This window comes from Saimiri boliviensis, chromosome 2 (genome assembly GCF_048565385.1).
Source record: "Saimiri boliviensis isolate mSaiBol1 chromosome 2, mSaiBol1.pri, whole genome shotgun sequence".
Classification (NCBI taxonomy): Eukaryota; Metazoa; Chordata; class Mammalia; order Primates; family Cebidae; genus Saimiri; species Saimiri boliviensis.
Genome location: NC_133450.1, coordinates 47,753,334 through 47,866,945, shown reverse-complemented (window position 1 = coordinate 47,866,945; position 113,612 = coordinate 47,753,334). Strand labels below are relative to the sequence as shown.

The window sequence follows — 113,612 nt, the reverse complement described above, 5'->3', positions numbered from 1 at the left end:
CACACACACTTTCCCCATCAGTGCAGGGCAATTCTACTGAGTTCTAAGTTAAACACCTCTACTCTCCACCCCTCTCGGTTTTTCACTGGTCCTCACTATGATACAGCTGGGAGTATATTTACCACACAAGACCCTCTCCTCTGGAAACTCTCCTCACAGCTTAGGGAGGAAGTCCTAGGATGAAATTCTCTTGGATTTTGTGCTGCTAATGCTGACATAACATGACAAGCAATGAAGCAAACAAGACCGCTGGTAGAAAGGCATGTTCTACACCCCAGTGGGAGCTCAAATGAAGATCCACCTAAAGAATGAGCTAAGAGGCCAATCTTCCTAACATGGCCACCATTCTTCTCATGCAGTGAGCTCTGAAAAAAGGGTAGACACAGGAGTCCTGGTGTGTCATCCTTATCTTGGGACCATTTTACGTTTCCTTTGGGGGAAAGCATGACTTCTTTTATCAGTTCTCTGAAACAGTTGACTGACAGGATAGGAAAAAGGAGCACTTCTGTCTAGTTCAGAACCTTCCATGACCTTGATGAAGCTGATAAATAGAAAGTGATGAACCTGAAACAACCAACATCCCTATCTGGTTTTCATCGAATTCTAAGTGACTCCCAGGATTCCCCCCAATTCAAGAAGAACCCTGGAGAAAGCTGATGACTTCCACCCAGAAATGTATTAAATGCAAATAATAAGACTAGTCACGATTTCCCCCAAGACTCACCAGAACTAAGAACTCCTCAAAAACTGTACCTTAAAAGATGTTCAGACTTTACACATCCATCCCTGCTGGCTACACAGCTTAGAGGCATGTTTTAAGAGCATTTCATTTACACTGTGGAAGCCCAAAACAACAGAAAAGAAAAGGAAATATGGAGTTAATGAGTTACTTCACTACAATCACAGTAACTCACTTAACAAAGTGTTCACAGAGCCCTCCTTTACCTGAGTTTGGAGTCCTGAAAGCTAGAATTCCTGTCTATATTTTATTTATATCACCATATGTCCCAATTATCCAGAAGATTCTAAACACTTTTGGAGAACTGGGACCTGGTTTCTAGCCTCTTACCACAGCCCAGCTGCCTTCCTCTGTATTTCCCATCCTTATGTTTGAGCTTGGCAAAATACAGTTAACACACCTCAACAGCCATATTAATCTTCTAAAGACTTCAGGAAGGATTTTCTTACTAACTCGTCACCTCTCAACCTCACACAATCCAGTTCAAGTCATGAGAAGATTGTTCAAGGGTCCTATATTGCATGATCAGAGGCAGCTTCTATAGGTATAAACTCAGCAGTGCAATTCAACCACAGTCAGAGAGGACTCCCCATGTATAAAGTACCTGGCTAGATTCTAGAGGTTCAAAGACAAACAGGATAAAGTCCTTGATTGAGACACCCAAATTACCATAGAAGCAGTAGATATACAAAGGGTTATCTATAACAATACAGTAAAAGGTACAATAGATGTATGTGTAAATTGCTGTTAGAACATAAATAAGAAAGAAATTTACTCTGTCTTAGTGAAGGGAGAAGGCAGATTAATGTCAGGGCAGAGTTATAGTTGTGCTGAGTTATGCAAAATGAGGAAGAGTTTTCCAAAAAGCTCAAGAGGGGAGGGCCTTTTCAGAGAGGAGAAAGAGTACAAGCCTTGGTCCAGAAGTGACAGAAGAGCATGATATGGGAGAGAAAGAGGAAATGTACTGAAGGACCTAAAGGAAAGAGACTGAAGATGAGACTGGAGAAGGGGCCTGAATTTCTTTTGTGAACCCCTTTACAGGGAAGGCTAAGGCATCTGAACCTGATCCTTAAAACAGTATATTGGGAAGCCCTTCCTTGCGTAAAGATACAGAAGCTAATGGATTTATCCTTGTATCATTTACCCAATGGGATTTCATAATTGTTATGGACCAGTGATTACTATGTGTTTTCTATCTTTATTCTGAACCAACTTGGTTGAGTAGGGCTTCCAGAAGCTTTTAAATCATAGAAAAAAAATATAAAATACAAAAAGAGCCACATGGAAAATAGTAAGAAGTTCTAAAATAAAATGAAGTTCAAGTCTTAAAAGGGGGAGACAGAGAATATAAAACAGAAACATTATTTGAAGTTCAAAAGACCAAGAAATTTTCAAGCGAATAAAATACATCAAGCTACAGAATTTTAAAAGTATAAATTTTAAAAAGAAAAATAAAAACACACCTTGCCATATTATAGTAAAATGCTGAAAACATTTTAGTAGAGTAAAAAAGGAGCAAGAAGATTGGAACCTGGTTTCTTCTTATAAGAACAATGGAAGCCATAAGACAATACAATACTATCATTTAAGGTGCTGAAAATACACACACACACACACACACACACACACACACACATATATAGTGTTTTTTTTAAAATAGCTACCAACTTAGTATTCTATATCTAAAGAACATATTCTTTAATACTGGAGGTGAAATGTTTCCAAATAAACAGAAAACTGACAAAATTCTTTGCCAAAAGAACCACAAGAAAAATATTTATATAAAGTTATTCAAACTAATAAAGTATTTTTTCAGCAAAATTACTCAAATATAAGAATGAATCAAATGAAAATAAATGATAAATATATGAGTAAATCTAAATATTATCTATATAAAGCAATAACAATAATATCCCAGTAGGATTTTAAATATGTTACAATGATAACATAAACAATTAAAGGGGACTAAATAAGTTAAAATTGTCTAATGTCCTTGAATTCTCTGGGAAGTGGAAAGAGTACTAACTTAGACTACTTTTAACAAATCAAGACTTTATTTTTTTCATCTCCAGGGCAACTATTAAAAGAATAGAAAAATAACATACAACTAGCAAGCAGAAAGAGAAGCCAAATTAAATAATTAAGAAAATCCAGAAGAAGAATGGAAAGAAAAGGAACATATAACAGGTGAAACAAACAGAAAACAGGTAGTAGGGTTGTAGGTTTCACATCAACTATATCAATTACTACCTAAATGGGATTGTGGTAAGAATTAAATGGCAGAGCATATGAAAAGCATTTAATGAGACCAATGGAACAGAACAGAGGCCTCACAGGAAATACAACATACCCACAACCATCTGATCTTCGACAAACCTGACAAAAACAAGCAATGGGGAAAGGATTCCCTGTTTAATAAATGGTGTTGGGAAAACTGGCTAGCCATGTGCAGAAAGCAGAAACAGGACCCCTTCCTGACACCTTACACCAAAATTAACTCCAGATGGATTAAAGACTTAAACATCAGACCTAATACCATAAAAACCTTAGAAGAAAATCTAGGCAAAACCATTCAGGACATAGGTGTAGGCAAGGACTTCATGACCAAAACGCCAAAAGCAATGGCAACAAAAGCCAAAATAGACAAATGGGACCTAATCAAACTCCACAGCTTCTGCACGGCAAAAGAAACAGTCAGTAGAGTGAATCGGCAACCAACAGAATGGGAAAAAATTTTTGCAGCCTACCCATCTGACAAGGGGCTGATATCCAGAATTTACAAAGAACTAAAGCAGATCTACAAGAAAAAAACAAACAAGCCTATTCAAAAATGGGCGAAGGATATGAACAGATACTTTACAAAAGAAGACATACAGGAGGCCAACAAACATATGAAAAAATGCTCATCATCACTGGTCATCAGAGAAATGCAAATCAAAACTACATTGAGATACCATCTCACACCAGTTAGAATGGCGATCATTAAAAAATCAGGAAACAGATGCTGGAGAGGATGTGGAGAAATAGGAACACTTTTACACTGTTGGTGGGAATGTAAATTAATTCAACCATTGTGGAAGACAGTGTGGCGATTCCTCAAGGACCTAAAAATAGAAATCCCATTTGACCCAGCAATAAAGGATTATAAATCATTCTACTACAAGGACACGTGCACACGAATGTTCATTGCAGCACTGTTTACAATAGCAAAGACCTGGAACCAACCCAAATGCCCAACGATGATAGACTGGATAGGGAAAATGTGGTACATAAACACCATGGAATATTACGCAGCCATCAAAAACGATGAGTTCACGTCCTTTGTAGGGACATGGATGAACCTGGAAACCATCATTCTCAGCAAACTGACACAAGAGCAGAAAATCAAATACCGTATATTCTCACTCATAGGCGGGTGTTGAACAATGAGAACACATGGACACAGGGAGGGGAGCACTACACACTGGGGTCCGTTGGGGGGAAATGGGGGAGGGGCGGGGGGTTGGGGAGGTGGGAAGAGATAGCATGGGGAGAAATGACAGATACAGGTGAGGGGACGGAAGGCAGCAAACCACACTGCCATGTGTGTACCTATGCAACAATCTTGCATGTTCATCACATGTACCCCAAAACCTAAAATGCAATTAAAAAAAAAAAGAAAAGCATTTAATGTAGTGCCTAGCATAATGTATAGTAAGTGCTCAATAAATATTAGATATTACAACCAAAAAATGCACCCCAAAAATGATCTAATTAAAAGACAAAATTATCATATTGTACTGAAAAACAACTATACACTGCTTACAAGGAAAATGCCTTAAATATAATGATACAGAAAAGTTGAAAGTAAGAAGATGAAAACATAGATGGTTTGCAGACACTAACAAAAAAGCAAAGCTGATCTAACTTCACAAAGAAAACTTTAAAGACGGGAATATTACTAGAGATTTTGGAAGACATGTAATCATGTTAAAAGGTCAATTCGTTGAGAAGACTAATAATTCTAAACCATATGCATCTAATAATATAACTTCAGAATATATAAAGCAATAATCAACAAAAATTCTCAATCATAGTGGAACGTTTTAACATATCTCTATTTGTACAACAGGCACTTCTATTAATATAATGGCAGATTAAAATATCTATGTGCATATTAAGCACCTCTTGTACCTGTCTCGCATTCTCTTGGCCCACATTTTTACTCCAGTCATTGCCATAGCAATCAGCTTCCCACGATGCAACTGGATGGCACCTTGCCAACACTGTATTATGCATCTCTCACTTTCTGATCTGGAATATCTCTGCTGCCTCTATATGAACACTTACAAAAATGTTCTCATTCATTTTGATATATACAAAAAATCTATATGTCAAGTAAATTAATCTTAAAATTAAGAATTTTGTTCATCAAAAGATAAGAGGGTAAAAAGGCAAACCACAAAACTGAAGAAAACATTTGCAATAAATGTATTTAACAAAAGACTTATATCCAGAATATACAAAGAACCATAAGTCAGTAAGAAAAATACAGACAATGCAATTTTACATGAACAAAATTTTAAATACACACTTATCACAATGGATATTGAACTGGCCAATATATATGTAAAATATTTTTCAACCCTGTTGGTCTCTAGATAAATGCAAATTTAAAGCCACAGTAAGATACCATTACACAACCTCCAGAAGTGGCACCAAAATATACAAACAATACCAAAACTTATGTGCACTACTGATAGGAGTGGTACAATCCCTTTGAAGAAAAAATATTTTGTTCAATGAATGCTTATGTTGAGCATGGCAATTCCTTTCTAAAGATACATAACAGAAATGCATACATCTATGTACCAAAGACATGAATAAGAAAGTTTCAGAGGAGATCCAGTCCCAATAGCAAAAACTAAATTGACTAATTGACAATAAGACAAATTTCAGTATCCAGCAGGATTAATATATAAATTATAGTGTAATCATTTAATGGAACAGTAATTATCAATAAGAATTGAGGAATAACATTTCACACAAATATATGGATGAATCTTAATAATGTTAAACAAAAGGAACCAGACACAAAAGGGTACTTATTGATTGATTCTATTTAAATAAAAAGGTAAATCAAACAACTGGTAAACAAACAGGTATAATAGACTGATTTATCTAAGGTAACAGAAGTCAAAGTAGAAGTTACATTTCCGGAAAAGAAAGGCAGTATCTGAGAAGGAATTCTGAGATGCTAGCAATGGTCTATCATTTGATCTAGGTTGCAATTTTATGAGTATGTCACTTTGTAATAATATGTTGGTACTACACCTAAGATTTGTACACTTTGGTATGCTTGTATCATTCTTCAATAAAAAGTTTATTTTAAACTGCCTGAAAATACCATACATGTTTGTGTAGCTATAGTGCAAAAAGAAGTCTCATAAGCTGCTGCTAAAAGCATAAATTGGTACAATAATTTTGGAAACAATTTGGCATTTCCTATTAAAGCTGAAGAGATGCATATGCTTTGGCCCAGTGATCGTACTCCTAGATAACAGGCCATAATGTCACGTACAAATGCACTCCAGGACACATGTTCAGGAATGCTTTTCCTGGCATTAGGTGCATAATTTAAAGAAACAAGATAGAAGACAAATGTCCATCATCTGTTGATAGGTAAATTGTGGTATTCACACAATGAAAACAATGAACTACACGCAACAACATAAACAGATCCCACTTAATACATAATATTAAGTGAAAGAAGCTAGTTACAAAATAATACATACATATTATCCCATTTATATAATATTCAAAATAGACTAAAGTAAATTATATTTTATAGAGGTATACATGCAGGTGGTAAAAATATAACTACTTCACTTTTCCAAGCTCAGGAGCCAAATGGATTTTAAAAAGTAAGGAATTATCACAGAAGTCAGTCAGGCTAACAGTTATTTCTAGTGGAGGTATATTTCGTGGCATATTAGCCCTTACTAACTCAGTTCTTCTCCAGCCTCATCTTCCACCATTCCTGCCCTTTTTCACTCAACTCTATGCCGGACACTTTATGTAGTTCCACAAACATCCTTCCTCTCTCTCGCCCTCTTTGCATAGGTCACTACTTCTGCACAGTAAGCCCTGTCTCAACTTGTCCAATGATAAAATCTAACCTATCTTTGAGATCTCAGCTCAAATGAAGCTGTCACTGTCTTCCCAGGACAGATTCAAGAGCTTCTCTTATCACCCCACAGCATGTTATACATCTCTCACTGAATGAAGCACGTGGCTATTTGTGCTGTAGTTATGAGCTTGCAGACTGTGATATTCTTTGTCTCACCAGGGTCTGGTATCTAGAGAGTGAGTGGCATTGTATTAGAACCCCAGAACCTGGGAGGAATAGAGAATTTTGATAGTCAGGCTGACACAAATATTGTCACTGAAAGAACTCATAAGACAGCAGGAGAAAAAGAATAGAAGGTTGAAGCTGGGTAAGGTAGAGCTAGTCATGTATCAGGTGGTTCTCATGGAATCCAGGCCATACAAAAAAAGGTTATAATATTAGGGGGAGTTGAACTGGAGGAATACACAGAAATTGTGGCACGTGAGGTCCCACAACACAAAATGAGGATGCAACTAACTGCTCCAGTGTAACACAGAAAGCATGTTATTCTCACAAGCCTGGGAAGCCCCAGGACACAGAACCACTGCTCCTCAGATTAGGGGCTGGGAACAGAGTGGTGGCTCCCAGAATCTCTCAGATACTGTGATAGGATTGGGGCAGGTGGAAGACTGTTCCAATTACTAAGAGGTTCTCTTTTTATTTCTTTGGCCTTTTAGAGTCCTGGCACAACTTAAAGGAAAACAATTCTGGTTCACAAGCTCTTGGATAAGGTTACTGATCTCGGGGGCTAATAACATTAATACTAGCAACTAACTTTGAGTGCTTACTATGCCTGATACTTTCCAAAAAAAAATATATTTAATCCTCACTATCCTTAAGCACATTTTACAGATGTGAAAATGGGGAGCTAAGAGAGAGAAAGAAATGCACCCAAAATCACAAAGCTAGTAAGGGGTGCTACCAGGACTGCAATGCAGTCTGATTCCAGAGCTCTTAACTGGGTATTAATACTTAATTCACCTCATTCCCAAATGCATGGTGTGAATAAGACTTTTGTAGGAAAAAGATGTACCCTTTCCCAAGTCTCAACAATGCAATCTTTGCTGTTAATCAGGGACATCTGTCCTGAGAAATTCACCACTCCTTTCTCCTTACGACATTCACCTTACAGGCACTGAAAGATCAGTCTTTCACAAGAGATTTTGATACTTAGAGCACTTCCCTATGGCAGTATCAATAGACTAGCCAAATGTTCAGAACTGTGTCAGTCATGCATAACTTCTAGGGGAAGGAGTAAGGTTTTCCTGGATGTATGTGTTAAGAGATTTAAAAAAAAATACAGGAATAAAGAGCAAATGAAAGGAAGAATCATTACCTGAGACAACAGTGATTTCAGATCCTGGAGAGCTAAATGGAGACTCCTGAGTAGTCCCTCCATTAAGGGAGTACTCACCCTAACTGAAACCACATATGGGGGGGCATATAAAAGATACTTTGAGCCTTGGCCCTCTGACTCATGCCACACTGGCTCAGGAGTTGGCTGACTCCATTCTTGGCAGCAGCCACAAATCAAACAAGCTTCGTGTAGGCATGTGAAAAGGACAGTTTGTGACATTAAAGACCTATTCTAAATCCCACCAGATATGAGAAGATCACCACTGATAGATTTGATTTTAAGATGCAGAGGACTTGTCGTTACTGGCCTGGACAATGCTGAGAGCTGATAGAGGGACAGGCAGCATCACAAGGTTTAATGAGAGAAGCATCCCAGATTAAGAGACTGTACCCAAACCCATGGGAAAGGGATGGTTTAAGGACTGCTTAGAATGAACACTGAATAAATGGGGAGACTGGTGAAAGGAGGTAAGACAGAGCAGGAAACAACATAAACCCAGCTGTTCTCGGGTCTGCAATGAATCTGCAGCTGAAGAAAGAAAGCCAAATAAGAGCCAGGTGTGGTGGCTCACTCCTATAATCCCAGCACTTTGGGAGGCTGAGGTGGGCAAATCACCTGAGGTCAGGAGCTCGAGACCAGCCTGGCCAACATGGCAAAACCCAGTCTCTGCTAAAAATACAAAAAATGGGCCAGGTTTGGTGGTGCATGCCTGTAGTCCCAACTACTCGGGAGGCCTCACCTGTGAGGCCTGAGACTATAACAATCCTAGAAGAAAATCTAGAAAAAACTATTTTGGACATTGGCCTGGGTAAAGATTTATGAACAAGACCTCAAAAGCAATTGCAACAAAAACAAAAATAGAAAAATGGAACTTAATTAAACTAAAGAATTTCAGCACAGCAAATCAACCTACTGAATGAGAGAACCTACAGAATGAGACAGACCTACAGTGCAGACAACATACAGAATGAGAGAAAGTATTTGCAAATTATGCATTCAATAAAGGACTAATGTATTAGAAACCCAAACAAGTCAACAAGAAAAAAAGGACTCCATGTTTGGGTCCCCTTCCGCAAACACTCTCGTGGAAGCCATCTTTCTCTCTCCTGGATTTCCCCTCTGGGGTCCCCTTCCACACTCTCTCGTGGAAGCCTGTCTTCCCCTCCTAAACTCCATCTCTCTCTATTGCCTTCCACTCAGTGTGGAAGCTGCTTTCCTCTCCTGGATTCCATATTTCTGGATTCTCTCACTCAGCGTGAGAGTTAGCTGTTTCTTTCTCTCTCCTCCCGTTTCTCTCTCTCTTTCTCTCTAAATAAATCACTTTCTACAAACACATTTGAGTCCAGCGTTTACTGTACACTGCGCCGTGGTCTCCTCTCTCATTCTTGAGAGGGCAGGAGGCCAAGAACCTGGAGAAACATCCTCTCAGGGGAACCAAGGGCACCCTGAACCCCAATAGTACATTTTGGAGAGCCAGCCAGGAGAGGGGTTCAACCAGGAAAGAGGTACAGCCAGAGAAGATGTCAAAATTACGAGTAAAACCAACCCCATTCTGTCCTGTCTCTTAAGCTGCCGTAGCCGGGCAGGGCTGTGAGGAACCTGAGCGGCGGCCCCTCAGGGCACGGCCCAGCCCCTCTAAAGCTGCACGGCCCAGCCAGAATTAAAAGCATAAGTTTTTTACCTTCAAGCTCTCTGTCTTCCGTCTCCTTCTCTGTCCTGCGGATATTATCTCTGGGACCAAAACCTGAGGGTGCCTGTGGGGCGGAGCGGGCAAGCATGGCCGGGGCCTTTCACTCCTCACTGGCAGTTAACAAGCCAAGCCCCGGGGCACAACTGAGCGCAGCTGTGTGCTGGAGAAAACAGCCCGGAGAGGAGAGGTAGGACCGGAGCCTGTGGGGGCCGGGGAGCATGGCAGCCTGGCACATGGCTCTGGCAGGCCTCTCCAGCATTCCCCAGTCCCAGGCAGCAGGGTAAAAAGGCTCCCGAGGACATTTGCCTGCCGGCCACGGGTCCCTGTGTGGGCAGTAGCTCGGGGAGTGGCTCAGGCGTGCAGGTGGTTCTGACGGGTCAACATGGCGACTGAAAGCCCTGGGGGTTGAGAAAAGCATGGCGGCCCAGCAGCCACAAACACGGCTTTTAAACTAACACAGCAAGCGGCTTTTTTCCTCTGCCGGTGTGCAGCTTTGAGGAAAAGTCAGTTGCCGAAGCAGCTGCTGGCCATCAGCCCCACCTGGCTTTTAGGCAGACCACACCACCTCAGGGTGCAGCAGTCACATTCAAAATACGGCTTAAGAAAGCTTTCTGCCTTTCATTCATGCAAGTGACCTGTTTGTACCATTGGTTAAGGTGCCCGGTGTGCAACTGCAAGGTTGCTAGTTCAAATCCATGGTGCAGCCAGTCTTGAATTGGTGAGACCTTTTGGGGAAATTCAGAAGCTGAAGGCTATGGGACTTTGTGTTTGGTATATAATTTGTCTTGCTTAGGATTGGCTCTCTGTCTGAGAGAACTTTCCCATCTGGGAGATCACAGTTAAACTGGTTCCTGGGCCAAACAGTTAACGGCAGGTCTCACAACCTTCAGAGCATTTTCCTACAATGGAAAATGGGTAAGGGGAGAGAAGGTCCCAGTCCTGAGAGTATTATTCCAGCCTCAGCCACACCTGGCCTGCCTTCTTTGAGCTGTGTGCTCTAATGACCCCTCCCTAGAAATTTACCCTTCTGGGGCAGTTTTATAATCTGGCTTGTATAAATTGGACTTTTCCTGGGAAATATTGGTACTTATATCCTGAGCCTCACTGGCCTCACTGGGGCTCCTTGGTACGTGACCACCCACCCTGACAGCTCCTCGTTTCATGCCTCTAGGTAATCACTGGAGGTCATGCAGGCAGTGAGTGGTCCTATGATGCTGGTAGGTCATGATTGGAATCCAGTACAAGGGAGGCCCTCTGATAAGATGGATCATACATCTTGAGCACACGAAATTTCGGGGTACTAACTGAAAGACATTTCATTTCAGTACCCATTTTACCTGGGGGACGCCTCAGGTCGAAGCGGCTGTAATTTCTTTAACTGAGAGTGCGGGCATCCCTTGTGTTCAATTTCAGATGGGTGCTTCTATTCCCAAGCTCAAGTCTCCATTAAAATGTATACTGGAAAATTGGGACCAATTTAGCACACAGTCTTTAAAGAAGAAGCAGCTTATTTTTCTCTGCCAAGCAGCATGGCCAAATTACCCTCTGCCAAATGGAAAATCTAACCTCCAAAGGGAAGGGAAGAAAACCCAACAGTTTTCCTTGAGTGATTGCGGGAGGTTTAAGGAAGTACAACCCCCTGTCACCAGACTCCATAGAGGGTCAGTTAATACTAAAGGACATGGTTATTACTTATTCAGCAGCAAATATCAGGAGGAAGCTCCAGTAGCTGGCTTTGGGACCAGAGCAGAGCCTAGAATCATTACTGAACCAGGCAACCTCCGTGTTTTATACTAGAGACCAGGAGGAACAGGCTGAAAGAAATACAAGAGATCAGCCTTAGTCATGGCTTTCAGGTAAGCAGACCCCAGGGGCTCAAATGAGGGAAAGGCTTGGGCTAGCCATCAGTCTGGCAGAACTTGTTACCAGTGCAGTCTGAAGGAACACTCTGTAAGAAATTGTCCCCAGAGGAATGGACCACCATCTCATCCATGCTTGCTGTGCTGAGGGAATCACTGGAAAGCACACTGTCCCAGGTAATGAAGGTTCCCAGGGCCTGAGGTGTCTGATCAGATGACCCAATGGCAGGACTGAGGGTTCCTAGAGCAAGTACCAGTACGAGTCGTCACCCTCACAGAGCCCTGGCTAAAGCTGACCATAGACGTCCAGGAAGTCAGTCTTCTCCTGGACACTGCATGGCCTTCTCAATATTTCTCTCCTGCCCTGGAGACTTGGTGCTTATTAATTCTCTCCCTTCAGACTCCCCCTCTCTAGGCCCATCCTGGGAAGGACCATTTTCGGTCATTCTGTCCACTCCAACAGCAGTTAAGGTAGTGGGAACAGAATCATGGATTCATCACACTCTGCTGAAGCCTTGGATACCCCCTGAGGAAAGTCACAGACCCTCCACTCCGTAGCCTGAAGTTCCAGGAGACGACCCTTCATCCACCTGCGAGCTCTTAGATCAACATCTGCTTTTCCAACAAGATCCTCAGGGAAGTAACCACTCATGACTAATTTATACCCTGGCATTAATAGGACTATAACCCTCAACTTTGCCATCTCTCAAACTACGAGTATCCTTTTCATAGTGAGAAGGGAGCCTGCCTCTTTCTAGGAAAAACGCTGCTATTTTGTAAACCAAACCATAAGGTCACAAATAATCCCGCTGCTGGAACCCTGGATGTCCTTGGCTCATGAGCTCTATCATGGACCTCTAGATCAACCTGCACCCCTGAAAGTCTCCCCTCTGGAGGAAATCTCAACTGCAGAGTCCCTTCTATGACCCATTTCAGCAGGAAGTAGTTACAGAGGACTCACGCCCGTTTTCCAACAGAAGTTGGGTTTTCCTGTTTAGAGGAAGGGAATAAGGGAAGGTGTTCTTTTTCCATGGCCCACAAGGGGGTGTAGTTTTTTGTTTGTTTGTTTGTTTGTTTGTTTGAGACAGAGTTTTCGCTCTTGTTACCAAGGCTGGAGTGCAATGGCGCGATCTCAGCTCACCGCAACCTCCGCCTCCTGGGTTCAGGCAATTCTCCTGCCTCAGCCTCCTGAGTAGCTGGGATTACAGGCACGTGCCACCATGCCCAGCTAATTTTTTGTATTTTTAGTAGAGAGGGGGTTTCACCATGTTGACCAGGATGGTCTCAATCTCTCGGCCTCGTGATCCACCCGCCTTGGCCTCCCAAAGTGCTGGGATTACAGGCTTGAGCCACTGCGCCCGGCGGGGGCGTAGTTTTAAGAGGAAGAATTTCCCAGCGCCATGCCCCAGTCTCATCTCTCTCCATCCGGGAGATTTAACGGTGAATTTCGTGGGTGTGGAAGAAACTAAGAGTCAGTCACTCCAGCAGAAGTTCTAAGGAACTCCTTTCATTGGCCAGGGGTTTTGGAGAAGGTGAGCGTTCCTCCCAGTTTAAAAGTCCCCTTCTTCCACACCCCTTCAGACTCCATGTTTGGGTCCCCTTCCAGGAACACTCTCGTGGAAACCATCTTTCTCCCCTCTGGGGTCCCCTTTCACATTCTCTTATGGAAGCCTGTCTTCCCCTCCTAAACTCCATCTCTCTCTATTCCCTTCCACTCAGTGTGGAAGCTGCTTTCCTCTCCTGGATTCCATCTTCCTGGATTCTCTCACTCAGCGTGAGAGTTAGCTGTTGCTTTCTCTCTTCTCCTGTTCTCTCTCTCTCTCTCTCTCTCTCTCTCTCTCTCTCTCTTTCTCTCTCTCTCTCAATAATCACTTTCTACAAACAAACAAATAATAATCATCATCTTATTTAAAAGTAGGCAAAAACCAGGCACAGTGGCTTGCACCTGTAATCCCAGTACTTTGGGAGGCTGAGGTAGGTAGATCACTCAAGGTCAGGAGTTCCAGACCAGCCTGGCCAACAGAGTGAAACCCCATCTCTAATAAAAATACAAAAATTAGCCAGGCGTGATGGTGGGCATCTGTAATCCCAGCTACTTGGGAGGCTGAGCAGGGGAATCACTTGAACCTGGGAGGTGGAGGTTGCTGTGAGCCGAGATCATGCCACAACACTCCAGTCTGGGCAAAAGAGCAAGACTCTATATTTAAAAAAAAAAAAAAAAAAAATGAGCAAAGGACATGAACAGACATTTCTGAAAAGAAGACAAACAGCCAACAAACATTTTTTCTTTTTTTTTTTTTTTTTTTGAAGACGGGGTTTCACCATGTTGGTCAGGCTGGTCTTGAACTCCTGACCTCAGGTGATCTGCCCGCCTTGGCCTCCAAAGTGCTTGGACTACAGGCGTGAGCCACCGTGCCCAGCTGTATTTTTTAAATGTTCATCATTAATCATGAGAGAAATGCAAATCAAAACCAAAATGAGTTACCATCTTACACCAGTCAGAAAGGCTATTAATAAAAAGTCAAAAAAAAAAAAACAGATGCTGGCAAGGATGCAGAGAAAAGGAAATGCTTATACACTGTTGGTGGGAGTGTAAATTTCCTATGAAAAACAGTATGGAGACTCTGAAAGAACAAAAAATAGAACTAGCATTCAATCCAGCAATCTCAGTACTAAACACCTACCCAAAGGAAAAGAAATGTTACAGCTCAAAGATTCCTGCACTTGTATGGTTATCACACTATTCACAATAGCAAAGTCATAGAATCAACCTAAGTGTTCATCAATGGTTGACTGGATAAAGAAAATATCCAGTCACACACACACACACACACACACACACACACACACACACACCACGGAATACTATGCAGCCATAAAAAGGAATGAAATAATGTCCATTACAGCAACATAGATGGACCTGGAAGCCATTGTCCTGAGTGAAATAACTCAGAAACAGAAAATCAAATTCTGCATGTTCTTACTTATAACTGGGAGCTAAAAAATGGGTACACATGGACATGAAGATGAAAATAGTAGATACCAGGAACTCCAAAGCAGAGGAACTGAAAAATTATATATTCAGTACAATATTTCACTAGAAGCCCAAACTTCGCCATCACACAATATATCCATGTAACAAACCTGCATATGTACCCACTGAATCTAAAATGAAATAAAAATAATGTTAAAATTATAATAATAAGGATCACACCTTATAAAAATTGAGGGAAATGGTTTGTTGTTGGTCTTGTTTTCCTTCTACGGTCCAGGACAGCAGGATGATATAAGGAAAGATCATGCAATTGGATACAGGTTTATAGTCTACAAAATTTTGTCAAGTGATTCAAATTATATGAGTCTCAGTTTCTCACCTGTAAAATAAAAACAATAATACTTCTCAGGCTTGATTTGAGGGTGAATGAGATAAAGGATACATCTGAACTCTACCATATGTCATGGGTTAAAAGATGCACAATATTCATTTTAATGTCTTCACAACAGAAATGAACCTAGTAATCAATGATACATTATTGTTCAATTTGGAACACTTTTATTCTTCCTGAGTGGCACATAAAATAATGAGAGTCCAGGGTAACTTCAAATAATGACAGCTGCAGGTATCAATTTATTCTCAAACCAAGTGTGACTCTCAATGCACAAGTGGACAACCCCGACCCCTCTAGAGAACACAAGTGTTCTCCTTTATACATTCTATTTTTTTCTCCATTCATTGGGCTAACTCTTCATCCCACAACCCTTATTATTCATATTAGTGGAATGGAAAAAGCATGAGTTTCAGAACCAGACAAATTAAGTTTTGGCTCAGCTGCTATGTGACATCCTGAAATTCCATTGAGTGCTCCATAACTGTGTATTATAATAACACGAACCCCAAAAGACTGTTAATGAAGATTAAATGAGAAGATACATGTAAAGTCCTAGCAGTGTCAAACACATCGTAAATTCATCCTTTATTTTTGGTGAAAGGACCCAGATATAATAAGCCAAATATTATATAATTACATTTATGTCCAGAATAGGCAAAATACATAGAGACAGAAAGTAGATTATTTATAGATTATTTGTTGCCAGGGTGGGGAGCCTGTCCCAGAAATCCTCTACCACCCACATTGCTCCTCCTCTCTCTGGGACTAGCATTCCATGGACCCTCCCTCTGTGGAGAGGTGGAGAATGGGAGTGACTTCTCATGGATACACGTTTCTTTATGGGGTGATGAAAATGTTCTAGATTAAATAGTGGTGATGGTTGCACAACCTTGTGAGTTTGCTAAGAGGCACTGCATTGTATGTTTTCAAAGGGTGATTTTATGGTATGTGAATTATGTTTCAGAAAAAATATAGAAAGAAAAATTTTAAAATAAAAATAAATTCTCCCATTTTCCTTCCTCTTCTTACCATCACATTCCTTTCTTCTGATTGTTAGAATTGAAAGAAGGGCTGATACCTAGATCAGGGTCTAGAAAACTATGGTCTGGTCAAATTAGTCTCCCACCTCCTTTTGTAAATGAAGTTTTACTGAAAGACGTTCACATCCAGAGTTTACAAATTGTCCATGGTTGCTTTTGCGCACACAGCAGAGTTGAATAGTTGCTACAGAGACTATTTGGCTCTCAAAGTCAAAAATACTTCCTACCTGGCTGTTTACAGAAAAGTTCGCTAATCCCTGCTTAGAATGGGTGCTACGGCACCTAAAACTCCCCCCTCCATGTGTGTTACTATTCTACTTCTAGAGAGCTGTTCTGAATGACAAGTGTCCATGCCTCATCCTAGGACTCTTGGAAACTGACAGCAAGTTCTACACCACCAGAGCAGAGAGTAGAGTCCTGAGAATTTCTAATGAGGAAGACAACCATGTCAGCATGAAAGACAGAAATGTCATCAGGTGGTTTCTGTGGCATCAAACCCTCCCCTTTCTTCTACTTCTAGGACTATAAAAGCAGGGGTCAGTGAGGGAGTGACAGAAGGACTTATCATGGTTAGCATGGGCCATATCACAGGGAAAATGCAGGCCCTGCTCATTTTGCTGGTCTTCCTCTTGTCTCCTGAAGTCAGAGCTGGTGAGTCTAAGGTGCAGCTTCCTATCCTCTAGGTCCTCAGCCCCTATTCCAAAATCGTTAACCTGGGTCAGAGAAGACCCTAAAATAATACTGCAGGATATCTCAGCAAGTGTTCCAAAGGGAGATCTCTGCCTAGAAGAGTCATATTCTTTCCTGCAGTTGATGACAATGTCCCAGGGACAAGAAGACCGGGTGGAGAAAGAATCAGAGACTGACTTTGGAAGTTTCCCTTAACCTACTTTGCTCAAAATGCCCCCAATTCTTATCCATGGCCCTTTTCTCGTATTGAGGAGGGCAGGATGAGGACATGAGGAAATGTCTAAAGGAAATGACAACTCAGAATCAAGACTGGCTGTTGTGTTTTGAATGTAAGATGAGGATAGTCACGGTGGATTGGGATAAGGAAAGCCAATAAAAGGATGCCTGCGAGGCTGAGCTCCCTGAGATAAGGAGAAGGTTTGGATGGAATCCCTCAGCTTTAATCCATCTTCCTCACCCAGTGCTCTGCTGCAAGGCTCTGTAATCCTGTATCTGGGGACTTGGGGTTCTCTGTTTCGGAGGAGATTATCAGTGGCATTGAGTCTAAGCCACACTCCTGCCCCTATATGGCCCATCTGGAGATCTTCACCAACCAGGGTTATGTTTTCAACTGTGGTGGGTTCCTCATAAGTCAGGAATTTGTCATGACAGCTGCTCATTGTAAAGGAAGTTAAAACACCTTTAACTTGCTATTTTTCATGTGAGAAACTGTAGGAACCAGAGTTACACACAACTTTGAAGTGGCCTGAAGAGAGGTTCTTCTTTTTTGCTCACCACTAGATGGTCAGCAATGTATATTTGGAGAAACTTCCCATTTCATTGGTCATCTCCCTCTCCAGAGGCCAGGTCAGCCCAGCGCCAGGCAGACCAACACTGCCCTGTCATCCTGGTGCCAACAAATCTCCTTCAGTCCCACATGTCTGCCATGACCCTGCGCTTCCCAAAACAACTATAACCCTTGGGAGGAACTTCTAACCTATGTAAAATCTGAGTTCCCCAAATGCCATTGCACTGTGGTAGACGAGGGCCTGGAGTTTCTTTGCTCAGAACAGGCCCTTCTCCAAGAGACCAGCGCCTTTTCCTGACTTTCTTTTCCCTACCAACAGGACTCTTACTGTCACTCTGGGAGCTCATGACATGAAACGGCAAGAATCCACGTGGCAGAAAATAGAAGTCAAAAAACAATTTCCTCACCCAAATTACGACTTTTTTACCAAACTCCATGACATTATGTTACTGCAGGTACCACTATCTTTCTTGCACTTCTCAGTTCCCCCTTCCTTATCTCTTCTCCTGGCCTGTGCCTTTCTCATGTTCTCGTCCAACCCCGTGTCACTGTCACCCTGTTAGGGAGAAACTTGGGAGCCTTTCCCAGAAACCCTCTACCACCCACATCTCTCCCCCTCCCTCTGGAACTATCAGTCCATGGACCCTCGCTCTTTTCACAGCTACAAACCAAATCCAAGCTAACCCATGCTGTGGGGACAATTCCCCTGCCCACCCCATCTATGTTTGTTCAACCTGGAAGAATGTGCTGGGCTGCTGGCTGGGGAAAAACAGGAGTGACAGAGCCAGTGTCGAATACTCTGAGAGAGGTGAAGCTGAGACTCATGGATGCCAAGGCCTGCTCCCACTTTCTGTTTTACAGTCATAGACTGCAAATCTCTGTGGGCAATCCCAGGAAGACAAGATCAGCATTCAAGGTGACCACAGACCTACACTTCCTCCCCACACAGGGAGACAGCATCTTCCTGAGGTTGGGGCAAGGGTGGTCAAGAATGTGCCTAGTACAGTGATGAGTGTCTGTGTTCATGGGTTTTAGAATGTGTAAACTGGGAGCCTCCTTCTGGCTTCCATCTTCCTATACCCATGTCCTGCCTCTAAACTTCCCAACCAGTCTCCTATACAGGAGTCCAGCAGAGAAAGGAAAAGGGTGCAGGGAAAAGGGATCTTGAGTTTTGGGCCTATGCAAGAAAAAGGAATAAGGCATCAACCCCTAACTTGTGACTCCATGAGGAGCCAGGATTCCTGGCCTGACTCTGGAAAAGATGACATCGGCTCATGATATGCTTTTTCTAACCCACAGGGGGATTCTGGGAGCCCCTTCCTATGTGCTGGGGTGGCCCAAGGCATTGTGTCCTACAGACATGAAGATGCAAAGCTGCCTGCTATCTTCACTAGAATCTCCTCATATCTGCCCTGGATTAATAAAGTTTTACAGGCAGCTGCAGAAGCCTAGCCAGCTGGAGGGATAGTCCCAAAGCCAGAGCTTTCCCTGAATAGCCTCTGGGTTTCCCAGGATCCTGGCCCCAGCCCAAGCCCAGGAAGGCTCCCAGAGGCAAACAAGTCTCTGAGGATTATACCCCCAATAAGCCTCAATAAAGATGCAGACTTCAGCAAATGTGTTTCTTTCTCTCTGTGTGCCTACTTTCTCTTCACACAGGGAGACGGCATCCTAACCCATGGCCAGGGGAGGGAGGTCCTGGGAGGCCCCCTTCTGTATGCTGGGGTAGCCCATGGACATAATCTTGGCTACCAACTTCCCTATATATTGTATGGGATTATGGATCATCAAAGAAAATATTTTGATCCATTCAAGAGGATTTAACAAACTGTAATATTGGCACTGGGTTACCTTTCTTCCTTCACTGCTCTCTCTTCTTCCTCCTCCTGCTGTCACTGCTCCTCCCATGCCTCAGCCACTGCAATTCAGGGCACAGATGCACTATAGCCACTTCCCATCACTGTGTTCACAGATGGCCCTAGGCCTGGACTGCAGATACCTTGTGTCTTTTATACATACCTGCCCCACCATTTTCATCCCACTCAACACTGTGCAGCCGGAGAAGTATTTGCCCTCAGAAGTTCTTGGGAAGAGTCTGTGCATTGCAGCAGTCACAAGGGGAAGAAGGGATCAGGTCTTTCTAGAGCTACATACAGCAGGGCAATTTAGCCCTGGAGAGGGATCCGCAAGAACATTAGGGTGAGCCTGACCCCAAAACTGCACCAGACACACCCAAACTCAATGATCACCTTCCTCAGGAATGATATAATGTCCAGAAGACGAATGACTAAGTTAAGTCAAGTTCTTAATAATTTCCTCCCCCCAAGTGGCCTGCAAACAGTCTGAGGTCACAGCCACCAGCATCTCAGTGGAGATCAGTAGACTTACATCTACACAGACTAGTACAAGGGATGCAGGGCATCAACTCTCGGTAACTCTCTGGAGCCTGCAAATAAGGGCCACCATACAGGCTCCACTACAGTCCCTAGAAGGCCTAAGAAGATAGATATGGCCCTGTGACCACTGCATTCCAAAGACTTGTGACTACTGGCCCCAGACCAGGGACCCACCACTTCCACCATCCTCACTGCCTGCCAGCCCACAGACTTGGGCTTCCAGCTTTCTCACTGATTAATACAGAATTGAAATAAAGAAAGCATAATATACAACACTAATTACAAACTTCATGCAAAATAGAAGCATATGAACAGAAAAAAAACTGAGATCTCAAAAAGAAAAGAACTTATGGTGGGCAGTAGTTAAAAGGATGATTTTTTTCTTCTTTTTCTAACTCCTGTTTTCTAGCTGTGTAGTTAAATAGAGGTTTTAAATGTGAAGTACAAACTGCAGAGACACTACATATGTGTCTCCTTAGGAGACCAGAATACACACTGAGTTGCAGCTAAAGCCCATCCAGTATTTACTCCCAGGTCCAAGGGACAGCAGATACCCTGGGCAACTGTCCTTCCCAGGAAGCAAGGAATTGAAGATACTGAGCAAGGTGTCAGGGTACCCTGCCAGCCTGGCCCACGAGAAGTAGCAGGGCCAGTGGAGACTTGCTGGGAGCTGAGCTGAGCCCGCAGCTAAACTGGAATACAAGGGCCTCCAGCACAGCCACTACTGCAGACCAAATAAGCAATGTGTGGGGCCCTGATGTGGAAAGAGCAGTTGGTGGCCCAGGCACCCCAAAAAAGATAAAAGCATCATCATCACTACAGTGTTGATTGTATGATGTGGAGATGGGGCCCAAGGAGTGAGACTGCCTGAATGACAGCAAGGCTGATAAGAAAGTCACACCATCATAGGGTCAGCAGGAGAACCATCACAATAAGAGGACTTTGTCCAAACCCAAGGGCAGAGTGCCTCTAAACAAATGAGGGCAACACGCAGAGACACACGACACAACCAGTCCCTCCTTCATGGTTTCAGGGACCTCTCTCAAAAAGTCCAACAGGAGACTATCTACTCCTCCAATTGATCCCAATGTTAGACCCTCCCTGTGAACCTGGGGATGGTATCTCCCACACCCCAGTTTCCTTGGCAACATTTATCCTCACACAGTCATGGCTTGGTATGTGTGGGTACTGAAGACATTGTTAGATATTGTGTGTGTCCTCAGAAATAACTCCCTAACTTCCAATGCCTCCAAATGTGAGCCAGTGTGGAAATAGAGTTCTTGTCCATGAAATCAGTAAGATGAGTCATACTGGAAGAGGGTGAATACTTAAATCAATATGATTGGTGTCCTTGTAAAAGAGGAGCGAGAAGCACATACAGGGATAGGGCCAGGTGAGAATAGAGGCAGAGGTTGAATGCTACCTTTGCCAGTCAAGGAATGCCAAGGATTGCCAGATGTTACCAAAGATAGAGGGAGGAACACCTGGAACAGATCCTTCCCCACAGCCCTCAGAAGGAACCAACCCTCCTGACATCTTGATTTCAAACTAAGAACTGTGAGAGAATAAATTTCTGTTGTTCTAAACCCTGTAGTTTGTGGCTTGTTGTTACAGTAGACCTCAGAAACTAACACAGGAGGGGAGGCAGATTTTTTTTTTTTTTTTGAGACAGTCTCACTCTGTTGCCCAGACTGGCGTGCAGTGGCACAGTCTCGGCTCACTGCAACCTCCACCTCCTGGGTTTGAGCAATTGAGCAATTCTCTTCCCTCAGCCCTGCTAGTAGCTGGGACTGCATGCACATACCACCACACCTGGCTAATTTTTTTTTTATTTAAGATTTTCTAAAAAATAGCCATTTATTCTAATAACTGTTTTACATTTGGTAGGCTTTAAATTCATGAAAACTTTGCTATGCTGACATATCAAGGAAAGAATGTGTGACTCTGTGATGAGTAAAGAGATTGCAAAACCACATTGACAGACTGTAGTTTCCACCTGCTTCCAAAAACTCGTTTTTAATACAAAGTAATTAGAATAACAGGCCCAGAGCTTTACTCACAAGCCACTGTCCCCTGCTCCTGAGCCCACTCATCAGTTGCTCTATCTCTAAGGCTGTTCCCTGCAAGAATCTGCCACCAGGGCCAGGACTAGGGTGCGGCAAGAGAGGTGCTTAGGGACAAAAGGCAAGGATAAAGTCCTGTAAGGAGACACAGGCATGACTCTGAGAGCAAGTACCTCCTTAGATTAGGTGTCCAAGGTGCCTCTCCTGCCTCCCCTGAGGCCCAGCCCTGTATAGCACATTTGGAGTTTTCACTTACTACTCTACCTACATTGCCTTGTTTGATTTTCATTACACCATATGAAAAAAGAAGAAAAATGAAATCCAATCTTAGTCTTGAGCATGTAAAAATTGACTCAAAATAGATCATAAATCTAAGTATGAAACAATAAAACTTTTAGAAAAAAAATAGAAGAAAATATTTGTATCCTCAAGTAGGGAAAAAATTCTTAGACATGGTACTAAAACTACGATCCATAAAAGAAAGAATTGATGATTTGGACTCAACAAACTTAAAAAACCTTTGCACTGTGAAAAATAACTGTCGGAGAATGAAAAGGCAAGCTACAAACTGAAAAAAAAAATGTTTGCAAAACATATATCTGACAGATGACTTGTATTCAGAATATATAAAGTACTGACAACATTCAACAGTAAGAAAAAAACCCAGTTAAGAAAAAAGTAGGCAAAAGACACAGACACTTCACCAAAGAGGACTTATAGATGGCAAATAAACACATGAAAAGATGTTCAACTTCATTTGTCATTAGGAAAATTCAAATTAAAACCACAACTGCCACGCACAGTGGCTCACACCTGTAATCCCAGCTCTTTGGGAAGCTGAGGCAGGCAGATCACCTGAGGTCAGGAGTTCAAGACCAGCCTGGCCAACATGGTGAAATCCCATCTCTACTAAAAACACAAAAATTAGCCAGACATGGTGGTGGGCACCTGTAATCCCAGCTACACAGAAGGCTGAGGCAGGAGAATTGCTTGAGCGTGGGAGGTGGAGGTTGTAGTGAGCCGAGATCACGCTACTGCACTCCAGCCTGGGCAACAGAGACTCTGTCTAAAAAAAAAAAAAAAAAAAAAGTACTGAAATACCAAGCATTTGCATGATACAACCCAGCTAGAATTATCATATATTGCTGCTGGGAAAGCAAAATAGTACAGCCACTTTAAACAATAATTTAGCAGTTTCCTATAAAATTAAATGTACTATAGGACCCAAATCCCTATTCCTAAATGTTTGCCTTAACAGAAATGAAAGCTCTCGTTCACACAAAAACCTGTATACACACTTTCATGCAGCTGTATTTATAACTACCAAAAACTGGAAATAAACAAAATGCCTTTCACCACACGAATAGATTTTTTTTTAAAGTGCAATATAAACATACAATAGAACATACTGCTGCTATGGTCTGAATGCTCATGTCCCCCCAAAATTCATATGATACAATCTCTCTTCAGTGCAATACTAGTAAGAGGTAGGTCTTTAGGAGGTGATTAGGGCATGAGTGGGGAAGCCTTATGACAGAATTAGTTCCCTGATGAAGGAGGCCTGAGAGAGCTTGTGCCATGTGAGGTCACAGCTAACGGTGCCATCTATGAGGAACTGGCCCTCACCAGACACCAGATCAGCAGGTGCCTTGATCTTAGACTTCCAAGCTTCTAGAACTGTAAGAAAAAAAAAATCTGTCATTTATAAATTGTCCAGTCTAACATATTTTGCTATAGCAGCTGAAACAGACCCTGACAACTATTCAGCAACAAAAAAGAGCAAACTACTGATACATGCAACAATATGGCTGAACCTCAGAGCACTATGTTCAGTGAAAGAAACAGCCTCAAATAGTTACCCAATGTCGCCAGATGCGATGGTGTGCATCTGTAATTCCAGGTACTTCAGAAGCTGAGGTAGAAGGACTGCTTGAGTCCAGGAGTTAAAGACTAGTCTGGGAAACATAGCAAGACCTTGAGTCAAAAAAACAAAAGTTACCCACCATAGGATTCAAATTATATAGCATGCTCAAAATGACAAAACTATATTGATGGGTAGTAGATCAGTGGCTGCCTGGGGTTGAGAGTGGGCAGTCGCAACTGTAAAAGGATATCACGGGGAGCCTGGGGACGTAACATTGTTACGAATCCTGATAGTGGTGGAGGCTACGGGAAAACCTATATATGTGGTAAAATTCAAAGACTGTGTACATCAAAAATAAGTCACTATTGCTATGTGGTAATGTTAAAATAAAATTTAAAAATTGCCTCACAATAGCCTACTGTCGTTCTACAAATGAGCAAACTGAGCTCAGTGAGGCACAGTCAGATAGCACATTGGAGAGCCTGGATTCAAACACAGGCCTGTCTAATTATAAAGTTCAAATTCTTTCTACTTTTGGTCTCTTTATTCCTTGAATGATACAATGAACAGCTCAGACAACATACATACATGTCACAGAAAGAGGAAAATACCAAGAACTGCAGTGATTAAGGAAGGTCTGGGCTCAGATTCCTGGAGATGGCTGCACTGTCTGGGGCAAGACTCACACTTCTCCCTCAGGGCATGGCTCCTCTTTATAACATACCCAGCCTGACCCAGCTCCAGTGGTGGGGAACTCACCCAGGCAGCTATGCCAGCATGAGGCAGGTGATTGTTATTTTTCCTCATATACATCCAACATACCTAGCCACTCTATGCTCCAGCATCCCCAGAACAAGAATGTACCATCCCCGGCACGGCAGCTTCATTATACATGAAGGCAGGTGCAAGCTCTCCTCTGGATCTTCTCCTCTCAAACCTCCTCCTGCCCATTCCTCCCTCACCCACAGATTTAGTGGCACACACTATCCTGTGCCTCATCTGGACATGCTCCATTATTCCCCCATCCCTCCAAAGAGTGGGACTTGAGGCTTTAGGTTTTGGTTTTTGTTTTATTTTTTAAAACGCAAGATAAGGACTTACCATAGTTGGTGAGACTAAAAAGAGAAGCCAAAAAAAAAAAAAAAGCAAGTACTTTTTTTTCTTCTTGAGACAGAGTCTTACTCTGTAACCCAGACTGGAGTACAGTGACGTGATCTCAGCTCACTGCAACCTTCGCCTCCCGTGTTGAAGCGATTCTACTGCCTCAGCCTCTCGGGTAGCTGGGATTACAGGCACCTGCCACCATGCCTGGCTAATTTATGTATTTTTAGTAGAGACAGGGTTTCACCATGTTGGCCAGGCTGGTCTGGAACTCCTGACCTCAAGTGATCTGCCTCAGCCTCCCAAAGTACTGGGTTACAAGTATGAGCCACTGCACCCAGCCAAAAGCAAGTACATTATTAACATAAATTGATTTACTCTCTAAGTGAGAAGAGTAGTGCCAGTGTTCTATTTCTTGAGCTTGGTAATGATTCCATGAATGTTTAATTTATAATTATTGATTTAAAGAAAAATATTTTTTTCACTCTTGAGTATGTATGTTATCATTCTCAGTTTTAACAAAATCAACCTGGACCATAATCAGAGAGAAGCCTTTTTTTCCGTAGCCTGATCACACAGAAGATCTGTGCTCCTCACCAGCCTTTAGGGATGCCCTTAAGTGATGGGGTCCTGGCTGTCTGTGTCCAAAAAATCCCCTTAAAGTCACACATTGAAGGCCTGTTTGTATGGCTGCCATTTCTACTGCTCACTGACCCATTCCCTGGGCAGCCAGTGACACCCTCCTTACCTCAGTCATTAACTGAAAGTGAAGTATTGATTTCTTCACCTTTAGTAGTATATAGATCATTAAAGGCAATGTTTGCAATTGCGAAAAAGAATTTCAAGTTTCAGTGGGGAAGAAAAGAGCTGGGAGAGAGGAGTTTCCTAACAGGTATCCCCGTAAATACATAATCAATATGCAAGTTTATTTATACATCTCTCCATGTCCACTTCACCTGTATCTTGCCATTCTTGACCTGCATTTCCATCCTCTTTACCTTCCCCAGAGGCCAACTCATTTTCTTTGAACAACCCCGCATTCCCCAGAAAAAAAGAATGAAGTACTGGGAGCTGTCCGTTGTCCTGATTTGCTCCCTCTGCCTTTCCTTCCAACTACAGTTGGGAAGAAACGCCATCGAAAAATCCCTAAATGACCCCGGCAGGGTTGACTCTACTCTGTTGCCATGGACACATGCTGTTGATGCCACCTGTCTCATGAGTCTCACATAACTTTCCCTTTCACATTATCTTCCCCATCAGCTTTACCAAAACCATACCTGCATCCTGAGCAGCATCTGCCCTTCAAGAAATTAAGGAATCTCCTTGCAACCAAGAATGACTAGACCAATAAGATACCCTTTAAGATCCGAGAACAATATAGAAATACAATACAGTAATATCAATAAGGACATATCAAGCTGTTGCAGGATCATCTAGAATACAACCACTTTCAATCCAGGAATTATACTCTAACAGCTTGGCTCAAAGGAAGCAGAAATGAAGATTATGAGGATCAGGGCTGAACCTGTGGTCACCAGCTCCACCGCTGGCACCAGCAACAGAGTAAACAAGCATCATATGAACCCCTGGGATGGAAAGATTAACTGTTGCCTTATCAATCTCCCCCACAGCCCACCCAGAAAAGATAAATTCATCACGGCTACAATCTTACAGAAGATGATGGCCCAAGGAGTAGGCCTACCTGACTGACACTGAGATAAGGGGAGCAGTAGTATCTCAGAGACTACAGCAGAAACCATCCACATAAAAGAGCTTTGCCGAAACTTATGGTAAAAGGCAGACTCTCCCTACTTTAATACTAGCACATTGCAGAAATGGTTAATGGAAAGAGAAATCTTAGGAAGAACACCCCAAAAAAGCAAAATGTTTTTAGGCTTGTGCTGAAGAGCCTGGAAAAGAAATAAGGACACACAACACTGCGAAATCTTCCTCCTGCCCCAACACTGGGAATAATCTCCCACGATCTCTCCATATCTCATTATCCTGGATACTCTGTCCACTCAAAAATATATGTGCAGAGTGCAATAGTTCAAAGATGAACTATTGTGTTAGGAGTAAAGGCAAGAATAGAGTAAAATGAATCAATTTGAAAGTAATTCTCTTAAATTGCTCTATAGATATTTAATGTAAGCTAGCAGCTGTTAAACTTGAACCCTAAATTCAGAAAAACTTGGTCATTCAGAAACATCAACAATAGAAACGGGTAGAGCTTACTGCAAGGGCAAACAGGGTGAGCTCCAGTCTGCTTCAGGAAAAATCTGCCAATACCATAAAGGATGTACTCTGCCTGCTCCACTGCACTACTGCTCACTCTGAGCCCATGCCATCAGCTGTCTCTGACTCACAGGTGTTCTTTACAAGAGAATGCAACATTTATGAAAGTTTCTAGGTGTTTTATACCTGCCAACTTGAGGGTTAAAACATACACATGCTCAATCAAGACAGACACAGTCATTACTCAAAGAATAAGAAACAGCCTGGCAGCACATGAATGAACAGAAAAAAGATGTTATAGGCAAAGCATGCAATAACCAAAGTCTATAACTGATGTTAATCTGTAATGTGTTTAGGAGAATTTAGAGGAAGTATAAGATTTATTCTTTTATCAAATATATATTTGAGATATATATATGTCTCCAATGAGGCCATACCTATCAATTATCCATCAAGTGGTGATATGGCAGCATAAGGTAAAACACAAAGGAACAAAACCAACATTTATTAAGAACCAGTCATGTGGCATTTCACATTGAGTACCATATTTAGTTCTCAAAAAGCCTTGTACTGTATCATTCTTCATATTTTATGGATGCAGTAACTAAGGCTGAGAACTTTAAAAATTTTCCTAAGTTCAGACACACAGCTAAGAGGCAGAACCAGGATTCAAGCTCACCCCATCTAACAACAAAGCAAAGTTCACACCTTAAATGTCAAAATGAATAATAGCACAGTGAATACATGCTTTGGAAACTCAGAGAAGAAATTATCTCTCTGCATTATAGTGACTAGGGAATCATTGCCATTATTCAAATGTCAGTGCTTCTACATTAGGCCCAAGCTTTCTGTCCTACTGTAAATCAAGACTCGACTCAACCTCTACTTAAATATCTGCAGTGATGGGAAAATCACTTACCTCACCTGACCACACAGACAGTTTTGTAAAACCACACAGTTTTGTAAAAACAGACTGTTGATAAGTTCTTTCTTATACATACTCAACAGCTGCTTCCCAAGATGCTACAGGATTATGTCTAGAGGCAAACTAGCCAGAAGCATGTCCAAAATACACCATAGCCCTGTGCAGCAAAGGTCCCACTGCCCCTTGGTTGGCCCAAACATTCTATGCAGCACTGGATACCTGAATCATCATCAATTATTTCCACAAACCCTGACCCCTCTGCCACTCATCCTTACACTAGAAGAATTTGTTCCACATGATAATAGTTCCCTCACATTACTCCCTGCTAAGTCAAATTGTATACCCCTTTGTCTGATTAACAAGTCACATGACCTAAATGCAAAAGAAGCTAGGAAGGGAAGTTTGTAGATTCTACTTTAGTAAGGCAAAACTTATCACTGGGAATTCGTCTAATACAAGAAGCATGTTCCAGAGACATTAAGGAGCCACATACATGGCAAATGTCTACTCCTATCCATCACTTGGCTGCCCAACATCAACATTCATTCTTTTGCCATGCTTAAAGTTTCTAAGAACAAAAATTATCCCACTGAATATAATCCTCACTATCTTTTATATAAAGGAAAATGAGGCTTGACTCAGCAGAACTGAAATAACACAGTCTCAGCAGTTGCTGTTTTCAACTGCAAGAACCAAGTCTTTAGGTGAGATCTGCTCTACCACTAGTTTGGTCACATTTCAATTTGATATTCTCTAGTCTCCCAACTTGATAACTGTACACTAAACCACAAAGTTCACTACCAACATGCTACATATAAAATAGCCAAAAAAAAAAGGGAAAAACAAAGAGAAAAAGGAAATCTCTTAAAATACATAAGTATACACAAGACAGAGCAAAGAAGAAAATGTGAGAAGATAGTGCAGTCCTCGTTTCTGAAATTGGTCCCCTGACTGGGACTGTACCTATTCCATTTCCTCACCCTCAGCCAGGCAGGTAGAGAAAAACTTAAGTATTGGTGGATCTGAATCTTGATGCTATGGAGTTATCATACTAGCCCCAGACTACCCACCTCTCCAATTCTAATTATATCAGTGAAAACAAACACCTTTGATTTGTTAAGCCTCTGCTTTTGTGGTCTAACTGATGTAAGACCACAGAACAAGACTTCTCCAGCTCCAAATTCTCCTCTTTCCTACTAATGGTGGAAAGCCCAGAGTAGGGTTGCCAACTTCAGCAAATAAAAATACAGGACACCCAGTTAAATTCAAATTTTAGATAAACAACAATTTTTTAGTATTAGTATTTCTCATTCAATATTTGGGATATAGTTAACTAAAAAATGACTTGTTGTTCATCTGAAATACAAATTTAACTGGGCATTCTGAATATTCTCTGGCAACCCTCTAGAGAGTGAAGGAAGTGGTACAGGGACACATAAGATGCCCAGATTTGAAAAGACATTAGGAATGTGTATAAATGTTTTATTCTAGAGAGAGTAAGAGCTGTATATAGAACTTGGGAAATTAAGTTAAAAGCAACAGAAGACCTGGCCAATATATACTAGGGGTGGATCACTCTGGTCACGAGCCCAAGCTGAGACCAAGGGCATAGCTAAATGATTTGGAAAAGACACTTACCCCCTACACATCCCCATCTTTGAACTAAATGCCTTACAAATCTCCAGGGAAAGTGGCAGTCCATCATGTGGACTCCTTTCCCTAAGTCCAGGGAAAATAACAGGTATGTGCTTGAAACTCACTTCTGATAAGTTGTATGATCTTGGTCATGTTAATGTATCTGAGTCTCAATTCTATAACTGTAAAGTGATAGTAATAGTGTGTCCCCAGGTTGTTGTGGAAATCTTGATTCTTAATGTAACAGTAGGAAACCCCAACCTCTCTGGGGCAAACACCCTTCTCCTACATCTTTACTTACCCTCTACATTGGCAGGACTCTATTCCTCTATTTCTCTTTAGTGCTAGAGTAGATAGAGCTCTTGATTTGGAATCAGGAAAATCTAATTCTGAACCATAAGCCATGATAGCCAATTATATATATATATATATAAAAGATATCACGACATAATAATGATCATAACAGTAATGCCTATTGATAGGGTTTCTATGAAAGTAATAATGTCTCTAAGAGTTGTGACAATATATGATGTGCCTAGACTCTCAGAATTCCAATATCAATTGCTCTTTGCATAAAGTTCTGTCTTAGGGTCTGTTGCTTTCCCACATCTACCCTTCCTGGATCTCTCTTCTGCCAAAAACATGTGGTTCAGAGGAAGAGACAGATCCAGGTCAATGTTTTTCAAATTGCAAGAAATCATCCTTTAAGTGAGGTTGTTGCTCAAGTTTTGACATGTAGTGGAATGGAATGGAGTGGAGTGGAGTGGAGTGGAGTGAAATGGAAACTAACAGAGAATACTGCATGTGATTAACATAAAGATTGTTTCCTGAAACTTTTAATTTGTGCTTACATACTCTCACATACATCTGTGCATGCACTGGGACGCTGCAGTATGCATTTCTGACTATGGATCATAGCCATAAAAGTAGGCATGCTTCCAAATGTTCAGTGCAAAGACCCGCCCCATGTTTCTGATGGGCCTTTCACAAGCTGCCCTAACTGGAGAAGAAAGACATGGTCCCTCCATTTCCTGCCCCTAACTCCAGAAAAGGCACCATGGTTGAGGGTACATCTGAGAAACCAGCACTTGGGAGTTCAGGCCTCAAGTTCCTCTCTAAATAAACACAGGGCGATTCTGGGTGAAGTTCTGATCAGAAAGACAGCCAATTCAGAGTGAGAGAAGAAAACATGACCACGCAGTTCCTGTGGTTACCAGCCCTGCCCTTCTCTTGCCTGCTGGGAGTCATAAAACCCAAGACTAGAAAGGAAAACCAGCATTTGCTCAGGCAGCCTCTCTGGAAAGATGCCGCTTCTTCCTCTCCCCCTGCTACTCTTTCTCCTGTACTCCAGAGCTGAAACTGGTGAGTATCGGGGTTCTTTCCTCTGAGATCTGCAGTATCAGCTCCTGAAACAAAGATGTTTAGTCTTAAAATAGCTAACTCTTAAACAGGGTTCCAAGATCTCTCTTCAAGACTCCCACAAGGAAATTTCCACTTTGGAGATGCACCCCCACACACACACCCACTGCCATTCTCTGAAGCCTAGGATAGCTCCCAGGAATGAGGAATCCCACCTCGATTGCGGAAAAGCCCAGAGCAAGTGGAAGAAAGAAGGGTATCCCCAGGAAAACCAATATGTTCTCTTAATCTTCTGAGCATCAGGGCTACCCACTACCTTGTGATTTTCTCATTCTGACCACACTCATGGGCTATGGAGAAATCTAAAACAGGAATCTGAACATCGGGTTCTACATAGAGACAGAGGAGGGTGGGCCAGGGCAAGATGGGAATGGGGGAAACTGAGTTGAAAACATCTGAATGGAGCTAAGACAGGGGCAGCTGTTGCACCTGGAGGAAAGAATGACATTTCATGTGGGAGGTTGTAGGTGGGGAAAGATACGAAATACAGGAGACAGGAGAGGGAAGATGGGCTAAACACAGGGTGAGAATGAGATTCCAGGAAAGCCTTCCTCAGCTTTAATCAACTTGTTCATTCATTGGAGAGAGTACCAATGCCTGTGTTCTTCCAGGGCAGATCATCGGGGGCACAGAATGCAAGCCACATTCCCGCCCCTACATGGCCTTCCTGGAAATTGTCACTTCCAGGGGTCCCCCGCAAGCTTGTGGTGGTTTCCTGATAAGACGGAACTTTGTGCTGACGGCTGCTCACTGTGCAGGAAGGTGAGACAACAGGGTCCATTAATCTTCAAACAGGAGAGGAACAACCAGAGTAGTACCAGCGATATACCTGCACTGGGGCCTGAAGAGGGGGTCCTGGGTCCAGTCAACTTTCAGGAGAGGGAAGACTTGAGCTGAAAGACTTTACTCCATGACTGAATGGTTCCTTGAGCCTCAGTCACTGTGAGCTAAGCTCCCCTTTGGAGGAAAAGGAGGCCCTGTCTAAGGTCCCTCCTGTAGCAGTAGCTCCCCTCACCCCTAACCTACTCAAGATATACAGTTCGCTTTTCAGGGCCCTACCCATTCTCAGGGCCACTTCCTCTATGGCCTTTTCAAGAACACTGGCCTCTGGTTCTCGGGGTCCTGAACCTATCCTTTTCTGGGAGGCAGAGAACTGGGTCCACATGAGACCTTCACTTTCCCCTTTAACTGATATCTCCTGCTTCAGGGGGCTGGTCCTCATGCGGGCTCCCTGAATTAGAAAACGCAAACGCTGTCCCTTGAGTCCTCCCTGGCCTGTTCATTCCCCAGCAATTCCAGGGGTTCTGGAAATTGTGTCTCTTCCCTTAGAAAGCTCTTTCATAAAAAAAAAAAAAAAAAAAAAAAAAAAACCTGAGCCCCCAAACGCCACAAGTGGCCCATGAAAAGGAAGATGGGCAGAGTCTGGCAATTCAGTGAGAGACTCCAGTCCCTTTTCTCAGAATGAGCTCACCTCAGGAGAAACCCTAAGCCATCACTGTCACTCTTTGTCCTTCCTTCTTCCTCACAACAGGTCTATAACAGTCACCCTTGGAGCCCATAACATAACAGAGAAAGAAGACACATGGCAGAGGATTGAGGTTGTAAAGCAATTCCGTCATCCAAAATATAACGAGTCTACTTTGCACCATGATATCATGTTACTAAAGGTGACAACACCTCTCTTCTCCTTTTCCACTTCCCATTCTCCTAAGCTTCTCCTTCAGGTCCTCATTGCCCTGAATTTTTCTTAGGACTTAGCTCTAACATGAAGCAACTCACCCTGTCCCTCCCTGATCACTTCCAACTGTCCAGAGCCCATTTCAAGGACTGATAGTCCTTCATTCCCTTCACAGTTGAAGGAGAAAGCCATCCTGGCACTGGCCGTGGGGACACTCCCCCTCCCATCCCAATTCAACTTTGTCCCACCTGGGAGAATGTGCCGGGTGGCTGGCTGGGGAAGAACAGGTGTGATGGAGCCGATGTCAGACACTCTGCAAGAGGTGAAGCTGAGACTCATGGGTCCTGAGGCCTGCAGCCACTTCAGAGACTTTGACCACAATCTTCAGCTGTGTGTGGGAAATCCCAAGAAGACAAAATCTGCATTTAAGGTGATCCTCCAACTAGGTTTCTTCTCCAAAACTCACTGTTCAGGGATCAGAATGCTCCTAGAAGAAGGGGTCAGAAGGCTATGAGCCAGTGAAAGGGTTGGCATCACAGGAATTGTCTGTCCTCCCATGGCCCAAGACAGCCTCTGATCGTCCATTCCAGTCTACTGCACTGGGGGAATGGGGTAACGTGAAGAATGTGGATGACTGTCCCAAGAAAGGAAGAAGGGGCATCAGAACTAGATGTATAAATGAGGAGCCCCAGCTCCCAGGTCTGATTTTAGGTCTCACTGTGACTCTAAGCTGGCTGGCAGGCAGGAGTGGAGGACTTCCCGGGCTCACCTTCTGCTCTACCTCTCTCTCTCTCCTTCCCCTACAGGGAGACTCCGGGGGCCCTCTTCTGTGTGCTGGAGTGGCCCAGGGCATCGTATCCTATGGACGGAGGGATGCAAAGCCCCCCGCTGTCTTCACCCGAATCTCCCATTACCGGCCCTGGATCAACAAGGTCCTGCAGGCAAATTAACCCTGGATCCTGAGCCAGCCTTAAACCGAACCTGGAACTGGACCTGAGCAGCAAAGTGTGTGCCACTCATTCTAGCCTGCCCTTGGTCCCTCGGCCACAACCCGGAGCCCCCAGAAGTGTCCTATCCATCATAGAACTCTCAATAAACCTCAATAAAGATCCAGCTCCCAGTCATGAGTGTGTGTTCCCTCTCAGCTGCTCTCTTCTCCCTACACGTAGCAATCTGATTCATGGTCCAAGCACCCAAGAATTTGGAAGGGGTGTGTGTGTGTGTGTGTGTGTGTGTGTGTGTGTGTGTGTGTGTGTGAGAGAGAGAGAGAGAGAGAGAGAGAGAGGAAGAGAGAGAGACAGACAGAGACAGAGCAAGAAAGAGAGAGAGGCAGAGAGACAGATAGAGAGGAAAAATGAAAAAAAATTGATTAAAAAAAGAGATTTTTCTCTAGAAAGGCAGGATCCATACTTCCAGCTTAAGAAAAGACACCAAATCCTTCCTTGCCTTAATCATCAACCCTATACCAATTCTGATTTGTCTTTAGTAATATTCAGAATCACTAAGAACATTTTGAATTATAAACAAGATATAAGATGTTTACAGCATCCCTGGCATCTTCCTACTAGATGCCAGTAGCAACACCCCTTCTCCACCACAAAGTTGTGACAACCAAAATATCTCCAGGCATTGCTAAATGTCCCCAGGCAAGGGAGGGAGGGGGAAAGAATGATTGCTCTCAGTGGAAGACCACTGGTTTAGATACATGATATAAAGAAGGCAGTTGATGCCGCACAGAGTCCTCTTCATAGTCCACATCGATAAGAAAAGATCTTCCCTCTGTGAAGCTTTCATCTGATATGCAGAGAAGATTGCCTCTCACTGAGCCATTGTTACAAAACAGATACTGAGAGATTGGAGAAGAGATAGCATCACAAGGTCCACATGAGCAACACCCATCTACAAATGGCTTCACCCAAACCAGCAAGAAGTCCAAACCTAGAGCCTGCTCAACACAAACCCTTGTCATGGGAGACTGACTGGAGGAGAGAAAACAGGGCAGGACAGGGACAAGACAGCCAGGGCCTGAGGCTGGCAACACCCATCACTTCTTAGGGTGTGCTAAACACCTTTGGCCAAGTGAACTATTGCTAGGAATTTGTCTTTAAGAAAGAATCAAAGACATGCACAAAGATTCATCCATAAAGATTTAAATCTCAACATTTTTAATAACAAAAATCTGGAATCCCAGACATGGAACAAAGCTTATATGATAAACTTGTGTGATTGAGTATTTCGAACTCATAAAAATTTGTGTTAAAAGCATTTAATATGGAAAACTTCAATAAAATTCAATGTATTCAATATAATGTAATGCTTTTAAAAGGAATATGAAAATCTTCCTATAGAATATCAATTTTGTAGCTATATATTTTATATATGCATAGAAAAAAACTGGAAGCAATTACATCAACATAATTTTGGGAGTTATCTCTACAGGATGAGATTAATAGCTATTCTGATTTTGTCTTTATGCTGGCTCCAAGCCCCATCCATGTATTCTAACTATTAAGGATGCAGCACCACTCATGGTTCCACCAGTGGATACATGCATATACCCATCTTCAGAATCCCATTGGTCAGGGTTTCTGCATGGGAAGCAAGCATCCTTCCATTCCCAGATCACATGACTCAGTCCATTCAGGAAGCTATCAGAGAAGCTAAGCCCCTAATATTTCCCTCAGGTCAGTGAGCAGGAATAGCAGGCTTTCCTGGCAATTGGTGTCAATGGCCAACTGCAATCTCCTGAAAAGATGTAAAGAGGACGGGTAAATAAAGCTATAGTCTCCACTGCCACATCTGATCCCAGAGTCCTAACTGATATTTTGCATCTCACTTCCACCACCCACTCTAGGTTCTCTCCACTCCCACATCTAGCAGTTCAGTGAGTCTGTGCTGTAGTCTGATAGAGCGACCCAGACCTCTACCCTGAGAGGACTGAGCTCTTAGTTGCTTTGCATTTGTTAGGTTTTGGTTGTTGTAACTGCCCATTTACAATTACCAGTGAGCACAAAAGTATAGGGGCTACTACCAGCAAATCCCCTGGGTTGCAGTCATACTCCTATCTTCTCCCATTGCACTGCAGCAACCCTAGCTTCTCACAGTAGTTAAGGCCAAATACTCTAGCCATAAAGCAACCATTTCCTTTGCCTGCTGGTCAACTGCTATGAGGAGCCCCAAATGGCTGAATGATAGTCACAATGTCCAGTTCACTGGAGCCTTTCCCACCTCCACTGGAGAAAGTATTTTATTCCTGGAAACTTAGACCTCTAAAGTGGAAGAATTTGAGTTTGCAGGAACAGGAAGGCACAAATTCCACAAGTAAGTCCCTGGGAGTGATAACTAAAGGGATCAATTCTACTTCTATCCCTTGGTTCCTGGACTCATATATTCTAGCTATTTGGGAACACCGAACCATAGATTGGTTGTTGATTCAGCATACGTACCACACCCCGGAAAGCAGTGCTCCAAATTCCAGCCCTACAGGGTGTCGTCTCTAAGCTGGCACCTTAGCTGAGCTTTCAACAGGCCAGCTCATCATTCCATTAGGTTGACTGCTTCTGGGTTGCATGGTATATAATAAGACTGATGAGCCCATCATTTTACATTATTTGCCATAAAATGAGTCCTTTGCTCTGAGGTAAAATGTGTGAGAGCCAGGGTGATGGATTGGGGAATCTGTAAGCCCTTATATGGTGGTGGTGGCAGAGGAATTTTAGGCAGAGAAGGAAAACTCATATCTAGAGCAGGTATCAATAGTGATATAGATGAATGTCCATCCCCTCCAAAGTAGAGGGGTCAACCTCTCACTAGATAACTGCCTGGTCTCTCCAAGAGCAGTGCCATCTCAAAGACTCAGGGATAGTCTCTGCTGCTGGCAAGTTAGGTGATTAACAGTGGCAAGACCCAAATTGACTTTGGTGAGAGTGTCCATGTTCTTGGGCCCTCTGTTCTCAATCTCCATGTTCACTCTACTCTGCTCATAGCCCATTGTTCCAGCAGCAGGTAGTCAAGAAGAAAATGTGGCTGACATCCACAGCATTTATCACCCCTTTACCTGGCTGGGAGTCTCTGTGAACCTATGTGGTCTGGTGCTCAGGCACAGCAACTTCTCCTTAGCAGTAGCACTCTGCAAGTGGGGTTCTTGGTCTGTGGTGGCAGCAGCAGTGGCAGCAATGAGTAAGCAGGTATTTATGACCATAAGAACAGAGTTAGTTGCCACTAGAGCCACTCCAACCTAAAAGCGAAGCAAGCAGTCAACGCAAGTAGAATCCAGGGCAGCTGGGGTGGTGTATAAACTAGACCAGGTGCACTGGTCCTTACTCAGTGATATAGTTGGGACCCTCCAGGAACAAGCTCACCTTTGTTCTGCTGATAATTAGATCATCCTGAGCAAAGGTATACTGCCAAATTATGTATATAAATGTCATCTGTTAGAGTGGGTGAAGGAGGGGGTTGAGGAGGTAACACCAGTGGCGAATGAGAAAATAAAAACTGCCCACCTGAAGTCCAGAAACAAGAGAATCTGAACAATGCAAGGAATGAATTTTAGTAGACCTTGTTGATGCCCTTCCCAGGACCTCTTTAGCAGCTGATGCACCCATTCCCCAGCTGTTATGAGTGATAGTCATTAACCAATGTCCATGTCCATGAGTCCACATATATCCATTCCCTGAGCGACTTCTCTCCATACAATATAGATGCCCAAATTGATTTTTGACAAGGTTGCCAAGGACACACAATAGAAAAAAACAGTCTATTCAATAGACGGTGTTAGGAAAACTGGATATCCACACGCAGAAGAATGAAATTAGACCCTTGTCTCACACTATATACAAAAATCAACTCAAAATGAATTAAAGACTTAAATATAAAATCTGAAATTTTAAAACTGCTAGAAGAAAACATAGGGGAAAACTGCATTACCTTCCTCTGGGCAATGAATTTTTTGATATTATCCCCAAAACACAGGCAACAAAGCAAAAATAGACAAATGGGATTGCATCAAATTAAAAGTCTTCTTCACAACCAAGGAAACAATCAACAGAGTGAAGAAACAACCAACAGAATGGAAGAAAATGTTTGCAAATCACACATCTAATAAGGGGTTAATATTCAAACTAAATAAAGAACTCAAACAATTCAATAGCAAGAAAGCAAATAACCCAATTTTAAAATAGGCAAAGAACCTAATAGACATTTCTCGAAAAAAGAAATACAAATAGCCAACAGGTATATAAAAAAATGCTCAACATCACTGATCATCATAGAAATGTAAATTAAACACAATGAGATAGCACCCATTAGAATGGCAATTATCAAAAAATAAAAGATAACTGATAGGATGTAGAGAAAAAAGGATACTTATACACTGTTGATGGCAATGTAAATTAGTATAACCATTATGAAAAAACTATGGAGGTTTACCCAAAAATTTAAAGTATAATTGCCATATGATCAAGCAATCCCACTACTGGATATACATTTAAAGGAACTGAAATCAGTATGCACTCCCATGTTTATTGCAGCACTATTCATAATAACCAAGAAAGGAATAAACCTAAGTGTCCATCAGTGGATGAATGGATGAAGAATACATATACATACATACATACACACACACACACACACACACACAGAGTGGAATACTATTATCCATCCTTAAAAAGAAGAAATGTCATTTGCAACAACATGGATGAACCAGGAGGACATTATGCTAAGTGAAACAAAGCAGGCACAGGAAGAAAAATACTGCATGATCTCAGTCATATGATCTTAAAAGACAAACTCATAGAAGTAAGTAGAATGGTGGTTACCAGGGCCTGGGGTAGAGGAGAGGTACAGGAGGGGATGAACTTCCTGCTTCTGAAGTCCTTCTACTGCTTCCACAACCATCCTACTCCAAAGGCTCAAACATCAAGGGGCCTCCCAGCTTGCCTCAGCACTTGGGCATCCCAACTCCAAATCTAGTTGTAAGTGCTATATAGTCTGAATTGAAGAAAGAAGAATATTCAAAAATGTACGTATACTTCGATTGCAACAGTATGGAAAACTGTACATTCTAGGGAAAAGTGGAAAGAATCCTTCAAAAATGGAGGTAATTTTCTCAGAATTGTAACTTAAAGATGGCTTTTTTTATTATTCTCCTTAAAATTGTTTTTAAATTATTTTCACAAATTACCAAAAAAAAAAAAATGAAGAAATGCAAAGATACAGGAGGGCTTTCTCAAACACTTGCTTAGATGCTCAGCAAATGGTCTTATTTTCTGTTTTTCCCATACACAGCACATTCCCCAGGAAGGAGGGAAACCGCAAGACATGGTATCCCGTCGCCCAGGGCAGAAGATGGGGAGTGAAGAGATCATCCTCAGGATCATCCAGAGCCTGAACTGGGAGGAACCAATTAGGAAAAGCTTTAAGGATTCCCTGAGGCCAGAGGCTGGGTCTACCCTGCAGTATGAGCCCAAAGAAGACAACTCCCTCTTGAGCAAGGAGTGTGGAAAGAGCCGTTGGTGCCACGCTGGCCTTTTTAACCAGCCCACCCATAAAAGACAAGATCAACTATCATTGCAGATTTGATTCAGAGATTCAGAGAGTGACAATGCCCCTGTTAATGGAGGTTAGGGTCTGATAAGGGGAAGAAAAATGTTCCAGCATCCGCAGATTTAGCCCAGATATGAGGGTGTTTTTCTCCATGCCATGGGTAGGGACTTGCCCACCACAAACACTAGACAATGATAGTCCAAAACCGCCCAGCTTCCCTGGCTTCTGCAGAAAAAACAGAAACAGAAATAAGGAAGTCAAACAGGGACATCCCCTACTCCCGACCCTGACCCTGACCCAAAGCTGAGCCTTCACCTAAGATACTGCAAGCTGTTCCCTCCCTCCATTCCATCATTCCCTTAACTACTTTGTACTCTCACAATCCCACTTGATATAGAGCAAGGGTAGGATAGAGAAACAGAGTTCCCTTATATGTTATGAATTATTTTAAAGTGGTTATATAGTAAATGATAACCAAAAAGAAATTGAAAAGAGAAACAAAGAAGGCTTATCCTACTGTAAGAGCTTATATAGAGTACAGCTCCAGAATGTTCAAGAACATTTGATGCTTGTAAATACTGTGCTCTGATAGCCTCAGGACACTCCCCTCTCCACATACTCCCCAACACTCAAATTCTTCTCAGCCTCTGCCCCTCCCTAAGAAAAGTTGTTGCAAACATGTAAGTTCTTATAAGTGGAGGTTTGTCTCTTATGGCCATTTGATAGTCAAATAAAAAATGATTTATCTATGCCTCAACACTAGTAAAGAGAGCTCAGCAAGCCCATGGGTGAAGTGGAATAAAGTCAGACTGGAAACCACCTCTGTGTAAAGCAGGACATAGCGAGGGTCTGCAAACTGCACACTTGTAATTCCCTGGTGTCATGAGGGAGGTCCAAAATAGGTGATATCTGTACTCCTAACCTTCCCTGACAAGGGTTTCAACTCAATGGGCAAACTTGTCATTTACCTGTGAAAAAGTTTATAAGCATAACATAATTCCAGGAAGGAAGTTAACAACGCTAAAGGCCTATTTCAAAAGACCTATCATACAACATGCTGGTTATACTTAATAACAATGTGTTTTAATAACTGAAAATCATGAAGAGAATAAATTTTAAGTGTTGTCACCATAAAAAAAGATAAATATGTGAGACAATGGATATGTTCATTAGCTTGACTTAGTCATTCCACAACGTATATGTGTATCAAAACATCATGCTGTATACCATAAATATGTACAATTTTTATTTGTCAATTTAAAAATTAATATTGGCTGGGCACAGTGGCTCATGCCTGTAATCCCAGCACTTTGGGAGACCGAGGCAAGTGGATCACCTGAGGTCAGGAATTCAAGACCAGCCTGGCCAACATGGTGAAACCCTGTCTCTACTAAAAATACAAAAATTAGTTGGGCATGGGTCGGGTGCCTGTGGTCCCAGCTACTCGGGAGACTGAGGCAGGAGAATCACTTGAACATGGGAGACAGAGGCTGCAGTGAGCCAAGATTGCACCACTGCTCTCCAGCCTGGGCAATAGAGCAAGATTCTGCCTCAAAAATAAATACATAAATACATAAATATTAATATTTATAAATAAAACTGAAAAATTAAAACAAAAAAGTTTTTAATTTTTTTAAAAAGACCTATCAATAGGCCATTGGACAGTCACGATCTCCATGACCTCTCACAAGAGCTGCATGGATCATATTAATCTTCACACTGATATTTTGTATTCATTCATATTTTTAAAAATAAAGTAAAGCTAAGAGATGCTATGAAGCTTTGCCAAGGGCAAAGGCCAGGGCACCCAGGATTGGAGTCCTATACATTGAATTATTACCTACTGCATGCCTTAAATGGCAAAAAGAATGGTACAAGTTGTATGGCAGCTTAAGGAAAGGAAAAGCCCACATGCTCCACAGTAGCTAAAGAAGGGTGGAATAATAATGCCTTAGGGATGGATAGGACCATCAAGACTGGGCAGGATGCCCTCCTCCAGTGTTTCAGTTCTCTTTATGACACCCCCAACTGGTTCAAGACTCTACTGAACATCTCCAATGATAGGAAACTCACTGCTTTTCCCAGGCAGAGATATGTGCTGATGTCCTAAGGTAGCTGATTGTTAGTTCTGCTTATATAGATCTCACAGCTGCTTCCAAAATACCTTCCAACACTAGTCCTGATCCCATCCCTCCTTCTGTATCCAGTTTAAAAAAAAAAAAAAAAAAAAAAAAAGCTCTGTCCCTAACAGGGAAGTTCAAACACAATCAGAAGTCTGGTACCAAATCTCAACTGAGCTTTCTTTTCTCAGAAACATCATCCCTGGGTCTTCCATCCTTTTCCCAAGCTTCTAGTTCCTCTCACAATTTTAGTGCGCTGTAGTTTGTTGCTGCTTCTTTCAAGTACTTAGGGCTGGCCAGACACAGTGGTTCACACCTGTAATTTCAGCACTTTTGGAGGCTGAGGCAGGTGGATCACCTGAGGTCAGGAGTTTGGGACCAGCCTGGTCAACATGGTGAAACCCCGTCTCTACTAAAAATACAAAATAGCTGGCCATGGTGGTGCATACTTGTAAACCCTGCTCAGGAGGCTGAGGCAGGAAAATCACTTGAACCCGGGAGGTAGAGGTTGCAGGGAGTTGAAATCGCCCCACTGCACTCCAGCCTCGGCAACAGAGCAAGACTCCATCTCAAAAAACTAAAATAAAATAAAGTACTCAGAGCTGGCTACAATGTTTAAGACATCACAATCCAGCATCCTGCTCATTGAACCTGTCCTGCACAAGGTTTTAAGAACATGGTTGCCAAAATTTAAAAAATCAGGAAAGCACATAGGGAAATCCAGATTGCTGGCATCTCCTGAACATCAGTTCTGGCAATCATTGACCAATATTCCCATATGGCATGTATCAGTTGGAGCTGAAGACTGCTCAGTTGAGAAGGAGCATGCAACCATCTAATTTGCACACAGGAAATCCTACCTTCTCTTATTTGCTTTCCCAGCACAGAGTGTCAGTTTCCATGTATCATTGCTGTTGTGCTGTTGCTTTCCTTACAGTAAGGAGAAAAATGAAATTCTTCTTGAAAGTTTTCCCTATCAAAAGTGGAGAATTATAAATATAGATCGAGAGAGCTGGCCATGTGCTTCAAAAAAAGTGGGGAGAGCACACACAGCTTTGTAAAAATAAAGATTCTTCCTATGTGTTTAATGTTTAATGTGCAAAGTTACATATTAATTTAACATGTACATATTAAATTAAATATAATGTAATATAGTTAAATTAACAGCCCACTGCACTAGTGCAGTTACCAACATGGTTCCTGTAGGTATTGTATCTGATCAGTGTAGAGCAGCCTCAAGCTGACTTTGCATCCAAGTGAAACCCCATGTGTTCTTGACATATGCAACTGTTAAGGCATGCATCCTTACTTTTATTCTTGTGCAGTTGGTCTTTAAACCAAATGAGAGACTCTGTATCTATCCTTTAAGTATATCTATATATAGACAGAGAGAGGCTGGGTGCAGTGGCTCATGCTTGTAATCCCAGCACTTTGGGAGGCCAAAGACAGATTGCCTGAGGTCAAGAGTTCGAGACGAGACTGGCCAACATGGTAAAACCCTGTCTCTACTAAAAATATAAAAATTAGCTGGGTGTGGCTGTTTGTGGGTGCCTGTAATCCCTGTAATCCCAAAGAAACTGTCTCAAAAACAAAAACAAAAAATTATATGTATATATATGCGTATATATATATATATATAATCTTTTGAGACTTTAATAAATCATTAGCAGGGTCTTTTTAGATTGCTACTTTGCTCTCCTGGGTTTTGTGTATTCCTCCCAACTCATGGCATTTTTAGTATTGATGAACACGCTTTCCATTGCATCTTCCAAGGCTGTCAAAAGCACTAGGTAGCCCAAGAACAAAATCAGAGCCTTTTGACTGTTTGAGATTGCTTCTTAAGACACACCATAAATAAAGTAAATACGTAAGGAGAAGAGAAACTTTAAAATATATATGATGCTACAAGAACTGACCAGATAGATCCATGAAACTGACTAGAGAGCTCAGTAATGGCTCTAGCCTAAAGAAAACATTTAGTATATAATAAACACACAAACTATGGAAAAATAAATGGTGCTCAGTTAATTTCTTAGCCATTTGGGAATAAATACTTATAAGCTATTACCACACACATGACAAGGTTCTTGGCCATCCCAATCCACAGCTCCAGTATGCTGGGCTCAGATATGATTTGGTTTCTTGGCTATGTATACTTTTGGAGGCTCATCAGAGACCTTGCCTACCTCTCTTATGACCAGCGATTTCTCTAAGAGTCCATCATATTGTATCTGTTTATCATGAAACAGAAAGATCTCCCATAGTTCATAGTTACTCCTGATACCAGAAAACATAATTCAACTCTAGAAATGCTTAAGCAGCCGGTTTACCAATTGTGAGGAATGAATACATCTATTTCCATCTTTGAAAGTCTCAACAAAAAAAAAAAAAAAATGGCTTTCCAAGTACCCGTTCTCAGAAAGCTGCAGGGAGCTAGACATGACAAAATGGGGAGTAAATGAAGAAAAGACAGATATGCAATAGGGAAACCAGGGTTCAATAACAAAAGAGAGGTACCAGCGAGGTAACCAGCCCTCTCTGCAAAACTTAACTGAGACAGTGCTTAAGGCCAGGTCAGCAATCACAGGGAGGCACAGAGGAGAGAGGGTTCTGTTCTGCTAAAGGGAACAGGACACTAGCTCTAAGAGAGGAAATCTGACCTCATGAAGCCACAACTTTAAGGCACAGACCCAGAGTAACTTCGATTTTTCAGAGCCAGGACCACACCGTATTCTCCCATTCCAGCCCCAGGCCAGCCACATTCAAAGAATGCCCTGAAGGTGACCTTGGCCTTCCCTCTTCATCCTAGGATGTCAAGAGCAGTGTGGAGAGGCTAGAATGTCGGCCCAAAGCCCTCCAGCATTTCTCCCCTGAGAATAGTTCACACGCACTTAGAACCCCTGGAGGCTGTTCTGATGTCCCAAGTATGCAAGACTCTCACTATGCAGAACAAGCTTCCCTGGTCTTTACAAATTTCTCTAGCCGTACCGCCTGTCTAAAAAGGGAGAGGGAGTTGAAAAAAAAGCTGTCCTCTCTCTCTGCTCTAAGTCCTAGCAAGTGAGGGGAGCAAGATGAGCCAGGATCTGCTTTTCTAAGCTACTAAAACAGGAGTCCACCCAAAGGCTCTAAGGCTCACCCAGCCTAGGAGCTGGAGCAGGCAAGGTGACCTCCAGCCTGCAGTGTGGGTAGAGGGGTTCTCCAGACCAGCCAAGAAGGTGCTACAACTCAAAGGCAGGAAGGAACAATGGCAGGGCCTCTGCTACCTCCAGCAGATGCGGCGTCCCTGAAAATAGGTCTCCTCCAAGATCAGTGCCATGGGCAGATTTTTACTGCCCCCAGAGATAAAGTGACTCTGGGGAACTCTAGAATTAGACTTCACCCACAAGTACCTAGAATAAGAAATTTTGAAATGACAGCTGGAAAGTCCTCTACTGGGGCATCGAGTAGCAGAGATGGTCCCCTCCAAGCTTGACTGTGGTCTTTCTTCAACTTCCCCAAATGAAATAGTTCATGAGACTCCCTAGTAGGGAAAAGCAAGAGGGTGAAGGTGCTAGCACCTGGGAATGAAGTGGCCTGAAGAGGGTAGGAGGCTGGACTGCTGGGACCACAGCACCTACAGGGGCCTCAGGAGTTGTGACTCACACTAGCAGCTAACAGAGGCCTCTCCTTCAGCCCGTTCCTTAGGGAAGGGGAAATAGAGTCAAAAAAAGGAGTAACTAGGCTCAGCTGCTCACACCTGTAATCCCAGCACTTTGGGAGGTTCAAGCAGGAGGATCACTTAAGGCCTGGAGTTTGAGACCAGCCTGGGCAACATAGTGAGACCCCCATCTCCACACACATACACACACAAATTAATCAGCAGGGCATGGTGGTGCACACCTGTGGTTCTAGCTACTCAGGAGACTGAGGCAGGAAGATTGCTTGAGCCCAGGAAGTTGAGGCTGCAGTTAGCTGTGATGGTGCTACTGCACTCCAGCCTGGGCAACAGAGTGAGCCCCTGTCTCTAAAAACACAAAATAAAATAAAATTAAACATGAAGAAGAGGAGGGTCTCTGGTCTGAGTCCACTTCCCATGAGGGTGGGGTTCTGGGTTCTTCCTCCTATCTTCTCTCGGGTCTCTACCTGGCTTCCCTGCGTAAAATGGGAATGGAGCATTCGCCCAGCCTCAGCAAGTCACCTCGTGGTTGAGCCGCATTCCATGGGGTTGGAATAAGATGAGTGCAAGCAGCTCAGGCCTTCTCGCCCACCCAAGCCCCCTCGTTGCTACCCACCCAGGCTCTGTGGATGTGCACCCACTAATTGCATGCACCCCTGCAGTGCCAGACCCCTCTGCCAGGGCTCCTGGGGAAAGGGGACTCTCCCCACCTCGTCTCCTACACACTCCAGCCCCTCTGAATGGCAGAGAAGATGAGGGTGGGGTGGGAAATCGCCTGAAGGAGGCACACACTGACAGACATGGCTTAGGGCTCCTTCGGGGTCCTGCCCTCTCACCACTAGGGAGAGATGGGGGCCTTTCCGCCCAGGGGCAGGACTTTCTCCCAGTCACAGGGGCTGGCTGCTGGGAAGTGTCCAGGCCCATGGTCCACGCCCTTCTCTTCCCTGCCCTGCTGAGCCCTGCCAGCGCCCAGAACCCAGCTCAGCCGCTGGCCTCCCAATGCCTGTCCCCCTCCAGGCGCGCTGAGGTGCTCGGAGTGCTGCCTCCCCTCCCGCCACCAGCTCCTGTCCCTAAGACTGTCTTGACATGCGCAGGTTCCTCCTAGGTTCCAGAGGGGCCTCTCCACTGTCCCATGCCCTGGCTGAGCAGGAACCGGCCTCCGCGGCAGGCAAGGCCTCCCTCTTCTCACGGGCAACTCAACCCTTCACATCCAGCCCAACACCCGGTGGACTCGGTACCGCTGACCGCCAATCATTCTGCAGCCTCTGCTTGTTTCGGCGTGCCCTGCCTTTGGGCTAAGGCTCCCCCAGCTGGCCACCGGCAGCATGGCACCTTTCGAGTCAAAATGTTTCTCTGGCACAGCCCTGCCATCAATCAATAAACAAATCCTACTGAGAGCCTGCAGCGTCCCAGGCTTCAGGATACAAAAGTAAATACGCCTGGTTCAATACTCACCCTGTCAGATATAACGGTCTATGAGACTTTTGCCTGATGTTACTGTCTCAGAGGAGCACAGCTTGTCCAAGGTCTGGTTGGGGGGAAAAAAATGTAATAACCTTGTTTTGAGAAAAATTTAAGATGTGAAGGGGTGTCATTTATGTAGAATACTGCAAGGTGACAATATGTGGCATATATAATCTCATTTCATTCTAGAATCACTGTATAATTAGAGCTGAAACAGTAAAACTTATCTTTGAAATGTACTGTGCCACCGTGGTTAAGCTAGCACTGAGACCAACTGCGTAAGTTCAAATCCCAGAGCTATCAAATGATAGCTGTGTGACTTTGAGCAAAATGCATACTGTCTCTGTGCCTCAGTTTCTCCGTAGCCAAAATACAGATAATGATAGTACTTATCTGACATAGTTTTGCTATGTCCGCACCCGAATTTCATCTTGAATTGTAGATCTCATAATCCCCACATGTCATGGGAGAGACCCAGTGGGAGGTAATTGAATCATGGCAGCAGTTACCCCCATGCTGCTCTTGTGATAGTGAGTTCTCACAAGATCTGATGGTTTTATAAGGGGCTTTTCCCCCTTTTCCTTGGCACTTCTTCCTGCCACCATGTGAAGAAGGATGTGTTTGTTTCTCCTCTGCCATGATCGCAAGTTTCCTGAGGTCTCCCCAGCCCTGCAGAACTGTGAATCAATTAAACCTCTTTCCTTTATAAATTACCCAGTCTTAAGTATGCCTTTATTAGAACTGTGAGAACGGACTAATACAGTTAATTGGTACCAGGTAGTGGGGCACTGCTGTAAAGATACCCAAAAATGAGAAAGTGACTTTGGAACTGAGTATCAAGCAGAGGTTGGAACAGTTTGGAGGACTCAGAAGAAGACAGGAAAATGTGAGAGTTTGGAGCTTCCTGGAGATTGGTTGAATAGCTTTGACCAAAATACTGATAGTGATATGGACAACAAAGTCCAGGCTGAGTTGGTCTCAGATGGAGATGAGGAACCTAATTCTCTATGCAAAGGTAACTCTTGTTATGCTTTAGCACAGAGACTAGTGGCATTTTGCTCCTGCCCTAGAGATCTGCAGAACTTTGAACTTGAGAGAAATGATTCAGGGTATCTGGCAGAAGAAATTTCTAAACAGCAAAGCATTCAAGATTTGACTTGGGTTCTTTTAAAAGCATACAGTTTTATTCATTCACAAAGATATGGTTTAGATTGGAATTTATTTTTAAAAGGGAAGCAGAGCATAAAAGTTCAGAAAATTTGCAGCCTGGTGATGTGCTAGAAAAGAAACACACATTTTCTGAGGAGAAATTCAAGCCAGCTGCAGAAATTTGTATAAGTAATAAGAAGCCAAATGTTAATTGCCAAGACAATGGAAAAATGTCTCCAGGGCATGTCAGAGGCCTTCACAGCAGCCCCTCCCATCACAGGCAGAGAGCCCAAGGAGAAAAAATGGCTTCAGGGGTTGGGCCTTGCTGCTTTTTGCAGTCTTGGGACTTGGTTCTTTGCATCCCAGATGTGGCCAGAAGAGCTTACACACGGTGATGGGCCTGTGGGTACACAGAAATCAACAACTGAGGTTTGGGAACCTCTGCCTAAATTTCAAATAATGTATGGAAATGCCTGGATGTTCAGGCAGGGGTGTGCCACAGGGGCAGAGACCTCATGGAGAACCTCTGCTAAGGCAGTGTGGAAGGGAAATGCAAATTGGGAACCCCCATACGGAGTCCACACTGGGGCACTGCCTAGTGGAGTTCTAAGAAGAGGACCACCATCCTCAGACCCCAGAATGGTAGACCAGCAACAGCTTGTCATGTGCAGCCACAGAGACTCAATGCCAGCCTGTGAAAGCAGCCAGCAGTGGGGGCTGTACCCTGCAGAGCCACAAGGGCAGGGCTGCCCAAGACCATGGAAAACCACCTCTTGCATCAGTATGATCTGGATGTGAAACATGAAGTCAAAAGAGATCATTTTGGAACTTTAAGGTTTAATGACTGCTCTATTGGATTTCGGACTTGCATGGGGCTTGTAGCCCCTTTATTTTGGCCAACTTCTCCCATTTGAGATGGGTGTATTTACCCAACGTCTGTATGCCCACTGTATCTAGGAAGTGACTAACTTACTTTTGATTTTACAGGCTCATAGGCAGAAGGGACTTGTCTTGTCTCGGTTAAGACTTTAGACTTGGAGAAACTGGTCAAAATAAAGGGGCTACAAGCCCCATGCAGTCCGAAATCCAATAGAGCAGTCATTAAACCTCTTTCCTTTATAAATTACCCAGACTTGGGTATGTCTTTATCACCAGCATGAGAATGGACTAATACACTATCTCATGTGGTTATTGAAAGCAAGCTAATACTTGCTTAAAATACATAAGGGCTCAACATATTGCTATTACCTAATCCAAAATCCTAGTTGTATGAGTAGGACCCAGTAAGGTTAAAGGACTTCTGTGGTCACACAAAGTTCTCGACTCTTAACCAAGTATGTCACTGATTCTCTTAGGAACTAAAAATTTTATTTAAAGGAACTTAGTTAATTTACCCATGTACCACCCTAACCCATTGTTTAAATTCTCCTACTTCATCCCCACTTGCTGATCCCCAAGCCTGGGTGACTACTCCACTTTTTGACCACTCAGATGATTAGAAATTTCTTGAACTTTCCAGCCCATTTATTAGGTTTATCAGAAGGCCACAGTCAGCTTTTTAGAGAATCTCCCAAAACAAGAAAGTCCTGCAGCAGGTTCAGACTGCTGTATGAGCAGCCCTGGCATGTGATCATATGACCCAGCAGATCCCATGGGTGCTAAAAGTATCCATGACAGATAAGGGTAGGCACCTGTGAAATGACTGACAAGCCCTCATAAGTGAATTATATCACAGACCTCTAGGGTTCCATAGTTAGGTTATGCCATATGCAGCAGAGAACTATTTACCATAGGTAAAGTAGCTCCCAGGGTGCTACTGGGCCCTAGCAGGCACTGAGTATCTGATCATGGGACATAAGAGTTGACTGTGTGATCACGACTGTCCATCATGAGCTGAATCATATCAGAGCCACCAAGTCATAGCATAAGGCAGACACTCCTAGTAACCAACCTGGTGAGTTTGGCTTTTCTGTCCCCACAATTTTAGTTCCCACTGAATTAAAGGTCCTCATTTTCAGGCACGGAATCGGGGATTTGCTTTCACCAGGGACAGGGATACAATAAGGGTTTCATTAAATAAAGTTATGGCTGCCAACTGTCATGTCAAGCTTCTCTTGACAGTAGATCTCTAGGCAACAGTGAAGTTACCAAATTCCCCTGATTATCATGAAGAGATGAAGTTGTTGCCACACAACAAGGCAATTGTGGCCCAGGAAGCAGTACAAAACACTTTTTGATGCTTCTACTCAGTGATAACTATAACACACAATTGCAGCAATCCTACCTTAACAATGGCATGGGAACGTTACAGATAAAGTTCGTACCTTGTCAAATAAACAACCTAAACCAACAGAAATGCTTGCCAAGAAGTTGGGGTGGGGAATGCAGAAAAGGTGCTAAAGGAAGATCATGACTGTTAACAATGACCTCAGGACTGGCGGGGGGGTGGGGAGGTGGGAAGAGATAGCATGGGGAGAAATGACAGATACAGGTCAGGGGACGGAAGGCAGCAAACCACACTGCCATGTGTGTACCTATGCAACAATCTTGCATGTTCATCACATGTACCCCAAAACCTAAAATGCAATAAAAAAAGTGAAAAAAAAAGTATGAACTGTAGTTTGTCCATATAAAGATACTTTTTAAGATGTTATTAATATTTGTATGACATTTTCATTTTTTAATTTGTTATTGATATATGTGTACATATTTATGGAGTACATACATAGTGATGTTTTGATACATATACTGTATAGTGATCAGGTCAGGGTAATTAGCATATCCATCATCTAAAATATCACTTCTTCATGTTGGGACATTCAATATCCTCCTTCTAGTTATTTGAAACTATATAAATATATTGTTGTTAACTATAGTCATCCCATAGTGCTATAGAATCCTAGAACTTATTCTTCCTATCTAGCTCTAATTTTGTATCCTTTAACAAATGTCCTCCTATCCCCACCCGCTTCTATAGTATCTAGTATCTTCTTGTTCTACTTCTTACTTCCATGAGATCAACTTTTCTTTAGCTTCCGATATGAGTGAGAACATGTGGTGTTTAACTTTCTGTTCCTGGCTTATTTCACTTAACATAATGTCCTCTAATTCCATCCATGCCATTGCAAATGAAAGGATTTCATTCTCTGTCATGGCTGAATGTGGCTGGATGAATTTATTCCATTGTGTATATATACCACATTTTCTTTATCCATTCATCTGCTGTTGGACACCTAGGTTGATTATATCTTGGCTTGTTGTGAATAGTGCTGCAATAAACTTGGGGGTACATATGTTTCTTCAATATACTGATTTCCTTTCCTTTGTATAAATACCCAGTAGTGGGATTACTAGATCATGTGGTAGGTCTGTTTGTAGTTTCTTGAGGAACCTCCATACCATTCTCCATAGTGGCTGTACTAGTTCACATTCCCATCAACAGTATGTAACAGTTCCCTTTTCTCCACATCTTTGCCAGCATTTGCTGTTTTTTGTCTTTTTGATAATAGCCATTTTTCCACTCCTATGTGTAGTCTGGAATAAAAGCAAAACAAATAGCCATTCTAATTGGGGTGAGATAATACCTCATTGTGGTTTTGATTTGCCTTTCCCTGGTGATTAGTAATGTTGAGTATTTTTTAAATATTGTTGACCATTTGTTTGTCTTCTTTTAAGAAATGTCAGCCGGGCACGGTGGCTCAAGCCTGTAATCCCAGCACTTTGGGAGGCTGAGGCAGGTGGATCATGAGGTCAAGAGATCAAGACCATCCTGGTCAACATGGTGAAACCCCGTCTCTACTAAAAATACAAAAAAAAAAAAAAAAAAAAAAAAAAAAAAATTAGCTGGGCATGGTGGCACGTGCCTGTAATCCCAGCTACTCAGGAGGCTGAGGCAGGAGAATTGCTTGAACCCAGGAGGCGGAGGTTGCGGTGAGCCGAGATCGTGCCATTGCACTCCAGCCCAGGTAACAAGAGCGAAACTCCGTCACAAAAAAAAAAAAAAAAAAAAAAAAAAAAAAAAAAAAAAAAAAATGTCTGTTCAGATCATTTGCCCATGTTTTATTCATTTTGGGTGTTTTTGTTTTCTTGCTGTTGAGATTTTTAGTTCCATGTATATTCTGGATGTTAATCCTCTATCAGATGAATAGTTTACAAAAATTATCCCCCATATTGTAGTTTGTAGTTTGACTCTGTTGTCTTTTCCTTTTGTATAGTGTTTCCTTTGTTGTATGGAAGCTTTTTAGTTTGATATGATCCCACTTGTTTATTTAGCTTTTGTTACCTGTGCTTCTGAGGTCTTATTCACAAAATCTTTTCCCAGACCAATGTCCTGAAGTGTTTCCCCTACGTTTTCTACTAGTAGTTATGCAGTTTTGTGTCTTCTATTTAGATCTTTGATCCACTGTGAGTTGATTTTTGTATAGGGTGAGAGGCAGGAGTCTAGTTTCATTCTTCTGTGCATGGATATCAAGTTTTTCCAGCACCATTTATTGAAGAGGCTGTCCTTTCACTATGGGTGTTCTTGGTCCCTTTGTCATAAATTAGTTGGCTATAGTTATGTGGATTAATTTCTGGGTTCTCATTTCTGTTCCATCAGTCTACATGTCTGTTTTTTATGCCAGTACCATGCTATTTTGGTTGTTTCAACTTTGCAGTATATTTTGAAGTCTAGTAGTGTGATGCCTCCACCTTTGTGCTTTTTGTTCAGCATTACTTTTGCTATTTGAGATCTTTTGTGGTTCCATAAAAATTTTAGGATTTTTTTCTATTTCTGTGAAAAATATCACTGGTATTTTTAGAGGGATTGCATTGAATCTGTGTGATTAACATTTAAATCAGTAGACTTTAAGTAAAGTGAATTACTTACCCTCCATAATGTAGGTGGGCCATATCCAATTAGTTGAAGACCTGAAAAGCAAAGACTGAGGTTCCCCAAAGGAGAAAGGATTCTCCTCAAGACTGCAACATGGAAATGCTGCCTGAGTTTCCAGCCTGCTGCCCTGAGGAATCCAGACTCAAGACTGCAGCATCAACTCTTACCTGAATTTCCAGCCTGCTGGCTTGTCCGAAGATTTCAGACTTGCTAGCTTCTACAATACAAGCCAAGTTTTTAATCTCTCTCCTCTCTCTTCTCTCCTCTCTCTTCTCTCCTCTCTCTCTTCTCTCTCCTCTCCTCTCTCTTCTCTCCTCTCTCTCCTCCCTCTCCTCCCTCTCACCTCTCCCCCTCCCCTCTCCCCTCCCCCTCCCCTCTCCCCTCTCCCCTCCCCCCTCCCCTCTCCCCTCTCCCCTCTCCCCTCTCCCCTCTTCCCTCTCCCCTCTCCCCTCTCTCCCTCTCTCTCTCTCTCTCTCTCTCCTTCTCTCAATTACAAATAATATCTACCTACTGGGTCAGTTTATCTCAAGAACCCTGAGCAATACACTTCCCTTTATAAGACCTCTTATTATAAATTGAAATGGCTACCCCCTTGAACAATCAGTGACAAGATGAAATGAACTCAATGTAAGGTATTGTATCTGATTATTTCAAAAGGTGGAGAGTAACTGATCATGATGGTGTCCTGCCAACGTGTCATTAATGCTCACCAAAGTGAGTATCTACAGAAGCCTTCTTATGCCAATCATCCACAACTCTCCCCAAAAGCTTTCTCAGGCCACAGGAGTGTGCTCAGCCAGAGTACACAGCAGACAAGAAATGCCAGAGAGTTAATGTCCCTAAAGTCGTCTTAACCCATTATGGATGAGAATTGCTGGATAAATAACCCAGTTTTTTTATTTCATTCATGTCCCTTCTGGTGGAACAGTGCTGAGACATGTCCCACATCATCTTCCAAAAGTCCTGAGTGAGATAAAGCCCCAGGTGCCCCATATTTTAATTCCTTCTTTCCTTCCCTGTTTCACTTCTTCACTCACCCATCAGTGCTTCCAGGAATCACATCACAAATAAACTACTTGTTTAAAATAAATTGTTGTATCAGGATCTGTTTCACTTGCACCCCAGACATTTATATAAATGTTTTAAAGGCAAAAAAAAAGATAATTCCAGATATCAAGAGTTATTTTAAACTACTATAATCAGTAAAATACGGTGTGAATGCAAATAAAATCAACTAAAGCAATAGAACAGAATAGAGATCAGAAACGAACACCTTTATCCATAAACACTTGGTTTATGGCAAAGGAGGGACTGCAGAGAACTGGGAAGGATGGTCATTTCAATCAATATCGCTGGGTCAAGTGAATATCTAGGAGGAAAAATGAAATTTGACCCCTATCTCAGAGACACACAAAAATTAATTCCAAGTGATCTACATGGGAAAGGTAAAACAACAAAACTTTGAGATGATACAATAGAAAAATATCTATCACTTTGGAGTTTAGATAGATTTCTTCAAGGCACATAAAGAAAGCACTAACTTTAAAGCAACTTTCTCAACCTCACACTAATGACATTTCAAACTAGATACAATTTTGTTGTAGGGAGCTCAGCAGCATTGTAGGTTGTTCAGCAGCATCCCTGACCTCTACCCACGAAATGCCAACAGATTTCCTGCCATCACTCCCCAGTTATGACAACCAAAGTTCCTCCAGTACATTCTCTAATGTCCCCTGGGGGTATGGTTACCAGATTTAGGAGGAAGAAAACAGAATGCCAAGTTCAATTAGAATCTCAGATAAACGAGGAAAAAAACAGATAGATAGATAGATAGATAGATAGATAGATAGATACTCAGTATGTCTCAAATATTGCCTGAAAAATACTCACCCCATCATTAAGAATCATTGCCTTAAAGGAAAAACTATTTTAAATATGGGACCACAAGAAGGACTTTTGCTCATGAAAAGACACCTATCTTTAAGAGAGTGAAAAAGGTGTATCATAGAACTGGAGAAGATCCTACATCACATGTATCAACAAAGGGCTCACATGCAGAACTTACAAGTTGTGCCTATCAATCAATAAGAAAAATACCAGACAACTCAATGAAACACAGATAAGAGACTTGAACAGGAAGTTAACAAAAGTAAGATAACCAATTAACCTATAAATATATGAAAGGTACTAACCTCATTAGTAACTAGAAAAATAGAAATTAAAACCACAGAACAATAGCAACATGCACTCATTAGAATAGCTAAAATTAGAAAGAATAATATCAACTATTGACAAGGAGAGTAACAGGAACTATCCTACACTATTAGAGGAAGTGCCAGTTAACAGCTCCATCACTTGTTCACTTTCTCAATATCAGCTGAGAAACTGAAAATACACATATCATATGACATTAATTCTATGCCTAATAATACACCCCAACAAAATCTCTACACCATAAAGCATGAACAAGAATGTTCTTTACAACATGATATGTGAAAAAAAACAAAAGTCCTTCAACAGTAGGATGAATGAATACAATTATGGTACAGTCATACAATGGGATACTCCCCAGCAATAAAAATTAACTGCTAGTAGAATGACATTGATGAATTTCACAAGCATAATGTTAAGGAAACCAAAAGCCAAACTTAAAAGGAGACCTATTGTGTCAGAACACTTATATAAAGAACAGAAACAAACAAAACTAATCTTCGGTGCTAAAAGTCAAGATGGCAGTCACATTTGGTGAGGGTGGAGATGGTAAGAATTAGGAAGAGGCACATGGTTGTGGGTGGGAGAGCTCTGAAGTGTTGGTGATGTCTTATTTCCTGACTAGAGTGGTGGTTACAGGGATATGTTCACTTTGTGATTGCTCACTGAGTTATATTACTATAGCATCATGCCACAATTAAAAGTTTGGTTTGGCAAGGCATGGTAGTTCATGTCTATAGTTCTAGCACTTTGCCAGGCCAAAAAGATCACTTGAGACCAGGTGTTCGAGACCAGCCTGGGCAACATGGCGAAGCCCCATCTCTACTATATATATATATATATATATATATATATATATACAAAAATTAGCCAGGCATGCTGGCACACACCTGTAGTCCCAGGTACTCAGGAGGCTGAGGCAGAAGGGTCAATTGAGCCCAAGAGGTCAAGGCTGCAGTGAGCTGTGATCTCACCACCACCCTCCAGCCTAGGCGACAGAGATCCTATCTCAAAAAAAAAAAAAGTTTGGTATATTGGGGGGTTTTTTGGTTGCTGGTTTTCAATCCCTGTGAGAATTTTTGGTTTCCTAATTTATAATTAACACTTTTCAGTTACCTCATTTTTTTCCTCACCCAGTCAATTTTACCATATTTTAAGAGGCATATTTCTACCCGTAACAGCCTCTTTAATTATGCTATTAATCATCAAGGAAAAAAATGTTCAGTGCATGAAAATACTGTTCCAGAAATTGTTATTCTTGAACTTCCACTGTGTCTGTAATTTACAGGGCTCTTATGGGTTATTGCCTTTTCATATTCTTTCAATTTTTCATTAACTTATTTTCCTATTTTTTTTTTTTTTTTTTTTTTTTGAGATGGAGTTTAGCTCTTGTTAACCAGGCTGGAGTGCAATGGCGTGATCTCGGCTCACCGCAACCTCCGCCTCCTGGGTTCAAGCAATTCTCCTGCCTCAGCCTCCTGAGTAGCTGGGATTACAGGCACGTGCCACCATGCCCAGCTAATTTTTTGTATTTTTAATAGAGACGGGGTTTCACCATGTTGACCAGGATGGTCTCGATCGCTCGACCTTGTGATACACCCGCCTCGGCCTCCCAAAGTGCTGGGATTACAGGCTTGAGCCACCACGCCCAGCCTATTTTCCTATTTTATCTCAGTTATCTCCCTTCTCCCACAAGGATATTGAATTGAATTGGGCATAAATACTATTACTAAAAAAAATTATAGCTAACACCTGGCCTGGTTTATATCCCAGCCTATTTTCATATCCCCAAATCTTAAAAACATCACCTTTAATTTCCATCATAATAAGGCATTTTCCACCATTTGTTTCATCAAGTAGTACTGCTTGTATTCAATTAACAGCTTCTATAGTCTCATTTTTTACTCAGTGTTTTGGACAGGTCAGGTGATCTGCAATAAAGAGCGCCTCTACTTCCTGTTCACCAGGTGTGAAAAAGAAGAAGAAAAAAACATACAAATATATTAACAGAAAAAAAAGAGTGCCTCCACTTTTTTACACTGATGTTTCAGTGCTTTAGCCATTCAATCTTGAAAAATAAAAATATACTTTGTTTACCACCTCAGTCACTCACTCAGTGGTTCCCAAAAAAGGATGCCAAATGTGGTCTAGTAAGCCAAGAAATAGATAAGTTTAATTCATCTGGCAATCTGCCTTCTCAAGCAACCTTCAAGAGTATATTGTGTCATAAAAGCAGTGAATGTTTTATTATATATGAGTGTGATTTTTCAGATTCACATGAAAATATAATTTCCTTGCACATTTTATAAATTTTTGTTTTAAAATTACTTATGTCTTCCTCACACACAGAACCACTTTAACCTCATCTGCTTGTCTATATATCTTTCTTTTACTCTGGAATTATGTTCCAGTCATCTTCTTCCATTAAACCCCTGCTGATCAGATATGCCACTAAGGGTTTCAAATCTCTTGTTTAGTAATCCGTGACCCAGCAATGAAATAGGACCATTTCTCGCACTTGGCTGTGCATGGCTTTTCCTGCCTGTTATCTATTTGCTACACTGCTGACTGGTCTCTTGACAGTTGAATTTGTGTACCCTATTACTGTTGCTGCACTGCAAACTGCTCCATAATTTAGTGTCATAAAACAACCATAGTATTATTCTCACGGATTGCCTGGTTCAGGAATTTCAGAGTACAGCAGAGACACCAGGTCTATGCTCCATGAAATCCGGTGCTTCATGTGGGAATACTTGAAGGCTGGGGTAACTCAAAAGGGACTGGAGGCATCTAGAGGCATCTTCATTCACACATCTGGCAGTTGTTGCTGCCTGTTGGCAAGGACCTCAGCTTGGCTGTCAGCAGGAAAACCCATATGGCCTCTCTATGTAGTCTGTCTACATGGGCTAGTTTGGACTTTCTCATAACATGATGGGTGGTTCTAAAAGTGAACATCTCAAGAAAATAAGGTCAAAGTGTGTGGCATTTTTATGACCTAGTCTTGGAAGCTGTGTCACTTGAGGCAGTCATAAACACCCATCTGGACTCGAAGGGAAAGTACATGCACTCTACCTCTAGCTTCCAGAATAGCATGTGAAACTGAGATATTGTTGCAGTCATCTTTGAAGAATACAATCTGCCACATAAAGCTTCCACCAATCCCATCCATATGTTCTGCATCCTCTCACTTCTCCCAGATTTCCAAAATTCTGTCTCTTCTTATATTTCTAACACTCCAGCTAATAATTTCAGATGATGATGATGATGATGACTGACATCTATCAAATCTATGTGCTGAGGACTGATCTGAAATTTAAATGTATTAACTTAATCTTCATAGCAATTCTATGAGGCAGGTACTTGTTATCTTCAATTACTATAAGGAAACTAAGGTACAGAGAGGTTTAAAAACTTGCCCAAAGTCACACAGTTGTTAAAGAGAAGATCTGGAATTTGAATTCAGGGAATCTTTTTCGAGGATCTGCACTCTCAACCACCATTCTTTCATTTACTCAATAAATACTAATTGAGCATCTACAAAATGAAGGTACTCTCCAAAATTCGGGGTGAAGAGTGAACAAAGTAGATAAAACCCCTGCTCTTGTGGAGTTTGCATTCTAGTGAGAGGAGACAGGTGACAAACAAATAAACAAGTAAATATACAATGCTTCAGATGATAATAAGTAGTATGAAACATAAGACAGGATAAAGGCAAAAGGAAGTCTCAAAGGTGAGGAAGAAAGCTTATTTTAAATATTCTGGTCAACTAATAAGACATTTGATTAGAGATCTGAAGGAAGTGAGGTCTGGCAGAGCCATGTGGCTATTTGGAGGCATGGCATTTCAAGTAGGGGAATAGCAAAAAGGCCCTTGGGCAGAAGCAAGTTTGTCACACTATACTGAAAAGCCAGTGTGACTTGGGCAGGACAGGCAGGAGGTGAGGTCATATAGACAGATGAGGACCAAACCACTGGGGGTCTTGGGGATTCCCTGAGACCTTGTAAGATGTTTGGCTTTTACTCTGAAACCAGAATCCATTGGAAGACTTTGAGCAGAGGAGTGACATGGCTGATATTTATTGGGATCACTCCATCTACCAAGTGAAGAATAAACTGTAAGACAGCAAGAGTTAGAGTAGAAAAATCAGTAAGGAGCCCCTTATGATGATCCAGACAAAGATGGCATTAACTTGAACCAGGTAGTAACTGTGGTGGACATGGTAAGATACCTAATTATGGGGTTATTGCATGTATGGATTTCTTTTAGAGATAAATCCAACCATTCCTGCTCATGGATCACGGGGAGTTAATGATGTCTTCAAGTTTTTTATTTTGACCTGAGCAAATGGAAAAATTACACTGCCATTTGCTGAGACTGAGAGAACCACTGAAGAAACAAGTTTGGGGCCATGGAAATCAAGAGTACGGTTTGGGGTATGTTAAGTTTAGATGGCTATCAGTCATCCACATATAGACGTTGAGTAGGTAGTTTGATATTTAAGCCTAGAATTCAGGGAAAATATTCAGGTTGGAAACAGAAATTTGGATTCACTAGATACTATTTAAAAACCTGAAATTCATACTAAGGAGTGAGCCTACATGGAGAAGAGGCCCAAAGACAAAGATGGCAGTTTGCCAATGCTTAGAGATCAGGTGACACTCAAAGCCAGCCAAGGGGACTAAGCAGTGACTCATGAGGTAAGAGGAGGACAAAGCATGTCCTGGAAACCAGTGAAGAAAGTGTTTTCTGCTAAAACAAATGTTGCAGAGAGGCAGAGTATGTGGTGATCTGAGATCAATGAATTTAGCAACGTAGCAGTCACTGATGAGAGCTCTTTCAACAGAATGGAGGAGAGGCAATAAGCCACACTACCTCTGTAGATGGAATTTAGCTTCTCTTCGGCTATTTTATTTCCTCTCAAAGTTCTTCAATCTCAACAAAATGAACTCCCCATGCTGTGCAACAGCATTTTGTCTAGGAATCAATACTCCGGCCTTTGCCTGTATGTGGAGTGCTGTGAGCAGTCCATAAATGGTTCTGGTTGTAAGCTTCCCCACAATCCACACCAGGCATCCTGAACCTCTGAACTCTACCTTTAAACCACTAGTTACATCCTCAGCTTCAGTGCCCCAGGGATCCTGCCTAGATCTAAACTGGATACTGAGCCCAGGGCTGGCTCTTAATTATTTAGTTAAGTTTTGGGGACACCCTCTGAGTCCTCTCTCCTCCTCTGTTGTCATGGTCACCCCCTTCTCTTCTCCTGCCATCTTTCTTTCTTCTCCATAATCTCCTTCTCTAATGAAGTATTCAATGAGATCCCTCAGTGATATAGTGACCTTCTCTCTAAACTCAGCAAAACTCCCATGTTTGTTGTGGTCCAGCCTCCTATAGCTGGGTCTGGCCTATGTTGATTCATGGAAGAGAAGATGGACTAGCCTACATCTCCCTCCCTAGGATCCCCTCAGGTTGCCAACTGCTGAATGGTATAACAAAATGGGAGCTGAGTGGGCAGAATATACACGAGGGCAAAGATAGAGCCAGCTCTGGTGATCACTGCCTCAACCCCTCAGGACCACAGACAACAGACTTTATCCTGTGTCTTCTATGATACATACACACATGGACATGGACATGTGTCTGAGGATTTCAAAGCTGCCTGGTCTCCCCATTTACTACCATGAGTGTCTATTTAATAGGTCCTCATGACAACACCTTTGTTATATCAGAGTGCAGGGAGAAAAGCGGACCCAGTCCTCATCATCTCCGCTGTGGAGAGGGGTGTGAGAAGTAGCATCCTCCCAGCACAGAGCTATCCAGCACCTGGGAGGCCCTCTAATTGAGTGTCTGCCATGAGAAAGGAGCTGGAAGTACCTGGTCATGTCTCCCTGGGTCCCTTCCCCAGGGCCCAGCCTTCCACTATCCCCATCTCACGTGGGGCTGAGTACACTATAAGGAAAGGGCCACAGCCACACTGGAGATGGGGAAATACAATCCCCATAGATTAATTTCAGAGGGCCGTGCTGGGGCCAAGGGAAAACAGACCCAGGAGAATCCTTCTGATGGCCATTTTCTAGCACAGAGCCAGACAGTGGCAAGAGCCTACAGCCAGTAGCCCTTCCTCTGAGTGAGTAGGAAATAGAATTTCTGGGCTGGTGAAGCCTCTGGTGGTACCAAAAAAGCTGCTGATGCTAAGCAGTTCCCCTCAGGTCCAGCCTGGCCAAAGATTAACATCATTCTCTATCATCTATCTATCCATTGATCCATCCCCAGTACTGTCAGAGCACACAATAGGGTATTTCTCATTTACTGTCCTGGAAACTAAGAGAAGAGAGATCTCAAGGGCACTTGTTCTCCACAGCAGGTCCTAGCCAACAACAGAGGGTATGGAGCTGATGATGGAGGTTGGCCAGGTCTTTCAGCTCCTACAAAAGGCCCCACTGGGAACAGATGTCTGGTTAGGGGTCAGACTGGGGATGGAGGCATCTAAAAGTCTTAGTGGAAGGGAGAAAGGAGAAGACAAGGTGCAGCCCCTAGAAAAGACCTGGCATTTCCACAGAGACAGAGGCTCAGGAATGCTCTTCCTATGGCCCCAGACCCTGGGGTCAGAGCAGACTATCTTACAAAAAGGAAGGGAGGGTTCTAAGATCCTTTATCTAATGTGTCTCCAGAATTAGGATTTCGGTTGGTTGATTGGTTGGTTGGTTGATTGGTTCTACCATATATTAATAGAAACATGTAAAATGATGATGTGAATAGCAAGTAACATCTCAGAGCCTGAGAGAAGTCACAAAAATCTGTTCAAACAAAATGAACAAGGGAACATTCACACAGGTGGCATTGGCAAGGGGCAGAGGCATCTGTCACCAGCAAATCCTCCATCCTACTCTGCCTCAGCCCAAGCTGAAGGACAGCCAGGATCCCTCTCTGACTTTTTATCCTACCCGGGAAGGGCTGACCTGATGCCCCAGAGGTTGACTTAGCTCAGCTCCTTTTGTTGTTTCAGGAAGCAGCTGTGGGGAAAACAGTCCCATTTCAATGAACAAAGTCCTTGTGATTGCTGCAGACCCTTGTCTTCCTAAAGGGCAAACCAGCTACACTTGCCCCTACACCCAGATGTGCAGATGAAAATTTCTCATGTCTTATTGTCTAAGATTTGAATATTTTAACCTCCAAGGTGCCAGATAGACTCTAAGAGCTATAAAGTTTAACTAAAGTAGTTCAGTTGCTAAAGGAGAGGCTTTTACTTTTACCCACTTATGGTAATACTGGCAGTATCAGAATATAATTAGGTTAAATAAATCAAATAAGGAATCCAGAAAAAAATGTTATTGAGTTAAGCCAAGCACACATTGGCAATTCTGAGAAAGAACACATATTAACAAAAAGAACATGCAAGCTCAAATGCAAGTTTATCTGGCGAGTGTTTTTAAAGGATTTAAAAAGCATGCTCCATTGGTATAATAGCTTTTTCGCACTTACATAACAGATGCATTTCTGTCTGTTTGTGTACAGCAAAGGGTTAGAACCTGAAAAAAACTTATTTATGATTTCAGAAATGTGCTATTTTAGAAATGTACTCCACAGAATTTACTTCACTGCTCCTACCACTGATTCTTCAAATAAGCAAAGTACTGAAGGTCTTATCCCTTGAAAAATTTTTTAAACACTAGCACTTTAAGTTGAAACATTGATAGAAATGTAGCAATGTCAGGTACAGTGCCTATACTTAGCCTTATTTAAAATAAGAATTGAATGTACAACAGAAAATTTATCATTTTCTTTATCATGGGAGGGGAGGGAAAGAAAGCAAGCAGAGGTAGGGGTGTGGTTTCACTATTTAAGGAAGAGCTGAATACAAAGACAATGAGTCTTTCATAGTCTCAACAACTCCACAATGGATAACTGTGAATTATCTCATTTATAATTTACATTGGATCAAAAAAATTGGTTCCCCTCTGTGTATATCAATTTAATTCAAACCTTATTATCTTCGAAATACAAAGATGAATACTACAAGATAAACTCTATCTGCAATAGGTATTTTCTAAGTGGAAGACCAAACGCCAAAGGGAATCCCTCTTTCCAATGTCTTTTGATATGACAAGATTTTGCCATAATGCCTAAATAAGCATTCTCATGGCCAAGTAAGAAACTATAGTTGTTGTGGGCATTACCCTACAATTACCATACATATTCCATATTATATTAAACTCAGCATTAAATATGCTTGTATAATTATGCTGTTAATGATGATAGCAGTGATAATACTGGCAGAAAAAGCCTGTCTTTAGCCCAAGAAAAGGGAGAAAAACGTAGAAAGCAGACACAGAGCTGGGCATTTTTTGACTAGGAAAGAGAATTTTAAGCATAGAAATATAAAAGGAAAAGTATTCCCTTATTTCCCCTATGTGGAAATAATATGAAACATTTATTAGATATACTAGACAAGAACAGACCTAAGTACTCCAACTGTACTGCAGCATTACAAAATAATCATCCCTTCACCACAGTATAACGTTTAAGGGCAACCTGCCCAAGGATGCATGTTATATAAAACACAGCAAGATTGCTCCTGCCCTGCCAAATGCTTCCAGTCCCTACCCAGGTCCTACTGAAATACTGGTGGTCCCAATTAGTTTTACTGAAATAAATCTTTAAAGAAAAAGATAAAGCATTTAAAAAGACAAGTCAAAATGCTTCAGGAACCACATATCCAACACAAACTTTATCCTCAAATTAGTTATGTTTGCTTCACACTAATAAACTTTCATTTCACTCGAATTAGAGCAAAAATCTTCTATACATTAAGTATCTTCCCTGCACAATAATTCAAAGAAAAAAAAATCAAAAATGATTAGTAAAGAAAAATGTAATAATTAACAAATTTTGTTTAAATTTTTTTTTTTTTTTTTTTTTTTTTTTTTTTTGAGACGGAATTTCGCTGTTGTCACCCAGGCTGGAGTGCAATGGCGCGATCTCAGCTCACCGCAACCTCCGCCTCCTGGATTCAGGCAATTCTCCTGCCTCAGCCTCCTGAGTAGCTGGGACTACAGGAACACGCCACCATGCCCAGCTAATTTTTTGTATTTTTAGTAGAGACAGGGTTTCACCACGTTGACCAGGATGCTCTCGATCTGCTGACCTCGTGATTCACCCGCCTCAGCCTCCCAAAGTGCTGGGATTACAGGCTTGAGCCACTGCGCCCGGCCTGTTTAAATATTTTTAAGGTTAAAACCTGTTTAAAGTTTGTAATTCCTAGTAGGAAAACATTATCTGAATGAATACCCTAATGGCAAACCACTGTAAAATGCTTCAGCTGCCTTTAGGGGAGTGGAATAGGGATTATCTTCAAAGTACCCCAGCTCTCTTGATGAGAAGGTCAGAGGTACACTGCTTTTATTATTGTGACATCCACAAGGTGATCTAGGTTTCTTTTCCTTCAGCAAAGGCTTTATTTATCAGAAGGGCATTACACTTGACCTCCAAATTTGGCTGACAATTTGCTGATAAGACTCATAACCTTTGGGTTGCTCTGTATTTTGACATATTTGCTGGGTTCTGAGGCACATCCTAGAAGGCCACCATAACTTCTGGATCCTGCATGGCTGCAAGAACCTCTGGATCACTAAGAATTTCACTGAGTCCAGGCATTCCGGCCACTGCAGGCATGCCCTCTCCCATTCCAGGCATTCCTCAGGGAAAACTACCAGGTATTCCCCCAGGAAAGCCACCTAGAAAACAGCCATACTGAGCTCCTGACTGTCATCTGGTTTCTTCCTCCCTCTGGGCTTGCTCGTACTCATCTCAAGCCTTCTTAACTTTCTGTTCTTTCTTTGATCTCTCACTCTTCACGTTTTTGCTCATACTTTCTCTGATGTTATGCAATTTTCTGTGCCCTAGGTTGAACTTCTTTCAGCATTGCACTCACATCTTCATCATAATCCAATTTACAGGCAAGGGCAAGATCATGGGCTGCTTCCTCCCAGTGGCCTAGAAGTCTGTGTGCAAGATCATGGGCTACTTCCTCCCAGTGGCCTAGAAGTCTGTGTGCTTTTCCACTTATAAGGCTGAGCTGAATCAGGATTTATTTCAATGACTCTGTTGCAGTCTCAAATGGCAGCATTTGGCTTCCGTAATTTGACGAAGACACTGGCCCTCTTGGCATACAAAATGGCCAAGCGAGGATTCAACCTGATGGCATCTGTGAGTAAGTCAATGGCTTTCTGCAATTCATCATCTTTAGGGCTTCAATAACAGCCACTTTCTTATCATTTGCCTGTTCCATCATCTCCTCTGTTATCTCTGCATTTTCATCTCCCATTTCTCGAGGGGCATCAGTGTCTGATTCAATCACACCTTCATTATCAGTTTCTAGGTCACTTTCCTCACTTGATGGTTCATCTGCCTTTAAATCTTCCTTCACCTTCTTACCTTCTTACTATCAGGTTTTTCTTCCTTGGTATTTTCTTCTGATTTAGCTTTCTGAGTAGCAGGTGGCATTTTAGCCCCCATACTCTCCACCCACTTCCTCAGGAAGCGCATTTTCTCAGTGTGCAGAACGCTTGGATCCTACTTACACATCTTCACAAAGGCACGAAGCTCGTTCACTTTGCAAGGATCCATGGTCCGGAAGCGGTTAGCTAAGCTGAGGGTTTGCCACCTGCTTCCAGGCCCAGGCGCTAGCTCCGCGTGACAGCACAGAAGGGGGCAGCTGCCACGAGGCAGTTCCATGAACTTTTCAAAGACCCCTCTTAGATAAATCTGGGAGAGATTCAGTATTTAAAATCAACAGGGTTTCAGACATCCAAAACTAGGTGTGTAATAAGAAGTTTTTATAGGGATTAGGGGCTCAGAGATTTGAATTGCATATGTCTTCTGTAAAAGACTGGTAACTGAATTCAAGGCATAGATGCCTGGGGAAAAGTGCAGAGTGGGAAGAGAAGGTCCTAGGACCCAGCTCTGAGGAATACCAATGTTTTGAGAACTTAACAGAGGTAAAGCGAGCATCAGAGACTGAAAAAAGCTAAGAGAAAGACCCAAAAGAGAACGTCTTTCACTGAGGCCAAACTTTTTCAGAGGAAGAAATCAGCAGATGCCCAATGATACTGAGAGGTCAAGAAAACTAGCTGAAAACTAGGCATTAGATTTGGTGACACATAGGAAACTTTTGTTCTTGGAGAGTGAGGAAATGAATGATAAAGGCACAAACCCTATGGGAGTGAAATAAGAAGTAGAAAATGGAAAGCACACGTTTGGGAAGTTTGGCTATGAAGTCAAAAAAAAAAAAAAAAGACAATAGTAGCTGGAGGAAAAAAGGTCTGGAGAAGGATTATTTTAATATGAGGAGAACTTTGGAATGTTTAAATGCTGTTAGGAGCCAGTGGGAAGAGGGAGAAGAAAAAACCGGCAGAGCGGAAAGAAATCCAGATTGCCGGTGGAAGGGTTCTCTTGCATTACTGACCCGACAACTTAATAGATACCCAGAATCCTGCAGTCTGGGTAGCTTTGGGTTTTAGGTGAAGGGTTTTATTGGTTTAGGTTTGCTTTGGTTGGTTTTTTACACCAAAGTCTTTCCTCCTCTGCCCTTTCCGGGTCCATTAATCCCTCCCACCGCGCGTCTCCCCACGCCTCACTTGCCAGACGAGTTTTTCCGGGTTACCGAGAAGGGCCAAGCACAAGATGAAGACCTCGGTAGGAACGCGCTTCCTACCGAGGCATGCGCAGAGAGGTCGCAGTCGCGTCCCAAGTGACGTAAACGCTAAACATTGCGCAGGCGCGTTAGGTCCCAGTAGCTATGCGTGTGCTTGTGGGTGAGAGAAGGCAGAAAGGGAGAGTGAGGGGCGGGCTTAGTCCGAGATTGAGGGTTGGGAAGCCGCTTCCAGGAGGGCACTGTCTCGTGCACAGGCAACCTTGCCTTGGCCTCCTAGCCAGAAAAGCCAGATCTCCCTAATCCCTGTGACCTGTCACCTCTGCAACGCGGGGAGGAGGAGAGGTGGGAAGAAGTCTAGTGTCAGATGGGATGGCGCCGGAATACGGGGTCACAGCGGGGACGGAAGGCGCCCCCACCTGACTCCCCGGGAATATAAACAATTTGTATTTTCCGATCAGGTGGCGGGACAGGCTTCATTGGGACAGCCCTAACCAAGCTGCTGAATGCCAGGGGCCACGAAGTGACGTTCGTCTCCCGACAGCCCGGACCCGGCCGGATCACGTGGGTACGCCCATCCTCTAGACACGGGTGGCAAGGCAGAGTTGGGCGGCGTAAGGCCGGGCAGGGGAACTGTGTGCTTTCTCCGACAGGACGAGCTCGCTACTTCCGGGCTGCCGAGCTGCGATGCCGCCGTCAACCTGGCCGGAGAGAACATCCTCAACCCTCTCCGAAGGTCAGCGGCCCCTAAAGCTGATACCCACTGAAGCATAGGGAGGAGAGTGTCCGACTGATGAGAACCTCCATGGGTAATGCAACTGCCAGATTCTGAACTAAACCTATATCCCAGACTACTCATTCTGCTCTACTCCTCCAGTCAGTCAGACAGTTGGCTTGAGTCCTCACATATAACTCAGGATGCCCAGGAAATGTATGCCCTTTCTCTCTACAGGAGACTCCGACTATTTCTCTTAAGCCAAAATTCAGGGTTTTACTAGAAATGGGTATAAAACAGCTCCCAGGAAAAGACAGAGAGAGGGATATGTGCACCTAGGTATTTAGTGGCTTATTTCCCATGTTTCTTCTGCAGATGGAATGAAACCTTCCAAAAAGAGGTTCTCAGCAGCCGCCTGGAGACCACCCAACTGCTGGCTAAAGCCATCACCAAAGCCCCACAACCTCCCAAGGTGTGGGTCTTAGTCACAGGTGTAGGTATGCCCCCAAGTCACCAACCCCTTATATTAGCCAGGGGGAGGGGGTAACTCAGACCTCTGTAGCTATGCACACAGCTGAGCACTGGTCTTTTCCAGGCAAAATGACTTCCTAGGCCCTTAATCCATGCATGTTTCTCCTAACCTTTGTGTACTTTCACTAAGAAATTTAGACCCTGAAAAAGAGTGGGGAGTGGCATCACTCTTAGTGCCAGGGAAAAGTCCACCTATTCCCAATCCCTTACTTCTCACACCACAGTTCTTTAGGAACAGAGTTCCTGGTTGCTATTAAGTCACCTTTGGGACCAAGTAATTGCAATGAATTATAATGCACACACCAGCCACTATTTGTAGTGTTTTATGCTTATTATCATTTATTCCTTGTAACAACCCTATGAGGTAGGTACTATTATTCCCATTTTAAAGGTGTGAAAATTCTATACAGAGAGGTTAAGTAATTTGCATGAAGTCAGAGTTAATAAATGAGGGAGCTGATTAAACTCAGGCAGCCTGGTACCCAAGTTCCTGTTCTTAACCACTACACTCTAGCAGCCTCTAAGTTTAGCCCTGCAACCAAAGAGTTCCTCCAGGGAAGGAACAGTTCCAGTCATGGAGAAACTCAAGGGGAAAATATCCAAATAGCTCTGTCTTCAAATGGGGAGATCCCAAGGGCCAAAGAAGGTGAGGCCAAGGGGAGCCTCCACTGCAGAGAGCCAGGCAGGACCAAGGACACCCAGGGCAAATGAGCATGTTCAACCTGCAGCTTACTACCAGCCCAGTCTGACTGCAGAGTATGATGAAGACAGCCCAGGAGGGGACTTTGACTTTTTCTCCAACCTTGTAACCAAATGGGAAGCTGCAGCCAGGCTTCCTGGAGATTCTACACGCCAAGTGGTGGTACGCTCAGGTGAGAACCAGGGGCCTGGGTATGTATCCGACAGGGTTGTAATGTCTTCTCTGGGCTGGGGAAGTGATGGGATCAGAAGAGCTGAAATTACGATTACAGAGTGAAAGGATGCAAACACCACTTCTAGCCAACCTGCAGAGGAGAAGGTGTAAAGTATTAATGAGAGCCATACTGCTCACCTCTGTTACAGAGCCAAGACAGCATGGGGAGAGTGAGGAAGGGGAAACAGAAACCAGGAGGAGCAGTGGGGCTGCTTCAAGGCTGAGGCCCCCCCTGTACCTTCCCTCTTGCCTGCTCTAGGGGTTGTGCTGGGCCGTGGGGGTGGTGCCATCGGCCACATGCTGCTGCCCTTTCGCCTGGGCCTCGGGGGCCCCATCGGCTCAGGCCAACAGTTCTTCCCCTGGATACACATCAAGGACCTGGCAGGAATCCTGACCCATGCTCTTGAAGCAAACCACGTGCACGGGGTCCTGAATGGAGTGGCTCCATCCTCCGCCACTAATGCTGAGTTTGCCCAGACCTTGGGTGCTGCCCTGGGCCGCCCAGCCTTTATCCCTCTCCCCAGCACTGTGGTGCAAGCTGTCTTTGGGCGAGAGCGTGCCATCATGCTGCTGGAGGGCCAGAAGGTGACCCCACGGCGAACACTGGCCACTGGCTACCAGTATTCCTTCCCAGAGCTAGGGGCTGCCTTGAAGGAAGTCATAGCCTAAGTATGTCATGGCAATGGCCTGAGGCCTGTCCCTCACAGGCTTCCAGGTTAAACACTGTGAACAGGCTCAGCTCCTCTGGAGAGCTGAAGCCAACTGGTTCTTAGATTCCTTCCCCAGTCCTTTTCCTTCCCATTGTTCTGTTGCTCCACTTTATTGTCTCAAGACTGTAATCTCATCAGGTTGGTACCTTAGTCTTTTCGACTCATTGTAATATTTCCCAGTTTGGTTTCTCTGTATGTCCTGCTGCTGCCCCACTTCTCCTTTATGCTGTGCAGAGAATGCTCTGCAGTTTAGGCAATAAATTATCTCACTAACCTTGGCTCATCTCTTTGGCCTAGATTCTCTTGGGATTTATTTCAAGGAATGTCACCCTAGATGATTGTTTTCCCCATACGGGGTTTTGGAAGTTATAATGGGCAGTCTGTCTCCTCAGCCTCTCCCTTCTTGGTCCTTCAGCTGCCAAAAGAACTGGTCACAAGTTTGAGACATCAGGTTATGATAAAGGTAGAGACCAGAAGAGAAAATGGTGATCCATTTCCAGTGGGCCCTACAGTCACCCTGGATGCTGTCAGAGTGCCGTTAGGGTGCCAGAAGAGGAAGAGGTGAGGCCCAGGTGTGGGATGGCCTTCAGTCTGTGTAACCAAATGGCAGTGCATTAATAACCACACGGTGATCCCAGTTTATCAGGCGGCAGCAGAACAAAGCCAGCATCCCTGTCCATAAGTTTAGGACTTGCCTCTCATCTGACTGGAACCACTCAGTCAACCTGGACCCTTAGCACAAAAGGGCAGAAGATACTTTGGTCTACTGCACACCCACCATCACTGAAAGTGAAAAGAAACTAATCAAGAACTATAAACAACCCTATCAGGAAAAAAAAAAAAAACTCCCAAGTTTTCATCTAGGACCTTTTTACCTACCTAAAGCTATGACATCTGCCATCTTGACCAGACACAGTTCCCCTAGCCACCAGTTCAGGCCACATTAAACACTCTCTTCTTCTCAGGGAACCCTGGGTTATCTCTGAATCATGGTCACCTCCTTGACCAGCCTATGTCCAACGCACCTGCCCCTGGCCTAAGTCAGTATGAGGCAGTGGTGTAAATCACCAAAAAGGGAGGAGTAAGCACACAAGGACCCAAGGACCCTCCCCATCATCATTACACACTCCATGCAGTATTCAACTGCCTGTACCATTCTGAGGAAGGCAGAAGTCAGGGCCTGGAAAAGATCTTGTCCAGAGACTCGCCACAGGGCCCACACAGAACAGAACCCAAGGGCACCTGTCCTACTTTTTTATCTGGTCTTGGACTCCAGGAAGTTGACTGGCTCTGTATTGTTCCTGGGGGGATGATCAGCCTCAAAGGTAGAAGTAACAGAAAAGCATACTTCAGGCTGCACTAAAGGAAGGAGTACTGATTAATACCATCTACACAGGGAATGTGCTACCTTGGAGATAGTAAATTCCCTGGCACAGGAGGACTTCAAGCAGATCCAGGGCAATGACCTATAGGAATCATGGTGGAGAGAGCATGCCAGTGACAGCAGAGTTGGTCTGGTGGCCAGTCAAGTGCCTTCCAACTCTGGTTCTTTTCATTTACCAGATAATTGGTTCATCTAGAACCAACTGGTTCAACTTCTGTAAGTCCTCCCATCCCCATACACACACACACAAAGCAGAAGTATGCCTCGCTTTATGCAACATATGTCTTCCATAGAAAAAATGTTAGGGTCAGATCACATTATTATTGTCATTGCAGAGCATGGCTTCATCGATTTGGTGAAAAATCGATGTGTTCATCTCAATACTAGCAAGTCCAGTGCATCTAACCAGGGACTTGCCAACACATTTGTTAGTCTGTAAACAAACATGTGAATACAACAGGAGAGCTGCCATTTATAGGAACCCTGAGAGTATTTTGATAAAGTAGTTGTCCCTAATTTACCTACTGTGTAAATGTGGATTTTGGAGGTTGCTCAAAAGGGATGCAGCCATTGTAGGGCATGTTATAGTAAGAATGCAGTGTTAAAATCTAGGATGTGGACCCTGGAGACAGAGGACCCACATCTCTCTGAAAGTGAGGTTTTGGTTAGGGTGCCTGTGCAGCCACAGGCAACACACCTGAGACTTGGTCCAAGCACCTTTTCTCCAAGCTTTCCTCTGTGTTCTCATTTCTCCTCCCAACAGGTATTTTTACCCCTGATTTGTAGGCAGAAGTAAAGCCCAAGAAACAATCAAGGTCACAAACGGGCATAGCTGGGACCAGAAGCCAAGTGGCCCTCTGCCTTCATCACTAGCTCACTCCACCCTATTGCAGCCCAGTCCACATAACGCTGTGGCCCGACCAGGGCCCTGCATCTCCTTCCACACACCTAGGAGCTCAGCCGGGGAGCATCCTGTCCTCTGGCCCTCCAGAGCAGCAGCCAGGGAGAGAAACGGCTTAACTTCTTGTCACTTCCCACCCACCCTGCCCTCCACCTCAGCTCAGCTTGGAGGTGGAGCCAACAGTCTCAGTCTCCAGAACTAATCCTCCCCAGCAGCCCCCACTCCCTACAGAAACCCTGTGCTAAGGCAAAGTTGAGAAGTTAAGACTGAGCAGAACCTCTTGAGAGCTGGCTGAGGTCACTTTATGGACCTGTCCCAAAGTGGCTTCCCTGATCCAAGCGTCAACTCAGGGTACCTCTGAATAAGAGTGTGAGCACCAGAGAGACTCTCCCAGAAAGGGCTGAGCTGGAGGCGGCTGGAGCTGACAGGGCAACAGCCACTCAAGCAGGTGAGGCTCAAAAGTTGAGACTGAGCAGGGCCTCAGACAGTTGGTTAATGTCCCGGCAGTATGGCTCCCGCTGCAGGATAAAGTCCACCTTGTGATCCTGACCCCAAAACACCTCCAGCAGCTGGCGTCGGAGCCGCTCTGTTTCCCGGGTCTTCCGAATGCCACCACTACCTTTTTCCTCTTCTCTCCCCTGCTGCTTTTTACCATGTTCTGCAAAGACCCTGGAAGGATGCTGAGCCTTAGAAGGCCCCTGTGTCCTGGGAAGAAACAGATCAAAAAGAGCTGATGAGCATCCTGGGGGGGAAATTAGATCTTAGTAGGCTACCCCTCTCTTGATTATCTTGCCTGTTCCTGGCTCTGGGGGAGAAGTCCTGAAGTTCCTGAAGTTGACCACTGAGTGGCAGTATCAAGCCACTTCTGAAGGGGTGATGGACCGTACTTTGGGAACTACAGTGAACTCTGCTACTATTATATGATCTAGTTCTGGTCCTAAATTAATCACTTACATAATGGTCAGCAGAAGGCATGCAGAATACAACTGGCTCTCAGTATAAGCAACCATTTTCCAAATAACTCCATAAAACATGCTGATTAAGGGAAACAGGAAGCAGGTGTTTCCCTCCCAGCAAGGAGGTTCTACGTCAGGATTCCCTGGGAAGCTTATCATGGCCAAGGCCAAGGTAACTCACACCACTGCAAAATTAAGCTGGCCAAAACTGAGGTCACACTTCTACCCAAGCCTCTGGGCCTGCCAAGAGAGGGCCAGGGTGAAGCTGTCTGCAAGGAGTCTAGATTGATTACCTGGCTGGCTTCTTCAGAAATTCATCCAGGGTGGGGCCGTTTCGCCCCAGTGGGTCATCAGGTACCATGAAGAGGTTTCCCACAAAGGTAAAGGGCAGCAGGCTGGACGGTGAAAGAGAATATATGGTCATAGAGGGGACCCTTGCCCACTCCCCGGACAACTGAAACCATTATCACCAGAAACTGCTGGCTCCATCCTTCAAGAAAACTTCACCTCCTTCCCAGAGTTTTCACCCTGTGGCCAGAGCAGAGCTGGCTTTAGAAAAAGGTCTGCGTCTGTGCCCAATTCTCACCGTTCTCTGATGATTGCCATCCAGTTCTCAGACTCCTCCGCCAGGTCCCGGAACTGATCATTGGAGACAATTATCCCATCTTTCTCTTCAGCCAGCCTCACCATGAACCTGTCTCCAAAACCACAGCAACTGAGAGAAGGTTGAAAATTTACCTATTGGGTACAATGTTCACTATTTGGATAATGGTTACATTAAAAGCCCAGACTTCACCACTATGCATATAGCAAAACTACTTGTATGCCCCCCCAAATATATAAAAATCAAAATAACGACAGCAACCCTTTGGGACATTCCAAGGCCCCAACCTCAAAAGTGTTACTAATTCCCATAAGCAACTTCTGGTGATGGAGATCTGGCCCCGTACCCCACCTTAGCCCAGCTACAGGCAACTGACTAGATACAGGTTTCATGGGCTAGAGAGGAAACAAAGATGAATCCAAGGTGGTCTCCCAGTAGCATCCAATCTGCTCGCCACAGTCCTTCGCTGACACTGTCTTCCACCCTACCCAACCAATCCCTCGCAAATCCAACATGTCCTGCCTTTGAAAAGCCTTGCACTCTGCTCCCTTCCTTCCCAGGCCCACCATAACTACCCTAGTAATTCAGATATTGCAACTGAGATTATGCATAACCTTCTAACAAGGGGTCCCCACCTCTGACCACTCACCACCCTCCAGCCTCCCCTGCCCTGCCCCAGAAAGCATGCTTATCCCCTACACAAAACTCTTCCACACTCACCCTTTATTTACCAAATAAAGTCTACACGCCCAGGCCTGGCAGCTAAGGCCTTCTAGAGCCCAGCTCAAATCACTCTTACAGCCTTATCTCTCCCAATATCCCCTAACGCAATCTCAACTCCAGCTAAAATCAATAATCAGGTTACACTCTGCTCTTCAAGTATGTCTAATGCTTGACTTCCAGGTTTCTCCAACTATTCCCTCTATCTGGAAGGCACTTCCGAAAACTTGCTGAGGAACAGAATCACCAGCGGAACTTTAAAAAACAGATGGGCCGAACATGGTGGCTCACGCTTGTAATCCTAGCACTTTGGGAGGCCAAGGTGGGCAGATCATGAGGTCAAGAGATTGAGACCATCCTAGCCAACATGGTGGAACGCCGTCTCTACTAAAAACACCAAAAAAATTAGCCAGGTGTGGTGGTCCGTGCCTGTAGTCCCAGCTACTCAGGAGGCTGAGGCAGGAGAATTGCTTGAACCCGGGAGGCGGAAATTGCAGTGAGCCAAGATAGCGCCACTGCACTCCAGCCTGGGTGACAGAGCAAGACTCTGTCTCAAAAAAAAAAAAAAAAAAAAAAAAAAAGAATAGATGCCTGGGCCCCACTTCAGTAATTCTGATTCTACAAGACAAGGTAGGACTCATGAGGTGGTGGGTGGTGTTCTTAACAGATTTAGAAACCGAGAGATCCAGCCCATCCCACAGTCTTCTCAATCAATACAAAAACTCACAAATCTCTCCTTTCCCACAAAACCCCAGCCAGAAGGGGGCTCCCTTCCCTTGGTTTCTGTAGTGTTTGATTTATAGTTTCTTATGGCTCTCTTTAGATCTTGTTCCCAGTGTTCCCACCTCCTGCAGGCCATGCACCTAGTACTAAGTGAGCAGTCAGTATTTGAAAGACAGCATGGTGCAGGGGGAACTGGGAGTCAGGATCAGGTGTGACAGATATCAGGCTCTGAGCTTCTGTCTGGGAAACAAATTAAGGAAATGACTTACAAATACATATGGTACACCTATGGCATGCAAACAGTATTTTCTGGTTAAGTATATTTTACTATGATCTCATTACACAGTATGTTGTTCAGCAACATTCATTCACTATGCCTACGCTGTGCACCACTGTGCTTATTCACTGTTCATGGGCAAATTCCCAGTTTATATTATGTTATCTGCCCACCAGGTCCCACGCAACTGGGCAGACACATGCCTTTAACATTCATTAAAACGAACTCAATCTTCAGTTTCAATTCTGTTTCAATGCAGGTGTGGAAAGAAGGTTCCATATCTTGGGTAATCTGTGACATCTATACATAAGTAGAATAACATTGGGAGAAAGTAAACCATTTTGTAGAATACCATTTACTTGTCAAGGAATAGAAGGTACATGTTTCAAAAGACAAAGTATATAATCACTATGGTTTGGAAACTAATTTTTAAAATCTAAATAATGTCCTAGAGAATAAAGAACTTGTAAGTATTTTAACTTGGTTAATTGGCTTTCTAAAATCTGTTCATTCCTCACATTACCTATGCAGACTATGGTAGAAGTGTGCCTTGTATTTTCATTCATATCATCTGACAGTTTTGAGGTCTAATTTCCCTTTGCTAAGAGAGGTAACCACTCTGACCCTCTGTCTCCACGATTATAGATTGGAGATACACCCGCTGCCACACTTGAGTAGGTGTGTGCAAAGTTAGGAGGGAAAGTCACTGTACTCTTGCCGAGCATACCTTGAGCAAGGCAGACACACACCTTATCTCTTTCATATATTCACAAGGAGGGTACATGAATGGAGAAGGACCCTGAGACAAAGAGGTTAATTCACTAAGACATGGGTCCACAGTCAAAGTCAATGAGGAGTGCTACTGAGGCTTAAATTTAGCTCTTCCAATTCTAAATCCAGGGATCTTTCTATTATACCATGTTTTGTACAGTCCTATTATTCATGGGTAGTGTTTCTTCATTTTACTTGTTATTTTGACCTTTACTGTGTTTTTTCCAGAATGTGAGGGAAGTTTATCTGCATGTTTATAAATTCAGGTTATAAGAAGACATCTATCAGCTATTTATGTCACGAGCTTCCCCATCTTTCCACTAAACCAGTATTTTCTAGACCGTGAGGCACTATATAAATACAAGGTATCATTTTGTTTAATGAATGATAAATGAGCAAACATGGTTGTCTACAGTTCATCTCATCACTGCTACCAGGCAGGTTTACCTAACCCAATCATAAAGGACACAGAGGAATAACTAGCCCCTCACCCACCACCAAGGCTTGGAAACAGCATAAACCACCAGGAGCTTTTCTCTCTCCCTCAATCTTCAACTAGGCTCCTTGAATATCAAGCCTGGGGCCAGGAGAGGAGCAAGTACCTGTCATCATAGGAGGAGATCCTCTTGCCATCCATGACTCGTGAGGGTGTGAGGGAGAGCAGGCTGAGGGAATGCAGCTTTTGCAGGAAGTGACTCTCTATTAAAAAAGAACATAATAGGGTTCTCCTCCAGGTGGAAACAGAGCCTACCCCAGGACACAGAAGACCAGGCCCAACTCACCTCTAACTTTGGCATCCTTACTGAAGCGCCACTGAGGCACAAAGACAGTTATGTCACGGTGGCCACGGTCCCAGAAGTACTGCACAGCAATGGCAATGCCCCGACTGGAGAAGTAGTGCTGGAGGCCATGCCTGCAGTGGGAAGGGGTCGGCCAGAGGAGGGGCTTGGCACCCTGGTTACAATGCCAGCCCCTCAGTACACATCCCCAAGATGAACAAAGATGCCTATCTCATCCTCCCTCCCTTAGGCCCTTAGCCCCACCCGGTACTCACACCATGGCCACGTTGCTGCCGTCAATGACAATATGGCGGAGGTCTGGCTGGCCAGGCACATTGGCAAGGCACAGGGTGAAAGGGTCCTGCAGGGCCTCCTTGAAACGCTGTGTGCCAGTCACCAAGTTGCCCCCTCGGGTACCTCGTTTCCAGTGAGGCCCCCGACCTCGTGCCGTGGCCTGCTGCTTGTCTCCCCTATCCCCTCCGTCTCCCCAGTCACCCCGGTCTCCACAGTGCCATGGGGGTTCTGGCGCAGGTGGAGGGCTGGGCACCCTTGGAGGAGAGGCATTCCCATTGTGGAGCCGCTGGAGGAGGGAGGCTCCTCGAGACTGAGCTGCCCTGTGACAAGAGCCATGGGCACTGGGAGGCTCACGGTGGACACACACCCCTCCTCCTCCCTGAGTTGCCTCCTCCTTTCCCAGGGTCTTCCCTTTCAGGGGTGCTGATTCCCTTGCCCCTCGACCCACTGACTGTGGCCTGAGCCCCACGTCTCTCTCCCAGGCCTCTTCCCCAGGCAACTCCTTCCACCCAAATGCCATCTCCCTGGGACCACCCTGTTTCCCTCCCTTCTCCACAGTGTAACTGTCTCCCCTTGCTCCCCTGGACTCTCTGGGTCCCACAGATCCAGTGTCCAGGGACTCCCTGCCGTCACTAGGGGGAGCTCTCACTCCTTGGCACTGAGCACCCAGCAAGCCTGAGCTCCTCCCCTCCCAAGAAGCCAATGCTCCTGGCCCCTGCCCACTGGATGCCTCCTGCACCAGACTCAGCAGCTCCTCCTGGACAGCCAGCGGCAACTGCAGCAGGGCCTCTCTGTGGGCATCTCCAGGGGAATGCAGCAGGGCAGAGAAGTCTCTCAGCACTCCAGGACACTGAGAGGCTCCGGGGGATGGTCCCGGCAGGAAGTCCCAGCTCAGCCGCTCCACCAGCTCTTCTACCCGGCTCTGGGCCATGACAAAGGCCTCAGTCAGACCACTGATCATCAGTGAGCTGGGCTCCCTGGGCACCAGATGGGCTGACGTGCTCCAGGTCAAGCAGTCAAGGAAGAAGCCCTGGGCTCCCAGAAAGATGCAGTGCAGTTTGGGCGGGTAGTGGATTTCATCCTGCAGTTCTGGGCTGCAGAGGCCCTTCAGGTACTCCTATTTGGGAGGAAGGGAAGGTCAGGAAAAGTAAACTGCACCTCTCCAGGCTCCTTGCTCTCTCTTGAGCTCCAGGATGCCTGGAGTATCCATATGGTGTTATTTCTATTTTAAAGATAAGGAAACTGAGATTCCCAGCACAAAACTGGTACATGATTGAGCCATCCTAGAACCCCAGCCTAATCCCAAAGGAAGCAATGGGGCCCAGCCTCCCACCCCACAGTGCATTCCTTGGTGGGGCCAACTCGTTCAGCCAGATATGGCTACTCTCCCAAAGAGCACAGAATGATTTTTGTGAGGCTGCGCCATCATAGCAGAAATTCGGCCGAAACTCCAAACTGATACAGAGTTGGAAAGTTTCTCAAAACTCAGAGGCACTGAGGTTGCCAGTAAGACAGCCCAGGCCGTTCCTCTCCCCTCCTCTCCCCCGCCTCTGGGGGAAAGCGTCCTTGGTGCCTGGAGGGTTGGGGGGAGAGAGGGAGTTCACCTTGGCTCTGCTGGTGTTTTCCTTGGGGCCCTCCAGCTGCAGCCAGATGTGGGGGTTGTCCGGACAGTCCTTCGGAAGGATGCTCACCCCAACGCTGAAGATGCGCTCCACATGGGGCTGCTGTTCCCGAACCTTGGTCTCAGCCTCCGCGGACACCGCAAAGCGGTCTGGAGACGCGGGGCGGGCCTCCCAGGTAGGCATGGCTGCTGCCCCCAGCCCTGGAAGGGAAGAAGGTGGCCCAGAGCCTCACTGAACCCTCAACCCAAATCCTGGTCTCTGGGCCTACACCAGCTATCAACAGGTCGCACCTAGCTAAGGCGCTGGTAAACAGCCCCAGGAGGTGACAAGCATCTGAGTCCACTGGAGGAAGGGAGGGAATGTGTCCCACAGGCCTTGTCTCCGGAGAGGAAGTCCCGGTAAACAAGGATGTCTCTCTGGGGTGGGCGTCTGGGCTTTGGAAAAGGATGACCAAAGCCCTGAGCAGGAAGGGTGGGGGACTCCAGCTCGGCCTGGAGGCCAGAAGGAGTCTCCTGGGAGACTCTGCAATACCCAGGAGTCCAACAGGGCTTCTTACAGACGAATCCTCAGCAGGGGCTTGGACTAGGCTGTCCTTTGGGGCCCGTGATCTGCCATTTCCAAGGTTCAAGCCACTCCCACCCCTCCCCCAGCCGCCCGCCGTCCCTCTCCGTCACGCCACGAGCGCCGCCCTAGGCCCAGGGGCCGGGCCGGGCCGGGCCCGCCCACCGCGGACTGCTGCCACCGCCCGGGCCCGGCCCGCACCGCACAGCGGACCCCGCTCCCTGCTCCCGCGCGCGGGGGAGGGGCGCGCCTACCGCCTCCGCCGCCCGCGCCGGCCTCGGGTCCTCTCGGCGCCCGCCGGGCCCCCGCTTCACCCGCGCCCCCAGCCCAGGAGACTAGGGCAGGGGGCCCAAATCTGGGCGGGCCTTCCCGGGTTCCTCACCCAACGGGGACCTCTCTAGTCCACTTCGCACGCAAACAATTTCTTGAGTCACTTCCTGGCCTAGGGCGGAGTCAGCCCGGCTCCTCCCGGGGCTGGGCCTGCTCGGGGCCCGGCTGCGCGCCCTCCTCCCAGCCCCGTCGCCGCGCCCCGAGGCCCCGACGGGCGGCTGGGCCCCGCCCCCTCGGCGGCTCCAGGGCGCGCTTCTCGCGCTTCTCGCCAGCCCTCGCGTCTGTCTCCCGGCCCTCGGGGTCCTCGCGCGTTCTACGCACATATTTCTCGGAAAGTGGAACTACGCGCTGAAAGTTGTTTCCCGCGAATGAAGAAGTGGCCGACCAAAGAGGGAGCGTGACCGGCCCGGTGGTGTTCTAGGCCCAAGCACTTTCCGCCAAAACATCGTGGCACTTTCCACCAAAGCTTCCCAAGAGGCGGGGGGTGGGGGTTACCCCGGGGGGTGGTGGTTACCCCTTCCTTCCAACAAATGGAATGATGCCACGGAGAAGGGCTGTTGATTTGTGGAGCATTTTGAAGAGAGGAGGAATCGTAGGAGGAAGGGGTTGAGGGGCTGCCTCTGGACATGCACACACTCACACATTCTCGCATGCACAAGCATGTTCTCCATCCCCCCCAGGTCCAGCCGTCAGTGCTGTCCCGTCTAGAAGGGCTGCCCTGAAACTCTGGCTGCCGCCCTCCCGTCCAGCGGGAGACCGGCTTCATCCTTCCTCTCCCTCCCAAAGCCCAACTGCTGTCACTGCATGCTCTGCCAAGGAGGAGGGAACTGCAGTGACAGCAGGAGTGAGAGTGGGAGGCAGGACCGAGCCGGGACCCAGGTATGGAGACGGGGTGCAGCCAGCCTAGAGAGGGCAGACGAGCAGGGTGCCGGCGGTGAGAGTCCAGGGAGAGGAGCAGAAACAGAAAAGGGGCAGAAGACAGGGCACTTGTGGGTTGCAGAGCCACCCGGCCATGTTGGGAGCCAAGCCACAATGGCTACCAGGTCCCCTACACAGTCCGGGGCTGCCCTTGGCTCTGGTGCTTCTGGCCCTGGGGGCCGCGTGGGCCCAGGAGGGGTCAGAGCCCGTCCTGCTGGAAGGGGAGTGCCTGGTGGTCTGTGAGCCTGGCCGAGCTGCTGCAGGGGGCCCCGGGGGAGCAGCCCTGGGAGAGGCGCCCCCTGGGCGAGTGGCATTTGCTGCGGTCAGAAGCCACCACCATGAGCCAGCAGGGGAAACCGGCAATGGCACCACGGGGGCCATCTACTTCGACCAGGTAATCCCCCGACCCCTGTCCAGGGGACCTGGAAGCGACTGCCCAAGCCCACTCTGCTGTCCCTCAGGCTAAGAAAACAGCTTCCTACATCTTTCCCTAAACTGGCCGGTTGCCCCTCCACCCCACTGACGGTTTCCCCTCCCTCCACCCGAACGTAATCCCCTCCTTTCTCCTTCTCACCATTTCTTTTGAATCTGTTCACTCCTATTCGCTCCTATTTGCCACCCCTTCTGCTCATTACTCACCACCCCTGTCCCCCTTCCCCCCCATCCCCATGGTACCGCTGAGCCATGGGCATTTCCCCCAGGTGCTGGTGAACGAGGGCGGTGGCTTTGACCGGGCCTCGGGCTCCTTCGTAGCCCCTGTCCGGGGTGTCTACAGCTTCCGGTTCCATGTGGTGAAGGTGTACAACCGCCAAACCGTCCAGGTGACCTCAGTGTTGGGCCCTATCCCCGGCTCAGGAGGGGAGAGAAGGGGAAGAAGCGGAGCCCAGCTGACCTCTGGGTGGACCTTCCATTTACCTGTGTCCTGGAGGCCAGGACCAGGGGAGGAATGGGCCTGCCTGGCATTGAGTGTGGAGGATGTGCAGGGGCCAATGCTGGCCACCCCGCAGCCCTCCTGGGAGAGCCCCTTAAGCTCCAGCTCCCCAAGAGGAAGCCCCTGGGAAAGTGGGAGTCCTGAGCTGAGAGTTGGGGGATGGGGGCTAACTGGCCTCCCCTCCCCAGGTGAGCCTGATGTTGAACACTTGGCCTGTCATCTCAGCTTTTGCCAATGACCCAGACGTGACCCGGGAGGCAGCCACCAGCTCTGTGCTACTGCCCTTGGACCCCGGGGACCGAGTGTCTCTGCGCCTGCGTCGGGGAAATCTACTGGGTGGCTGGAAATACTCAAGCTTCTCTGGCTTCCTCATCTTCCCCCTCTGAGGACCCAAGCCTTTCAAGGACAAGAATCCAGCCCCTGACCACTTTCTTCTACCCTCTCTTGCCCCAGAACCACTAGAGGCAGGAGAGAGACTCCCTCTGGCTGCCTATATCCCACCTCCTTGCATGGGACCCTGTGCCAAACACCCAAGTTTAAGAAAAGAGTAGAGCTGTGGCATCTCCAGACCTGGCCTTCCCACTCACCCATCCACAGTTACCCTCCCAGCCACCTGCTGCATCTGTTCCTGCCTGCAACCCTAGGATCAGGGCAAGGTTTGGCAAGAAGGGAGATCTGCACTACTTTGCAGCCTCTGCTCCTCCTGTTCCCCCACCCCAGCTTCCTGCTCAATGCTGTTTGGGACAGGTGGCACAGGTGAGCCTGACAGGCCCCCACAGGGGCCCAGATGGACTAGCCTGAGCGTACCCTGCAGGCTTCTTCCTGTGAGGAATGCCAGCATCACGGATCTCAGCCAACACCATCAGAAGCTAAACCAGCACCGTATGGACTAGGGTGAGAGGCTCCACTACAGGCAGAAGTGTGGGAAGGGCCTGGAGTCTATGGCTGGTGAGGAAGGAAGGAGGATGTATGACCTGGTCTGAACATGGTACACATTCTGCATGTATAGCAGAGCAGCCAGCAGGCAGCATCCTGGCTGTCGTTCTGTGCCAAATCCCAGATAGACTCTGGCCCTTACCTTCCAACCCGAGACTAGGGTGTGTGTGTTTGCCCTGGCCATGAGCAGAGCTGAGACTGGGTGTACAGAGCTGGAGGTGGACCATGGAAAACATCGATAACCATGCATCCTCTGGTTTGTCCACCTCCTGAAACTGCTCCACCTTTGAAGTTTGAACTTCAGTCACTCCACACTCTGACTGCTGCCTCATTCCTCCCAGCTCTTTCACTGAGTTATCTTCACTGTATCTTTTCCAGCCTATCCCTACCATCTCTTTTTCTCCTGATCTGTACTACCATATTCTTTTTCTTAAGCTTTCTATTACCTGGGATTCCATGATTCATTCCTTCAGACGCTCTCCTGCCAGTATGCCAAACCCTCCCTCTCTCTTTCTTATGCCACTGTCCCATTGACCCAGCCTGGATGAATCTGTCTGTAAAACAACTAGAGAATGGTGGTCAGTGAGACACTATACAATCACTAAAGAGAAGATACCATTGAAACTTGGATCGGGTGTTACAGGATACAAGTAGGTATGTTGTAGAGAAAAATAAATACTAAACTGTATACTAAAGTTAAATTTTAAAAGTTTAATCATGTTTGAGTTAAATAGAAAATGCCAAGGTGAATTTGTGGTTTTAAAAAGAAATAAATTTTTGAACTGTCACTAATCCTGAAAACAACATCAGGAACAATCTGATATCTATTCTTAGAAACTGGAGCTGTACTTCAAATACTATTCACAATTTTAAAGTATATATACCAAAAAACCTCAGGTTTCTTGGAGAACAGCTGCACACCTTAAATAACTCCAGGCCCAGAACATGTTGTGATGACAGAAAGCAAAGATGCTTTTTTTTTTAATCGGGTTTTTCATTTTTTCCAAAAATTGCACCAAGGTAAAGCAAAGCTCTAGTTGATGCGAGTGTGTGGTTTAGGCGTTAGCAGCACCGCCCTCACTATGCGCTCATTGGACAGGAGCACAACCCCAAGAAAAGGATGGTTCAAAGATGCTTTTTAAATGTACAAAGTAAAGCTGAAAAGGCAAAGGAATAAATCTAAAGAGGCTCCCACTTGACATGCTTTGACAATTTGATTACCAAAAGGAAAATAATATAGTTTGTTGCAACAAGGTGAATTTTTTTAAATCCATGTGTCTATAATGATATTCAAAAGGGAAGAAGTCACTATAAAGTGTGCCAAGAGGTAGTTAATATGAGTGAAGAAGAGTGAATATAATAGGCTATTTTTAGTTAGTTGTGATAAGTAGAAGAACATAAATATAGTAGGCATTTTGTCTATTTGTAAGGTACATTTGTTTTTCTTTATCTGTGTAAATAGGGAGGGGCGAGTACAGAAAACTGTGAGTAATTCCAAGATCTGGCACTGTCCCAAATATAAAAGATACTGATGGGACTATTTGGGCATACTTTGCAACTAAGGAAAAAAACAGTTCAATGGTGTGTTATAAGACAGTGAATTACACTGCTCAGGCTTGATTGTTCAGCTCCTGGAAAATGGATTGTTTGTATTACTCCACTAATTATGAGATATTAATTAGGCAAAATGATTAAGAGTAGGTTTGGCTGTAACAGTGAAACCCAAAATAACAATAGCTTAAACAAAATAGGAAATCATTTCTGTCTTACATAGAAGAATCTGCAAATAAGAGTCCAGGGATGGACGGCAGCCTTATGATCAGTTGAAAGCCCAGTATCCCGTCTCGCTCTTCTACCATCCTTAGCTTGCCACCTCATGACCCAAGATGGCTCCCTGAGCTCCAGCCATTAAATCAGCTTAATAACCCCCAGGAAGAAGGAAGGAAGAAATAGCACATCTCTTTCCTTGAAAGAAGATTTCTGAAAGGTGCACCCAATATTTCTGATTGTCTCATTGGGTAGAATTTAGGCACCTGGGCTCTCCAAGCCAGGGAGAGAGGCTAGGAGCTATAGTGTTTATTCCAGGCAGCCATGTCCAGCTAGAAGTTGGAAATTATATAATAAAGAAGAAGGGGAGATTGGCCACTGGAGAAGACAACTAGAAGTTGTTTTTTTTGTTGTTTTTTGAGACAGAGTCATGCTCTGTCGACCAGGCTGGAGTGCAGTGGCATGAGGTCAGCTCACTGCAACCTCAGCCTCCAAGTTCAAGCGATTCTCATGCCTCAGCCTCCTGGGATTACAGTTGCGTGCTGCCACACCCAGATAATTTTTTGTATTTTTCGTAAAGACAGGGTTTTGCCATGTTGTCCAAGCTGGTCTCAATCTCCTGGCCTCAAGTGATCCACCCACCTCAACCTGCCAAAATTCTGGGATTATAGGTGTGAGCTACCACATCCAGCCACAAATTACTACAAACTTGGTGGCTTAAAACAACTATTGATTATCTTACAGTTTCTGTAGGTCAGAAGTCCAACAAAACATGACTGGATTCTCTGCTCAGGGTTTCACAAGGTCAAAAGCAAAGTATAAGCAGGTCTGCCTTCCTTACTAGAGGGGAACAATCCACTTCCAAACTCATTTAGAATTCAGTTCCTTGTGGTTGTAGGACTTAGGTCCTAGCCTCTCCATTCTCAAGCCAACAATGGCAAGCTAAGTCCTTCTCACACTTTGAATCTCTCAGGCCTAGCTTTCTACCGCAACTCTCTGACTTCATCGGAGAAAGTGTTCTGAGTTTAAGGACTCGTGTGATTAGATTGGGCCCACCTGGATAATTCAGGGATAATCTCCCTATTTTAAGGTCCACAACCTGAATTGCATACTTGAAGTTCATTTTGCCATGTAACATAACATATTCACAGGTTCCAGGGATTAAGGCATGGACCTCTTCCGGACATCTGCATATCATAGTCACTAAACTTAAAGATGGCATCATGTAGAGAAAAGGCATCCAGCTACAATACCACTGCATAGAAAACATATGGGCTTGAAAATTTCCCATGATATATGCAAGATGAATACCAGCTAAGATTTTAATCATTTTAGAAGCTGAATCAACCCAGGTCCCAACCAGAAATTCACTGATTAATAATCTGAAACTTGATCTGCACTGAGATATATTTTTATTTTAGATATCTAAATTCAAAAATTGGCCTGAGCTGAGATAGCATCTATCTCTCAGGTCTACAAACCCATTTTTATAATAGATTTAAGGGTAGGTCATAAACTTCAGAATCCTTATAATAGTATGTGTGCTTTACCAAAATGAAGCTTTTAGAGAAACTGACTTATTAGTGACTCAATTGAAATATTTAGGAGGATTTGATTGCTTTTAATCAATGTTTAAATAATTTGACTTGTGTATAGATTTTGATTTGCTGATTATAGAAATCGTGTTTAAATGTTTAGACAATTTTTGCTTCAGTAGGTTTGTGAATAGATTAAACCAGGCGTCCCCAAACTGCGGCCCCCTGAGGCCATTTATCCAGCCCCCCACCGCACTTCAGGAAGGGGCACCTCTTTCATTGGTGGTCAGTGAGAGGAGCATAGTATGTGGCGGCCCTCCAACGGTCTGAGGGACAGTGAACTGGCCCCCTGTGTAAAAAGTTTGGGGATGCCTGGATTAAACAGTAAGTAAAGCACAGGTGGTGGTGAGTGTTCCTCTCCAGGTACCAAAAGCTCCTCAGACTTTAAGAATCCCAAGAACAGACTCCAACTGTTCACCTTACCTATGCCCATACCCTGGCAGCTGATTACTACAGAGAAGTCCCACTAATGCAGGATTCAATGTGGATCTAAATCCTTGGCCTCCAGCCACATCTGGTCCTCAATCCTGTAATCCTCAATCCTCTAACTCTTTGCTGGTTTCCTTTGCCAGCCGCCGCTCATCTTCCCCAGAATCCACTGCTGCCTTCTGTTCACTCCTTAAATCTTTTGCTCTACCAGTTCTGCCCCCATGGCCCATAGTCAGCAGCAGACAGCCTCACCTTCAACCTCAGAGAACACAGAAACTCCAGGCAGGACCCTGCCCACCACCACACTTGCAAACTCACCTTCCTCCCCGTCTCTTCTTCCTCCTCTCTGTCTCAGTAGGGGTCGAGTCTCTCTGCCTGTCAAAGCTGCTATCTTCATCCACCAGTCTTGGATCCAATTTCCTCCAGACATCTTCTCATCTGTCACTCTCCTTTCTACTCACTCCTTCCCTTCAGCAGCTCTTGAAGTTTAAGCGCTCAAGACTCTTAAATCTAAAAGAGAAGATAGGCATGGAAGTAGTTGTAGATATAGGTATAGTTATCCTCAGCCCTATCTACACCTGCAGCTAGTTAGTGTCAGCTCATCTCCTCTTTAAAGCAAAGTATCTTAGTACAAATGTCTACACTCTCCAGTTGCACACCTCTTAATCACTGGTGAACTATGGCCTCGGTTGCCCCACCTGAACTGCCCTCAGCCATGGCTCAGAACTTCCGTGTTACTGAAGCTGGTGAACACTTCCTAGTCCTCCTGCCACTCAGACTCTCCTTAACATTTGACCCTGCTGATCATGCCCTCCTTCTGGAAGCACTGCCTGCCCAGACTTCCCCAACTGTGTGCTCCCTGGCTTTTCCTCCACCTCTCTGCCTGTGCCCTATGTCTCTTAAGTATTGGTTTTCATCAGGGTTCTTCCCTAGGCTTCTTTGGTCCTAACACACTCGAAAAGGCACAAATGACTGTCCACATGCTGTCAATGTTATCTCTATCCAGGATCCCCCTTTCTAAAACTCAGACTCAAACATTGAATATTCCACTTTCAAGTCTACATGCTAAAACCTGAAGTTACAGTCTTTCCTTCCTAAATCTGTTCTCCTGCCCTTCTTCTCTGTATCTGTAAATGGAACTCCCCTTTGCCCAAACCAAAAATGGCCATTATTCATAATTCTTCCCTCTCCCAGAACCCTCATATCTACTCATTCACATCCATCGGTTCTATTCGTTTCTTTCCATCTACCCTGGCTCAAACTAACAATCTTTTAGCTAGATTTCTATGAAAGCCTCCTAACTGGTTCTGTGGTCTCCAGTTTTTCCCTTCAATTCTCCAGACTGTGGTTGCCTTAGTGACCTGTGTAAATAAACTTCACTGCCTAAGGCCCTTTGGGGGCTCCAGGTGAGCCTCAGAATGAAATCCATATTTCTTTTTTTTTTTTTTTTTTTTTAAATAAGAGTCTCACCCTGTCACCCAAGCTGGAGTGCAATGGCACGATCTTGGCTCACTGCAACCTCTGCCTCCTGGGTTCTCCTGCCTCAGCCTCCCGAGTAGCTGGGATTACAGGCGTACTACCACGTCTGGCTACTTTTTTGTATCTTTAGTAGAGACAGAGTTTCACCATGTTGGCCAGGCTGGTCTTGAACTCCTGACCTGTAATCTGCCTGCCTCAGCCTCCCAAAGTGCTGGGATTACAGGCATGAGCCACCTCACCCAGTGAAATCCATATTTCTTAATATGGGTTTTGAGATCTTTCACAATTCAGCTCCTGGAATCTCCACTGCTTCATTTTTCACCGTCTACAAGAATGTGCAAGCCTAAGAAATAGTGCCACTTATTAGCTGAGGGAAAACGGCACTCTTTGGAAAAAGAGAGTACAACATTTCAGTCAAAACTTATCAGGACCAAGAGAATCGTTCTTGGACCCAGTGGAGGTAAATCCCTTTTGGTTTGTGAATCATCTTACTGAGGATGGAGTATCTTAATGGAGACATCTTAGCAGACACTATATAGTACATTAATAACAGATGGAAAGACCATAGATTAAGCCAGGGGAGACTAATTCTAACAACAAACAAATGAATGTACTTCTGTCAGAAGCAATAGTATAGTGATTAAGATGGTGAGCACCAAGGCCAGGCACAGTGGCTCATGTAATCCAGCACTTTGGGAGGCTGAGGCGGGTGGATCACCTGAGGTCAAGAGTTCGAGACCAGCCTGGTCAACATGGTGAAACCCCCTCTATTAAAACTACAAAAATTAGCCAGGCATGGTAGCATGTGCCTGCATTCCCAGCTACTTGGGAGGCTGAGGCATGAGAATTGCTCAAACCCAGGAGGCGGAAGTTGCAGTGAGCCGAGATCGCGTCATTGCACTCCAGCCTGGGAGATGAGAGCAAAGCTCTGTCACACACACAAAAAAAGAGATGGTGAGCCCAGGAGTCAGTGCTCAAATCCAGCCTCTCAGTGGCTGGCTGCACATGACTTTCAGTGAGTTACTTGACCACTCCATGCCTCATTTTCTTCAATCTATAAAATGGAGATATTAATTTTATATACCCCACAGGGTTGGAAAGCACTTAGAACAGTACCCAACACAGAGCAAGTACTCGGTATATGTAAGTTACTGATGAATTAGTAAACAAGTTAAAACTTGGGCATGTCTCAGGGATTCTTGGACAATCTTTCAAAAGCAGGTAGGATTTTTGATGTATTGTAGCCATTTACCTGTTACAAAGCTTCTGTCTTCCAGGTGTGTTCCTTTTTATTCATGAACACATGGACTTTGTAAATAGTTACTAGGAAAGCGTGGTATAGCAAGGCTTAGGTGGTCCCAACATCGCCAGATATTTATATAAGTTTTAACAGGGGTGCGGGATGGGGATATTCTTTATTTTTATTTTTGCCTATGTCATGGGATTGTCTGGATACTGGCAACTTTATAATTTCTCTGTTAGAGACTTGGGGAAGCCCTCCTGCCAGGGCCTCAAATGAGAAGGAAAAACTGTGATGGTGTAAACCAGAAAGGCAGTGACTGGTTGCCTAGAGTGTCCCTGGTGCTTGACTGTGGACAAAACTCTTTAATTCATCCCTCCAAAAGCAAAAGGAATCTCAAACTTTTGCTCAGACCTGGTAGATGGTTAAAAAGTAAAGAAAAACCTCACTGTCAGAGGACTTAGAAGCCAGTGTGAATAAAATCTGATGCTTGCTTGAAGTTATCTAGAGCAGGCGTCCCCAAACTACAGCCCCCCCGCGGGCCACATGCAGCCCCCTGAGGCCATTTATCCGGCCCTCCACTGCACTTCAGGAAGGGGCACCTCTTTCATTGGTGGTCAGTGAGAGGAGCACAGTATGTGGCAGCCCTCCAACAGTCTGTGGGACAGTGAACTGGCCCCCTGTGTAAAAAGTTTGGGGATGCCTGATCTAGAGTAAAAAGTAACAGGATTTCACCAAGTCAGTCAGCCCTCCATTTTAGAGTGCTGACCCTTTCCATTGCTGACCTGTACTAAGAACAATTTATTAGTTTTGGTGAAGGGGCTCAGGGAAGACCTCTCTGTCACATAGGCTGAGACCCCAGGACCCTGCCTCATGGGCTCCTAGGCCACACTGTTTCCCTTACACCCTGACTGTAGTTGTTTGTTGGATTGTCTGTCTCCCTCACCTGACTGTGGGCTGCAAAGGGGCAGAGACCGAGTTACTCCTGTTACCTGCTAGCCATCCCACACCTAGGCAAAGCCTGGCACATAATAGGTGTCCCATAAATACTGAATGAACAATGGTATGCCCTCGAGCTGGGGAGTTCGCAGGAAGGATGGTTCCCACTCCCACCCATGCGCCTGCCAGTGCTGAGCAGAAGCCTGGGCAGGTGAGAAAGGCAGCAAAAAGCAAAGGCCTAAAGTCACGAAGCTTGGCCAGGCAGGGTTAAGAAGGTCCAGGCTGGGCACAGTGGTTTGTGCCTGTAATCCCAGCACTTTGGGAGGCCAAGGTGGGTGGATCACCTGAGGTCAGGAGTTCAAGACCAGCCTAACACGGTAAAACCCCTTCTCTACTAAAAATACAAAACTTAGCTGGGTGAAGTAGTAGGTGCCTGTAATCTCAGCTACTGGGGAGGCTGAGACAGGAGAATCGCTTGAACCTGAGAGACAGAGTTGCAGTGAGCCAAGATCATGCATGGCACTCCAGTCTGGGTGACACAGTGAGACTCCATCTCAAAAAAAATAATTAAAAAAATAAAGAAGGTCTCTGAGCCTGAGGGGAGAGAACAGCAAGAGTTCTCAGGGCAGGAAGAAGAGTAATGTTAGCTACATGTGATGAATGCTATTCCATCCCTGCCCATACTCACCTCTTCTAACAGATTATTTCATGTAATCCTTGAACCATCTCATAACTTAGGAATTGTTACCTTGCATTTTACAGATAGGGAAACTGAGGCCTCAGGAAACAGCCCCACATAGGCAACAAATACAGACTCAAACCTAGGTCTATCATTTTTCCAGTACAATCAAGCTGGTTCAGCACTAACACCATTCTCTCAGCATTCATTTATTCACTTTCTTTTCCTTTCTTCCTTTTCTTTCGAGATGGAGACTCCCTTTGTCGCCCAGGCTAGAATGCAATGGCGGTATCTTGGCTCACTGTTAAGTTCCACCTCCCAGGTTCAAGCAGTACCTGGGATTACAGGCGCCTGCTACCACACCTGGCTGATTTTTGTATTTTTAGTAGATAGTTTTTCACCATGTTGGCTAGTTGTTTTGAAATCCTGGCCTCAAGCGATCCACCCACCTTGGCCTCCCAAAGTGCTGGGATTATAGGCATAAGCCACCGCACCAGGCCTCATCATTCATTTTCATTCCCACCCTGCCCACTTCTAAGACAGGAACTGCCAAGGGTACCAGCTTAGAAGCCCAGAGGTGGGACTTTCCTTCCAGCCCTGCCATGAACCAGCTATGGAGCCTTGAGCATATCACACTCTGGGCCCTGGTCTCCTGCTCTGTACAGTAAGAGCCTGGGCCAGATAATCTGGAAAAGGCGCTATCCAGGCCTTCAAATCTGCAAGTGTATCTGGGAAACATACAGCATCCATGCCTTGTGACTGCCCCACACTCCTCATTCCCCATAACTGAGACTGAAGCTAAACAAAGAACTGGACATCAGCTCCAGTTTGATTCGTTTATTGACAAATCAAATGGAAAAAAAAATCACTTAAAAGAAGGGTATGTGATCATAAATGTAGCTAACAAGGGGAACGCATACAGCACCAGGGAGGGAGAATGAGGCTGGACATAACATTGCAAGGCGGAGGAGGAAGAGAAAGAAGCGGTGGTGGGGAGGATGAAAGAGAGCACCTGCCAAATATCCCACAGCTCACCTTTCCACTTCTCAGCTGTCACTCAACCATTCTTCTGGACAGGGTTAACAGCTAGAAATGGTTTAAGGGCAACATCCAGATAGTTTGTCTGGAAGATTGGAGAGATGAATAGTTGGAGAATGTGGATATAGGATTTTGAAGGATCCTTCAGCTTGAATCTGTTGCTAGAACCCTTTTCAAGGTGAACTGGGAATCAGGAAGCTTAACCCTGGTCTCAGTTCAGCCATGAACTAGCTGTGTGACTTTGGGTGAGTCACTTTCCCTCTGTGGTCCTATTCCCTCTGATGTAAAACAAGCAAGATGGCGAGTTCTCCACTGGTTCTAGCACTCTGCAACGCCAGGCATTCCGGCAACCTGAACTAGACCAGGAGACTGGCTCAGCTTCTGGAGAAATGAGATTACTCAGAAGGCCAGCCAGAGTGACGTGGCACTGGCCTTCAAATGGAGACCACTTGCTTGGCAACGGCAGCAATTCAGAGGGGTGAGTGTACCTGCAAGCACTCACTCTCACTGCAAGGGTGCTCTCTGCAAAGAATGGCTGCGTGGGAGCCTGGTTTTGCTCTGCACAGAAGGCAGGTCCACAGGACTTGGGGGATGATACAGATGAAGCAATCACACAATCTTTAGGGTCTGGGATGCCAGGTACAGTGGATGTGGAAGGAGCAGAGGGCGATGGGCTTTGGGATAGGGTTGGGAGGTAGAGCCATGCCAGCACTTTGCCGTGTGCCAGCCTCTTGTTGCAGACGCCCTCCCCCCTTAAAACAGAGGCTGGGGCCCCTGGGTCTAACAGAAGCAGCTCTTCAGGTACAGATGCCACACTTGGCATCAAGATCCTTGATTCCCGTGGGGTGGACACCATCAAAGCAAGGGTCTTGGTTGTCTCCATTGCCTGGAGTCAAATGAGGTAGGCCAACCCATTTCCCCCCCTACCCCTCCCATGCTGACAAGCCGGTGGCTCGTGGCCGGCCATCCTCCCACTCCATGACACTGCCCTCGAGGCCTGGGAGCATGGCCAGCCCTGCCCTGACAGCTGAGCAGGCCACACCTGGCTTAAGAAAGCTGACCATGAGGCTAGGAGGGACTCCCCACAGCCTGCCCGAGTTTATGTCAGCTGTGACAATTCTAAGGGCAAAGGGTCCCCAAAATAACAGGTTGGAGGGAGGAGCCCACATTTGGGGTTTCTGTCTGAGAAAGGGCTGTGGTTCCAATTCTGAGGTCTAGAGCCACGTTTCATGGCCAAGATAGTAAGATTCTGGGGTGGGCTTGTGTGCGCACACCACCACACACTTATGATGCGTGAAGGGGAAAAGGATACTTAGTGAAAAGACACTGAGCCTGGTATATCCCAGTAGGAGGACTACTTCCCAGTGTAAAACTGCCAGAGACCCATATCTGACAGCCTTTGGCAAATTCTCCAAGTACCCCAAACTGGGGATGTTTCCATGGGGATGCTGGTCCCTAGTTCAAGGCAATTCAGCAAAGCTTTATGAAGCAACTTCTCTACAAAAGGCCCAACTGAGGGTTCCCAGTGGACTGAGAGCACTGCTGGGACAGGGGGAGGCCTAGCAGCAGAAACCCAGGGCCCTGGGGCAGGGGGCACCCCTGCTGCTCCCACTTACTGCTCCAAGACCTTGAAGGACAGGGGGGTGCCACTCTTGGCAAAGGTCTTCATCAGGCTGCTGGGATAGATGCACCCCAGCTTCTCTGGGGTTGGGAAGCCCCATATCCTATAGAGTGACAGGCTCAGCCGGTCCCCGATATAGAAGGGACCCACCCATTTGGCGCTGCTGCCATTCCTGGGGAGAGACAGCAGGAGGACCTGGTCACCCACGTTCCACTCCTTCTCCTGGCTCTCCCGCTTGAAACGCCTGTTCTCAGCCTTTTCACTCGCCTTGTCAGCCACCCTCCAGTGGAGCTCCAGCAGCTCCCCCACCAGCTGTAGCAGGAAGACATCCATCTTGAGCCCTTCAATGTTTGCACTGCTCATCTCCCACCACAGGGGCTCCGTCAGCCTGGCCTCACCTCCGGTCAGGACCTTGAACGGTGTGGCGTCAGTGGAGGAGGCCCTGAAGGCCAGGTGCATCAAGGGCAGGGAGGCTGCCCACTTCTTCCCATGCAGGAAGATGAACTCCTTGAGGGCCCGCTTGAATTCCCAGTAGGCCCCTGAGCTTGTCAGGCAGGGGAACTGGAGGTCCCTACTCAGGGAAGCCACCTGAGCCCCCAGGGCCAGCCCACAGCTCACAAGGACGTGCCGGGCAAACTGGGGCCCCTGGGCTGCTTCCAGCCTCACGGGAACACCCCACCTTGCAAACACATGCTGAAGCAGCACCTGGGCCACAGCCGTGTGTGTGTAGGGCTTCAGGGGAAATGCCTCCACCCACCTGGTGTTGGGGTCGGCCACAATAAGCACATGCTTATGGCCCTCCTCACTTATTGTGACTGGGCCCACCACCTCGATCTGCAGGTTTGACCAGGGGGCGGTCGACCTGAGGGGCCACGGGGACTCAATCACCTTCAACTCGCTGCCTATGAGATTTCGGGGGATGCAGAACAAGCAGCTCCTGCAGTAATCTCTCACATGCTCCTGCATCCCAGGCCACCAGCCCAGCAAGCGCAGCTTCTTGTAGGTCTCTTCAGGCCTCTGGTGGGCCCCCAAGGGAATGTCATGCACAGAGAAAATCAGATCCCTCCGGAGTTGCGTCGGGACTACCCAGACCTTGGGCTTCTTATCTCCCTTGAACATAAGCAATCCACTCTCCTTGTCAAGGCTGAGTGAGTTAAAGGCAGAACTAAAGGGTGAGGAGCCGGACAGTTTCTGCCCAGCCTGCAGCCTGGCAATGATATCGGCCAGGGTGCTGTCACTCAGCTGTAATGCCAGCAAGTTGGGCCTCTTGCCCATGGCATGGGGAGTCACTACAGGGACTGGCACATCCTTTGGCAAACTCCACCACTGCCCACCCCCCTGGGCACCCTGCTTGGCCAGGGTGTCCACTGTCACAGCAAACAGAGAGCCCCGGTAGGAGGTTCGGTAGATAAATGGAAGGGATGAGAGGCCAGAGGTGAGGGATATAATGTAGGAGAGCAGACTCGGGTGAGGGAGTGGAGCCCCATCAGAGGAGAGGAAGCCCCGGGCCTTCCAGAGGGGCAGGAGCTCCCACAGGAGACTGAAGATCCAGTTGCAGTGAGTGAGGAAAACCACCGGGAGCGGGGACTGGCCAAAGCGCTCCAGGCCACAGGCCACGGCTGCCAAGTGGGCATAGGTTGGTGTGTAAGGAGAGCAGGAGAAGGAAAGGGAGACAGGGGGGCTAGTGGGTGACAGAACATACAGACCAAAGCCAGCACACCACTCATCCTCACGGTAGAAGCAGTAGCCCGACATGTGGATACAGACGAAGGTGGACAGGTCGGAGAAAGGCGGCAGAACCTGGAAGAAGCGAGGCATGGAGGCCGCGGGGGTCAGCAGGCGGTTCTCCCCCAGCAGGCCCTGGAGGAGGGACAATTCCAGGGCCCTCTTGCCTTTGTCCTGAACCAAGAGGGACCATCGGATCAACCAAGCCTTGGAAACCCTGCGGCTGTCCCGCACCTCAGGGTCTGCAGTGGTCCGGGAGGCATAGGAAAGGTCCAGGACCACTGGAGTGTCTCCGATGCAGCGGGAAAAATGTTTGAGGGCCCAGGCCACGGCGTAGGGGCTGTCTCCCCCTGACTGGGGGCCCTGGCTCTCCTCGTCAGGGAGGAGGGGTTTTGAGGTATAGGCTATGGGATGCTTTCTCCCTGAGTGCTCCTGATGGAGGATGGCCGTCAGGGCCACGTGGCTCACAGTCACCTCTAGGCGGAAGGGCAGCTGGGAGTTGGGGACCGTCAGGCAGAGAGCAGACACCAAGGCTCGCTTCAGGGCCAAGAAGGCCTCCTCATGCTCCTGGTGCCACTGCCAGTCAGGCTTCTGCTTGAGGAGGCTGTGCAGGGGGCCCACAAGGGCTTCATAGTCGGGGATAGCATCCCTGTGGGAGTCCATGAAGCCCACGAAGAAGGAGAGTGCAGTGAAGTTGCTGGGGATGGTGAGCTGGGCCAGGTGGGCAAGAACCTGCTGGCAGGGAGCCTTCCCATCCCAGGGGATGCCCAGGTAGGGGGAAGCTGCCCCCGGCAGGAGATCGATGTCCAGGGCCCCATCGGGGGGGTCGTGGAGGCTGAGGCACCGAAGAATCTCCTCCGAAAGGGATGGACACTCCACCCTGAACACTGATGCCAGCGAAGAGTCAAGATCGTCCTCCTCAGCCAGCTTCTGCGTGCCCTGCCCCTGTCTCTGCTCCTCATCCTGCCTCTCCTCCTTCTCTTCCCTGACTTCTTCCACATTTGGCAGACTCTCCAGGGGCCCAGAGTCAGTGTCATCACTCAACTCAGTGACACTGGCTGAGCTGGGAGGAAGGGTCTTCCACACCTTCAGGAAGTTGCCGATGTCAGTGTCCAACCTACACCAAAACACATGGAAGAGGGAGGGGCAGCCCCATCCTGAGCAGTCCTCCAAAGGGAAAGCACCTCTGTTGAAACCCCATTCCAAAGTGTCCTGAGGCTGAGCCAAGTGCCAACAACCTGCATGGCGTAGGCACAGCTAGGACCCTGCCTACAAATACTTCCTCTACCTCCTGCATGGGCCAGACCCCCAATATTAGAGGTGCATCATGCTCTGAAGGCCCATCCAATCAAAACCTCACTGGCAAAGTAACACTTTAGCTATACACCAATAATGGTATGATAAGAAATGACTGGCAGCTTCCAGCCTAACGCAGGATGAGCAATCTGGGGGCAGGTCAGGGGGTCACCAAAGTGAAGGAGAGCCTGACAAGGGACTTGTGAGGACACAGCAGACAAACCTTATCCACATCACTTTTTTCTGGCAAGTTGAGACTGGGGGATCTGGGCCCAGAGAAGCAGTGCCCTGCCCAGAACATCCTGACAAGGTCCCCTGCTGGATTCGGGAACCGGCAGGTGAGCAGCAGAGGATCTGAGTTACTGCAAACTAGTTCTGCTGGCACCAGCAACGAGACCCTGGAAACGTCACTTGAGTCTCAGATACCTCATCTATAAAATGAGGACAGTGGTCATTTATGTATAACTCAAGTTGTGAGGATCAAATGAGATAATAAACATAGAAAAAATCCTACTTGGTGAATATTCTAAACACAGCTTCCCTTGGACAGAAAGAATAAAAGCAAGGCTGTTCACTGCAGCCTTGGACCCAACAGCATATAATGGAAGTGGTCAAATGGCCCTCACAAGGAAACAGAAAAATCTATAGGGTACTCATGGAATGGAATACTATATGACCATTACCTGGAACTACATGAATTAGCGTAGGATACACCTGAAAAAAACTAATAAATCATTGAGTACAAATGCCAGTTGTCGAAAGATACATATAGAATGTTATGTATTAAAGGATGCATAAAGAATGTTAAAATTACATTCTACATATGTGCTTTCATGTATGTATTAAAACCTATTATAAGTGGTTTACGAACATATAAACATGTGGCACAAGTATGGAGACATGAAAAAATCAGATCACTCTGATCATTATTAAGCTCTAGACAAATGCTGGCCAACATTAAGGGGAAGTTTCTGATCAGCCCCAGGAGGGCCTGGGAGGCTGGGGAGGCCTAACCCATTACCTGTTTGGCTTCTTCAGAAACTCATCCAAGGTGGGGCCATCACGGCCCAGGGGGTCATCAGGCACCATGAAGAGATTCCCCGCAAAGGTGAAAGGCAGCAAGCTGGGCCCAGGGGAAGAAGAGGCACAGTCACTGTGAGCCCTTGACCCCCCCACACCCTGCTGTTGCCCGGCCTCTCAGTGGGGCTGAGACCCACATCCTGGCAGTTGCTGGTGGCCACTGCTCTAAGACCTCTCCTTCCTGCCCTAACCTCTCCCCTGCCAGGGGCTGCCTAACATCCAAGGGGAAGGAATGGCTCAGGACTCTGGGGAGCTGCCTCACCGATCTTTGACCATCAGTTTCTTGGAATTATTCATCAGGATGTGAATCTGCTCATTGGTGACAATGATGCCATCTGTCTCCTCTGCCAGTTTTACCATGAACCTGCAAGGAGAGGGGGAGTCACTAATGACCCAATAACCAGCCCCCTCACTTCCTGGGTCATTTGGGAAAATGAACTTGCAGCTTCACATTGAGGTGTGTCAGACAAAGGCACTGCCCTTCCTACTCAGAAATCCAGGACCCCCAAACCCACCTCCTCCTCTGTGCAGCCATGTGAGATCACTGGTAGGGATCAAGGTCATCCAGGGGTGACCTCAGATACACACACTCCCAGCTGTATATACAAACACATACCCCTCCTATACACATAGGCACATACGTACACATGCACAGAGAAACTCGCATTCATCCACATTCATATGTGTATATTTACTGCTTCCGTTTTTGCATCTGTAAAACAGAGATACCTACCCCACGTTGCTGTGAGGATAAAACTGAATGAGATAATGCTTTTAAGTGTCTAGGTAACTGCCTGTGACACAGCATACACACAAATATTCCATTATAATGTTTCACCAATGTACAACATTCATACACATGTCAAGACACATACATATATACGCTAGCACATATAAGTACACATACCTGAATAAACAAATCCACTTTTCCAAGAATCACCTCTCCTCTAAAGAGGGCTGTGACCAGGGAAGAAAGCAAAGGCTACCTGCTTCTCAATATTCCCTGAAACTTTCCGTTCTGGCTCCCCCAAGCATGCTATTCCACAAGTGCCCAGCAGAGGAACTGTCTGCAGAAAAGCCATCTTCCCTCAAACCCCCACCTGAACTTAGGGGCACTGAAAGACACTATCCAGGGCACTAGCTCTACAAAGAGGGATGTACGGGCCTCTCTGCCCAGCCCTTCTCAGGCCTGGTTGGGTGCCAGGTCTTGGGAGAAGCGTGAAGAAACAGAACTTCTCCCTGCCTGGCATGAGAGTTGCCTACATGAAACCAAGACCTCTGTCTGCCCAGCATCAACTTCAACCCGGGACCCGTGACTATGGCAGGGCCTTCCCTGCCCTGAGAGAGGCAGGGTCACAGGTTCCGCCTGAGCACAGTGGTCCCGCAGCCATGCTGAGGAGTGACAAGCAGACAAGAATTCGTGGTTTAGGCATTCAGGGCCCTATCCACACCATGCACAGACCTCCCCCAGTGCCAGGGCTCCAAGGGAGGAAAACACTAAAGCAATCTGGAGACACAAGCCTCAACCCGAATGGGTGCCCAAACCATCTGATGGGGGAACCTCCTGCTCACAGGTCACGGGGGAAGAATGCCTGTTAGCTAAAGGAGATGGACTCCAGAATCCCAAGGTCAGGAACAACTCCGGGCTTGGGGAGAGCCAACCTCAAGCCCTCTCCTCACTGTGCCCATCCCTCTGCCAACAGAGGCCCATGTTCCACCCCACCCTCTGCACGACCCACCCCCCCCCAACATATTTGCCTCCATTTCCCCAGAGAAGACAGGCTGGACTCCACCTGACACACCAGGCGGGCCCAACTCCCTGAGCCCCGGAGGACAGGCCTGGGGACCGGCACACCTATAATCGTAGGTGGTGATCTTCTTGCCATTCTCGAGCTGGGAGGGCGTGATTGAAAGCATCTTGAGCGAGTGTAGCTTCGTCAGAAAGTGGCTCTCTGGGGGCGAAAGGCAGAAGACAGAAATGGTCAAGGGAGGGCGAAGTAGAAATGGCCACTCTGGGGTGGCAGAGGGTAGGGCAGCAAGGCTGAGAAGACAGCTTGGTGACACTGTGGAAGCCGGGCAGGCCGGGGACACCTCACCTCTCACCCTCCGGTTCTTCTTCAGCTGCCAGGTGGGTACAAACACAGTGACCTCTCGGTGTCCCCGGTTCCAGAAAAACTGCACCGCCATGGCAATGCCTCGGCAGGAGAAGAAGTGCTGGAGGCCATGCCTGTGGGGTCGTGGGACAAGAAAAGGCCCTGCCTCACCACTCCTCCCTCAGAGCCAGCCCTGGGGTGGCAAGGAGGCAATGCCAGCACCAAGGACACCAACGATGCCCTTTCCCCTTCCTTCCATACTCAGGCATTCTATGAGCCCCTACTGGGTGCGGGGCGCTGCCGGAAACTGTGTGTGTGTGTGTGTGTGTGTGTGTGTGTACCTGTGTGCATGCATGTGTGTAGGCCCAATGAGGACAAGTGGAGGAACGCAGCCCCTCCACTCAGAGAGCTCAGTTGAGAGCTTAAAGCAAACAAAAATTCCTTGGCCACCTACTGTGTGCTAGGAGTGTGCTCTGCACAGGTAACTATCTTATGTGGCAAATTAAGTGGTACACACGTATTTATGCTAACACCTCTACAGCAGTAAGTGCTGTGCAGGGAGGGCAATCGCTAAGGGCCAGCACGGTCAGGAAAAGCTTCACAGCGGAGAGCTGTGCTGGGCCTTGATGTTTGGGCTTAAAGTTTAAAAGCTAGCCTGGGAAGGGCGTGGACCTTGGCAGTGGACACATTTGAGCCCAAAGGCCAGCTGGATCCCTTGCTGGTTCGGGGACCTTGGGCAAGATGTCCCACCTCTGAGCCTGCTTCAGCATCTATAGAGAGGGAAAACAGAAATCTGCCCTTGAGGGTTGCTGTGAGGATTCCATGCATACTGCCTGGCATGCAGGAGCCACTCAACATGGACCACTTCCCTCTAATCTCTTCCCCGTGTCACCCACAGGAAAGTCGGGAAGCGATGCCCATACCCTCCAGGGATGCCCTAGCCCAGTTCCAGAGCATCCCCAGCCCACCCCATGCCCGCAACTACTCACACCATGGCCACGCTGCTGCCATCGATGACCACTCGCCGTAAGCCCTGGTTTCCAGGTTCCCCTGAGAGGTTCAGCTCGAAGGGTGTATTCAGGGCCTCGTGGTACCTCTGGAAGCTGGTCACTGTGCTGTTCGCTTGCAGGTGGCGAGGTGGCTGCCTTGGGGCCCCCTCCCAAGCCCCCAAGAGCCCTTCCATCTGAAACTGGTGCTTACTGCTGACAGCCAAGGTACCGCTGGGCTGGGGACCCTGCCTTCCAGCCTGCCCCTGGCCCTTCGGTAAGGAGGCACTAGCCCTTGATGTAGGCTGGACCTCACTCAGAAGTTTGGCTACATCCAAGGTTGGCCCTGCATCCGTGGGCACCTTCTGAGCTGCAAGTGTTTTGTGAGCTTTGGAGACTTTGGGGGCCACGGGTACTTTGGGAGTTGCAGGTGTTTGGGGAGCTGCAGGTGTTTTGGGAGCTGCAGTTGTTTTGGGAGCTGCAGGTGCTTTGGAAGCTGTAGCTGCAGGCCCAGTTTGAGCTTTGGGTGTTTTGGGACCTGCAGGTGATGTTTTCACAGGTGATGTTTTTGACATCTTCTGATCCTGGGGAGTTTTTGGAGTTGTGGGTTCCACTTGAGCTGCCAACACCGGTTGATTTACAACTGTTTTTTGAGCTGTGGCCATCAATTGAGCTGCTGGCTTTGTTGGAGCCAAAGGCACTTTGGGAGCTGCAGGCTCTGTGTGCACTGCTAGCATCATTTGTGATGTAGGCACTTTGGGAGCTGCAGGTGGCACCTGAGTTCTGGGGGGATCTTCAGCTTTGGGCACTGCTGCAGCCAGGGGCACTTTGAGAGTTTCAGGCACTGTTTGAGTTCCAGGTACTGAATGATCTGTCAGCCCGCCCTGAGCCATGGGCTTCCCTTTCCCTGCTGGCAGCACTGCAGCAGGTCCCTCTTCCAGTCCCTTACAGTCAGACTGCGTACTCCCTTGATCCCCCAGCTCACCTCCAGCCTGTAGTTGGGGTGTAGAGGTTAAGGGTGGCCCTATCTGTGGAAGATCCGAGCTAACTTTGTCATTTACATCTGAGCTCCCTGGGACCACCAATAAACTCATAACTTTCGGGGGAGTCTCTGGCCTTGGGCAATTTTGCAGGACTGCTTCTCCTCCCAGCCCCCCATCTGGTCTACCAGCTGGGCTTTCTGCACTGGGCAGAGGAGCCAGCTCCTTCTGCTTCCACTCTAGATTTAAGGGCAAAGGATTCTGCCCTGGCAGCTTCAACTGAATGGGTCCCAGTGGCCTCTGCCAGAAGGGGAAATTGAAGCACGCCTGGGACAGGAGCCAGGCCAGATGGAGAGAATGCAGCTCATTGATCCTCCAGAAGGTTGCAGCAATAGCCCCAGGCCACAAGGGCCCAAAGGCTGTCCCTGGGGTCCAGGCCTTCCAGGGTGGGCACACACCCAGGGCTGATACTGGAGGTTGGAAGAGGAGTTTGTCTTCTACCCTCTGGACCTGCCTTTGCTGCAGCAAGGCTTGTGTGTAGTTCGTGGAGTCTTGGCTGCTGGTGGCTTGCACTGGCCCTTCCTCTCGAGCACTGTCCGTACCACCTTGGTTGTTGGAAATGACCCTGGAGGAAGCCCAAGTTCATTGAAAAGGTGGAAAGCCAGTGTGGTCCCAAACTACTACTATTTCCTTGGGGTAGGGGAGCAGGGGAAGTATCAGAGAAGCCAGACTCATTTTCCAGAACTTACCGTATCAGTTGGTTTGCGGTCTCCTGCGGTGTGCTCTGAGCTGGGATCAGGGATCCAGTGGCTCCCAGGCTAGATAACCTCTTTGAATTTTCTGGGCCCCTGTTCTGGAGGGTTCCCATGTCCAGAAAGGTTCCAGGACTCTCTCCCACAGACACCATGGCTGGGGTTTCCTTCTGCTGCTGGGGCGGGCAGATCAAAACCTCTGGGTCAGAGTGGCTGTCAGAGATGCCAAAGCGGCTGAGCCACTCGATGATGTCTTCCTTGCCTGCAGCATCCCGCACCAGGCTCAGCAGCAGCTCCTGGACTGCTGGCGGCAGCTGCAGTAGGTCCCCTGCATGCTGGTCACCACGGATCCAGACCAGGGCCCCAAAGGCCCGGGTCACCTCAGCCTCCCAGATCCCACGGGGGGTCAGCAGAGGGGCAGGGCCCCAGCGCAGTCGCCCCACCAGCTCCTCCAGCCAGTTCTGTGTCATGATGAAAGACTCAGTCAGCCCGCCCACCATCAGGGAGCCAGGGGGGCCAGGCACCAGGTAAGCCAGGGTGCTCCAGCAGAGGCAGTCCAGGAAGAGGCCTTGGGCCCCAAGGAAGGCACAGTGTAGGATCGGCGGGTAGCGAACCTCCTTCCACAGCTCCGGGCTGCACAGGCCCTTCAGGTATTCCTGGGCACAGTGGGAAGAACACAGTGAAGTCAGCCCTTTAGGGGCATGAACCTGGATCTGCCCTCACACCCAAAAGGCCAGCCCCTCACTAACCATGTGGTCCCACCACCTCCCACTACCCACCCTGAGCCAAGTGACTCTCCCATGGCCAGCCACTCTTTCCCTGGTCCTGCACCCTCACACACCCATTTCTTTCCAAGGAACACCAACAGAACAGGGAAGCCTGGGAGAGAGGAGGGAACAAACCCAGGTTTCAGCTCCAACTTGTCTTCAACTGATTAGGTTAATCATGGGGCATTTATCATCTTCTCAGCACCTCAGTCTCTTCACCAATAAAACGGAAGGTTAAACTGGATGCTCCTGAGGTCTAGTTCCACCCTGGGATTCCTGAAGTGTGTGACAGCTCGAGGGAAAGTGGCTGCACACTACTGAGCACCCTCCATAAGCTAGGAACTGATGCAACCTGGGGCAAGTTATTAATCACACAACACCCCTGCCTCCATGCCTGAGTTTCCTCATTCGTAAAATGGAAACAGCAACAGTTTCACCTCACTGGGCCACTGTGACACTTCAGTGAGTTAATACACAGAAAGTACTTAGGATGACGCCTGGCACAGCCTGTTCCCATTCTGCAGGCTCAGAAGAGCTAAGCAGCTTGCCTGAGGGCACACAGCTAGAGACTCTGATACCAGAGTTTCTTCCACCTCTTCTGGCTGACTACAGTGACTACAGGGTAATCATGAGAAACTCTAGCTTCATTCCCCTCCAGAATGTCTCTAGCACAACCTGTACCCCGGAATCACAGTAACTCTGTTGCTGAGGGGACAGAGGAGGAGATAAGCCACCGAGCCAGTGTCCAGGGGAACCCTCGTACCTGCACATACGTGAAATAGCTAACTAGAAGGAAGACCTCTGGCTTTCTGGGCAGACCAAGTCCTAGAGTTCACAGATTTCACAGGGCTCATACTCGCCACCTTTAGCAGTGGCTGGGGTGGGCGAGGTTGGGGTTCTTCTACTCTATGGCTGAGTTCCATCAGTGTGGTCCCATGAGCTCTCCCTCCAATCAGCCACCCCATGTGGACTTCATATGCTCCCATCCCCCTCACATCCCCTTTCTTTGACAGTCATCCCTCTCACCCCTCTTCCTGCTTTCCCCTGGCAGTACCATACTCCATTTTGGATCTCCAATAGCCCTCCTGAAGACTACCCAGGCGTCTCTGCTCAGGCCATCCTTCCCTGCTCAGGCCTATGTGTCCCTCTTCCACCCGGCTGAGGCCACAGACCTACAACCTTTTTTTTTGAGACGGAGTCTCACTCTGTCACCTGGGCTAAAGTGCAATGGTTCAGTTTCCACTCACTGCAACCTCTGCCTCCTGGGTTCAAGCAATTCTCCTGTCTCAGCTTCCCAAGTAGCTGGGATTACAGGCATGAGACACCACACCTGGCTAATTTTTGTATTTTTAGTAGAGACGAGTTTCACCATGTTGGCCAGGCTGGTCTCGAACTCCTGACCTCGTGATCCGCCCGCTTCGACCTCCCAGAGTGCTGGGATTACAGGCATGAGCCACTGCTCCAGGCCTGACCTACAACCTCTTTATCAAAGAGCCTGAAATACATGTCTAACACCTTTGCAATCAGTCTAAAACCAACTCAAAACCTGATGGACATCCCAAGCCAACCCCTCCTATCCCAACTTCATCTGGTCCCGCTGCCTAGCAAGGGTATATCTGAGCAGGTGTGGGCTAACTGTCTCAGACCTTAACAAATACTCTCCACCCCATGGACCCCCATTTCAATGACATGAAAACAACATGTAAAAATGGAGTGATGTGCTGGGGAAGAAGATTATGGGTAGCTTCTTTGTCTTTCTGCAGAGAGCTTAGAATATTTATGGCTCCATCAACTGTTCAATATTTCATTTTATTTTTATTTTTTGAGACAGAATCTTACTCTCTCACCCAGGCTGGAGTGCAGTGGCGGAATCTTGGCTCACTACAGCCTCTGCTTCCCAGGTACTAACAATTCTCCTGTCTCAGCCTCCCAAGTAGCTGGGACTACAGACGAGCACCACCATGCCTGGCTAATTTTTATATTTTTAGTACAGATGGGGTTTTGCCATGTTGCCCAGGCTGGTCTCGAACTCCTGGCTTCACGTGATCCACCCACCACCTTGGCCTCCTAAAGTGCCAGGATTACAAGTGTGAGCCACCATGCCTGGCCTAATATTTTAAATTTATGAGACATATAGGAACTGTGGTCATTTTTAAATAATAAATCTGAACTAATATTTAGTGAGAGCTTATTATGTGTCAGGCACTTTGCAAATATTATCTTATTTATTCCTCTCTCTGCTCGTTAAGGAAACACGATTATCCCTATCTTAGATGAGCAAGAAAGGCCATATGTCCAAGATCACACAGTTAGTAGGCTAGGATGCTCAGGCACTCTACTCCACAGTCGGGGGCCTTACCATGATGCTGTCTGTACTGTAGAGGAAGAGAAGATAAGAAAACAACAGGCATTTACAGCCTGAAAATACCTGAACAACTTTCCTGCCTAAAGCCAACCCAGACCTTCTTCCTCCAAGAGGAGAAAAAGTAGAGAAGAGGAGACAGGAACAACTAGATAGAAAGATGACACAGATTAATAGAAAAGGGCACAGAAAAAGAGCACTGTATTTGTAAGAATATATTGTCCAATATCCCACAGGTCGTTAGTCAACTTGTAAGTTAAATAAAAGCATTTATACAAAATATTTTAATACTATTCTGTACTTGTCAAGGTGCTTTATTACTTTAGACCTAATTAGGATTCTCTTAAGTCAGGTATCATTCATTGTCTACTTTCCAGAACCACCCTAATTTATACTGCAGGATACTCAAAAGGCTCAGAAAACAACACCAAGAAACTCTGGAACTGGGAGTGAAAGGGAACATGAAAAACCAGGTTCTTCAAGGAGCGATTAGATCTGGGAGCCCAACCGCTCCCAACATACACACATTCACACACACACGCACACACACACACACACACACACACAGACACGCAAACACGCACACACACACAGGCTTGGCAAGTACCTTCCTGCTCACTGGAGGGGTGTTCTCCGGGGAGTGCAAAATGCGGTCTTAGGAGCAGAGGTTGATCAGCATAATGGAAGGTGTGAGTACCACACAAAAAACATGGATGGAGTAAGGAGGGCCAAAGAGTGAAACATACAATGCAAGCTAAACGCAGAGAAACTCATTCTTCCCACTCAGAGATTTGCTTGGCAGCCAGACCCTGACCCTCCAGGCTGGAGAAGAGAGGCATACATTCTGGAAAATCTGGTCAGCCCACGAGCAAAGACTTAAAGATCACAAAATGGGGTCCCTAACCAACAATGCCCGCAATCTCTGTACACTCAAGCTCAAAATCAACAAGTCTTGCCCACAGCCTCTGCTCCCAATCAGCTTTTTGTCCTTCACTTTTTATCATGCAAGGATTATCAGGCTTATGAGGAAAACTTCTAATGTGAAACACAGAGACCAAACCATAAACGAAAAAAAAAAAAAGCAACCTGAAAGAAGAGAAACTAGGTGAGGAGAAGAAAACTTCAAAAAGCTTACTACCGGCCAGGCATGTTGGCTCACACCTGTCATTCCAGCACTTTGGGAGGCCAAGGTGGGCAGATCAGGAAGTCAAGAGATCGAGACCATCCCAGCCAACATGGTGAAAACCCCGTCTCTACTAAAAATACGAAACTTAGCTGAGTGTGGTAGCAAGCACCTGTAGCCCCAGCTATGTGGGAGGCTGAGGCAGGAAAATCACTTGAACCTGGGAGGCGGAGGTCACAGTGAGCCAAGATCGTGCCACTGCACTCCAGCCTGAGCGACAAAAGCGAGACCCCATCCCCCCAACCAAAAAAAAAAAGCTTGCTATCATTTCTCTCCTCAGAGAGACAACAGATAACATGGTACACACTAAACAAAAATACAATAGGATACATACATTCCAACTTTTATTTTAAAAGCAGAGGATACTGTTTTTAAAAAGAGGGAATATAAATGACTTCTAGACATTAAAAATTTGACTGCAGAAATGAAAGACCCAAGAAAAGACTTCAAAGACAAAATTAAGGAAATCTTCAGAAAGAAGAAGAAAAAGTTAAAGTCGAAAAAGAGGAGAAAACATATGAAAAGTAGAGGACTTCCAGAAAGAGAGGACAGGGACAGCACAGGAGAGGAAATAACCCACTAAGTATTTCCCCCAATTTCCCGGATCTGAGGAGTATGAGTGTCCAGATAGAAGGCCCCCTAAATACAACAAGAGTGCCTGATGATGGAGGAAAACAGACCCACTCAAAGGGGCCTCACTGGGAAACTGTAGAACATTGGGGAAAACTGACAACTTCCACAGAGAAAACAACATCTCATGCAAATGACCAGGGACCAGAATAGCTTCAGACTCCTCCAAATGGAGCACAATCCTCACATTTCTGAAGGAAAACAGTTTTCCTTTTATAATTTGATATCAACCAAACTATCAGTCAAGTATCATTTGGCTATGCAATGTGGACAGGCAACCTCAGCATTCTTCCTCCTGTAAAATCTTTCCCAGGAAGCCATTGGAGAGCAGTTTTCCAGTAAACCAAATAGGAAAGATGCAAAGGCAGTCTGCAGGATGATGGACTTCTCTTCCTGTGCAGGAAGAGAAATCTCAGAATTTATTCATCCATTCGACAAATAATTCTTGACTACACGCCGGTCACTGTTTTAGGGTGACAGTCGTCCACAAACAGGACAACTAGTTCAGACTGTAGGGTGTGACTCAAGGGACAGGCATGTTGAAAGCAGGAATCTGCATACACTTTGCTGCTGTACCATCTTTTTAACTTGAGACTACAGATGAATGTGTTGCATCAATCCAAGAAAGAAAAAGTTTCAAGGTCCAAGACATGAGTATTTAGCAAAGAAAAAAGGCAAAGGATGCCAAGAATGACAGCTGTCTCAGCCTGGAAAGCAACTGACCAGACAGGAAAGAGGGCTCCAAGAAAAAAATTTAAAACCAAAACAACACCTTGAACTGATAGGCTGACCTTGTAGAAAACTGCCCTGAGAGGCTACTGGAAGTGAGAAGAATTAACAATAGGTACAAAGAAAAACAGGCAAATTGAAAAACAAGGAGTCCTTAACCTCAGTGAAACCAAAAAGTAAGAAAAAAAAACAAAATCATCGTACACTTCAGTGCTTACATGTGAATGCTATGTGCACAGGAATAATAAGGCAATGCTAAATGTAGATTTAGCAGATAACTGAAACAGAACTATCTTGAGAAGAGGGAATGGCAGTGAAAGGGAGCTAAATCCTCACATACAATAATGGGACCAAAAAAGATAACATCTAAAATCGATCAATTGAAAGAAACAGTGTCTACATATTTTTTTAGAAATGTGGAGATTCATAAATGCCAGAGCAAATACTGTCTATGGGGATGGTTACTGAAGGAGGAATTGGGGGGGCCAGGGCAGCAAACCACCACGTGCTCTTCTAAGCCTTTTGGTAATGATTGGAGTTTTCAAATGTGTATTACTTTGATAAAGGAAAATTCAAGTTTAAAGAAAAAGAAGGGGGCCGGGCGCAGTGGCTCACGCCTGTAATCCCAGCACTTTGGGAGGCCAAGGTGGGTGGATCACAAGGTCAAGAGATCGAGACCATCCTGGTCAACATGGTGAAACCCCGTCTCTACTAAAAATACAAAAAATTAGCTGGGCATGGTGGCGCGTGCCTGTAATCCCAGCTACTCAGGAGGCTAAAACAGGAGAATTGCCTGAACCCAGGAGGCGGAGGTTGCGGTGAGCCGAGATCGCGCCATTGCACTCCAGCCTGGGTAACAAGAGCAAAACTCCGTCTCAAAAAAAAAAAAAAAAAGAAAGAAAGAAAAAGGAGGATTCGGTGCCCACAACACAAGTAGGTGTGCTGGTAAATGTTTAACAATCAGCTGGAGGTGGGGGGTAACCCTGATTTGTCGCATTTGCTAATTTCTGTGGCATAAATACTCCCACCATGTCTGCAAATACTCCTCCACTCACTTGCACAATTCCTGAAATTTTAACAGCGGGTCCATAGGAGCCAACTCCAGTGGCTGACGACAACCAACTCTCAGGGTACTGCTCACAGTTAGTGTGCAACAAAGACAGTTCACTTTCCATCTGACGGCCAAGCCAGATGTCAGCAAGCCACATCCTGTCCCAGAGCTCCAGAACCCAGTCTCCAGAAGGTACTCCTGCCCACTGCCACTGCCTTTGGGCTCCCCATCACCTCCCTCCATGGTCACTTCTCCTCCCCACCCCCACCCCATCCTCACCTCATTGCCGAAGGGCAGAATGGTAGAGCAGGGCTTGTCCGGGGCCTCCGCTGATGATTACTAAAACCTGCCTCTCCACTTACTGAGTTCACCTCAGAGGCCGGGCCTCCCCAGTGTTTGTTTTGCTGCCTGGGAATGTGTTTCGCAGCAATGTCTTCAATGTTTCTTCATCCCTCCACAACAAAACAATTTGAAAGCACTCAAGTTTTACAGAGATTTCCCTGAAAAACCAGCCACATAGACACACACCCAGGCCCTTCTCTAGATGAGCCTATATCCTTCTGGACTCCTCCTCCCCTTGACCTCAACAAGCCACCCTCACCCTCAGCCCTCCCCACATCCTGCAACCTGTGGTCTCCCGAGTCCTCTCCCGATGTTGGCCTATGTTCAGGAGGCCATTAACAAAGTGTATGATTCTGTGTCCCTACAGCTGAGATTGGGGTCAGCCACGCCACCTCCCTATGGGAACCACGAGACATCCTTACACTTGGGAAACGTTCATGTGTCAGATCGCTGGATCTTAGACAGCATTTAATCCAAGACTTTCACTTTACAAACAGGGAGACTGAGACCCAGAGAGGGAAAAGGACTTGCTCAAAAGTTAAAAACAACAGTAGCTAACATCTATGGTCTATAGCTCTTCACATTTTATAAAACTATTGCAACATGCATGATTTCGGCAGACTCTTACAACCTCTTCATGAACCAGGTATTATCGTCTGATGAGGGAATAGATCAAGAGAGGATACATTATTTGAACTGGTCACCCGGTTAACAGTTCGCAAACCCCAACCTCAAAACTCTCCCCACCATACCTTTCCTACCTTGGCTGTAACTTGGTGACAGCAAATCAAACCCAGATCCCCTAACCCCTGAGACAAAACTTTATCGTCCCCACCATCCCTGTCCTCCTGCTCCAAATTGCCAACAAAGTCCTTTCTGCTCTTTGTGTACAATAAGGCAGGGAGCTACCCAGAATCCCCTCATGCTGGGTTCCCACTTTTCAGCAATGCCTTTCTCAAAGGGAAGACAAAGGGGAGTGGAGGAACAGGGCTAGGAATCAAGGGAGTCACTGGTTCCATTAGCAGGGCCTAGAGTGGGAGCCTGAGGCATAAGGATCTGTGGCCTGAAGAACCCTGAAGCAGCAGAGGGAGATGGAGCAGGCAGGCCTGAAGAAGCCGATCCAGGTTAAGCAAGAAGTGGGTTGAGTGGGGGGGGCCTCAGAAAGTATGAGTCCTGGCTGGGCACAGTGGTTCATGCCTGTCTGTGATCCCAGCATTTTGGGAGGCCAAGGCGAGTGAATCACCTGAGGTTGGGAATTTGAGACCAACCTCGCCAACATGGTGAAACCCCGTCTCTATTAAAATACAAAAATTAGCCAGGCATGGTGGCGCCGTGCCTGTAATCCCAGCTACTCTGGAGGCTGAGGCAGGAGAATCACTTGAACGCAGGAGGTGGAGGTTGCTGTGAGCCGAGACCACACCACTGCACTCCAGCCTGCGCAACAGTGTAAAATGCCATCTCAAAAAAAAAAAAAAAGGAAAAGAAAGAAAATGGGAGTCTCATAAGAGGGTGAGCTGCTGCCTTTCAAAGTTACCAAAATATCAAGAACCCAAAGGGCCTAAAAGGCTTCTCTTGCCAGCCTATGGCTTCTGAAACATCTTACTCTCAAGGCCTCCTGCACATCTGTTCTCTGGGAAGATCACTTCCCTCTCCTAGCACCTCCATCAAAAATGAAAAAACTGCTGACCTAGCAGCTCCACAGACGGGTTGAGGGAGGAACTTCCCAGCCTGCCTGCCAGGCTGTCTGGCGGAATTCTGGGCCTCCCCACCCACGGCCTTGACCAATTAGCATATAGGTATAGACCCAGCTGCAGTAGGTGTGTGTGTTGGGGGGCAGGTAGTCTGGGGCAGAGGGAGGCTACAGCATTCCTACAAAGAAGAGATAAGATACAGGAATATAAGGGAAGAGGGAAACCTTGGGGGACAGGGGAATCTGAGAGGCCCTAGTGGAGGAAAAGCTTGTGAGAGAAGCCAGGGAGATTGCAGGCGTGCTATGATCTGGCCTGTCCAATGTCCAGCCCCACACAGCAAGCCCTTTCATCCGAAAGCTCACAGCCCTCCTCCCAGATTCCCACCCATCTCCAAGACCAGGGAATCTGGGAAGAGGGCTGTACCCCACTCTGACCCCCTACAAGAAGCTGGATGGTATCAAGAGTGTGAGGCAGGGAGCCCAGACCCCTGGGTTCTGGTCCAACCCCCACCACCTCACTTACCTGAGTCTGAGCCCTCAGGCAGGCCCCTCACCCTCTCTGACCACCAGTACCTCATCTGTAAAATGCCAGTATCACTCTAGAAGCGTCTTTAAGGGGCCTTCCAGTACTAGCACTCAGAGGCTCCAAGGGGAAGCACAGGATTTAAGGAGACTTAAAAGAGGAGAGAAGGCCCTGGGCCTTCCAGAGTCTTGGTGGAGAACAAAGAGGTGTGTTGCAGAGGCCACAGCAACGCAGGGCTTCGAGTTGCTCCCCAGATGGAAAAGTGGGGCTGCGGATGCTGCGGCCCTGGCCAAGAAAGGCTCATGGGGGGAACACACACCGAGGTGGCGCTCTCAGTGCACTTGAGGGACAGAGGTGACACGTAGGGAAGGGGTGGGGCAGGAAAGGAAGGAACTAGAGGGAAAGAGCGGGCAAGGAAGGAGCGCAGGCTGATCTGGCGAGGCAGGAGGATGGCCCAGTACCTGCCTGCCACACTGCGAAATCCAGGCCGGGGGAGGGCGGTGGTGCCTCTGCGGACCACCATCTCCCCAGGGGAAGGGGAGAGAGGAATCTGGCGGGAAGAGATAGGCGGGGGTGGGGAGAAGCTGTTTACCTTGGCTTTGCCCATGTTCTCTCGGGGCCCCTCGAGCTGTAGCCAGAAGTAGGGGGTGTCCGGGCGGCTCTGGAAGGCGTTCAGCTTGACCCTGAAGATGCGCTGCACTTGCAGCCGCTGCCGCTGCACCCGAGGCTTCGATTTTGTCTGCACCATGAACCATTCCTGCGCCGGGGGATCGCCCCCGGACAGGAGCATGGCTGCCCCGCCCGCTCCTGGAACGAAGGAGACTACAGTGTCACGGGGGTCTCGGCGCGGCGCGCGCCCCAGCCCCCAGCCTCCAGCCCCGAGCCCGCGGCGCCTAAGCCACGCCTCCTCCCCCCGCGGCGCGCCCCCCGCACGGCCTCTTCCTCCGGGCGGCCGGACTTACCCGGCAGGGCTCGGGCGCCCGCCCTCGCGAGCTTCGTCCCCCTCGGCTGCGGCTCCCGCGACGAGCTCTTCCTGCCGGGGTTGTAGCTAGGGGTGGGACGGGCCGGGCTCCGGCCGCCCTTCCCTCCGCCCCCGGCCTTCCCCCTCCGGCACTCCGCCAGCCCCTCCTGGACCGACGCTTTCTCCGTCTGCTGGATAGCTTAAAGGGGCGCGGGGAGGGCCCCGGAGGCCTCCGCCTTCCACCCAAGTTTTGGGCCCAGAGCCAGAATCCAGGGGTCAAAGTTAGTTTCCTTCCATATTCCCCTCTCTCTAGTGGGAGGACGGGGAAGAGGAAGGAGGTGAGGGTTGGTTTCCGGGACCGTTTTTTGAGATTTGGAACAGGAATTTCTCCCCTTTGCCTCCACCTTCTCCCCAACCCACAACCGCCTCTCCCAGGCGTCCCTAGAGAACGGGGACCTCGGCCACTCCTTCCCTGGGAGGAAGGGGTTAAGGTAGAGTAGGGTGAGCCCAGGGAGGCCGGGGCCTAAGGAAACTCTGGGCCGGAGACCAAGCAGGAAGGAAAGGGTAACAGCGCTGATTCCCCACCCCCCACTGAAGTCTAGGGACAGCCTGGGGCTGGCGGGCAGCCCAGACCCTCCTGAAGCCCCCCAGGGCTGGAGGGGCGGGAGAGCTGCCAGAGTCTTCAGACTTGAGTTGTTTATGAAAGCCCTTTTTAGCACTGTTGAGTTATGCTGTGAGGGGAAGGAGATAGAGGGTCGGAGCAGTAGTGTAACCTCCGAGGTCTCCTGCAACCAACCCCTGACCAGCCAGCCAAATGGTATCAGTGGTCTGGGACTAGCCCTGGGCTGGGGGGCCACCTTCAGCACCGAGGCTCTGCTCACATTCCAAGCACAAAGGACACCTTATACAGCCCTAGGCCTGAACAGAACCTGGCCCTGTGGAGGGCAGGGCCTATGTCTCAGCCTCAGTGACCTTATTTTCCAAACAACGAAGAGCCACAGTCTGATAGACACAAATATACCTATGGGGACAAAAGGCATAACACTTTAAGTTAGGCCTGCCCTGGAACATCTGGACTGCTGGGCCATCATATGTTTGTGTGCAGGCAAGGGACCAGGAGCACCCCACTGCAAGGAAAGGGCCCAGCTGGGGACAGGGAGAGACTTGCTCTACTCCTGGTCTGGACTGGACTCAGCCTGCCATACCCCACTTCATCCCACACCCCTGATTCTTCTCCCTAGATTGGAATCCAGAAAAGGAAAAAGTGATCAGTGTTACTTCTGTCTCCAAAGCCTTCTGCTCCACCCTACCTGGCCCCCCTGTCCTGCCCCTCTACAGTACCTTGAAGCCAAAGGCCCTTGGGGTGAATATCCATCTCTGGCCCTCTTTCCACCTCTAACTGCTCTTATCAAAAGAGGCTCCTCC

General features: G+C 46.1%; 5 protein-coding genes, 1 non-coding gene and 1 pseudogene across 13 annotated transcripts; 3 read left to right on the top strand and 4 right to left on the bottom strand.

Moving 5' to 3' along the window:
- The first annotated feature begins 31,091 nt into the window (after positions 1-31,091).
- On the top strand, positions 31,092-34,125 carry CMA1 (chymase 1). Its single transcript, XM_003924250.3, has 5 exons — positions 31,092-31,277; positions 31,946-32,096; positions 32,866-33,001; positions 33,188-33,442; positions 33,819-34,125. The coding sequence occupies exons 1-5, from the start codon at positions 31,220-31,222 to the stop codon at positions 33,960-33,962; spliced, it is 744 nt and encodes a 247-aa protein (XP_003924299.1). The 5' UTR covers positions 31,092-31,219; the 3' UTR covers positions 33,963-34,125.
- Positions 34,126-56,656: 22,531 nt separating this feature from the next.
- Positions 56,657-67,140, bottom strand: LOC101042445 (hsc70-interacting protein-like; annotated as a pseudogene).
- On the top strand, positions 66,768-69,821 carry SDR39U1 (short chain dehydrogenase/reductase family 39U member 1). Its single transcript, XM_003924252.3, has 6 exons — positions 66,768-66,837; positions 67,136-67,242; positions 67,328-67,410; positions 67,765-67,886; positions 68,649-68,792; positions 69,093-69,821. Exons 1-6 carry the CDS (start codon positions 66,822-66,824, stop codon positions 69,500-69,502), a joined length of 882 nt encoding a protein of 293 aa, XP_003924301.1. The 5' UTR covers positions 66,768-66,821; the 3' UTR covers positions 69,503-69,821.
- Positions 69,822-71,178: 1,357 nt separating this feature from the next.
- KHNYN (KH and NYN domain containing) lies at positions 71,179-80,231 on the bottom strand. 8 transcript variants are annotated; one of them, XM_010334986.3, is made up of 8 exons: positions 80,126-80,231; positions 78,557-78,774; positions 76,934-78,069; positions 76,662-76,792; positions 76,482-76,578; positions 73,371-73,478; positions 73,078-73,179; positions 71,179-72,533 (listed from the first exon to the last, which is right to left on the bottom strand). In XM_010334986.3, exons 1-8 carry the CDS (start codon positions 80,229-80,231, stop codon positions 72,284-72,286), a joined length of 2,148 nt encoding a protein of 715 aa, XP_010333288.1. In that variant the 3' UTR covers positions 71,179-72,283. The 8 variants fall into 8 exon arrangements, with proteins under 8 accessions (XP_010333288.1, XP_039324681.1, XP_010333284.1 ...); XM_039468747.2 differs by lacking the exon at positions 80,126-80,231 and adding an exon at positions 79,390-79,643 and having other exon boundaries at positions 73,371-73,499; XM_010334982.3 differs by lacking the exon at positions 80,126-80,231 and adding an exon at positions 79,518-79,643 and having other exon boundaries at positions 73,371-73,499.
- Positions 80,232-80,314: 83 nt separating this feature from the next.
- CBLN3 (cerebellin 3 precursor) lies at positions 80,315-83,444 on the top strand. Its single transcript, XM_003924253.4, has 3 exons — positions 80,315-80,777; positions 81,085-81,204; positions 81,503-83,444. Exons 1-3 carry the CDS (start codon positions 80,478-80,480, stop codon positions 81,698-81,700), a joined length of 618 nt encoding a protein of 205 aa, XP_003924302.3. The 5' UTR covers positions 80,315-80,477; the 3' UTR covers positions 81,701-83,444.
- Positions 83,250-83,375, bottom strand: LOC120364182 (U4atac minor spliceosomal RNA). Its single transcript, XR_005579524.1, has one exon. It is a non-coding gene; the product is annotated as a U4atac minor spliceosomal RNA (small nuclear RNA).
- Positions 83,445-92,185: 8,741 nt separating the features above from the next.
- On the bottom strand, positions 92,186-112,530 carry NYNRIN (NYN domain and retroviral integrase containing). Its single transcript, XM_039469213.2, has 9 exons — positions 112,189-112,530; positions 111,819-112,033; positions 101,947-102,605; positions 100,221-101,822; positions 99,235-99,365; positions 98,994-99,090; positions 97,401-97,502; positions 97,080-97,181; positions 92,186-95,879 (listed from the first exon to the last, which is right to left on the bottom strand). Exons 2-9 carry the CDS (start codon positions 112,014-112,016, stop codon positions 93,029-93,031), a joined length of 5,742 nt encoding a protein of 1,913 aa, XP_039325147.2. The 5' UTR covers positions 112,017-112,033; positions 112,189-112,530; the 3' UTR covers positions 92,186-93,028.
- Positions 112,531-113,612: the final 1,082 nt, after the last annotated feature.

Bases quoted from the DNA above. Each gene is read 5' to 3' on its own strand.
- CMA1 (XM_003924250.3), top strand. From the start codon at position 31,220: ATGCCGCTTCTTCCTCTCCCCCTGCTACTCTTTCTCCTGTACTCCAGA. The intron at 31,278-31,945 runs GTGAGTATCGGG...GTGTTCTTCCAG, and splicing joins GTACTCCAGAGCTGAAACTG to GGCAGATCATCGGGGGCACA. The intron at 33,443-33,818 runs GTGATCCTCCAA...CTTCCCCTACAG, and splicing joins AGACAAAATCTGCATTTAAG to GGAGACTCCGGGGGCCCTCT.
- SDR39U1 (XM_003924252.3), top strand. The intron at 67,243-67,327 runs GTACGCCCATCC...TTTCTCCGACAG, and splicing joins GACCCGGCCGGATCACGTGG to GACGAGCTCGCTACTTCCGG. The intron at 67,411-67,764 runs GTCAGCGGCCCC...TTTCTTCTGCAG, and splicing joins ATCCTCAACCCTCTCCGAAG to ATGGAATGAAACCTTCCAAA.
- KHNYN (XM_010334986.3), bottom strand. From the start codon at position 80,231: ATGAAGCCGGTCTCCCGCTGGACGGGAGGGCGGCAGCCAGAGTTTCAG. The intron at 78,070-78,556 runs GTGAACTCCCTC...CCTCCCAAATAG, and splicing joins AAAACACCAGCAGAGCCAAG to GAGTACCTGAAGGGCCTCTG. The intron at 76,793-76,933 runs GTGAGTACCGGG...TTCCCACTGCAG, and splicing joins GGCAGCAACGTGGCCATGGT to GCATGGCCTCCAGCACTACT.
- CBLN3 (XM_003924253.4), top strand. From the start codon at position 80,478: ATGTTGGGAGCCAAGCCACAATGGCTACCAGGTCCCCTACACAGTCCG. The intron at 80,778-81,084 runs GTAATCCCCCGA...CATTTCCCCCAG, and splicing joins GGGCCATCTACTTCGACCAG to GTGCTGGTGAACGAGGGCGG. The intron at 81,205-81,502 runs GTGACCTCAGTG...TCCCCTCCCCAG, and splicing joins ACAACCGCCAAACCGTCCAG to GTGAGCCTGATGTTGAACAC.
- NYNRIN (XM_039469213.2), bottom strand. From the start codon at position 112,016: ATGCTCCTGTCCGGGGGCGATCCCCCGGCGCAGGAATGGTTCATGGTG. The intron at 99,366-100,220 runs GTGAGTAGTTGC...ACGACCCCACAG, and splicing joins GGCAGCAGCGTGGCCATGGT to GCATGGCCTCCAGCACTTCT. The intron at 97,503-98,993 runs GTGTGCCGGTCC...CTCTCCTTGCAG, and splicing joins ATCACCACCTACGATTATAG to GTTCATGGTAAAACTGGCAG.